Source organism: Lichenostomus cassidix, chromosome 1, assembly GCF_008360975.1.
Source record: "Lichenostomus cassidix isolate B80296 chromosome 1, HeHo_3.0, whole genome shotgun sequence".
NCBI classification, from domain to species: Eukaryota; Metazoa; Chordata; class Aves; order Passeriformes; family Meliphagidae; genus Lichenostomus; species Lichenostomus cassidix.
In genome coordinates this window covers 73459987-73595426 of record NC_139479.1, presented here as the reverse complement: position 1 = coordinate 73595426, position 135440 = coordinate 73459987, and the positions used below count along the sequence as shown (strand labels likewise).

The window sequence follows — 135440 nt, the reverse complement described above, 5'->3', positions numbered from 1 at the left end:
TGAGTCTCAGTAATAATCACAATCCAAAATCCACAGACAGATCACTTTGTGGAATGCTCATCTGGCCACTTGTGGATCAGCAAACCAAAGAGCAGAAAGCCCATTTCTGAGGTGCTTTATTTTAGGTCCTGCTTCTGGCCCCATCCTTTCTTCTCTTCCCTTCCTGATGGGCCACTTTGGCCCTTTTCCCTGTTTGTGAGGTTCTAGGCTAGAATTCTGTCCTGTCAGGCATCAATGGTCTATAGCTGGTGAGGAGGAAAGGGATTGATGGAAATGGAAATTTGAACGAGTGAGTTGTGGACTTGCTCTACCGGTTGCTGTTTGGCTGCCTTTTCTCTTTACAGCTCCCCTGCTCTCCCCCACACTCTCTTACTTCTCTTTCCTAATTTCAAGCCCCATGACAGCTCTGGTCTCCAGCATGTTCCTGTCAGAGTTCCTTCTGCCAAAGCCTGGCTCACCACTTGGTCATGAATGTCTTTCCCTGCCCTGAGTTTCTCCACCTTTGCTCACCCACATTTAGCCCCAAGGCTTTCTCCCACCCACTGGAGTTTCTTACACCCTCACAGCTATTCTTTGTGCCAAGGTGATAAAGGTTGTGATCTTGTCTCCACTCAGCCCACTCTTTCAAGGCCACATTGTACCTACAGTTCTGCATGACAGCTAACCTTAGACTAATTTCTAAACCTCAGGCTGGTTACACTGGTGTCCCTGGGATTATTTCCAACTGAACCAAATCAATTGGGAAGTCCCATACCAAAAACTTCCTCCAATTCCAGCTTGATGAGTGGTCACAGTTAAAGCACAAGGATTCCTAAATTTTATTTTTTTTTATCTGCAGGAGTAGGAGGATGTTGGTGCATTTTCTTCCTGACTTTTTGCAGTAAAGCTACAGAGCCTTCATTCTGAATTTCTGAGGTGGATTACTCCTACTTAAGTATACAGTATTACATTTGTCCATCTTAAATTGCATTCAATTTTTCTGTTTATCCAATGTCTTAGCTTCATATAAAACTTTTCAACATTTCACAACAAAATAATATGGGAGAATAGAAGGGAGAAGTATGTTTTAATAATGAGAAACATTATTTTGTTATGACAAATTACAGGTGATATCAATATTTAATAAAATAATACTTCATTCTAAAGTGTTCTTATTAAAATGGTGATTTTCTGCAAAACATTGCAGAAAGACTGTGTTTAAAGTCGTCACTTCAGGGTTATTTTCAAAATTATGGCAATGCAATATTTTTGTGGCATTAGCAACAGCTGATGTTGTTAAAGCAACAGAAGTGATGTGGTGACTTTGTGGAACTGAGTGACATTACGGGGACAGTTTGGGAACAGTTCCTTTGTTTATGAGCTTGGCTTTGAAGAAGAAAGAGAGATGAAGCTTTAAAAATCTAAAGCTTCTCTGTGTATAAAATGCCAAATATCCTAACTTCCTTCTGACCAAATTTACAGCTGAAAGAAGATAAATATTTCAACAACACTTCCTCAGGTCCATTTACTTTAATATTCCCTAGGAAAATAAGATTTATACCCACACAGTAAGCTTGTGCAAAGGGACAAACACCACATATTAGTAAATCTGATATATCTGAAGGGTTTCCCAGTAGTTGGAAAACAGAAGTAATTTCTAGGCAGAATAATATTTTTTTCTTTCCTGGTATGAAGTCATCAATCAGAAAACTTTATCTTCTGTTTTTTAATTAGTCCCCTTGGATAAATGCCAATAAACCCATTTATTCAGTAAAATGATGCTCAGACAAAAAAATGTCCCTTTCTAGAACATCCTTTCTTATATTCTTTGTTAGAAGAAAGAAAAGGAAAAGAAAAGATTTGTACAATTTCCAACTGTGGTATTGAAATTTTTATAGGGAATCAGCACATGCCACTGAGAAACTTTTCAGTCAATGTGAAGACTGGTGTCAGATCACCAAAAAAAAAAAAGAGAGAGAGAGAAAAAAGAGAAAAAAGTCAAACTCCACAGTTCCAGCTACCATTAATGTCAAACAGAAAATGTGCAAATGAAACAGAAACAAAGAAAGTAGTCAAAGTCCTTGGAATGAGTCACAGAAAGGCTAAATCTTTTGTACTGAGCTGTTCCTAGTGGTCAAGCAGAAATCCAAACACCTTGTTAGAACAAATCCAGTGGAAGATTGTTCCAAGGAAAGAGAGAGCATGTCTGGAAACACCAAGTCAAGAGTTGTGTACAAAGGCTTGAAGGGGAGATACAGGCAGCAAAAGGACATGGCACAGTGGGGAGAAGTAGCAACAGCAGAAATACAAGTTAGACATTTATGAACAAAATTTTTACAGAAAGGTTGGTCAAACATGGAGACAGGCTGCTCAGAGGGACTGTGGAGACTCCATTCTCAGGAGTCATTAAAAGTTGCTGGCTGTAGTTCTGAGCAACCTGATCTAACACTGAGGTGGAATGTCCAAGCTCTGAGTGGAGGGTGGCACAGAAACTTGCAATGGCCTTGAGCTTCTTGCAAGTTAAAGGCTATTCTGAAAATATTTTTCAGTGGAGGACTGTTTCCTTCCTGTCACTGGCTCTGCAACATGAAACAGTATTGTTCCTGGACTGGACAACCTAGAGAGAGATAGAAACAGTTGTTTTGGGGCCAAGTAGTTCCTACATAGTGAGCCTAAAGAGAAAAAGGTAGCAGAACTGACATGAGACTATGAGGCCATTCTTAAAAGTACATTCCATAGGTTGAATTTTCTGATTTTCACAAAGTCTTTGCAGCCAATGTGGCAGCAATCAGTCACAAAGATGAGGGACGCAACAAGTTTACTGGGACAGAAGGAACAGGTTGCTGAGCAGGAGGTTTATGCTTAGCATGTGATACAGCAGTGTGAGCTGGAAGATGATGTGGAGGGTGCAGTTTAAGGTGCTGATCACACACAAAATTTAACAGCCAACACCACACCCACAGAAATTGAGCTGCCCATCCCAAAGGGGAACTGGCATTCTTCACCAAGGATTATTCATATCTGGAAAATAAATAGTATTAGAAGGATGAGACCACATACTAAAATGCTTGCTCCTTATAATGTCCTGCTGCCCCACAGCCCCTTTGCTCTGTCTGCTCCTTTCTGGACCAGTTACCACATTTCTCCCAAATCTCTTTCCCTAGAAGAATCCCCATTTTGCAAGATCCATGTGTAGTTGCCTGGACTTCTACTGTCTATAGGCACACAATTCTCTATAGACAGGAAAGAGAGATATTTTCATTTCTAAAAGAAATTTAAGAAAATGCATGGAGTCAAAGGAATGGGGAGAGCTTCTATAGCAAAATTCCAGCAGAGAAAAGGAGATGTGTGACAGATGCAGTGCTGAGGTGGTTATCATTGCTGGAGGGAGCGACATTTGTAGCAGAATAAATGCAAACTGTTGCAAAGGAATCATAGAATCATTTAGGTTGGAAAAGACCTTTCAAGACTGGGGAGTCCATCTGTAAACCTAACACTTCCAAGTCCACTGCTAAACTATAAAGCCTGAGGGGTTGCTGTTTCCTGGTGTTTATTTTGGAAAAAAACATCATCATGGCAGGATTTGCAAGGAGATAAGGAGCATCTTCCAGCATACAATATAATTTATACCATACAGAGATAAGAGAGAAAACACTGGGGTGTGGACTGGTCACTTGGTTTCACAAGCTAGTTTTTGTGTGGTGCATGCTGACTCCATCTCACGATACCCACCCACCACCTGGGGTGTTCCTCTTCCTGAGGCACTCAGACCTCGACTGTTTCTTAGCACAGACAATTTGGGCAATCCTTTGCACTTTTCAGAGACTCACAGGTCTACAGCTGAAAAGGGAAAATTACAGGCATCTCCTCGGAAGCACATTTGGCACCACCCACAGCAGCTCTTGTGCAGGTGCTGGACTTTCAAATGCCACTCAGAACTGACTGAAACCCTAACTTTTTCAAGATTAAACACAGCTGTTTCCTGCATCCAGGAATTTGACTGCATTTTGTTACCTTTATCTCCTAGGTAACACATACACCCTACCCTCTGAAATCTCCCATGTAGCTATTTCTAGACCTTAATCAAGCTATGTTGTCATGACATGTTCTCTCAGATAAATTAAATTTATTTATTATTTAAATATCTGATTGTACAGCAGGGTTTTTTTCAGCCTGGAGTGGCCCTTGATACCTGCATCCTTGGGCTGTGCCAGCACAATGCTTTACTCAGCCATATTTCATATTCTCAAAAGCTTGGTCAATCTGAGACCACTTTGGCAGGAGGTAGGGAAACTTTTCTGCAGCCCTGCGAGATGCATTCAGATGTGTGCAGGTGAAGACAAAAAGCTCTGCCTTGCCTGCATTCAGCTGTAGATCTGCCTGAGCTCTCCTTAGGGACAGGTTTGCTGTCCCAGCAGTGAAGAGATGCTCTGACCTGCTGCCACCTCTCCCTGCCAAGGCAGTCAGTGAGGGCTCCTCCTCAACCAGACCCCACCACAGACACCAGCCTTGGATGGACGCTCAGGGAAGAGAAGAATGAAGCCAAGCTCCCACCCAGAACCCCTAGGACAGGTTTATCCCCCCAGAGCTGATCCTCACGCAACTGGGCAAATCCCAGGGCTGTCACAGACTGTTGGAGGGAGGACAGGGTGGGATGAGAGCCCGACCACGCTCAGCAGTGAGTTATTATCACATGCTGCAGTGAGCATGTGGTGGCTTTTTCCCTGCCTACTCCTTGCAGGCCGACAACCTCGTTCTGTTAATTTCAGTGGGAAATGTGATGAGTAGGTGAATAAGTCCTCTGAATTGGTAATTGAGGCAGAAAAGATTAATTTATGTATATTGGATAATTGGTGACGCATTTCTTAATTTGATTTCTTTTGGATTATTTCCTATATACCCACACATACGCAAAATAAAGGACAAAAAGTTTTATGGATGCTGTATTTTGTATATATTAGGAGCATGGTACGTAAGGGGTTGGTGGGTTGGGGTTTTTTTGCCAAATACATAAGAACTGCTAAAACTTACCAAATATATTCTCTTTGGACTGAAATTTCTTGTATAGCCCTGGGAAAAATTTTGCACAGGCACTAACAGTGCTGGATGCCCCCAGACCACCCCAGTAAATCTTGACATCAGCCTTTATTTACAGAGAAAACCACATCTCAGTGATCCTTCTCCCTCAGTCTTTGCATCCTGTATTTTGTTTCTGGAAATGAACTACCTGGTATTTTGTTGACAAATCTGCCTGTCCATTTTCAATCCTCTTAGTGATGTCAAACTTGGGTGCTGATGTACAGGAAGCCACTAAAGGGGAATGCCTGAGAACTGATTTGAGACATTCTTTCTGCTGCTGACATCAATAGGCTCAGCTCGTGCAAACCTGTTTGTCCCTGAAGATCCTCATCATCTATTAAACAGCCTCTTATCTCTCAGGGCTGCAGACGTTGATAGTAGTTGCACTGGAGGTCACATTTCAATAAGGAACAAGCCAAAAATGAAGTTAAATTTAAAAACTTCAGAGCCATTTGGTTTTAGTTCTCACAAACATCTTTTTAGAATTCCTTCAGTACTTGTTTAAAACAAGTTCCTACCTTTGTCCAGTGCCTATTATTTCTCTTCCTCCTCTACTTTAAAAAAAATCTGTATATTGGGCAAAAATTCTCCAGGTAGCCATTGTACCCAAAGTGTGGGAAATCCAAACAACACACTTCAGTATTACTCCCCATCTCACTACACTGGTTTAAAAAATAATTTAAAAGTTCATTTTGAACTCCAGGCTGAATATGACAAAGGAGCAGAGGTAAGTCCAGATAAAATATCTCCAATAAAAATGCAGGATTAATAAGCTCAGTGTGGAATTTACATTACAGAAAAACAAAGACACTGTCAGAAAAGTAGCTTGATGGGAAGATATTGGTTCATTTGAAAAAAACAGTCTCAAAGCTCCCTGTTTTTATCTGTTTACTTTCTGGTATTCATTTTTAGCCATCAAATAAAACTTAGCTCTAAACAATGCCATTGTGCCACATAAACTGTATCTGTCACAGTACTGCACCTGCTCACTCCTCTCAGACACTCATCCCAGGACAGTTCTGCAGCCCAGGCCCTTGACAAGAAATATTCCATCAGGACAATGTGCTGTGCAACTAACCTGAGCAGCTCCGTCCCAGTTTTATGATTTCCTTTTCCTTGGATACGCCACGAATTTTATGAAAATCTCACCACAGAAGCTCACCATTATTTTTGGGGGAATGATTACAGACTAAAATCCATTTATCTCAGTATCATACAATCAGTTTGAATAACCAGAATAGTCACTTCTTAACAATGGAACTTCCTTCTTTCTTTCTTTTTTTCATTCTCAAAGAGACACTTTTTTTTCCCTTAGGAGACCTTAAGTCAGTGCCGATGATGTATTCTTGGTCACTTGATGGGGAAAGTGCTTAAATTTCCTTAGGAGTTACTAGTGTTTGCTAATTTGGTCTCTTCCTGAGAGTATCACTGAATTCTCCAGCTGTCCTGGCTCTGCACCCTTTTCTTCTTCTCCAGCTCCAGTTATGGAAGCACAGCAATAGTGGGGAGGCTGTGAAGAGATGGAAAATCCCCTGCCACAGGACTTGGAATGCTTGTGCCATGCTGGACAAGGATAATTAAGGAAAACAACAACCTCCTTCCCTCCTGTCATGAATGAGTGTTGTAAGATAGCCTAAAGAATCACCACCAAAAACAAGTTTAGTATTAAAGCGACAGCATGACAAAGTTCATTGGCAAGGTTCACTCTGCTGCTTACTGGATGGTTAAAGCACACTGAGGGAAAAGAGAACACCAGCACTTGGGACAAATGTTCAACTGCATTATCCATGGCCTGAGGGGCAGCTCTTATTCTGTGGTCCATGGGGTTGATCCCCACCAGACCCTACATTCTCCCAAAACTCCTCTGGGTTAAATGCACACACAGATGTTCACATTCCTGTTCAGGTCTCCATCAGCTGAAGAAGCAGTAGAGACACTGCGGAGTCTTCCAAGCTTCCCTTGGTGCAGGCAATGGTGAGGATGCCATTGTGCTTGGCAGGAGAAGGACCATGGCCCTGACACCACCTGTGCCATGCAGAAGGTTCTGCTGACCCCAAGGGATGCTGGCAGATAAAGTCTGGAGGTTGCTCCCTCCCTTTGACAGTGTCAGAGCAGGTTCAGGAGAAGCTTTTCAAAGTCTGCTCCACTTGCACTGTTTTTGTTTTTCCCCTAACCTCTGACTGAACTCTTGGATAAAAAGCTGTGAGCTGAAGCTGACAGAGCTTGATTTCTTTCCCAAAAGACTTTTGTTCTACAGGAAATAACTCTTTTCTACAAAAAGAATAAACATATTAACTACTCAGACTTAACAATGCTCATATATCAAAAGGGAGACTGTGAAGAGGCCACCAGGGACTTATTTTCTGAATGGAGTTGCTCATCCTGAAGAAAAGCTGGCATCTTTTAATAGACTGAATTTTCTTTTCTGGCAAACAGTCCAGCTAAACTGACAGGCTTCTGAGTGCAGCCTCCTAAATAAACAGGCCTGACTCCTTTTTGCAGAAACATTGCAATTATTATAAACACTGCACATGGAAAAACAATCTGAAGGAAGGGAAGCTGGCAGGCTCCAGAAAGAACGAGGAGCCAGCACGTGCCCTTTGATTCACAGGAAGGGCTCTTTTGTGATAAAAATTAACTAGGACAAGTGTTTGTGTTCACTCCTGCCTCTGAAAGAACTGCTTCCCAGAAATATTTTCTTATCAAGATGATCTAGAACAAAAAAATTTAGATTATGTACATCTTTTATATGAGGACAATTATAAATAAGTTCTTAGAAAAGTATGTGATAATGCTTATTTGACTTGACAGAAATGCTTTTTCTTCAGTGTGAGACAGTTCAGAGGCTGGTGATAACCCTTAGCTTGTCCTTTAGAAGTAAGAGCTTTCCTGCAAACCATTCTGGATTAGCCCACCCTTTTTCTTCCATATTTCAGAGCCAAAAGATCTCTCTGTCTCCAACCTGTAAGAGCAACAGTGCTAGCTAATTCTTTTAGCTGTAGTCTGCTCTGAGTGGTTTAGAAAGCCATTAGTGCACCAGGGAGCAGACCATGCACCAGTGCTCCAAGAGGTATCTGCAAGGAGACCTCCACACATCTAAAAGCAACTGAACCCTTGCCCATGCTGTGCAGGTCTTGAAAAGCAGCACCCACACAATTGCACAGAAACAGAGATTTTTTTTTTAATGTTTTCATTAGATTGGTCCATTTTTGTCTCCTGCCCTTAGCTGTGAGATTTTTTTGTGTACTAAAACCAATATGAAATAATAGTAACACTTATGTTTTCTTTCCTTTCTGTATTTTGTGCAATTCCTTAAGCTTTGGGGCAATTGGAAGAGGACAGCCACAGTCCAGTATGATGCTGAACCTCTCCTCCTCCCCCAGATGCTCAGAGCTGGCACAGATTGAGCCCTGGGATCCCAGGGTTAAGGACCCTCATACTCCTGAGAGGTCTGTGCTGCCACCACCCACCATCTGAGTTTCACCTCCTGAATTCTCAGGTCCTCTCCAGAAATCCTGAAGCATATTCCCCAAGGCGGGATCACCAAGCAAATCTCAGTTCTGCAAATGCCTAAAGCACTAAAGTGTTGTTCTTGTTCAGCATATCCAAACCCAGGCATGGTAAAATTAGTAATTCATCTCTTCACCTTTGTATATTCAATTTCCCCAAGTTTTCTGCCATGTTTTAACCTTTCTAATTTCTATTTTGATGCAATAGTGTAAAAAGATGCATACCAGAAGTGGAGTGACTGATCAATGGTCTGTCTTCACAGTATTTTTCTGAAATTCTCTTGGGTGGAGCAGTTTGCTGTTCTCAGAAACAACCTGAAATCCTTCAACTAAAGGAATTTTGTGTTAGTGGCATGTGTATAAAATAATAGTGATGTTTATATCTCAAGTCAGTTGAGTATCTGAATCAATAGAAAAGCACACTGATCCCAGAGAGCCAAGAAGAGAGGTGACATGCTATCCATTCTGTAGCTGTCATCATTCTTGGCCTTCAGCCATGTCCCTAGAATTCACTTACTGACTCCACCTCTATAATACAGCTCCAGATCTATTGCTTTTGTGCTGTTCTTTAATCATTACAGCTGGCCTTGCCTGTTGGTTTTGCTCATCTGCCTTGAAGGGATGCTGGGCGAAGCTGCTCCAATGGAAAACCCAAAGCAAGGCTGTATTGTTTCTTCTTGAAAAAGGGGAGGACGCAGTGGAGCCAGGCAAGCAGCCTCTGTCCACCCAGAATTCTCTGCCTGATGCCTAGTTTCCCTATTTCCTTGTCTCTCTACTTGTGAAGTATCACAGTTAACTCCTTTCAGCTGTTTTTTAGCAGAAAATCATTATCATAATGATTGTCATTGAAAATCAGTGTCACAGAAGAGTGTGTGTACCTGCTTCACCAGTCCAGTCCTCCTGCTGCCCTCCCTCCCTTGAACTCTCTCTAACTGAATGTTGAACCTCAGACCATTCCCAAAGTTTTGGATAAAAAATGACCTTGACATATTTTGCAGACACAGCCACCTCACCTTTGTTTTGGTGAGATGACAAAACCCCCATTAGGGTACTGGACCCTGGGTTTCTGAGGGGTTTTTATGTTTGATATTTCTGTTTGGTGGGATCTCATCCTTAGAGGAAGGATTATATACAAAAAAGGAGGGCAGATAGGATGCAAGACGGAAAAATCTGAGGTGAGACCCTGAGCAAAAGTCAAAGAGAAATGAAGACCAGAGAATTTGATAACATAAACAGGAAAATTTTCTATTTATGTTCAAAACCTAGGAATAGGTTGTGCCCTCCTATCTATAAAGATATGCAAGAACATGAACTTTCCTTTATAAAACCAAAGGAATAGTCTGTCTAGACAGAAATTCTGTGAAATTGGCCCTTCACAGGTCCTTTTCAGAAAAGTGTAGACATGCCCCACTAGGATCAGGCTTTCCCCTGCTGTAACTTCAGAGCATTAGGATGTAATTTGTCCCTAAAGGCTACAGCCCTCTCCACCTTTACTCCCTTAGCATGGCTGTCCTGGCCATCCCATGTTCCACCTTTGCACTCAAACCTGCAATTCTTCCCTTGATAGGAAAAGGAACTCCCTATATCCTATGACTGTTTGAAAGTTGCCTGCACTTCAGAAAATTGTTTGACGCACAAACACTTCTATGACAGAGAAGAAAACATTTGGAAATCTTTTTTTGCATAGGCCTAGCACTGAGCAATAATAGTAAGTAAGATGATGAGCTCATTTCGCATAACCCTTAGAATAGTTATAAGAAGTAGGTAATGGTTTTCTCCAGTACATTAAACAGGTGACTAAAAGATTGGCAATCCATTAACAGAATAACACACAATAGCTTTCCGTGGAAGAACATTTAATTTTTATCTTTCCTAGTTTGCAAAGCAAAACTTTATAAAATGCTTTTCAAACTTTAATTCTCTCTTTTAAGTTCTCATTTCTGTAATCTCTACAGTGAGATAAATATTGGTCTGAAAAGAAGTATTTGAGTAGCTAAATTGACAGAGGAGGAAAATTAAAAATTTGCTTCTTCCTTTAACTCTTATACACTCTGTGATGGGGCTATCCATCACAAGTGAGCTATCTCAGGATTGATCACAAGCCTAGCACAATGTAATTACTGAACCAAAAGCATTGTATTATATAGCATGAAATGAAATAGCAACTTTGCCTTCCACATTATGAACCTGTTGACTAATGATGGAGTGCTGCAATTAGAAAATATGGAAGTAACAAGACAAGGTATTTCACAGTCTGCTAATGTATAGAATAAAACTACTGATAGAGTGAAGCAGGGAAATTAAAAACAATAAAACTGGAACAGAAAATAACAATGGCATTCTTAATAACCTGTAACAGGAAAGGATGGAAGTGTCCTCTAAAGCAGGTTAAGTTTAAAAGGATTATGCACAGTGTCTGAAAAGGGCTTCTTCTGGTCTTGTGTGAGTGGATCTACTTTCTTTCCAGTATGTTTTGTGATGGCTGAGAACTGTTGCATTCATTGGCATCATAAGCATCAAGAGATTTTACTTTAAGTTACTTGAGAGGAAAAACCAATGAGTTGTGGGCGAGAGCTCCCATTTCCCAGAGCTCCCTCCCCAACTCCCATTTGATGCTGCCTGAGGGGCAAAAGGCTGATCGCTGCGTCACTGCTAGATCACTTGGGGATGAGTGGCATGCCTAGTGCTTTGAAAAAATCATGGTTTTAGTACAAATTATCCAGAAAAAAACAAAAAAGGAATTTGTCCCAATTTGTCCCAAGTCCATACTAGAGGTATTCTTCCCTGTCTCCTCCTATTCGCTTGGAGCACACATCTTCAAATAAGCTGATTATCTGGAAACAAAAAAGGTGGGAATTTATTATAAAATGAAGCCTGGATTAAAATATTTTCATAGTCCTAATACCAACTACAAACATTCTGAGTCCCTGATGCAAAACAAACCCATTAACCTACAGAAGAATCCAACCCATTTATATTTCACCTTAAAGTTAGCTGCAAACTTCAACAGTGCCTGAGTGATGCAGGTATTCAGACTTACAATCATATACAGAAAAGAAAATTAAAATAAGCAAAAAGAAACCAGAAAATGGAAAAAAGGAAAAAACAAAGGAAAAAGAGAAATGCAAGAAAATAGAAAAAAGGGAAAAAAGAAAATAGAAAAAAGGGAAAAAAGAAAATAGAAAAAAGGGAAAAAGAAAAGAATAAAAAAGAAAAAAAAAGGAAAGAAAAAGGAAAAAGAAAAAAAGAAAAAAGAAAAATAGGACAGAGAAAAAAGAAAAAAGGAAAAAAGGAAAAGGAGAAAAGGAGAAAAGAAAAAAAAGGGGAAAAAGAAAAAAGAAGAAAGAGAAAAAAAAAGAAAAAAGAGAAAAGAAGGTGACTACCATTGCATGTGGTGATATTTTCTGACATGATCTGGCTTAAATTCACTAAGTAATTTCAGGAACAACAGAGAAAAATTAGTCTTTCCTCCTCCCTCTTCTCCCACCTCTAACATCTGTCAAGGCTCTTGACTGACACAGAGTAGGATTTTTGAGGGTATTTCTGTGCCTGTAAAATATCAGCCCAAGGTCTGACTCCATCTCCTTGGAGCAATCCGTGCCTTTCTGCAGGAAGCTTCAGGGCGTGAATGAGCCAAGGGGATGCTCATCACTGATGCTCTTTTGTGGCTCCTGGATGAACAGTTCTGTGAAAAGGTGAAGAAATATTAACTACCAGCTTCTGTTCCCCCGTGCAAGTTAGATTTTAGAAACTCTTCCTCTTCGGGCTGATAACTGCCAGGCTGGTAAAGACATCTTTAGGTGATGAAAATACAAATGTTTATGAAATCCTAACCATCTCTTGTTTGTCTTAATGAATTAATATTTTATACCTTGTGTACAGATTGCTTGCAGCATCTCTTTATGCACAACGAAAGTTGCTCAAAATGTCCTAGAAATGACACAAGACCACTTACTCAAGGAAATGAAGTTGTCTTTGAATCCTACTGTGCTTTGTCAGCTGTGTCCCATTGGGAGTGTGGCTGCTGTTCATGCTGGGCTGTTTTTGGGGATTTTTAACCTAACCCCATGATCCATGTTGGCAGAACACTGTTAAGCCTTAGCCAGCCTGTCTCCAAACTGCATTGTGAAAACACTTGGGTACATGCTGCGTCTCTTCATTAGTGTCTTAGCCAGGCTCAAATTGGTGGGACCATCATTGATGACAGACAGTGAGAAACTCTCTGAAGCAGCCTTCTGGCTCTAAAATCGCAGGCTAGAAACCCCCTCATGGAGTAGAGGACACAACAGCATGTGTAAAGGTGCCAGCACGTGTTCCTGCTGCAGAACAAGAAAGCAAATGGCACACATACATTCCATGAGCTGCTGCCTTTGGCAGAGTCTCTGAAGCTGCCTGCCAGACCTCAGGCTGCACTTTGCCAACCCTCAGGTGCACTTTGCACCTTCCCCATTCATAAGTTCCCATCAGGGTCACAGAGCCATGAGCTCTGACATCAGTGCATCTGACAAAACCTCAATAAAACATTTAAAATGAAAAACTGGGGATATTTCCAGTACTCTGTTTTCTTTATCACAAGTTTCACCTGCCCTCTCTCTTACTAAGTGTTTGATCTTCACCCCTCTCTTTTTTTTTTTTTCTCCAAATACTTGCCTCTTCCTCCATATGTGTGTGGTTTCCCCCTTGCCTTAAACCTCTTCTCAGTCTGGAAATGTCACTCAGTACTTAAAATCACACACCCTTCCTTCAATCAGGCTCCAAACCTCTCCCTCTCTAGCAGAGAACTGAGTTCATCTGTATGTCCTAACTTGGGTGACATTTACAGGATCGAAATCTTGCCCTTAAGCTTTACTATCAGGATCCCAGGTTGGTAAATCAAGCAATTAAAGTTTAAGAGATTGCAGATTAGTATTTAAATATATGACATTTAAATTCAAATTACCACAAAATGACTGCATTTTCATTATGAAAAAGCAAGCTATAAAACCGATGTATTAAACTCAGTAATTTTCTCTAAAGTTTATGTTGAAACCATATTTTCAATGAATTATCACGATACTTAATTTCATCATTCAGTATTTTCCAAGATGTTTTCTATAACCAAAAGATGCTTCATTTCTCTAGAAGGCTGAATAGTTGTTAGAAAAAAGTAATTGCCTACATACAGCTCTATTAATATTTGGAGAAGTGTTCAAATTTCTGAAACAATTGAGAATTCAGAAATGGTTCATATTTATCTACTTATTTTTCCCTAAAACCTTTAATGCTCTTGGGGTACAATTCTGAAGATGCTCAGTGAAAAATACAAATCATTATCCCAATGGATAAAAGTAATAAAACATGAAGAGGTGCTGGTATCAAGCAGCAGTTCAACTACCACATCTGCTCCTTCCTGGCCAGACACCTCTTCCAGATAACATTTCTCCCTGTTCTGGCTTGGTCCTTCTGGTCACTGCCTCTTGCAGAGCTGCCTGTATTGCCCCCTCTTCCTACTCTGACCCTGTTTGACAGTCAGAATAGTTATCTAGAAGGTGGGTCACCTCAGGATACAGCAATCATAAAATCCATGCTATCCTACTATCTCACTCAATGCTCTGTGCATTAGACAATCCCTAAATTCTGCCTCCTTCATGTCTTAAAATGAAGAAAAAAAAAGTATTTCCTCCAAATCACAGAAAGTTATTTTTAATATCAATTTGCTTGGTACATATTGGGGAGCTGAGGTGATGTCTTGGTAGCAGGAGAGGCTACAGGGGTGGTTTCTGAGAGGAGCTGCCAGAAGCTGCTTCCATGTCTGACAGAGACAATCCCTGGTGGCTCCAGGATGGAACTGCCTCTGGCCAAGGCCAAGTCCATCAGTGACATGGTAGTGACACTGGGATAATGTATTTAGCAAGGGAAAATGCACAAGAGCAACTGCAGCCAGAGAGAGGAATGACAACATCCAAGCAAAATAGCCCCAGACCCCAAGAGTCAGTGCAGAAGGAGGGCAGGAGATGCTCCAGGTTCTGGGGCTGAGGTTCCCCTGCACGCCATGGAGGAGTCCATGTCAGAGAAGGTGGAAACATCTGAAGGAGTTTGTGACCCCAGAGGAAGCCTGCACTGGAGTAGCTCCTGGCAGGACCTGGGGCCCAGTGAAGAGAGGAGCTCACACTGGAGCAGGTTTGCTGGCAGGCGACCCATGCTGGAGCAGCCTGTTCCTGAAGGACTGCACCCTGTGGAAAGGAGCCACACTGCAGCACTTAATGAAGAATTGCTGCCTGGGGGAAGGACTACTGTTAGAAAAATTCATGGAGAACTCTCTCCTGGGGGAAGGATCCCACACTGGAGCAGGGGGTGTGAGGAGTCCTCCACTTGAGGAAGGAGCAGCAGAGACATTGTGTGATGACCTGATTGCAGCCCCAATTCCCCACCCCCCTGCACCACTTGCAGGAAGGAGGTAGAGAAAATCAGGAGTGAAGTTAAAACTGGGAAGGGAATGCAGCAGCAAAGGTGGTTAAAGATTTGCTTTTATTTCTTGTTACTCTATTTGTAATTGATTGGCAATAAACTAATTTGCCCAAGCCGAGTCAGATTTGCCTATGATAATAATTCCTGTGTGATCTTTCCCTGGTCTTACTTCCGCCCATGAGCTTTTTGTAATATTTTCTCTCCTCTGTCCAGCTGAGGAGTGACAGAACCACTCTGATGGGTACTTGGCATTTAGCCAAGATCAACCCACCACATTCAGGAAGAAAAACTCAAGAGAAACTTTCCACAGGGCATTTCTATCTATGGTTGGTGTTGCTTTCTTTTTTCCCTTCTCAAATAAGTCCCAGTCGATTTAAGTCCAACTCTGAGGTGCCTCATGTCTCTGACTGACCACACAGGGAATACAGACATCAGCAACTTTGGGGTGCTGCAGTGTTCAGTATCCAGGTTTCTCTGCAGACATAGCATTATTTCTCTGTGAAGAAAGTCTCAAGAGCCATTCTGGAGTGTAGTAGTCAAATTTATTTCCACTGTAGAAGCACAATTGTTTCAGTAATAAAAAAATAACATTTTCTTTGCAGAATAAAAGTAAACCTGTAGTGGTATAAATATATTTACTTGCACAAGAATTCACCTAAGTCACTCAACATACATTTAGACTTAGTATTCTCAAAGTCCTAAATTTCCAATGGAGTTAACAAAAGACAGTTACTTGCAGAAAGATGAGAAAGGTGAAGTCTGGCTCAGTTGGGATTAAACATATATAAAATAATAGAAAGCTTCCTTCCTTGGCTGTTTTTTTTTTTTTTTTGTTGTATGAATACATTGCTTATGAAATATACTAAGAGCATTCAGCACTGACCACTTCTGTTTGTCTAACTAAAATATATTACATGGAGAGCCACAGAAGCCTCTTCTGGATGCCTTGCAGACCTGACCTGGGTGCTGGCCAGGCAGAATCAGCAATGAGCATAGAAGTGTTTAAGCTCAGTGCTCCTTAGAATGTGGTCAGCCTCCAAAACTCCATTCCTGAGACTCCCATCAGCAGCTACTGCCTTTCAAGAACAAACAAGGTGTAGCAATTTCCTTCAGAAGGTCATCACAGACTCATAAGACAGCATGCCTAACCAGTCAGAAAATCCCTGTACTCTACTCCATACAGCATTATTACTGACCTCGTGAAACCAACAGTCCAGCTTATAGTAAGTATGGTTGATGTGTAACTTCACCTAATATGAATACTTCATGCAAAAAAACCCCAAATAAACAAACCTATTTTCTGCACTCCCATTCAGTTCAAGCCATGGAACAACAGTAAACACAACTGCAACAAATTCAACTTGCACTTTAACTTCTAGATAACTCTTCAACTCTTTCCCAATTGTGGGGATGGGAAAAAATAAAAGGAAGGAAAGAAAATTTAATGAATCAATCTCATGACTCTGTATTCCTGCGTTCTGCCTAAATCATACTTCTGTACCATATAGGCTACTGTCAGCACCATGCCCTCACAACATATGCTGATTTATTCTGACCCTTCCTTACTGTTATGTTAGTACAGGGACAAAACATACAAGGTTCAGCCTTGATTCTTCTCAAGACATCTACGAGAGGAGGACACTGAACTAATACAGCACAATACTGAAGACAAGGGAACATAACACTTAAGTTGTGATACACTGAAAAGCAACTTCACACATAAGCTCATTTATGTAGGCACACTGACATATTGAGCACCATTTTTTTTAACATCAACATTCAACTCTGAACAGAAGAATGTTAAGCCTCTAGGACAGTTTCAGCATTAGGAAAAGAACTACTTCTAATTTAGAAACATCAAAACACTAACGTTGACACCTTAGTGGAGATGATCACTGCAAGTGACCCTCTCTCTGAATTCGAAGGCGTTCCTTCTCCACTTGCAAGCGTTCCTTCTCAATCTGCAACTTCTCTGACTCAAACTTAAGGAACTGCAACCTCTCTTTCTCTAACTGCAAACGTTCCTTTTCAAGTTTTAACTTTTCAGTTTCTAGATCCAGAGGCTGCACGATGGGTTTTTCCGTTTGGGTGAGGTCATTTTCCAGGGCAGGTTTTTCAGAATGCAGAGTCTCTAGCCTGAGTTTCTCCCACTCAATCTGAAGTCGCTCCTTCTCAATCTGAAGCCTCTCGCGCTCCAAGTCAACGTGCCGCAAGCGCTCCTTCTCAATCTGCAGGCGCTCCTTCTCCACTTGCAGCCTCTCGGCTTCGATGTCCAGTCGCTGTTTCTCCAGCTCCACCTTTTGCTTCTCCAGATTTATAAGCAAGTGAGAATCTTCATAGGCTAGCCTAGCTTGAGCAGAGCTTAGATTTCCAAACTCTTCAATGTGGGGGAAGTCTGGTAAGTCATTTTCCTTTTTTGAATCTGGCAGAACTGATGACAAGATTTCTTCTTCTTCCTCAATAGGAAACTGAAGAGAGGAATGCGACAGACAAGAATTACATTCCAGTCTTTATGCCAGAATAAATTTGTTACATACAACTTGATTGAAAAGAAAATACTGAGTTTTTTCACCTTTAAAGCTACTCAGAAGTGTTTAATTTGTATGTTGTGAAATAACCACGCTAGGTCAGAAGGTTTTTCTATCATTACACAGGAATAGAAATAGGCTGTATCTGCAATTAGTATCTGGTAATGAAAAATGGGAAATAGGCTTGTCAGTGGACATGCAATTACATACAGAAAATACAGCAGAGTTGTTATTACAGATCATTCAGAACAACTGAGAGAAAACTGGATCTAGAAGACCATATGTTGTTCTTACCTTTCATAGAGCTGAGTGACATTTATGTAAGCCACTAGGCATTTGTTGTGACTAATTATTTATCAGAGCAGATGGATCCATAGGCTATGTGTTATGTAATCTAACCTAACCTTCACTAACTTGAGGATTCCATTTCTAAAAGACATTAAACACTGACATTTTTCACATGCTCCTAACCCTTCCAACTCTTACTAAGTGGGTCAATAAACAGGACTTGTTTAACCACTTTGTATTATCATCTGCATCACAAATGGCTTTACAGCAAACATGATGAGGTGGTTAGGACCACTGCTCTCAGCAGACTGTAACATTTCGTGCAGAATCATAGCCCTTATGTGCTACAAATTCACAGTACACAAGAGATAAATTGTCTCCCAATACATACACTGCAAGAGAAAGGCAAACTGAGGAAGGTTAAGTGTTAGCGAAAAATCTTAGGACTAGAGATGCCACTGCCAGTCCTCTAGCATTAGAGAACACACAGTGTTCTTCAGCCCAGTCTCACAGCAGCTCTCACTACCATTTAACAGCTTATGCTGATTTTTCACCGCACTTTTATCAACAGAATTAAGACAGGAGTTGCTTCCCCACTCCTCCCACTCAAAAAAAAACCAAAAAAACCCCAAAAATCCCCAAAGCAATAAAAAACTCTAAGCAAAATTGTTTGAAACTTTTTGAAATAAGAACTATGTATTTAAAGAGAAACAGCAAAACTATCCCAACATCTGACTGCACTCCAGATGGTTGCCTATCCCAGGGCAGTTGCAGTACTACTTGGAGTAACAACCTGTCTACAGAATCCAGTACCACTTGTCAAATTCACACTAAAATTCTGACAGAAAGGAATGGCTGACTGACTAATTCAAGTAATGTTTTCATCTCTTGTAGGTTCATTTTAAGGAATGCAAACAGTATCGTATTTCTTTCTGTATTCTATTTCTTTCTGTACCTGCAGGTAACATGTACTTTGATTTTTTAAAGAAGAGCATTTCTCTGTTCATCCATCCAGGTAGCCTGAATACTAAAATAATCAGTTTCCTTCAACAGCGTATTTTCATTGCATTGACTCAACTAGTTCTTATCTGTAGCACACAAAAATGGAAAATACATGTGCAAAGACATATTCAAAGTTTAGGGATGTCGAATCAATAATCAGCATCCAAGACCTTACACACAATTACAAGCTGCTAGATTTGAACACCGTCTCTCTGAAATATAGTTGCTTCTACAGTTTAATTCACACTTTCAGAAAGAAACAGAAACACAGTAAAAAGCCTTATGCTGAAATGAAACCATATTGCACATAGCTCATGTATTCCAATCACTCACTTCGAAATTCTGCGGATCCTCCTCTTCCTCTTCTACTTTGATTTCTGTTAAAGATCCACCAGCTTCTCTGAAGTCAGTGATATTTTGCCATTCAAAACTAGATTCAATTGCAAATCCCATTTTGTCATCCATGTCTTCATTGAGAGAGTCATCTAAATTGGATGAAGGAAGGTGAAACCCAGCACCTACTACTTTGATGTTTGCATTCAGACGTTTTCTCTTCATGAGTGCTCTCCAGTCAAGGTATCGCCTTTTCACTTCTGTCCCTGTTCTTTGCTCTCCTTCACCTACAGCATTGACACACTCTGCTATTTCCTCCCAAGCTTTCCGTTTCATCTCATTAATTGTTGTATTAAGTTGCTTTGAAAAGAGTACTTCTCTCCTTTTTCTGATTTCCTTAAGGAGAGTTTGAGTTTCCTGAACACTAAAATTGCTTTTTCTTTTTCGTTTTAACTGTTTCATTTTTTCCAGGCTTAACCTAATAATTTCACCACAGTAGCCTACAGAGATGATCTGACACTAATCAGCTACTAATATAAATGAATTTAAAAGCAAATGAAAGCTGAGCACAGTTCTCGTGAAGTAAATTTTCTCTTCACTTTGTAGTATTTTTCTATTTGTCAGGCTTCCTAAGAGAAAAAGAGCAAACAAGATAAATCTCCGAGGTATACACTATATATTTTCATTTAACAACTTGACTCCTAAGTCATCATTTAAGGAATGTGTATTTTGAACTAATTGTTTATGTGATAAAATAAAACAATTTTGTTAAATTTTGACCATGAAGTAGTCATAGATACCTTCTCTAATCTCCCATGAATTACAAAACCATTAATATATCCATGTCACGAACTGTTAAGGTTGATTTGGTATTTCCATTACAAAAATACAGCTATTTTCCTTCAACTCATAAAGAGTTTTGACAATTGGGATTTGCTTAAGACTGAAAATTGACACACACATTTCAGTTTGAATGCCAAATTACTTCCAAAAGAAGCTGAAATTGCTATATCATTACTTCAAGTGTTACATGAACACTTCAAAAACATGAAATGTTTAGGGGACTGAAATTTCTGAGACAAATTTTAAATGAGACACCAATTCCATTAAAATAAAAGTAAATTAATATGAGAAGTTCACATTTTAGAGGCTCTTCTGGCTTATATTAATCACAAATAAAAGAACTGGAGCAATCCTGTTGAATATCGTAAAATAACTACTAGTTCAAACAAATGTAATTGATTAGAGACATTTTAAGAGGAAATAGATTTACATCACTATATGCCCTACATGGTAAAACCCCCCCTGTGTCCCTCTGACACTGCTAAGCATCCCATGTCAGATACAACGGCAGCTTTAAAATTCATCCAGTCCTCTAACCTCAGCGCCAGCTGGTCCTGTGCCTGATGCTGAAGAAAACATAAAGCCCCATAACACACCTGACAGACTGTGCACAACTCTATAGAAGTAAAGGGTGAGTGGGAGATCCAGGGAACTATTAATGAATACCATTACTGCATTAATAACATAGACCATATAACAAAAAAACCCAAAACAACCCACTAAAACCTGGAAGTGAAGACTAAGAATCAAAAATGGCACTTGGTCACAGGCTGCTTGGCAACAGTTTCAATTAGGATTATTTTCAACTTTCTTTTGTACCATGTTACCTACCACTGTATGCAGGTTTAAAAGGCTTTAAGTCAAGGAGGCCAGGGATTCACTACACACTACATGCAGTTTCAAGCTGCTGTTTGCTCACTATTCATGCAGTAGAGACATTTGTCCACCTGAAGGCAAATGGCTTCCAGATTATATATTCAATTGCTACTAACTAATGGACTTAATTCATAAGTAACTCCCTCCCAGCTATACAGGATTCTTCAATTACTACATATTTTTCTACTGTTGTTCTCCCTAAACTCGGTTAAAGCATACACCACCACATTATACTACATCTCCCCACTAGGGGAATAATGTACATAGTAGTTTAGACATTGTTCTTCATCTCCTATGCATTATTGACTGTAACAAGTGGCTCACTTGCAGTTTTCCAAGTCAAGCAGCATTCTTTCATACCCAACAGGCAAGCATACTGCCATCAAGTACTTTTTTAAAACACTGCATTTAAAAACTGCTTTACTACTTTTCCTCATTAAAATACTACTGCCACTGTGAAGCCACTTACTTCCAATGATTATTAGGCAGCAAATATGCAAAACCAAGTCCCAAAAACAAATCAACTGCATAAAGCACAAGCCTGTTATCAGCACACATCAATCTACAGTGCTCCCATGTAGCTACCCAACACTTTGGACTCCTCAGACTCAAGTAGGAAGCTGCATGCCACTGTTTAGGATGTGTGAAACTTTCTGCCCTTCTGAAAATGAAATTCCAACTGGTTTTGAGAAAAGGAAATTATTTAAAAATTAATATAACCTACTGCTTTAATGCAGACCCTTCACATGACTCATAGTGAAAAAAAAAAGCTGTAGCGTAGAAAGTCAAATTTATACCAGAAGACAAACTGAATCTGCCAGAATTAGACCGAATTTTTCTGAGACCTTTTATCTGATCTTTAAGCATACTCTTTATCAGACTTCTGCTGAAAGACAACCATTTTTATGTCACAGTATATAGTGGCTAAGTCCTTTACTTATCCCCTGCTAGGTGAACAAGGACAGGTCATTCCCACCAACAAGGAACCACAGGATTTTAGAGATTCATATGGCATCTCTCGTTACACTCACTCTTCCTAAATTTCTCAGTGCTAGCACAGCAGGAAAATGTGGGCACAAACACAGAAAACAAAAAATCAATTGGGTTTCCAAATCAAATTTTCATCAGCTTCCAAATACAGTTCTACATCAACATGGAAAACACTGACAGGTAAGCTTTCTCCTCAGCTCCAGAGAAGGCTATGCATTAAAACATGCAAATGCCATGTCACCCTGTGGGCCAGCCCACTGCTCCTTGCACCAGGGCTCTGCATCACCTGAATGATCTCCCCAGCCACACTTTGTGACGTGTCTAATTTCAGTCTTGGATTTTATGCAATAAGCCAAGGGCATAACCTTTAAGAACTACAATACTAACTTGGAAACTACTGGCATCCAATTCCATTATTAGGTAAAGTTTTCTTTTAGACTTTTTTAAACTTTTGCTAGAACACATCTGACACAAATCCCTGAATCTCCCAATGAAACATCAGTAAAACCTATACATTTTAAAACTCACAACTACTAACTTCCAATTGGTAAGGACATCTTGCCTCTTCTAATTCTTTCCTTTTAGAAAGCACATTGCCCTGTTACAGACAATTCCTGTCTAATTAATAAATAAGGGGTCAGTAAATTGTCTTAACAGTATATTTACTCCCAGAGATAGCTCTGTGTACCTTTGTGATATATTAACTAAAAAACCTTATTATCTAACAAAACCTGAGATTTGGGATATTCGGGTTTTTGCCATTGCTAGATCATCTCCAGGATATTACTCTTTAATGAAGAACTTTTACATCCTCAAAGTACGTAAGAGTTTTTAAATAAGCTAGGATTTGTACACATTCTAGATAGCTACAGGGAAAAAAAAACCTAATATCCCAAAAATCAGCAGCTGGGATAGCATTAATGCTCATTCTAATAGCTTGGACAATGCTGTGTTTTGGATTAGTGTGACAATAATGTTGGTAATGCACCAATGTGTTGGATGTGACTAAACAGTGCTTATTTTAAGCCAAGGACTTTTCAGTTTCCCATGCTCTGCCAGTGAGGAAATGGACAAGAAGCTGGAGCAAACTGCAATGCAAAATGTGCAATTTTACAGTTTGGATAGAAATGTGAAGTGCTGGCTAAAAAAAAAAAAACCAAAAACCAACTCTGATGACATCATAAAGACTTTAAGGGTCTTCCAGAAGAGACAGCAACATGGAGCTATGACTCCGGACCTCTCAGGCCAAAAGCAACCTGTGATCAAGCAGGTTCTCATTGCTGCACCAAAGAAGCACAAGCTGTTAGGGTTGGAAAGAAACAAGAACTGTAAAACTGAGCTGGAAACTCCACAAACAGACAGAATATATACACATGGAATATCTCCAGCATAGTTAAAGACAGAAGCATCCTCATTCTGCCTCTATCTTTTCTCTTTTCTGTCTCTTTTGTTCACACCTTAATGTCTGACCACGTGTTGGACAAACAAAAAAAAATTAAACAAACAAAAGAAAAAAAAAACCAAAACCAAAAAACCAAAACCAAAACAAACAAAAATCCACCAAACCAAGGAAGCAAACAAAAAGATCCATGTATTCACCAAGACTGAAGGACTGTTGCTAGCATCACACTTGATTAATTCTTTATAAAAATCATGACTTTTTAAAAACCGGTTTTTTTAAAAAAAACTTTGAGGACTTATGCTTGAATAAAAAAAGCATTCAAGTTACAAGGATCTGCTATCTCTTAAGTTTTTTTAAACAAAATGAGTTTAAGTACCTTCTGCCTAAGGCTTTCTAAAAAACTTTCTGTGTGATTCCCAACAGATGGCTACTCTGGGCTTGGAGCAACTTACACTTTTGTACAAAGGTTTTAGTATAGGAGGATCTGGACGCTGCACAACACATCACCCAACCCAGCCCTGCAAGAAGCCCGCGGTTTGCACAAACGAAAAAGCAAGCTCAGAAGGGAACCAACAAAACCTAACAACCTAACGAAGCAAGGAGGAAGCACAGGAGATGGGAAGCAGCTGGGGACCAGGCTATGGAAGGCACAGACAGGTCAGGCCGAAGCTGCCCTTCCCCTGAAGCAGGCAGGGCCGCGCAGGGAGCAGAGCAGCCGGTCCCGCGGGAGCGCTCCGGCGGGATGCCGGCGGGCACAGCCCGGCTCCGGGGCCAGCTCGGTCCCACGGCAGCGCTGCAGGGCAAGCCAGGCGCTAACAAAGGGAGGCGGGGGCACGCTCGGCTGCCCCGACCGGCACAGCCCCCGAGCCCTGGAGAGCACACGGGCCCGTGGGCCTTGCCGCAAGCCACGGCCTCTCCGGCCGGCGAGACTCTGCGACTCTCCCGGCAGAAGGAGGAAGAGGAACGGGACCTCCCCTCCGGGAGAAAGGACGGCGGGCAATCGCCTCATCACCCCCAGGGGCCGAGGGCGGCGGAGCCCCGCCGCTGTACCCCCGCGAGGGCCCGGGGGCTGCCCGCACGGCGCGGGAGGAGCGGCCGCCCCATGCCCGGCCCGCTCCGCTGCCCGCCCCGCCCGGTCCCCGGGGGCCGCGCGCGGCACTCACCTGCGCCCGGCGCTCCCCTCCGGGCCGCCGGTCCTTTAACGTCCGCCGCCCTCCCATTGGGCGAACCGCCTGCCCGTCACTCTTCCCCGCACGCCTATTGGTGGTCCGTGTCCGCCGCCGCTCCCGCCCCGCCCCTGCCGCGCCAGGCGGGCGGAATCCCCCGCGCTCCTCCGCCGGCGGGGCCGCGCCGCGCGCAGCTGCCGGGCAGCCATTGGCCGCGGCCGCCGCTTGTCTTGCCCAGGCCTGGCGCTGATTGGCTGCGGGCGGTGGCGGCCCGCCCCCCAGTGAGGGTCTGGCGGTTCGGCGCTGCCGCTCCGCCCGAGGGCGCGGCGCAGGGAGGGGCCGGGCGGCTCCGGGCGGCTCCGGGCGGTGGCCTGTAAGAGGAGCAGTAGTACCGTCAGCCCGAGCCTGCGGGATAACCGTGCTGGAGCAGCCGGGATCGGTGTGGCCGGCAGGTTTATGATGCTGCTACCCAGAGCGAGCGCGCGGCAACCGGCCGTTCCTCCTGAACGGCGCGGTTTGTGATTAAAATGGAGAAATGACGTTTATCGGATGCTGTAATTAAAGAAAGCATTTCTTGGGTGGTGTTGCATGTCCGAGCCACCACGCCACTGATGTGGCTGACTGCAGACACAAAACGCTTTTGCGGACTCCTCGTTCCCTCCGCCTCGCCAGATGTGTTTGGTCCTTGGTCCGTGTTCCCTCCCGTTGCCTTGACCAGCTAACCCTACTTTTCCGGGGTTTGGTGCCTCTGTTCTACCTAACGTGATGGGTGCATGTGCCACTTCGCATATTCGTTAACTATTACTTGCTCAGCTCTCTCATGCCAAATTCTGGCGTGTAATGAGCATCTGAACATTTTCGCTGGACAGGTAGTTATTTAATTAATCAAGTTTTAATTGATCATAACTGTAATGAAATTATAAATCTCCCTAAAACGGTGTTGTCCAGTTTCACCCAACTATTAATTTATCAGCTTGCTTACAGGGAGTGATAGTTTTGCTGCCATACTTGCCCACTGTGTACTGAAAATCATGTTAAAAAGGAAAATGGTAAGGAGTAGGGTAGCAAGACCATGCCACATTGCTGGCACATATACTACAGGGATATTTCCTACTAGAGACCCAAGCCTGAACTTGGCTTCCCTTTACATCATTACCAGTATTTTAACAGTGCTCAGAAATAAGATTCAAGTGCATCCAAAAGGTCTTGCAAGCTAGTTCAAACTACATTCAGGCGCAAGTAGGTAGACAAATGAGAGAAAGTGGAAGTTATTAACAGTCTCAACCTCTGTCAGTCTGCAGAAATAATTAGTTCTAATTATATCTTATTGAATATCCTTCTTTTATTGTGAAGGACAAACCCACTAAATATGATTAGTATCCATTGGAATAATTTTAACTAGGAAGCTTATGATTTCCTGGAGTAGCCATGCACATAAACCTAGATAGCTGTCCTTCCTCCCAAAATTGTTTCTCCACTTTTATGGAGGCTGTTGATCACTGGTGAAAAATCCTGGTGTGTACCAGCTTCCTCCAACAAAAATCCTTAGGCCTCCTTCATTTATGTGAACTGTCTTGAATTTACGTGTAATATATGTGCACTTTCATCATTAAATCCAGATTTTTTCTTCCTTGCTTTTGATGACAGTAAGAAAATCTCTACCATATGGTCTACTTCAGATGCAAACTGTTCACGGTGAATTCCCTGGGATCTGTAGAACATACATAGAGTTTCCTTCTGATTGTGTACAGGGTTGCACGACTGAGCTCTCAGATTTGGTCTGTGAATCCCTTCACTGTTCAGTATAAGCTTTTAATATTGTGAATGCTGTTGGAATGCTTTGCACGTGTCTCCAAAAGGCTTTTGTTAGCCGAAAGGCTTTTGGGGCAAAGGCCCTGGAGTGTTGGAAGGTTAAGTTGTATTGCTGTATCTTTAATTTATCTATAGAGGAGTCTCAGGGTTACAGAATTTTAAGTTTTGGAAGAATACAAGACAACACTGGGCTCCGTCACTTTGTATTGATGCCATTTCTGCACGCCTTGGCATGCAGATTTTAGACTAAGTAGCTTTTATCTCTTTTTATTTACTGCTACATCTACTGGTATGGAAAGTCCATTTCAGTAAAAATAAATACCCAGTCATTTGCAATACTTAAACTGTCAAGAAAACTTGTATATCAATCTGATCTAACTAAAAAAAAAAACAATTTAAATTTACCAACAGTAAATTTAAGAACTTTTCAGCAGACAATTAAAATGAGCATGGGAACAGTAACTCAGTATGTAATGGATATAAAAATACAAGGTCCAAGGATATTTATAAAACCCCGTCACTGCAGTTTTCATCCGTTCTTGATTGCATTCTAACTGCATTGCTGGTTAGAGCGTTCAAAATGCTCTCCAACTGAAAAAACCCCAAAAAAAACCAAACCAAAAAGAGATTACCTGCATTAGAAACACTGTTGATTCTCTGTAGTTTGAAACTCACTGATAAAGAAGAGAGACCTGAGAAGGATTCAGTTGCTCAGTGCTTTATTTCACAAAAGAATGAACATCTCGGCAAACGTGTAGTATCGTACTTTCCACATATCAGCAGAGCCCACGCAGCAGCAAAATGTTACTGTTCTCTATGCTTTACTGGGTGTTAGAAGGAAAAAAGTAAATTGAGCATGATGTTAAACTATAAATATTGTCAAATACTTCCCTGTTTTCAGTCTGTTTTAATTAAAATAGATCTTATGCTGCCTCCTGTTGGTCACCTACAAACAGAAACAGCTAAAATCAATGTTCACATTAGGAACTGCAGTCAGCACATTCTATAGCCTATACCTTACCTACTACCCAATACTAACCAGAGGAGGTAAACACTTTTCTTCACAGAGTAATACTCTAAATAAATCTGACCCATAAAATCTACTCCATTTTGTGAACATAATGAATTTTTAACAGAAGTAAATTGACTTACTACAAATGTATTTAGAATATAGAAAACAAATTAATTAGTCCTTAAATAATAGTAATAATAATCAGGTCTGTGCAAATATAATCAATATAAACACCTGAATAATTGATATTATAACAACTAAACCAGTATGATAACATTACCAAAGTGCCATAATGTTTTGATAGCATTCTTTAAAAATTAAGATTATCCAATATAATCATCAGTGGATATTAAAATCCCACATACAATATATATTATCTTGTGTATATTATACTGGTCATGCTTATAATGTGTTCTGTGACATAAAATAGAATACTATTAGAAATGTTTTGGTTACATCATATAAGTGCAAATAGTAGATTATAATTTTACATGCATTTTATATGTTTTAAACATCACTCTATTTCAGTGAAAACATAGGTAATCATTAATCTAGTTACCAACTATTTTTAGAGGAAGGTACTTTTTCAGAAAGCTTTGATTCAAAGAGCTTTGAAAAGTCAGAAAATATATAAAAAAACTCACTTTGCATTAATTTTGTGACCTTTTTTTTTAATTGCATAACTGCTGTGCAGACTGAAAAATCTGTTTGAACCAGAGCTACAACAGTTACTCATGGAAGTAATTCACATTCTTCTGTGTAGTTGACTTCACTGAGATTTCTTACATCTTTAGCAATTAATCACGGGATTTGGAACATAGGTCCTTAATTCTACCTGAAAGCCTTGTTTTTAACCATGACTTTCTAACATTTCTGCTTCTTCTGCATTCAATTCTGCTGCCAGATTTAACAGTTTGTATGTGGAAATGTGGCAAATGACCCTTTTTCCTTCTGTGAGAGTTGTAGTACAGGCTCACCTGCCTAACTGAAGAAAATCAGTACCATTTCACAGTAACATTTCTGTAAGCAATGCTAGAAAGTAACTGATATTACTATATTACTTCCTGATCACTGAGTAAGACAGCTCAACTCCCTGTGAAATCCATGAATGATTTGTCAGACTGGGAACTGACATTAGTTCCTGCACAAGTGCAGTGCAGAATATTAAAGCAGCATGTCTATTTTCACAATTCAGCTTCAGTCAGTTTTCACTATCCATACTGAGGAATTTCTCACGTATGTCATTGCTCTGTCTGATGTCAGATGCCAGAGTCTTATACATATAGGAAGGAGCTGGGTGGAAGACTGCCAAAAAAAATCTGCTGCAGGGAAAAACTTAGGGGAAAGAGCATAACCTGAATGACTCATTTGCTTGCTGTTTATGTGATCCAGCAATTTTGTCATGACAGTGGCAATTAAAAAACCCTTGCAATTCTCTAGTCTCTTCCAATTTGCATAGCTATTTATACCCATGTACTATGGGCATAATATGTTACTTTTCTCAATGCACAAATTGCATACTCTTATTACTCAGGTATAAAAACAACACAGATACACAAGCAAAGGTGAATTGGGCCTTGTATTCCAATGGTGTGACAAGTTGCAATAATTAATGGTTAATGAAGTCTCTATGCTACCCTGAGTAGCTTCATTAAAACTAAAACTACTGTTTTCCTATGTGTCTGGTTTTTTCCTATTGTTTCAGCAAGCAGGATTAGTATTCTTCCTCTCTCTACTCAATACATTTGCTTTGCACAAACAAAAAGTAGTTGTGTCCCAATATAAAAATACCTGCATTTCTTGTAAGGTGATCATAAAGGTTACCTAGCTATGTGCAGTTAAAATATGATTTGGAGACTTACTATGAAAAAGAAAGAAAATAAATGTGGAAGTTGCCTGAAATACTGTAACAAGCTACTTCTACAGAACTGACACACACATTAATATACAGAAATTATGGAGTGGAAGGGTTCTGCTCTATTAACATGTTCTCCAAATGTGCATAATTTTAATTTACATACTTATGAAAATTGCTATGATGTTACCTAAATTTATAAAGGTATCTGATAACAAATTACAGAGTCAATCACAGAATCAGAACTTTCCATTGTTTACTGTTTAAAACAGAAGCATGTTCTAGGCAATATTAAGCTTTAAGCATTAATATTGAGCTTGAGTTTTGCAAAAAGTACATGCAGTAGTGATGTGATAATGAACTTACCACAGTTGTCTCAAGACCTATGAAAAATGTCTCTGATGCCTCACTAAACTTTATTGATATTTTAAACTGCTTGAAAAGACATGCTTAGATGTTTAGAACCATTATCCTGTCTGGCAGAAGACAACCTTACTGTTTTCACAATACTTATATGGACATAAGGGCTCTCAGTGTCTTACTTGGATACTTGGTAAGAAAGGAAATTCTCAGGCTGTGGAAGATTACAAATTAATTTATGAAACCTAGTTAATTTCAGCATCCTCCTTTCAAAAAGAGGACCAACTTTGTAAGCATGAGATCAAATTTACTTCACAACGTATGGCTAGACTAATATTAGCACTACAAGTCCATTACAATTTTAACATTATAATAGCTGACTACTTAAAGTTTATCAAGCAATATATTGTGTAGTGTTTATTGTGTAATATTTTAACATTTAAAATTACCCTGAAGTTCAAGATAAAGTGTTTTAATTAATTTAACCACAAGAGATGATTTCTCACCTCAGAAATACTATTTGACTTTTAATAAGGGGGTGTAATTTTGTAACTTTGTATCTGATGTATGACAAGATACAAACTTTTCCCATAGTTAACCGAAGCAACAACTACAATTTGTTTTACAGCTTGCTGCTATAAGCAGCCTAGTGACTGCTTAGTGGGTAGCACTGGAGACTTCAGAGATGGAAGACTTCTGTTAGTAAACATCCTGAAGTGTTTTTTTCTTTAGTTAACAACATGACTGAAGCAAAGATATCACATGAATCATCCATCCTGTAGAAATCTTACCTACCCTGCAGTATGTTATTGAAGTTTACCGTGCCACAGTTAATGGGGTGGAAACACAAAACAGAGCTACTACTAAGGCACAAGGATGGAGAAAAACTGGTAAAACTGAAGAGCTGAAGTAAGACGACAGGAATTATCAGTCTCTTCAAGTTAGATACCTGGTTTTAATGCTGTGAAGGTCACTTTGGCTCTTGTCCTTGCTAAGGTCATTCTGATAAGATAAAGCTGACAATGAATTCCTCTTACAGGTTTATGAACATAGAAAATCTAAGTAACACTAATGAAAATTTCTTTTAAACTTCAGTTACATAGGGAAAACAGTATCACAGTCAGTTTTCTCATTTAGCAATTTGTCTACTGGGACAACTGTGAATAATTACAGAAATAATGGCACATATTACACAACGAATTCCTCATGAATATTCTTTTTCAAAAAGTAGTATAATTTTGAAAATTATTCTGATAATTACAGAGAAGAGTTGTATATAAAATTAAGTAATACTGTCTGTATAATGACTAGCATGAATGACATTTTAATGGACTCTTCCAAAAGCAATCCTACAGCATATAATTTAAACTGAAAATTTCAACAAACAAGTATGTATTTCTCCATCTGTAAACTAATACTTAAAAACTGTTCTAAAACTTGTGCATTTAAATAGACTCTTTTGACTCAGGAGTTTCAAAATTCTCCAGAGCAAATTGTCAGTACAGGTGACCAGGGGTCCCTGTATTTATTAAACTGAATGACCTGACAATAAAACTCAGTTAAGGCTCTTGGCATTGGTGAAACTTCTTCCCACTCAGACCTACTACTGTGGTAGACTTGAACTTCATCTGTGATTTCTTCTGGAGCATAATCACCTCCTAGTATATAAATTTTGTCTTCTGTCCCAACTGCCCCTGCATTAAAGCCAGCGCATTCAAAAGATCCTTCCCCTTTCCAAACACAGGTTTCTGGGCAAAAACTGTAGACCTTGTAGGTGGAGAGATCACATATGTACAATGTACAGTTCACTGGAACAGCTTTGATTAGAGTTGCATGGAAAAACTGCCCAAATTCTGCCACAAGCTCAGACCACTGATCAGTCATAGCATTATACTTAAAGAAACAGTCAAGAGATGGATTAAAGGCATCAGTAATCTCTACTTCTGAGCCAAGGACATAAATTATATTCTGGCATGCACTTGCTTCTGGATAGTAGATACCTCTTGGTAATTGGCTTACAGATTTCCAGTCTTTGGAAAGAGGATTATAGGATTCTACATCCAGAAGACTCCGAGTTTCTTGAGCTCCTCTGGTCTTTCCACCTATTACAAAGAGCTGATTTAAGGTTACAACAGATGTGTGCATCGTCCTTGGTTTTTTCATAGCTGACACTATGGAGAATTCATTGCTGACTGGACAGTAGCACCAGGTTTGGTCAGTGGCATCATGAAATGGTTCAGCAATGTGAAGCCTGACAGTCCTATAACAATTCCCCTTGCATCCTCCAGTTAGAAATATTTTTTCTCCATAGCTAGATAAACTTGACCCTGGCAGATCAATCATGTGCGTATGTGGTAGTTCTTTCCATTTATCTGTTTTGATGTTGTAGCAGAAAGTATGTCTCTTTTCTCCATCTTCATCAGTTTTATGAACAAATATATATTTTTCTGTTGTTGAAGGACGTGCATCTGGAAACAGTCCACTAAAGTTCTGCACACTTTTAACTGCATCATTGATTATTACTAAGCAATTAGCACTCTTAAGTAAGTGCTCTTCAGAACTCAGGAAGTCCTGCAAAGTCTTTTCAGATAACTGGTGTAATCTCACTTTTTTAATCAAATTAGGCAGGTATTTCTGTCGTGTTTCTAAGTTATGTTTGGTCCATTGGAGGACAGCTTTCAACACTGATTCTTCCTCGGGGACATTTAGTTCATCAGCCTCAAGACATTTTTGTAATATCTCAAAATTCATCTCCAAAAAATCACTTGATCTGAGTAGCAATGAGAAGTGGTGTTGTACAAAATCTAGTGCATGATCAAACAAGCGGACGGACCCATAACTTTCTGATAGAGAAAGCAGCTGTAAGCAATTCACAAGATCAATACTTTTTATTAGGAAGTCACTGCAAGCTTTGGAAAGGAGTGAAACTTGAAGAAATGACGACAACTGGAAGAGCATTTCCACATTATCATTGGTTATCTCTGTTTTTCCTGTGTAAGCATAATCAAGAAAAGCTTTCACAGCCTTGGGTGATAGGTTACTAATAGTAACATTGCCATCATCTCGTTCTTTCATATTAACTTCAAACATGGCTCTGTGAATAGAATACAGAAGATAATACACACAAATTAAATATTTAGCAAACAGAAGAAAACACTGATGTGGAAGGAAACAATCTGGGGCATATAATAATGTGGGCTGGTCTAAAACAGGTCTAAAATATGGAAGTTCTTATATGAACAATGAATTTACTTGATATGTTTGAAGAAAAAAATGAGTGGCGATTAGAACATATTCAAAGTGATGGCTCAACAAAATGATAGCAGCACCTGTGTTTTGTATGGATTTTCACAAATAGCCATGAAGTCTGCAGCTCTCAATGTGAGACAAAATGTGAAACTGCTCAGGACAGCATCAGTTTCAACAGCTTAGGAAAGAAAGGACGATTTAAAAAAATACATAGTAAAAAAACCCCATGAGTTTGGTCATGAACTGTGCATGAATACATAAAATTAAGTGAAAAAAATCCTTCCAAATTGCAGGCTGAGCAAATGGCCAGATGGATGATGGGTGTAGTCCTCAGAGATAAAAGTAGGTGAGGGTTGAATAGGGAGGAAAAACACAAGGAAACTTAATTCTTGCTTTAGAGGTGACAGAGAGATGTATGAGTACAGGCCAGTTTCAGAGAAAAAAAATGAGGTTTTGACATATGATTGCAGGACACAATGAAACTGTGCAGAAAGTAGATTATGACTGAATACAAAGATGATGGTTGAAATTGTGGAATGGACTATTATACAGTAGATTTGTGGAAATTTTATTATCTGCTTTACTCTAAATATGTAACAACACTTAACTATTTCACACAATCTAACATGGCAAGATAAAATAATTAAAGCTTTTCAAGCAGGTAGGTGCTGGCAACAGAACAGTGCTGCAATATCCCTTGCCCTACCCTCTCAGAGCCTAAGCACCAGGCTGGGATAGCAGTGGCTTCTGAATATGACTAAAGACAATAGTGGAGGAAGAGTCAGATAAATCATCAAATGTAAAATAGAGAACCTGAGTTATTCATGTATCATAGTTAAATCACATTAAAAAAAAGTGTTATATCGTAGTTCAGTTATACAATTGGTATCTCTGTTGTATGGGATTTTTTAAATCCCGTCCTTTTCTGAAGCCAAAGAGGAAAAAACATCAGTGTGTATAGCACATACACTTTGGGACGTGAACATGTAGTAAAGCAGGAACTTGCCTGACTTTCTGAACAAGAGCATAAAATTACAGTAAGACACCTGTGTCCCAGAGACCTCTTTGAATACTAAATGATGACCCTTATAATCCTTTCCTCATTAACCCAAGAGCTATGAAATCTCTAATTAGGGAGAAAATAGTGAACAATACCAGTAGGAGAACAATGTAGGCAAAGGCTTTGACTCTTGAATCCCAACAAGTAAGGATTAAAACGTTGCTGAATCTTGGGTTTACACAATGAAACCAAAACTAAGAGAAGTCCAAAGGCCAAAGAAGACAAAAGGTGTTCCACTTTAAAATGTATCTAGTAGACTTAGGTCCTTGAAGGTAAAAAATGGGCCTTACATTCCAGGACAACTTATGAATCCGATGGCTGCTATTATAAACTACATCAACTCTTAGAAGCAGGGAGTGATCTTTCCTGGCAGATTTGAATCTGAAGAGTCTGTAGGTAGTGAAAAGAACATTTGTGTTTCCATGGGCTAAACTTCAGTTATAAAAATTACCACTGGAAGCTATTTCATCCTAGTATTTCGTTCTGGCAGATCATCTCAGTGCTGTCAAGCAGTTAAAAGACAAATGAAAGTAGTTCTGTGTGTCAGAGAGAAAAACAAATCTGCTGCTACAGTGGAGAAAGTGCGCATTTCATCTGCATTTCTTCTTTTTTTCAGTAATTCTTAGAATACATCTAGCTATCTTCTGTCATGTATGGCAGACTCACTCAGACCATGGGATGTTCCACAACATTCGAAAATAACACTCCCCTATGTATAGGCAAACTAATTGAGGCCATTAACTCATTCCCAGGAGTCCATTTTTTCATTATTAGAGACTCAGATTTTAGCAAACTGTATTCAGAAACATGTTCAGTGTGGAACTGTAAGTCTGAATCTTTCTAATAAAAAGGTTAGCAAGGTTTCTTTATGGATTCCTGTAGTGAATCCTGGCTCTCCCTTTAAGAATACTTTAATCACCAGAAGGAGGATCCATTTCATGCTGAAGGGCTGAAATCTGTAGTTTAGGAAAAGTATGTATATCTGTTTAAATACCTCTGAAGACAATCTCCACTATACTGACCACTTGTCTTACACAAACAAAATCCAGCTCCGTTCTAAAGCCATGTACAATGTATCAGTACAAGTTGTGTTTCTAATCAATCTGTTATGTTTCACAATATAAATGTGTCAAAGTACATAGCCTGTCATATAAAAAACAACATATCCTTGAAGACCTTCAAATACTGATATGGTGACTCTTAAATATACATAACTTGTGTCCATTTTATCTAACAGCAGAACCACACACGACTTGAAACTTGTATTTCAGAGTTCAGACTGCTGTTGGAATCTGATTCATAGATTCCTCACAAGCTTTTGGAAATGTAAACAGCTGTATCTGGCATACCCTTAAAACGATGTTTGAATGCTTTACTCAGAACTCTGCAGATATATGTAAGTTGTGATAATTTTAGTTTATTTTTCAGATTCTGTTTCTTCCCTCCCTCCCAGAGAATTTAAAATCTATTTCCTGCAAGCTCATGCCAAAATTAGGTTTACCTGAAAAAATCACTGCATGCTGCCAGTACACAACGATGACAGGGAATTACTTCATCTTTCACAAGTATTTTAAAATCAAAAAATATATTTTGTTCTCTGAATTTTTGTAGTACTTTTAGAATTTGTTGTCCATGACCTTCAGCCACTAAGGAATTGATTTTATTTTCAGGAACAGAAATTCCATTGCAAATAGGTCTGCTAATGTAATCCCGTTGATTGGCCATGTTTTCTTCAATCTTTCCTGAAATGGAAAAATAAGTAATTGATTCTACTGTCTTATTACAATTAAAAAAAAAAAAAAAACAAAGCAAATAAAATCAATACATCATAAAACAAAGAATTTTTCAGCATTGAATTTAGTTTGTAAATCCTATGCACAGTTAGAAATTTTTATTATAAGTGCCTTTTACACTGAATTTGATAATACTACTACTTTGTAAAATATATGCATATGGCATGCTTTGAAAAGTAAAGTATCTGCTATGTATTAGAGAACAATTCTACAGATAATACCCACCAGTAGGAACTTTTTCAGTGTAGTCCACAGGAAGCACATCAAAGAGTGTGTTTAACTGTCATTTAAGAGAAAGACTAGTCCTAGGCTTACCCTCAAAAAACCCCAAATTCTTACAATTTTATGTAAAATTAAGATGGAAAAAGTAAACTTTGTTACATATTTTACATTCCAAAAGGCTCATCACTCTACAGCTTGTAGTGGAAGGGAGACACAGGCTACTAGACTGCTTCCTAAGTGGATTCCCATGAGGCACTCTGGACTGCAATAATGGAATACAAACAACACTAACAGCCTGGCTGAATCACAGGATTGCTGGGGCTTACCAAATGCAGTCATTTAGAGACAGTTTGGTGACAGTGTGACTTCGAGTGTTTAGTCAATTGAAACTGATTTTGTCATGTACCTCTAGTCTTGTTAGGAAGCTTTATGTTTGCCCACTCTGCGTTTCATTTACAGTGGCGTAAATTAACTGGCTTTAGAACACATTTAAATTTAAGACCATCTCCCGTTGAGCAGCTAGGTTTTTTTTTCTGGTGAAAATCCCTACACCGAAGTGCATTTTTGTCTATGGAAAATTTGCTTTAACTGTTTTTTACAATGAAAGTATTTTACTCCACTCTGTTAACATAAAGAAACTTTAAACATGGTTATATTTTATTTACACCTATTTAAAGAGCTATTTATATACTGCAGATGCATAAGCTGCCCTTACTGCAAATCTGAGTCACGATTGCCTATTTTAAAGCCTAAAGATACATTCCAAATTTTTTTTTATTCCAGGATTTTGCTTCCACAATTCCAATTAAAACCAGCAACAGATAATGGCCCACCAGAACTGAGAGGGGACAAAAAATTCCAAACAAAACCCAGAAACAAGAAAATACTGGTTCTGGTTTTTAATTTTGTGAAAAGGCTCATCTGATAACATGATACATTCAGAGCAAACTAAACCACAAGGCAGTCTTCTTCATGTGAGGTGCTTTCACAGTAGACTGATCTATCCTTTATCTATTCAGGTAGCTCCAACCACAAATAGACCTCCATGTGTCCTGGAATAGAAGAGATCCAGTGATCTTGCTGCCAGCACTGGCACCCTTGCAGCAGGCATCTTCTCCTTCCCATGGCCAGACAATCTCAACGTATTCACTCTTTCCATTCTAAGCCTGAGGAACTAGGAAAATACAGAAGAACAAGACCACCATTTATTCTGATAATGAATGGCCTCATAAACCCCAACTTCTATAAATCATAAAACCTTTTTGTATGTCAGAATTCTCTAGAATGCCCTTTTCTTATGCGTTTAAAAGACTGCTCCTCAAAAGACTGAATCTTCAAAAGCAGAGTTGCTTCAATAAACATTAGTTTCCCATATTTGAATGAAACTTTACAAAAAAAAAGGAAGTGAATTTCAAAGTTTATCTGGCACCATATAAAATAACACTTCTAAAAGAAACATAAACCTTTTCGCAAAATTCTGGAACTGACAATAGATACTAGACATCTTTCTCCTCTTACATGTAATTTCTATAGCAAGCTCCAAACTACAACTTGCTTTCTATAGGTAAAATTACCAATTTCAGTAACACTTGTATTTTTATACTGAACATGGAAACATCTGCTGTAATCAAGTCCAGCACTGCTATTTTAGGCAAGATAATCACTAATCACATTATAGTTTAGGCAATATAATCACATTCATACAAGCAACTGATGTTTCAGAAAGTTTTCTTTTACCACACTATTACCACAAAAACTCTATTCCAGTATATTGGTATTTTCACTGTAAACCACTTAATTACACAGTTTATTAATGCTTACATCTATTTGTTCTTCCGTTACAATTGTTGAATGACTTAATTTTCCTTTGTATATTTATTCACTCTTACAATTATCAACAGTGCTGATATCCTCTCTCAGCTTACATTAGAGTGAATAGTTGTCAAACTTTCCAAGGTCCATTTATAAGACTGAATTTCTGTTTTTCCTTATTATTTCTTGCGGTTTTCTCTTTCCTTCAGTTTGATCCTAAGTTTCTTTCACTGATAGAAGATTTGTTTTACAACATTATGGTTCAGATCTCATCACTATCTCACTAGTCCAATTTGCAAGTTATCTAGTGCATCCTAATCCTAATCTCTAATAGCAGTATCTCATCATTTTCTTAAAAGCAAAATTCAGCAGTGTATCTTTAACGTTTCTGTCCACAATTAAGGAATGTAGTAATGAATACTGTGTAATGGCTTAGCCTAATTCACCCTCTTCTCCATTAAAAAAATACATGCTAAAAAAATTCAATTTCCAGCTCTCTTGTAGCCAATTCCTGATTTATTTATTAATTTTAGTATTAATGTACCACTTTACTGAATCTGTTGATGATTTTAGAGCCCTACAAACTTAACAATCTTAACAATTCAGCTAAAACTTGGTTTGCTAAACAAGGCTGAACTAGCATTTATAATTATTTCATGCATTCTTCCAGAAAGCCATATGAATTAATCAATAGAGTTTTTAATAAATATTTGATCAACTCTGACAAAAGGGTAAGAAACGCAGGGGGTGCAGACATATGTTGAGGAGGTCTGCAACTCAGGAATGCTGGGAAACACCCCTCCTTTTATTTGCTCCATCAACTCCCAAAGGAATCCAATTACAAAGTCTGTCTTTATGTGGATTACCAAGAACCAAGCTCCAGTAAATGGTTCATTAGAGTTGGGATCCCTTACTTTTGCTTTTTAAGACACGTCTGTATGCTGTTCGGCAACGAGCCTTGCAGCATTGCCTGGAACGTGACACAAGTACTGCTGTACATGATCCAATCTCTCACCACTTGACAAAACCTCCCTGCTTGTGTACTGGACCTTTACAATCTTGCACTGGCAAATGCCCCATTAGCTATTAGCCTGCTTTTCTTAAAACAAACAAACAAACAAAAAAACCCCAACAAACCAACAACTGGTTGACAAAGACAACTGAAAACAATTCCAAAACTAAACTCCCCTAAAGTTAAAAGTTAAACATTTGCCCTGGGTTATTTTTCTTGTGTGCCACCTCAAACAAGAGGCCAGTTGGCTGCTACAGTGAAAATTGATACAAACTTCACAGTTATTAAGGTCAACTCCACATAATACATGTGTGTGGCACATATACGTACCCGTCAAAACTATCTGTACAGATCTCCAGTTGAGGGGACAAGCATTCTGCATGTCTGACAGTGAAGTGGCAAGCAATGGCCAATCTATGTATGGCCACAGAGCAGCCAGCAGTTGAACAGAAGGCTGCCAGATAGTAAGCTAATTTTGGTCATTACGGTGGATGAAATAAGGGACCACCTGGAAGCTCTGAGGGTAAGAGCATTCTTATGGTCTGTCAGAAAATCCAGTAATAAGGGCCCAGACCCTTATTAAAGACCCCTCTGTCATAGAATCATAGAGTGGTTTGGGTTGGAAGGGCCATTAGGGATCACCTAGTTACAACCCTTTGCCAGTTTCAACACTGTCCTTTTCCCAAGACAGTGAAGGACAGAGCACTCTAGAACATAATGAGCTCATTGGCCCAAATGCCAGGTAACCACACTGAACTCTGATAAGGCCATAGTCAAAATATGAGATACACACACATTCCTCTTAGTATTTAGTCTACTGGTAAAAAGCTAAAAGAAAGTGTTTAACTGACCTTAATCCCATTCTAACAGCTGCCAAAACCACTCTGAATTTCTAGTGGAGTTGTTTTATGTCACCAATGCTAATGCTCCCTTTCCAAAGACATACAGAGGATGCAACATATTTCTGATTGTCTTTTAGATAGCACCATCAACAATCCTTCATAAGCGTTCTTATAATTCTGTACCTAGAACGTATTGAAAGATGTAATTTATTTTCTTATACTTTTCCTTAGGAAAGTCCAAATGACCTTTAGACTATCAATTAATTAACCCGTATATATGCTGAATCCTAGATATTATACTGAGACTGCAAACACGGCTTACTGTTAAACTCACAAAGGAGACCAAAAACATCCAGGACAGGCAGTTTCAGAACATACAGCCATACACTAAAATCAGAACCACTGCAATACACCTCCTATAAATGGTTTTCACATCCATTCCACCAGATTTGAAGGAGCAAAGCAAACAGAACTGTGAAGTGACTGAAGTGACCTTTGAGCAGAGATGAACTTTTGTTCATGCAGAGTCTGTTGTAGTTCCACCAAAGCACTGATCAGAACATACTCATAAAATGTACCTATATTAATAAACACTTTTGCTGAAAAGATTTTGCTGAACCAACAGTCCAAATATCCTCAGCTGCTACAACCGATAAATAAAATGGTTACAGGAGTTGAAATGTGTTAATGAAGTTGAGAACAGTGGAAGATGTGCAATTCTTTCTTAGTGAATAACCAAGGAAAAGATATCAAACTAGGGAGAGCATATGTAATAAAAATGAAGCATGAACACCCAGAAGAGGGTTCAGAAAGACACTGGCAAAGACATCAAACTGTTTGATCACTCTATAACAGTAAGATAAAAATATACATACAAATATGTGTGACTTTGAAATAGCCGAGGGAATGTTGTTTTGTGAAAGTATTGAGCATACTAAGTATCACACATAGCTCAGTTCATACTTTGTCAGAGAAATCCTGTTAGGGCTGTGCCTGCCTGACAATAAACAGGACTAAACCCTTCGAAGGGGACTGAAGCTTGAGACTGTTCCCAGCACCAGGGTGTGGCCATTCAGAAATTACAAATAAGGTGTGTGCAGACGTCCTCTCCTCTTCCAACACAGCTGACAAAACCAATCTAAACCCGTATTTGGCACTTTCTTATTTACAAACAATCGTAAAACTATCTACCAGCTTTTATCTGACAGCACAATACTGCTGTGCTACAGCACTCACCAATTAAAAAATTAAATCTTAGTACCTCTGAGCAGGTATCTTATGAGAAAAAAATTGTTAGTCAATGGAACATTACATTTACTGCGTGGCCTTCTCCCAGCTTGGACAGCATGTCTTACTAAGGAACAGGATTTTAAAAAAGGGAAATCTAAGAGCTGGTATTTTACAGCATACTTTATGTACCTAGGACGAAAGAATTAAGCACAGATGAAGAATTGTACAGATTGTACAAAGATGAAGAAATTGTACAGATTTCTCTAGAGAAGTTTCAGTTAGTTTTTTAATACAAAATTTAAGTGTACATCAGTGTATGTTTTGAAAAGGCCAAGATCAGCATTCTAAGATCTATTATTAAAAGTATTATACTATTGAGTCTACTATATGCCCATCAAGATTATTTGCTATTTTCATTCCTTATCCATTCAAAAGGAGATAAATTAATGACTTGTTAATAAGTTTTAAAGATGCTACTCTGCACTACACATCTAATGCGACATTCACTAAGATGAGTATGAGTGGAACAGACAACTGTAGGATTTGGTGACACATCTAATTGCTGACTAAAAAGACAAGAGTGGTTTAAAATGTAATTAAACTATAAATACTGAGTAAAAGCTCTGTATTTTTATATTCCATAAATGTGACTGTGACTGGCTGCCTAAGAATGAAAACACTAAGAGAATTCCAAGTTCCTGTCTGGAAATTTCAATGCAACTGAGTCTCATGAGTTTTTCATAAATAACTGAACTTCAAAGAAAAATAATATTCTGCCAATCATTTTAAGACAAGCAAAAAATGGACAGGCCATTTTGAGACATTTAATCCACAAACATGACATTTATCAATAATAAATGTTGAGAGAGTATTCTCAGATTGAAAGGTGTCACAGGGACTTTAAAGCTTTTTGTTCTTTAGAAGTGATAAAAAAATAAAACAACATGGAAAAAAACCCAGCATGGTACCAGCAGGAAGGAAGGAAATTGCAGTAATTCCTGGAAGCATTTCAAAAGTGGAAGATTCCCACTCTGCAAGCAGTGATCATTAAATGCACGTTCCCTGACAAACAGATTAAGTCATTAACATAAAGCAGTTATCACTTAAAAGAAGTAAAACTGACTGAATTTTATTCTGAAATTAAATTTATTGAATTCATCAAGTTCCTTTGCAAATTATTTTCTTAGTCAAAAAAGATCAAGAAGTGTAATTCTATTTTTCAGGAAAAAATGCAATTAAAATGACATACTGTACTTCTAATTCTGGCAATAATAATAACTGCAAATTCTGTAAAAGAAAATCACAGCTTTTAATGGCTTCTGAAGTCTGTCACTTCTGCATGTGATTAAAATATGTATTTTTCAAAACATGCATGCAATATTGATCATACTTAGAGAATAATTTAGCATAGCTTATTATCTATGGCATGTTTTACTTAAAATAAAGATGTGGGTTTATACCGAATACATCCATAATTATATTACATATTATAAAATGCATCTTGAGCTTCAGTTTGCATTTACATATGAAGTCTATTTTTTTTTTAAATCATTAAATCCACTAGTGAGAGAAAATGGTACACGTTTAAATCTCTCTACATAGAATGCATGGACAAGCCAAACCTGTTAATCAAACCTGACGGGGTTTTTTTGAAACTAGGTAAGACCCACAACCCATTACTATTATGATACAACTATTTAGTTATATACTGCCACAATTTCCTCTCCAAAGTGTGCAGAATACAAAGTTTGAAATGTAAGCCTCAGCTACAGTTTGATCTTGGCGAAGAGCATTTTCCTGGGTATTTTTCTTGACTGTTAAATCCTCCTCTGATGACAGTAAATTTTGTCTATACGTTTGGGTAATACATAAATTATGCCATTCCTTACCTCATTAAATCACAAAAGAAAATAGAAATAATATTTTGAAATAAGTCAAATAGCCTACTGATTCCTTGACGAAACAATTTTTATCCAAATGTTACTTCTGTGTTTAAAGTACTCTAAAAAGACCAATGTATCCTCAGTTATAACTGAGAGTTATTTTAGATAGAAAGACCTTCTGGCCTGTGTAGAAACAGCAGTTTTCCACATTAACAGAGAGCTGGGAATGCTTAACAACAAATAAGGAGGATTGTTAAGAAATACCTGCAATAATACAATTTTCAGTATTTTTGCATCACCTGTACATGGTCGATACAGAATGGATGAAGCGTAAGTATTTCTAAAGGCAAGCAACAGAAAACATTGTAAATTTTCCAGTATGTCCTCATTTTTTGGCCATGGCCCAACTCCAGAACCAAAGGGCAAACAAATTTACTATCTTTTAGGGATTTACAGATGGCCTGTAATTGAGAGCACATGGGAATCCAGTTCTGACAACCACTAGAATTCTTAACAGAACAATGAGCACGGGATACAAGAGGCTTTTGTTCGGACACATCCTCAGGAGCCAGAGCCCAGCTAGTGATGCAGCGCCTCGCATCTGCTCTGCGGACAATCGGCTGCTCTTTTCTAGTCACTAAACGGCACTCAGAGCCCATCCCGCTGCGACAGCTCTGCCCGGGCCGGGACTGCTCTCCAGCAGGATGGATGCACTGACGGCAACACCTCGGCAGGATGTGCTGATGGCAGAGACGGGCCGCGCATCACCTGCCCTCAACGGGTCGCGCTGCCACTATGAACCACCTCCACCCCCGAGGGCATACCCGCCTCCCTGTGTCGCACACGGCCGGAGGAGGCAGAATTGAGAAGGCAGCGACATTCCCCGTGCCACGCCGGGGTTATCGGCCCCGCCAGCCCTTCGGCCCCGCCAGCCCCTCCGCCCCATCCCGGCTGCCGCCATCGCCCCGCCCCGCCCGCGGGAGGACAGCGGCCTCAGCGCCCCTACTGCGCATGCTCAGCCCGCCCGCGCCTGCGCCCCGCGCGGCTCCGTTCATTCTAAGGGAGAGCTAATTCTGACAGTACGGCGGGATGGGGCTAAAGGATCCCCTCCGCTCGCAGCGCGACCCGGCCGCGCCATGCCGCGGTCTCCGCCACTGCCGCCCCTCCGCAGGAGGCGCAGCGCCAGTCCCCCGTGAGCGCTCCCTCCGAGCAGCGCGCACCCACCTGCAGCCAACACCCGCAGCTCACCGACCGGTCTGGCCCACCCTCCGCAGCAGCAGCGCCAGCAGATTGGCTCCTTCCGGCGTCATTCTGCTGCTCCTCGCGCTGGGAAGGGTCCGGCGGGCCGTCACTCCAGGCGAGAGCCCGCCCATCTCGGGAGCGGGTTCCTCTCTGACGACACCCCAGTGCAGCTCCGCTGCAGGCACCGCCCGGCCCCTGATAGGTCGGTACCTGGCGCATTCCGCTGTCATTCACAGGGCGTTCTGACATCTGATTGGGCAGTGCTCTCGGGGCGGGGCTCTCGGTGCGTCCCGCACGCTGATAGGCTGCCGGCGGGCGGCGGGGGCGGGTGATGGCGGCGCGGGGCGGGCCGTGGGCGGGCGCGGGCAGCGCGGCAGTGGCGGCATTGCGGGCCGCGGCCATGGGCAGTGTGCGCTGGGCCTTCCCCTGCGGCGCCTGGCGACCCCGCCGCCGCGAGTGGCTGCTGGCCGCGCAGCTGGTGCAGCCCGAGGAGAAGGACCGCATCGGCCAGTTTGTCTTTGCCCGCGATGCCAAAGCCGCCTTGGTACATGGGGAGCGGGGACGCGGTTGTCTCGCTGCAGAGTCAGCATTGCCCAGAGTCCTGGTTTTTCCTAGGAAAGCGTGCCCTGCAAGGGCATTTCAGGGATGGAAAGCTGAAGTATAAGGCTTGGTGCATAAAAATATGAAGCTGTGCGTCACTGAGGAGCAAAGAGGGATGTTTGTAGCCTGCTCTCAGTAGTTACTCTTAAAGACTTCACAGGTATCGCAGTCGTGATGCCAAATCAGCAGACAAACCAGCGTGCCCTGGGAGACTGTACACCAGACATCAGTGCAATGTGTAGGAAAATAAAGCTGTTCTACATGATTCAGATTTTAAATCTCGAATAATAATACCTGCTGTAAGGAGTTACTCATCATTTTTTGCTGAGTATTTAATTTGGCACCTAAGTAGCGGAGTGGGTGCACTGAAAGGAAGGCTGTTGAGACAATTTTACTGTTTAGGGTGGTGTAAAAGGTATTTATTTGTGCCATAAAGTACTATAAATAAGTAACATAGAAAAAGGAACTATTGTGATTTGTCTAGACTGGGGCTGGTTTTGGTCATGTGTTGACTATGCTAATAGTAATAAATGTACTTCACACTTATGTCTGGCGAACTCTTGCTTTAACTTGACAGCCTTTTATAAAAGGGACAAATTTAAATTATTGGGCTAAAATACACGACTTGATATCAACAGTAATAAAAGCACATTTTTTAGGCAGATGGTTTTCTAGATCCACGTAGCACAATAGTTGTGTATAAATCACTTCCCCTTTATTTCATAGGCTGGTCGCCTGCTGATGCGGAAATTAATTGCAGAAGAGCTGTGCATACCTTGGAATGAAGTACACTTGCAAAGGACATCAAAAGGAAAACCTTTCCTGGCCAATAACTTACTCGGTATCAATTCAAATTACAACTTCAATATATCTCATCAAGGAGATTATGCAGTCCTTGCAGCTGAGCCTGAGCTTCAAGTTGGCATTGATATTATGAAGACCAGTTTACCAGGTAATGTATTATGGTGACCAAAGCAGATTCTGCAGTGTTTGAGAACTGAATATTTTCACATTTCCTAGAGAACCAATCTGTGTCCTAGAAATTCAGTGTAACTAGAAGAGAGTCTGTGAACATATTGTGGTTTTGGGGTTTCTGACTGTTAAATGCACTCCTCACTATAAAATTATCAATTAGGATTGTAGCAAACTGTATTTTTAAATACAGTTTTGTGGAGATCATTTTGTTTGCAAGTGCTCATTGGTGTATGACTGGATTAAAGGAGAAACATACTGTGATTTATGATTCACTGGAATTCTAGTTTTTTAAAGTCTTCCTCAAATATTTAACCAGATATGACAGTAGTAGTTGTGTTCTTAGAGAATGTTTCTTTGCAGTTTTTGAGTTGCCTAGCCTTTTGTGCTGTGAAATACACTGTGTTGTAAGGTAGAGATTCAGATAAACCCTGACCAAATTCAGTCTGGTCACTTTACACCATGTTAATGACAGCTGCAAGTGTAAATTTTAGGATTGTCATGTTCAGCTAGGATGCACAGAAACTTTGCTGCAATCTGACGTTCTTTCCTGTGGCTCCCATCTGCTGTAGACCCTCACTCTGAGGATGGTGGTCAGCATGTGAGGCCACAGGGTAGCCTTTGGAAAGTGAAACAGCAAATAAATAATATTAAGGATAGAACTTTAGTTCGTATTACAGGGAGTATAATTTAAAGTTGGCCATTGTTTCACCTAAAATTTTTCTGAGGAAGATTTTAGTCTTAGTAGAATCACTTGAAACTTTCTTTTATTGCTTGGCTATGAATAGGTAACACTGACTTTCCCAGTATTATTTTCTCTGATAGTTCCACTGAGTGGTGCTCTTGTCCTGCAGTTGCTAAGTACATTATATTTCTGAAGGTGAATCCACTATAAATCTCTTTGCCTAGAACAGCTACAAGGACAAAGAGTTCCCTTATGAACAAAGTACATTTCAGTAGGTTTGTTTGTTTTTTCATCAAACGCTTGTTCAAATACAAAGTACTTCATCTTGTGATGTTATCCAACAGCATCTTGATTGAGGTCTCCAGTATCGTAGCTCTTACATTCCTTTATTGTTCAACCAGCGAGCGTGCGAAATCTGCAGTGCAGATATGCAAGAGTATGATGCAGCTGAAAGTTTTGAGAAATCTGCTGTTTGTGTGCTAGTATGTAGCAAGGAGTCCTGGTGCACATAAACGTGTTACTTTTTAATCAGTGCTATGTATTTTTGTTTTACTTATTGCTTGTAAGAAGCTGCCTCTTTCCATATTACTTGTGCTTCATTATCAAAATCTGAGAAATTAAAGTACTACAAGTCATAGTCTTTTTCAAAGGCAGGCCATACTAGAACCTGTTCTTACCACTGCAAAAAGCAACAGTTCTACAAAAGTTCCACAGGTATGCAACAGTTCATCATGGTTTTTCCTCTATTCAGACATTGAAGTAAGTACTGTAGTGATGGTAGCAAAGGAAAATAGCCTCTTTAGGTATTGTATGTTGCTGCCTTTTTGTTATCTGGCAGGTTATTGTAGATTTAAATCAGTCTTTCAATTTAATTGTTTTTGAGGAATTACTGAGATCATTGAACGTTTTCTTCTCTTTAGATCAGTTTAAGATGAGCTCTTGAGTCATTTGTAAAAATGCACACTGTCCTGTAAATTTGTTAGTAGAAGTCTCTGTGGACATTATTTGGCCAGAGAGGTAATGCATATGAAATTATTTTAAGCCTTTCACAAAAGAAATTAGAAGGATTCTCACAATACTATTAACTCCTGTGAAAAAAACTGAACTTGTGTTTGATTTTTAACTTATGGACAAGAAATTTTGCAACAAGTGTCAGCTTAGTTTAAGTGGTGTGTGGGATGTTGATTTACCAGTCACTTAAACCCTGTAAAGTAGAACATTTTCAGAGACTGAGGAAATAATTATAGCTTAATAAAGATTGCCTTGTGCATTTGAAAAAAATTTAGATCTTAGGCTCGAGAGCTTTCCTGCTGTGCAAGTGAATTTCTTTTCACTAATGTAATTTCTTAGCTTAGATGGATTTGCAAAGGTAAATAAATTAACACTTCATTCCATATATATGAAAATCAGCCTGCAATCTTTCTTACCTATCACATTATATTTACTTTGATCTGGGCATCTTCAATCTCAGTTTTATTTCAGAATTAAATATTTGGCATGCAGTAAAATCAGCTTTTCTCATTAATATGTTGGTTTCATGCTAGGCTTGCTTGTTGAAAGACACAAAAGAGTAAATTTTCTGCATGTGAATCTTACAGAAAAATTAATTTGGTCTAAAAATACTCCATTAAATGATTTTTTAAGGAAGTAGGCTATTATGTGCAAACACCTAATTATTTGAAACGGGTTTTCTCTGAGGCAAAGAAATACAAAGAGAACTTGACCAATTTTTCTCTTTTTATTCTCATTAATGCATTATTGTGGTGAGGTAATGCAAGAGATGATAGAGATATTCAAATCAGAGCTAGGTCACACATAAATCAGAGTGTGTAAGCCCCAAAAGAAGCTAAATAGCATATGTCAGTCTAGCTAGTGGAGGTCTCTATCTCTCCCTCTCCAGACAGTTTTAAACTTTGTGCTGTTTGTTTTGGTGTATTCATAAGCCTAATTGAGTTAGACCCTACCTACATCATAGTTAAGGTATTTGGCATATCTTTTAGTTAGCAGCCATGCTCAGTTTTTTGCACTTGCAGTCCTTTTTCTTAATTGCTGCTTTTCAGCTTTTCAGAAAGAATTTGCTAACCTAGAAAGAAATTCCAAAGCAGGTTGTTCTTTGGAGTACTATTGTCCTTAAGGTGACTTAACTTTACCTTAAACAAAGTTTTAACTGTTTTGTTTTTTGTTTTTATTGTTGTGTTTCAGTAAATCTCATAGCAGCAATCAGCATCTAATCTTTTACTGCTAGAAATAATCACCAAATTGTTAGCTAATGTTACAGCTTTAGATGTGTAGATGCACTGTTTGGAATGAAGAAATTAACAAAGAGTTTGTTTAAATGTTACTTCTAACAGATCAAAGAAGTCATCATTTATCAATATGTATGTAAGCACATCATTTTTAGATGTGAAGGAGTGTTAAAACAGCTAATATCCTTGTTGAGCTAAAGAACCACAGTGATTCTATGCACTACAGTGAGTAAATAGGGAGGCATTTCTTTGTTCTTGTTCTGTTTGCAACTGGAAAGAAACAGCCATCTTAAATGTACTCTTAAAGAATACATATTTTATAACAGTTTCATTGTTCTGCTTTATTCACATTTCTAAGACAGATTTAACCTGGAATTACACAGTTCTGTAAATGATGAAGCACCAATGCTTGATAAACAGTGAAAGAGAAACTGATATTGTGATTAAATCTCTTCTTTAAGGGAAAATTCACTTATTTTCCAAAGAAATACTTTTAATCCTTTAGGAATATTTCTTTATTAGAAAAATGTAAAACCATTTGGATTAAAATAGAAACGTAGCAAAAATGTAGAACTGTAAAATTAAGCTGTGGAGAGTAGAGATGTTTAAAATGAGGGGTAAACTAGCAATAAGAAACAGAAAAATCTTAAACTAGGAGCTTTTAGTAAAAATAAGATGTGGAACAAAGTAACTATAAGAATGCTTGTCAGATTGTTTTGATGTTGTGGGTGTTTTTTTCCATTCTGTTCACTGAATTTGCAATAATCACAATTTATTACTTAATTGGTGTTTTGGGAAATTAAGTTGTACATTAACAATGAGCAACTAAATAGAACTGACTTTTTTCTAACAGAACTAAAGGTGCTTCTCAGTCTGCACTAATGACAGTTAGTTTTGGCTTTCCAAATTAAGAAAGTGTAGCAGAACAATGTGATCCAACGACTGAGGTTAAGTAATTACTATGTAGGTGATTAAAATTGCCTTTTGAGGAGTTTCTTGCTAACATTGCGCATTTCCATTAGCTTCAGCTCTACAGACACCTGTAGTTGTTGCAAAGGCTGGAAAATAGAAGCTGACTTTATCTGGTGTTGTCAAAAGCTTATTTGGATATTGACTGTGCAGCTATTACAGTTTGGAGCTCTTACGGGTTTCAAAGTTGTGAGACAATCTTTTCGAGACAGACTTGCAGATTTTTTTAGACTTGACTTATGAAAATGTAGAAACTTAAATATTTCACAACTCTTCTCAGTAAATGTAAAAAGAAAAAAAGCAGCCTTAGCTGCATTTCCCTGATGTATTTCCTTTCTAAGAGAAATTCAGATTTTCAACAAGGGAAATATTTTTATATTTCCTCAATAAAGATGGCAGGTTGCTATTGTTATGTTAGGTTTTCAGGAAAGTTTAGGATCAGGAGACATTTGCTACATCCATAGGTAGCTGTTTTCTTGCCATTTATTGGATTGGTGCTGGGAATTCTAAGCGTTCATGGCTGTTATGTACTGTGTTGCATTTTGATGGAAAATCCAATTTTGTAGTGCATTAAAAAAATTATTACTTGCCATGTATAGTTTTCCTGTTTGTTCATCAGACCTGTTGGGTTCTGTATTAAACGTGTATATCTTCCTTTTTTCTTTCCTAGTAAAAACCAATTTAATAAAAGCAAAGCAAACACTTGGAGATGGTATCTACAAGAGTAGATACAGCTGATACAGGTGAATAAACCATTGAACTTCATCAGTTTTTCATCTGTGTGCTCCTGCTTTTTCATCTGCTTTTGCCGTATTGCAGTACATTTATCTTCCCCTTGCATCTTTCCTTGTGTAGCTTTTTGGCTGAATTAAAGACAGCTCCTGCAGTGGCAGAAGTTGATTTGTGTTGTTAGGGGGAAGGATATGGGGGGACAACATGCCAATGAGTAGCTGACTGCTGTGTCTTCTCTGTGGGAAGACCAAACAAAGCAAGACATGCTGGATTTTAGCTGTCAAGTGGGACAAACAGCCTTTCAGCTGCTGGCAAGCCAAACAAATGGCTTTATAAGGTTTTGGCTTTTTGGACTTTTGTTCATTTATTTTTAAAGGATGTCCTTATGTAGGAGAGATTGGTTCGCAAATTTAAAACACTAATACTACTTCTGTCATTATGTTGGGTTTTTTGGACTTCATTATGAATGGGGGAAAGAGGTAATGATGGTGTACAGATAGAGGTGGAAAAGTTTGAGTGTGAAAATAAGAAACATTTTTACTCCATTCAGCTGTGCAATTCACATTCTGCGACAGGCTTCTGGGCAGTGTCCTCTTCTTCCATTACAAAGGAACTCTGTTATTGGATTCGTTACTGCAGTAGGATGTCATGAGGTTGAAGGATGTAGCCCCAGAGTGTGCATCTCAATATTGAGAACCATTTCCACGCCAAATTTAGAGGAGAGATCTCTCATCCGACTTTTTCAGTGAAACCAGCTCAGTTTGAATCAGCTTATGCTTTCTAAGGTTGCAGAGCTTCCCAGGAAAAAAACTGCAGGGGTAAAAATTGCATTAATCAGATCAAGGAAGTGATACAAAATGGGAATCATATGGTGAAATTAATGTAGAAAATGAAGATGACTTAGATACTGAGAATTGGCTTCCCCTCTTTTATTCAGCATAGCCTTTTATATACCAAGCACCAACTGGATTGCAATGCATCCCCAGGTTCTGCAGTGGGACTGGCTTCTTAAAGATGGGCCTACTTTCCCTATAATTACACTGTCACCAAATACCTAACTTTTCCTGCTTGATAAACTTTGAAAGGAAAATCTGATATTGTGATTAAATCTCCTCTTTTTCCTTGTCCGTTTTCTTGGAATACTAAGTGTGGGGTTTTGCTTGTTTGTTTTCTTGGACTAGTAAATGGTACTAACGTATAGGTTTTCTTTAAAATGTTAATTTTAGAGCAAAGGATTAATTACCAAATATTTCAGTCAACATAATCTCTCTGAATGTGTAGAAAGACCTTCTTGTATATTACATCATAAAATGCAGTAAAACATTTTAGAGATCTGGTGGCTTGGTACCCTGTGTAGGGTAAGGGCGCTGATAGTCAGGCACATATCTTATATGTGGGAGGTATTGCACTGGTAACCTCTTAAGGTTTTTGTTGTCTTTCAAAGAGAAGCAGATCTAGCTCCGTTGAAACACATCATGTACCTAAATGTCTATGGCTATTAAAGATCTCTCAGCATTTGGACTTTTTTTTACTTCCTTTTACATCTATAGTTGTGTCCTCACGATTTGCTTTATAAAAGAATATATTTTTATGTTCAGTTAGATTTTGGGGTTTGTGTTTATTTTTAGTGGGATGCAGCATAAACTCATAAGTGTTGAAAGAGAGTTCCTGCTGTTCTGGCAATGGAATGATTGCTTTAACTGTTTGATATATGTTCTGTAATGAAAAACTGATTAAAATTCCTTTTTTGGTGGGGTAATTTATGTTTTTGCTGAACTGTTATGGCTACCTAGAGCTCTTCTAGCTGTGGCCATACAACCTCTTGGAAAGAGCTTAAGCAAGTAAAAGATGTAATAGTTGACAAGCACAAGTTAAGAAAGGTTTCTTAATTTATTACTGCTCACTTTCTTTTTTGCTGTCAGTGTTTAGTTATAAGTACATTTTGTTCAAAGAATTAAAGGTTCCTGAGTCATCTTTGTGATTAAGATGCTGTGTTTTTTCAATGCTTTTATTTTCTCCACTCAGAAGCAAGCGAAAACCATGAGCTAGCACCTGGGTGTGTTTGACTCCAAATTCTTCAATAGCAAGTATATATTCCAGCTGAATATTTGGCATAGAAAGTACATGTAAAAATATCCTGGAGTCTGAACAAAATTTGAGAGGCATTTTTTAAAATTTTCAGAACAAATGACTTAAATTGATCAGATATGAGGTATCCAGTTGACAGCTTGTGACTTTCCTTCAAGTTTTTTTGAACCAAGCCATAGCTGTGTCAAAACTGCTGTTTTTCCAGTCAAGTTTTAGAGGTAGAGCTATATAAGCCATTTTGATTCTTTACTTTCTTTTGTTTTACATTTACTGTCAGAGCAACTTGTTTAAATGTTCGTCGCTGCTGTTAGACCCAACCACACTAATGCAATTGAAACCTTAGCAGTTTCTCTAATATTGTAAAGACATAATGATGCTAACTGCAGGGAAAATATCAAACATGATCAAATTATTTCAGTCTCGTTATGACTTTTCCATTTTTACAATCTGGAAAATGTTGAGTAATTCATAGGAGGCAATGTCAAATTTTAAGGCATTTTAAAGTTAGTGCTGCGTCTCTGATGTGTGCTAAGATAAAACACATCAGTAGTAACGTGATGAGAATGGATGTTTAACATACAAATAATTGAGAATTGCTGGATACTGACAGGAAGCATAGAGGTCAGAGAATGTAAATCCAATTTCCAATTCACACTAAAGCTGTGTGAGCTAGTAGATTGAAAAACCATGCATTGTTAATGTTCTATCTGGCTCTTGTAAGTTAGTCATTTATCTCACTAATTATTTGCCTTGTGTTGTTTTAAACATCAGTACAAGGGTTAGCTGGTATTAATAAACAATTAGGGCTCGGGCAACTGTTGCAGAAGAAATGTTTTCTCTGTGTCAATTTACTTTGGTTTCCTTTAGAGACAGTAAAATGTGATCAAATCTGGCTTGTGCCCTACACCAAAAGGATTGTCAGCCCAAGAGTCCAGGACTTGAAACATTCATCCAATACAGTTGGTTAGTTTATAAGCTTTATAGCTATCTGGTGTTTCACATTATTAGGCAGATTGATCTGTTTATGCTTCAGTTGTTAATTTTGCTGTGTACAAAGTGTCACACTGCCACTTTACCTGTCTTCCATCTGAAAATAAACTGATGGTATTGATTAGGTATTAGTTCTTGATCAGTGACCTGGTTCTTTTATGCAGTTCGAGATGCAAGGAGGCTGTTCACATTCTGGGGTTTGTTTTGTATTTTTGTTTTAACTGTTTGTTTGGGTTTGGTTTTGTCTGTTGTGTTTTTTCAGGAGATTAGTTGATCAATGAGCTGGCAGTAGCAGCTTTATAAGCTAGTTAGTTTGTATCTGACCAAAACAATTTGAAGACTGTAAACTAGTAAAACCTGAAGATGGTCAGTCATCTACTCTTCTCACTTATTTTTGAGGAGGTATGTGATGGTTTTAATAATTTTGGGTACAAGTTTATACCCTGGCTGTGTTAAGTGTACATTATTAAAAAAGCTGACTTATAATTAACCTGATGTTTGTCAACATGTAAACAAATTGTATGAAGATTTCTGTACTGCTATGGATAGTATTCTTCTCTATTAATAGTATAATAATTTACATGCATCTTAATTCTGATTGCCTTTTGTCTTCCTACAAATGCATCTTGTTTGGATTCTTTAGCAGGTAGAAAAATGGGGGAAAATTATCCTGTATTTATGTACTATTTCTAAAGTGCATTTGCAAACAGGGCTAGAGATGTAGTCTGTTTTCTTATTCTTCACTCCTGCCTCTTTTTAAAATCAGTCTTTTATATCTGTTCTGAGGGGTTTCTGTTTTATGGGGAAGATACAAAGCAGATTTTTTGCCTAGTCTTTGGAAAGATTTAATAAAAAACCCAGTTGTCGTTGCAGTGGAAAAATGACACTATGTATTAATGTAAATAGCTCATGCAAAAAATCCAAAATGCACACACATATGCACAAATATGAGCACGCACGCTTGCCTCTATATAGCGTGTTTACTTTCCAGGCTTAATATTGGGCTCTTGTTTCCAGTATCACTTACTATTTCCTCTCCTCACTCTTCCTGAAATTTCCAGGGTACCGTGTGCTTTTAATTTAATGAAGAAACTTAACTTTGGGTTTAGATTGTATTTTAAATTAATAGAAGGGAATTTTTGAAACATTACTCTGTTTATATTATTAAGAATCAAATGTGCTTAGAAGTTTATTAATGGGGAATGTATTTTAAAAACAGAGAGGGTGATATAATTAGTGCTCAGCATTAAAAGAGTTGGTTTGTTATTTTGAAGAGTTCTATTTCTTGGCAGAGGCAAGTGAGAAGTACTTACTTAAGAAGTAAGTTCAATTCTGAAACAAGTTGACAAGTGGGACCTACTTTAGAATGCAAATTTAAAACCAAATAATTAATTGCTACATGGTGCATGTTCCTGTTCTTTCAAAGAAGGTTTTGCATAAATTGTGGCAAGTACATTTGAGGCTTTTTTTTTTCCCTAATCACACTAAAAGCAGAAAGTGTAGCATTTAAACAGAAACTTTCTGCTGCTTCTAGGTGTGGCCCCTTCCTATCTCCTATGTCATGAGAGACATGGGAAAATTGAAGGGGGTTTAGTGAAGGGCCACCAAGGTGATTAGAGGGTTGGGGAGCTGACCTGTAGAAATGCTGATGGTGGTGGGTTTGTTGAACCTGAGGAGGGAAATGTAATCCCAGACAAGCTGAAATGTAGCTGCAGAGAGGATGTACATAGTTGTCTCCATGAGCATGCCCAGGAACAGGGCAAAAGGCAGCAGGCTCAGGTTGCGTCAGGGGGAGTTCTGTCTCTGTAGAACCAGTCTTCACCATGAGAACAGTAGAACACTGGACTAGGTTCCCCTGAGAAAAGGGGAAACACTCTGCTTGACAGGGCCCTGGGTAACCCAGCATAAGGCTCTGTTTTTCAACAGAAGGTTGGACCAGGTGGTCTCCAAAGCTGCTTTTCAACCTACATTTTCCCCATGGTTCGTTCTGTGAATCTTTCTCTCATAACTGAAGCAAATATAGGGAAATGGACTAGGCAGGCTGTGGTACAGCAAGTAATGTGTGCAGAATAGTCATCCTAAGTCCTCTGATCCATTCCTCAAAGTGAAGCAACTCACTGCATTGAGGAAGCAGGGAATGAGTGCACTTAAGGACAAAGTGGTGCCTGAGCTTTTCAGAGGAGGAATGTGACAGACAGCTGGCGTGGACGGGAAAGTTTAGTGTGAATTTGAACATAAATGTTGAGAAGCATAGCTGATCAGTTAAAGAAATGTAGGACAAAAAATGGGGCGAACAGTGGGGGAAGAAGCAGTAGCATATGGGTTTGATATGCACTTGGTGTACTAAATAGTTTGAGTGTATTCACCACATGTGATATAGTTTGGATGGCAGGACTGGCAGTGCAGGAGCCTTTATATGCTTCCACGTGGTGAAGGTAGTGTAGTGTGAGTAGTTTTGGGGTGTTTTCTCTGGTAATGTGAATAGTCCTGGGTTATTGAAAGGAGGAAAACTCTCTACACCAGGAGATTCTGGAATGTTTTGTAGTTTGAGTCACAAGAACATGCTGGAGCCTCACTGCTGTTGTCTTAAATATTCAAGAAAAGAAGAGAAAGTGGGAGGGGGAAGTGGATTGTTTGGAGCAGGTATTAATATAGTTATTTAATTGTAAAATGGGCTATATAAACAAAGAGGTGAAAGAAAATACCTTTCTCCAAGTTCAGCAATTGTTTTGGTTTTTTTTCACTGTTTCAGGCAAGTTGGATTGTGTAAGTAGATGGATATGGCATTTGCCTTGAAAATTCATCAAAACATACTTAACATTGTGGTTGCTTTTTTCTATTACTGTTTTTTTCTCTAGAGGTAAGTTAGTCCTTTCCTTTGTTCTGGATTATCCCATTAGCTTACTACTGCAACTGTCAACAAAATTTGTGTCTTAAGGTGTTCGCTTCAAAAATACAGTTGAGGGCATCTCTGAAATGTCATGGCCATTTCTTGTGGGATGTGTATGTCAGATAACACTTTACAGTATGCTTTGGAAATAGTGAGAAAACCTGAATGTGTCCATTTGTGTAACGTTAGTTTGTTCAGATCGATTATTACTACTGCTGCCAATACCGGTTTTTATTTAGTGCTTAGATATCTGTAGAAGACAACCCCTTTATGAGTAGGTTTAATGCCTTTCACCCTGGTTTAAGATGGAGAACATTAGTGTAGAGAAGGAAATTTCTTTGCCCACAGTCAACTCAAAGAATTACTGGCACAGCTACAGTTAGAATCTGCATGTTTTGTTAAGCAATTACTTAGTGATGGGTTCTTCAGAGTAATGTGGTATTGGGAGGGGGAGAATGTTTTGGAATAAATATGACAAATACTTTATTTTTAACAGGAACATTGAGTAACCTATCAAAGAAATTGTCACAATATGTGGAGTTGTCTCTGTGCAGATTTTTATTGCTAAAGAAAATGGGTTGTTTTCTGCCATTGTCTCATTAGCCACCTGTAGGCACAATTGGACTTGTGCACAACTGGATGCTTGCATGGGATGCTGATTAATATAGGCTATGAGTAGCCAAGAATATAATGAGGTCCATAGCTTTCAGTGTATAATAGAAATGCTATTGATCAATATAACCACACACTCTGTATTGTCTTATACATGGTAAATTTAGACTATTGGGGAAAAGTGGTGTAGCCCCTGAAGAGCTGCTGCACAGCCACACAGCTGGGCTTATTTTTAGAGGAAGCTTAAATTTAATTTAGGGATTTGAAAGTTTGGTAGTTTGAGGCTGTGTTTTTGGTTTTGTTTTTTTTTTTTTTTTCCCCTTGGTATATTTCTTACTGTTATTATGGCTACCTCTCTACCCCCATTTTTCTTCCAGAGAAAATCGAATCCAAACAGCTTAATACGTGTGTGATAAATTTGGAAGACTGTGCTACTACTACAAGTGCTTAAAAAAGTGTTTCTTTTGTATCCCAGCATCCAAGGAGGCAGAATAGCTTGATAAATTTTGACAGACAGCATGCTTTTTACTTGATGTTACTAGATCAAGCTGTCAGATGCTAGAGACTGTATTTGCTACTTTTGTAGTTGAATATAATTTTTTATGTATATATATAAAATCAGCATTGGTTAAATACTTTGCATTTTGGAGAATGCTGGAAATACTGCATCCTGGACAATCATCAGCTCACTGCTTTGTGGCTGTATAAATTCAAATTGTGGAGCAGAGTTAGTTCATAATTTTTTTTTTTCTATGAGTTTTTTCTAGAACAATAACGTGAGGTAATTCATTTGCTTATTATCACTACTCTTGTTAAAATTTCTATAAATATCTCTGTCTGATTTATAGGTAGTAGCTCAATTCCAAGTTTCTTTCACATAATGAAGCGACAGTTTACTGAAACGGAGTGGGATGTAATCAAGTCTGTGAGTAATGAATGGATGCAGCTGGATATGTTTTATCGGCACTGGGTAATACTTCTTTTTCTATTTAAAGTCTGAAAATGTGAACTTTTTTTTATAGGATTTATTGTTTTCAGTGTAGTAAAAATGTAATCTTTTATAGTTGCATGGAATCATAGAATGGTTTAGGTTGGAAAAGACATCTGAGATCATCAAACCTACCTCTAAACTATGTCCCTAAGCACTACCTTTGCCCATATTTTAAAGAATTTCAGGATTGGTGGCTCAACCACTTCCCTGGGCAGCTTGTTCCAGTGCTTGAAAAGCCATTTGATGACACAGTTTTTCCCATTATCCAGTCTAAACTCCCCTGGTGCTACCTGATACTATTTCACATGAAGAAATTCTTGGACTTTTTATTTCAGTGATTATTTTTTATTTGAGTAACTTTGAAAACCACGGTACAGCTGACGTTTCCAGATTTATTAGTAGTTTTAAAAATATAGCCAGAACAAGGTAAATGGTTCATATCTCTGTGTGCCACTGAGTAATTTCAATTCCATGTTTATTTTAGTGCAGCAAGATAGGCTGTATATAAACAATGCTGATACTTTATTCTCATGATAATTGCATCAGTCTACCCTCATATTTACAATAGTGTAAGTCTTAAATTTATTTTGTCTACAGTGTGTACTCAGAGGTAATGTTTATAGAACAGTTTGAAAACGGCCAGTATGAATAAAATACGTTTATTGTGTGTTTTAGGCCTTAAAGGAAAGCTTCTTAAAAGCTATTGGAGTTGGAATTGGCTTTAACTTGCAAAGAATTGAATTTAACGTGTCTCCGTTGCAACTGGAAATAGGGAAGGTGTATAAAGAGACAAAAATGCTTCTGGATGGAGAAAAAGAAGAGGAGTGGACATTTGAGGTAAAGAATGTGTTTTCTCTAGTGATAAACAGTCTGCTTATGGTTGCATTGCATATTTGATTTCTTGGTTTAAATTTCAACTTCACACCTTTATTCTGCATAACCTCATTGAGCATATATTAAGCAAAACTTAGGTTATAAATCTGCAGCATTTTAAAGTATTTTTGATAATTGCAAGAACACCCCATAGACACATTCTTTATAATGTCTTTTTATTTTTCCTGTTCTTGGTATATATTTGCTGCAGTCTGTGAAGGTCATCCTAAGGTGTGCAGGAAGTTCACAGAAATATATTCAGACCTGATTTCTTGAACAGTGTGTAAGATTTTAAAGTTCTTCATCCATTGGTCTAGAACAGGACCTAGTGATTAACCAACCCCATTAGTGTTTGTTAGATGTTTGAAATGGATGAAGTGTCTTCAGCTCCTTTGGTACTTCTTGTCCACACAAGAAATGTATGTTTTTGTGAGTTTGAAGGGGCTGCTGTATGTGGGAATGGACAGAAGAAAAAATTTGCTTTTGCTTAACAGAAGATTAGTTTGGCCTCAATAGTCTGTGTGAGTCTTAGGGTTTGAGCTTTTGTTTTGCTTCTTCAAAGTTAGTGGGCTTTATCAATAAAATACCTATCCTTTCAGATTTGGTAAGAAATTATCAGTATCATCTTGTGTAGATTAAAGGATATGTAGGGGAAGAACTGATAGGGACATGGTTTACTGGTGGTCCTGGCAGTGCTGGGTTAACCGTTGGACTTGCTAGTTTTAAAGGTGTTTTCCAGCCTGAGTGATTCTGATTCACAATGGTCTCAAATTATTTTATTACCTAAAAAAACAAGCTTTAAAAACAAATTAAATCACAATCCCCTTTCTCTACACCCCAGAGACGTATTTGTTCAACCACTTTAAAGAAAGCAAAAAATAGAACAAACTGTCAAGTGCTCTTTTCAGTGAGATTATTCCATTTCAAATAGATATTTGCATTTTTAAAACACCTGTATTGTTGGAGACAGCTGATCCAATAGTGCTGTCTAAATGACAAATTTCTATTGTATGCCTGTTTTCTTTAGTATACGAAATACATGTACCCTGTGCTTGTATGAAGGAATGAATGTTCCAGTCATGTTTAACTTCAGAGTACAAGTTTATATCTTCACAGTTCATTCCTTGCAGCTTTCCTATCCACTTTTGGTTTTGTGTTATTTTACAAGTCTATGCATACTAAATCAGCCCTCTTACTCAATTCCTATATGGTATGGCAATATCAGTACGTCATGAAATTCACTAGTTGGAATTACACTGGCAAAAGAAGTTACTGGGAAAGCCTATCATGCATTTTGTCTCAGAATGCTTTCTGTATTGCTGCAGTATACCATGGCCAAGGGAACATCTACCTCTCTTGATTGAATTCTGGAGCTCCCTGATTTTGGTCTTTGACATGCCTGTGGTTGATTGACAGAAATAGCCTGAAGATGGTGAGGTAGATAACTCCCTATAATACTTAAAATGCTTTCTAAATGTTTGAATTTCCACTAGTAATTACTGCTAGAAGGTTCATGCAGGTTTTTTCTGAGGAATGTCTTCACTTCCATGCTTGCCCTCCTGCTTCCCAAGAGTGCAGCATTATAATGAGGCAGATTCTAGTATTTCAAAGAAAGGACTTCATGCCAAGTTTCCTTTAAATACAAGCTCAATTGGGATATAATTTCATTTAAATATCAAGTCATTAAAATGAAATAAATAAGATGTTTTTCAGTTACCGATCTCTGGAGAGCCTAAAATTAAGCATCACTTTACTTTTTTGTCTCTTCCCAAGTTTCTTTTAATTTTGCTTCCATTTTCTTACTTTAAAAAAGTCCTTTTTTGTCTCATCAGATTTTTGAAATAACTTTTTTGTTAAAAATACTTATTCTGAGACGTCTGAGTCACCTGAGAATAGATATTAAGGCACCTGTAAGACTACATATTACTGATAGTGTTTTCCTTAGCTTCCCTGCTGTGCTAAGTTTGCTTGAGAGAGCTTTTTCTATCAAATTAAAAGATACAATGACCTGACCTTGCTTTTACTTTTTAGAACTGCCTATATCTTAGTGAAAGGAAATGATCAGAGAGAGCAAGACTCTTTAAAATTCAATTATCACATATTTTTGATTGTCTCATTGCAGTTGTAAAGAGAACCTAATTTACTAAAAATGGAAGTGAGAAATAAAGGGGATTTTATCCATTTAAATTACACAAAATATTCTGAAATCTCCTTCAGAAAGTACCATGTAGTACAAAAAAGACAACTTTAAATTCATAAAGACCAGGAAAAGATCCACCACCTTATACTTGTCATGGCTAAAAGGTCAAGAGGAATACTAATGAATCGGAACAAATCAAAGCTGATGCTATTCAGACACCCTGTAACTGTTCACAGTCAGAGCAAAGCCAATTCAAATTGGAGACAGAATTTTCTATGGACAGTGCAAAATAGTTTCTGTTACTTCATGGTAAATACCAAATTAACTACTTTGCTCAGTAGTTGACTGTTTGTGGTCCTTTTACTAAGGGTTTAGTTTTGCTTGAAGTACCTTTGCCCTTCTTCACTCCCCATATTTTTTAGTTTGAATGGAAGGCAGTTGTTCAGAAACAGCCTCTTCTTGTTTGATCTTGATGGAAGGATTTAGCTTTAGGGTCTTCTTTTCGTATAGTACTCTAGAGATTGCTAAGCAGATTCCCTTCAGCTGTTTTGGAAGGAGTTGGAGGAAAAAAGCTTCATTTAAAAACGTCAATTGAATTTTAAGATATGTCTGCTGTCTGTGTTAAATATACTTTATTCATATAGACAGTGCATACCTTCCTCATTTTAAAAAGACGACTTTGTTTAGTAATAACTAAAAGCTAGCCCAGTGAAAAGTGATAACAGTATTTTGTCAGGGTGTTGATTTAGGATGGAATTATTATGATGATGATGATTATTATGGGTAATTCTATATGCTCCATTTACTTCCTTTGAAGAAAATAAACTTGGACAATTGTCCTAGTTTCATCTCTGGTACAGTTAATTTTCTTTTTAGTAGCTGGCATAGTGCTGTGTTTTGAATTTAGGATGAGACTACCATTGATAACAGACTGAAAGAAAGTCAAGGACTCCAGTTTCTCATAGTGCCCTGCCAGTGAGGGTGCTGTGTGGTATGAGCTGCCTACTGTGTTAAACTATGACAAGAATGAAGTATTAGTTAATTTTAGTAAAAATGAAAGAAGTTGATTGAAAACAGTTAAGACAAGTTCTGTGATTTAAAGAGATAAAGTTTAGATTTTTAGCAGATCTTATATGTGGAAAAATATATTGGCACTGGAACATATCTTGGGACCAGGAGTAGGCTGCCCAGAGGACTTGTGGATGTCCCGTCCATGGAAGTGTGTAAGGCCAGACTGGATGGGTTCTAGTCTTGTGGGAGATATCCCTGTCCAGTGCAGAGGAGTTGGAAGTAGATGATCTTTGAGGTCCCTTCCAATGCAAGCCATTTTGTGAGATTGAGAAAAAAAAAATTCTTAGTTACTGATTTGCAAAATGTTAAATGTATTCGTGACCCTTTTCTTATTGGTCCCAGTTGTGTACAGTTGATCAGGAAGAATAACTGGATAGCACTTACTGAAATCAACATTAAAGAAGAAAAATACAGAGACATGAAACATTTCTGTTTTGGTACCTACCTCTGTTTTGGACACAGCTATTGTATAAGGGAAGCGCATGATTTTTCCTAAACCTTGCTCTGGGATTAAGAATCACCTGGCAGAGCAGCTGTTGGGCAAGTAATTCTTTAAATTCTTTCACAACAAATACCTGCTTGGCTTGTTTATATGCAAATAGATCACTTCCAGAACATAAACTTCAAAGAGATGTTACCTGGGTCAATTTGAAACATTTATTAATTGCTAGTGTGCAGCTGTAGTTGGCACCTTTCACTCTCAACTGGAGAAGTTAATCCTGTTGCATTGTCAGGAATAAATAAGAATATAAACTTTTATTTCTAAGACTAGCTAATCCAACTGTATTCACTCATCAATCAATTCTGCTGGCTGGGAGCATACAGTTTCCTCATAAGCTGTCTGTTGTTGAGTGAATTCGTAATGATTTGAGTTGCAGACACATCATTCTGCCGAGTCTTTGAAATGAGATCATTGTAAGTCTGTGTGTGCTCTAGTAACACTTCTGTTCTCTGCAGGCAAAACCAAATTTTGGTCTGTTATATGTTTTCTGGAGAGGAATCTTAACAAAAAAAGCTCTCTACCTTGAAGGAATTCTATATGATTGTTCTCTTTTTGTTTAATCATCTATTTCCATTTAAGATACTAACTTTGTAGGCTGGTATCTCCAGGGAATCAAGCTGATCTGCTGTTTTTTATAGTTTCAGTATGTTTCATTAATTCCATGGCTTAAGGTTTTTGCTGGCTACTAGTAAGGGCCAGGAAGGATGTTCCTTTCTGTATTTCATTTGGATTTACATTGCTCTGAAACAGAAAAGATAGAGGAAGGTCATAGTTTGTTATGTTTTATTGTAAGATGCTGAAAACTCTTTTGTGACCACAGAGGATACATGAAATAAATGAAATGGAAACCTATTTCATTCACTGTTCATTGGGCAGGGTCTCTGCAGGGAAAGTCTATCTAAACAGTCACTGCCTGTTAAATGCAGCTTTGGACTGAAAAAAACATTATTTTGCTAACAAAATGTAAAATACCATCTATAATATGATTTTAGTTGCACAGACAAGGAGTAGTATAAATTGACTTCAAAAAAAAAGAAAATTCTGTGCTTAAAGCTGTTTGCAGGTGTAAGCCACTGAGAACAGGTAAGCCACTGCTGAATGTGCTGTACTGTGCCCTCTGTTCTGATCTGTCTTTGACCTCTTGGACATGCGAAGAAAAAAAAAAAGAAAGAAGGGGGGAAATGAAGTGATTAAAAACTGGATATAATAATTTTTACATCTAGACAAATAGAAAACACTGCCACCCTAGAACTATAAAAACGGTTTAGCAACACCTGATCAAGCATCTAATTTTCACAGTCTTTCTTATTTTTGAGGAAGTTACAGAAATGTGCACACTGAGTACAAATGGTTACCTCTGAGGTAGCATTCTTTATGCTTAACTTACTTTCAGTTTGTACCCTAGTAAAGGAGTGGAAAACCCAGTAAAATACTTCATAGTAAGTACATTTAGAGTTCTTGCAGTCATGGAAAGCACTGCTTATGCTGTAGATTTCTTAGTGTTTCTTATATTTTAATAAATAATATAATGTTTTAAATATTATCTAGTAAATATTTTAAATATTTTTATTATGCTGATAAATTTCTAGATGGAATTGAAAATACTCATTTTCTTACTAGCACTTTGCAGAAAGGTATGACAACATGAGCTTGATGTAGTTTGTTTTAAGTAGGTGAGGGTTATAAAGTCCACTTGTAAAGCTGTCAAATGGGCAGTTTTGGTGCTGAAGGGATCAAAGTAAAAGCACAGTTCTATTTCCTTACCAGCACCTGTCTGCCAAGGCACCCACATTTGCCAGAAAAGTCCCCCAACTTCACAGGTGTACTGGTGTGACACAAGACTGGAGCAGCTGCTGCCTTGGCTGAGTTGGGTTCAGTAGATTTGAGCTGAGCAGCTTCACACCTTTATTTAATTTTTTTTTTTTTAATATGCAGGGATGTTTGGGAATTGCAGAAATGGTATCCTGGCAACTGAAGTCTTTGAAAATACTGTGTAGTAGATAAACTGTCAAGAAACCTAATGCAGACTGACACCATTGTTCTGAAAGACATTTCACTTAGATGAAAAGGGGAAAAAAACAGGACAACCAACAACCTGTCGGGAAATAGAAGGACATTATGGTGTTTCCTTCATATGATAATTAGTTGGAATGCAGTTGGAGTATTTCCCAAGGAAGCCTAAATTGGAGATTCAGTCTTACCTCCCAGTGACTACCTGATTTTCAGATTAGCGGTAATACCTAAACTGATCACTTTTCTAGGTAGAACTCTTGTCATTTGTTTCTGTTTTAGAAAGTCCATGCAGGAATTACTTGAAAACACGTGAATAAAGAAGCAAGGGAAATTTGATATCCTTCCTTTGTGTATATATGTATTTTTTTAAAAGCTAGTGATATTACAGCTTGACTGTAGAATAAGCAGTATTCAGAAACAGTATATAAAAGTCTTTGGGGTTCTTTTTTCTGAAATTGTTTAGGATGAATTCTTAGCCTTTCTAGAAGAAAACACTTTCAAACAAATCTATTCAATAGGTAAAAACTTTACTAAATATATAATTATACATCTTAAAATGTTGATTTGTGTTTACACATAGCAGTGCTCAGGCTGTGTCAGAAATTTAAAGCTGTGCTCTTACATGATGTCTGGAGCCAATGAGAAGAGTCGTTGGTTTAAGTTCACACTGACATTGTTGTTTTTCAGAATACCTTCCAGAAGTTCACAGTTCTTCTCATTGGAAAGGGATAGCTGAGATGGATTATATGGTTTGGGACTTAGAAGGGACTGGTCAAGTAATGCTCAGGTCACAAACTTGAGTATAAATATCTACAAATGGATAAGGTGATTTGGACTGGTGAAACCAGTCTTCACCCTGGAGGGGTGCATAAAAACAGCATTTTAATGTGTCTGCATCGTTGAGCTCTTCAACAAAAGTGCTAAAACGTACTACTGCTTTTTGAATGTCATTATTTTAAAGTATTTTAAATTATCTTCTGCTGTTGTTCTGAACCATATTCTAAACATTTATATAGTCTTTGCTGGAAACAGAGTAAAGAAAATGCATTTACACTGCTATTTTTCATCTTTACTAGGAAACTCGCTTGGATGACCATCATCATGTTGCAGTGGCGCTTGGGAAGCAGGAGGGACTTGTACAGAAGGATTCAGATGTAAGAAATTATGAAATAGTTTCATGTCTTGCTGATCACTTGAATGTAAACTTATGCTGTAGCTAAAAGCATGTTATCTCAGATACAGGGCCGAGGAGAAGGCTTGTCTTACGCCCAGTGTTAACCAGAACCAAGCATTATTACTGAACTGTTTCCTCTAGTTCTGTTGTGCCTATTTCAGCAAAGGTCTGGGAAGGAGAAATAGTTTCAGAGGACAGCAACAGATGATGTCAAGTCTGTAATGCATGTATCACAGTGTTCAGTGTGTTCATTCAAGAGATAATTAAGTGATTTTTGTCACAGCCTGCTAGTACTCACGTGGGAAAGATGGTGTTCACAGAGGGAGATAGAAACAGTGAACCAATCTGGACTGCTAAACTTGTATGACACCTCACCAAGTTGATTTTAATGGGGGACTGTCAGTGCATGTATCCCAAAGCAGATCCATCACTCAAACACTATTATGACAAGATAACCCTTGAGACAAGCAACAACAACCAACAGATGGGAAGAACAGCAGTGTTAGTCTTCATTCCATGTGGTGTCTCTATTGAGAGAAATAGCAAAGCTACTTAAAAGCTTTTCAGGATTTTCTGTGTAATTTAAAAAAGACCTCAGTTGTGAAAATAGCAATAGAAGTCAAATTTAAGGGAGAGGCAGACTGGCAAGTTATAGCCAAAACAGCCAGACAGTCAGCAAAGGAGAGCGTGACAAATTGCCAGATTTTTCTCTGGTGTTCTAGTTGCTCACAAGAAAATGGAAAGTTGTTTTCTGTTTTTTAGATACAAAGATTCTACCAGGAATTGGGAAAAAAAGTAGTATAGGAATGGATAAAATCATGAAAGTGGTAATGCACAGTATCTATCATGGTAGCAAAGTCTATGTTCATGGATAATAAAGAGAGGCAGACCTTTTAACTAGTATTGGTTAGATTGAAAAAAAGAGGTAGAAACTGCCTTGAGGATTTACTGTGATAAATCAGTGGACAAATATTTTTTAATAAATTACATGTATTCTTTTTCACAGGACATACTTAAGTTCCCAGTGGGGTTGCATGTTACCCTACTCTTCTAACAACAATACTGATAACTGTAAGTCTGAGGTGAAAAGAAGGTGGCAATTATTTTGAAAGACAATTACCTAAGTATTCTAAAGAAATTCAGCACTTTTAAGTATTGACCTTCACCATCATGGTCACATACCTTAAACTTATCATAGAAAGAACAGTCATGATATCACAGGTTATGATGAAAAGTCTTTGAATCAAGAGGAGTCTCAAAGGCTTACTTGTCCACTGACTAAATTTGTGATGACTTAAATTTCATTATCTCAATTTACTGAAGAAAGGTCATTTTAAGCAGGACAAGCGAGCATGCTGGGACTCCCCAGTAAGGAAATTAGGTGAAAATTTATGTACTATTGCATTGTGCCTTTTTAGGCCTCCTCCTAACAGGAATGTGGAGGAAATGAAAGTTGCCTTCTCTCGTTGTAAAAGAACCATAAAAAGGATTCTGTTTATTGCTAGATGTGTTGAAAGAAAAAGTTGTTCATTTTAGCTTAACGTGTGTGTAAATTCTACCCAGTTCTTTCAGGATGTCAGTGTTTGTGTTTGTTCCCTCTCTGTAACCACAGGAGTAATTCATTATGGCCTGCTTGCAGAACATCTGCTTTCAGCTTTCTTCACAAAATGGTAACATGTACCTACAATTCCCAGGAAAGACCAATTGTTATGACAGTGCACTGTAATTAAAAATCCCTAGTGTCAAGAGCCGTAACAAAATGCTAGTGACTGCTGCATGCTTGAAGAAACAGAACATTTCTCTGTGTTCCTAACCTAGGTCTAGACATTTATCCGAGGCAAGTCTCAATAAAAGATGGCTGAGTTTAAAATTCTTTATAAGTCCAGTGTGGGATATGAAGTATTTTCTGTCTATCGCCTCTGAATTTCACAAGAGTTGTGATAAATTCAGTCAGGACACACTTCTTCAGACAAGCACGTGCTGAGGTTCAGACTACATCTGTTAACAACTTCTTAACTCAGAGGCTTAGTTTATATTTGATATGCATCTGTGATGTCACTTGCATGGCTCTTGGCACCATTCCTGGAGCTTTACCTCATCTTCAAAATGTCAGATGAACAGGAATGTCTCGACACCATGTCACTTGTGTAAGGACATAAAGTGACAGGCAGCTCAGTCACTTTTGCTTTCAGTCTGTGTTGACAACTGAGAGTTTTTCTGTGTTGTTACAAGCACAAACCGTTTTGTTGTCACTGCATTTATTCCTAACAGTAGCTTAATGCTCCAGTACTGAGATGGAGGATAGATATTTTTGCATTTTGCCTAATTACTGGTCTACCTTCATTGAGGTGACAGGAAGGAATAACAAAATCCTCAACATTGACCTTGGATTGAGTCACCTCCAGCACTTGGGTGTGAGCAAGGAAGGGTCTACAAGGTACAATTATAAGCAAATTCCCCAAACTTTCTGCAGGAACTCAGGATGCTGGTGTGCCTTTGAAGTGCCTGTACACCATTGCACTCCATGTGGGGAGTCAATTTGATGAATCAGAGATCTGTGTGCAGCTGCAGGGCTCCAAGAGCACAAGATGCTGGAGTTCAGGATCCCAAGGGCAGCGAGGAAGGCTCACAACCCTGAACATGAGGAGAGCAGACTTTGTCCTCCTCAAAGAACTAAGAGGGGTCCTGTGGGATAAGGCCTCAGAGGAAGGCTGAGCCCAAGAAAGCTTCTTAACATTCAAGGATCACCTCCTCCATTCTCAAGAGAGTTCCATCTCACTGCATATGAAGTCAGGCAAAAGACTAGAAGGTCTGCATGGATGGACAGGGAGCTCCTAGCCAAACTTGGACGTGAAAAGGGAAGCGTACAGAGGGTGGGAGCAAGAATGAGGAATACAGAAATACTGTCTGAGCATCCAGGGACGAAGTTAGAACAGCTAAAGCCCAAATAGAATTTAATCTGACCAGGGATGTCCAACACAATAAGAAGCATTTCTATAAGTGCAAAGAAGCCAAAGGGGGAAGGCTTTTGCTCAGCAAGACAAAAGTTGAAAAGGGCTGAGGTACTGAATGCCACCTTTGTGTCAGTCTTTATTAGCAAGACTGGCTGTCAGGAATCCCAGATTGCAGTGATGAAGGAGAAAGGAGCAAGGAAGATGCACCCTTGGAGGAAGAGGATTAGGTCAGGGAATGCTTAAGCAAACTGGATGTGTGTAAATCCATGAGCATTTATGGGATGCAGCTGGCATTGCAATGCCCCTCTCAATAATCTTTGGTTGATCATGGGGACTGGGAGGAGTGTCCAAAGACTGGAAGAAAACAAATGCCACCTTATCTTCAAGAAAGAGGACCCAAGGGAATTAAAGGCCTGACAGCTTCACCTTGATCTCTGGAAAGGTTGCAGAACAGCTAATTCTGAAAGCTATTTCCAGGCAGAGCAAGGACAAAGGAATCATCAGAACTAGTCAGCATAGCTTCACCAAGAGAAAACCGTGCTCAACTAATTTGGTAAACTTCTGCAATGAAATGCCTAGCCTGGTAGATGAGGTTAGAGCATTGGGTAATTGTCTACCTGTATTTCAGTGCTTTCTATCTCTGGTACTGTCTCTCATAAGATCCCCCTGGAAACAACGTTGATGTATGTACTGGATAAGCAGACAGGGAGGTGGATAGAAAATGTCTGAACAGCCAAGCTGGGGGTGGTGATAGTGGCACAAAGTCTGGCTGGAGATCAGTTACCAATGATGTGCCCCAGAAGTCAATACTGGGTCCTGTCCTGTGTAACATCCTCATTAATGAGCTGGATGATGGGGCAGTGCCCTCAGCAGGTTTGCTGGTGACACCAAGCTGGGAGGAGCAGCCAATACACCAGAGTGTTGTGCTGGCATTCAGAGAGACCTTGACTCACCAAAAATGAGTCGGTCTGTGTGATGTACTGAGTAACATCACTGCAGAGGAGCACTACTGAAATTTATGAAATACTAAACATTAAGAATATGTCGCTCGAGAAAATGCCCATTTAGAAGAATCAGCTATGTTCATGTTTGATTCATACAACCTGTACTATGTGCCCTGCTGTCTGGAAACAATTATATTTGGAGATGGTATACAGCAGGCTGCACAGTAGTATGCTCAAAAACAACCCACCCAAACCTTTTTTTTTCTTTGAAATGTGATTTTTTTCTTGGAGTGATGAAACTAACATGGAGACCATGACATTCTCATCTCTAATATCACAGTCTGCACTAATGTGGATTTAACACAGGGAATTGTGGGTTGATTGTGACCACTTTAGTTTTTAAATAGCATTAGAGTTTGAGAGAAGCATGCAAAACCTCAGTGACTACTGGTATTAAAAAGAGTATGAATAGGCACACCTCTAGTGGAATAAAACCTCACACAATTGTCTCAAATAATCATATCTGCTGGACAATGAAGTAGAGTTTGTTCGATAGTGGTCTTCTTTTTTACTGGACTTGAACACTCAGTCTGTCATAATTGCAACATTCTATAGTCCTAGTTCCAGCAGCTTTGTGAACTGTGTTTCAAAGGAAAACTCAGTTTTTCTGTGTGGTCTGTTGCATGCTTCTAATAGTTACTGCATAGCCTCAATTAGGGGCAGTGACATTAGTCCCAAATGTAGAATATTGTCTTTCTTCTTCAGTAAGCAATGTGTAGTTTAAACAGCACAGAGAATTTTACAGGGAGAAAATTGTTATTTATTTATTCATGTTATGCTAATATGTGTTTTCTTTAGGTACATTCCATGGAGCCTAACCAACCACAATTTACATTATTGACTTTTGAAGATTTGGTTGCATCTGGTATTCCAGTCACGCCTGAGGATTCTTCATATTGGGACAATTTTTGTTCAAAGCAGGAGAGTCCAGTGAAACAGAGTTCACATTCAAGATGAGACTGTGTATAAGGAAAACTGTCAAAGTTCTTGTGCTGTTACTCTATTTAATTTGAAGTATGGGAATAAGTGCATGTATGTAAATGAAATGTATCTTTCCTTATTTAAGCTGGCAGCCTGGTTTTCATGATGCTTCATCACAATTGTAAGGAAAATGGGTTTCCTGACTGAAGTAATTCTGAATGAAAAGCCTAAGTTAACCATGTGCATTTTTTGCATCTTCTTGCCTGTGGTCCTCAAACGTCAGTAATTATCCATACGAGGAACAGAAAGCAGTTGTACAGTACTGTTGTTTATTAGTCAACAAGTGTTTAGTATATAAAAATGTGTACAATTGGTACAAATTCTTATGCTGTTACTATGTGGTGCAGGTGTTTCTTTAACACTTGGTGTTTGTCAGCTGAAAAGCTCTGAGTCTTAGTAGTCTTGGAGCTACATCTGTGCAAAACTAGTTTGAGACAGGGAATTAACATGCAAATATTTCATAGTTTTTTCACTTCTAATCTTTGTGAATTAAAGCTTCCTGTGTGTAATTTAGTATTTGTTTTTTAAAAATTCTTTTTTGTATTTTTTCCATCAGCAATAGATACAAGCCAAGCAGCAGTTCAATTTTCCTAGGCTTGCATTTGCATGTGTACTGTACTAGACATTAAGTCAAGGGGGGAAACCCAAATGAAAGAAGAAAGCTATATATTTTTTTCCAAATGGTCTCATCTGATGACAGAATATTTTATTGTTTTAATAGCAAATGAAAATTTCTGGAGATGGGTAGCTCTTGAGTGCACATCTAGAATATTTTGTCTTCTTTTTCAAAACAAATTCTGTTTTGTGCCATTACCTCTCACTCGTCTTTCTAGGAGTCATAGATACAATGTGGTCCATCTAAATTTAGGAAAACATACTGAACAGAATGATTTTTCACAAAAAGAATTAATTTCTCTCCTACAGTTAACGATAGATCTTCACTGAATTTGGGGTTGTGTATGCACCCTGTATTCTGGTGTACACCATGTAAAGGAGAACCTACTTGTAGTGAAACTATTGAACCCACGCCTTATTGCAAAGATGAAGAAAAGTTTGAGAGAGAGGATTAGTTGTACAGTTATTGTACAAGTTTTTTGAAGTTATGCTGTAGATAATTCTGAATTCAGATATGCTCTCAAACTCTCCTACTTCCAGCGCTGATTAATATTTTTGTTTTCATTTCAATGACTCTCTCATTTCAATGACTTTGTTTTCATTTCAATGACTTTGGTTGTTTACTTTTTTTTCCCCTTCAAAACTACAAATTAGTGAAGCAATGACTTCCCTCCAAACTCCACAGGGGCTAGATTGGATGTTCAGTAACTTCAAATCAGAAGTTAAAAAAAATACAGAATATTTTGTATACAAATTCTGAATCATGTATTCCAGATTGTTTTTATTTTATAAAAATGAAATTCAACTGCAATAACTATTTTGCAATTCACAGAAGTTCAGTACAGGCCAGTCACAGGAACAATCAATTGCAGCTTTGCCAGACAGTTTGAAGTTGCCAGCTTTGCTAGGACAGTAAATCAAACTGCAAACACAGGGTGAGCTGAATATAGAAATTTCAGATCCAGATTTCTGGGGATAAGATAATTAATTTTGTATTAGAGATGTGTTATTTTTGCATGGAAGCAGTGTCTCAAACCACAAATTTTCTTTCATTGGAAAGAGTTCTAAAAGTACTAATGAAATTATTTATAATATTGTGCTTGCTTATAAGTAGAGGATAAGCCAATTATGTTGAATTAGAAAATTGTGCTTGGTTTTCTTGCTAGGAATATGATAGTTTTCAAGACTATATCTAATTAGAAAGACCTAAAAGAATTAGTTTTGGTTAGTTTTCCATGAAATAAAATCATAGTTTAGAGTGGTTCATGCAAAATTGTCTAGAAGACTGCAGTTTGTCATGTGATTTTTTTCCACGTCTTTTAATTTACACCGAACTGTTTGAAAAATAAGATTATGTCCTTTTAAATCTTAATAGCAATAAGTTAGATGGTGGTAATGCCTTGTGAAGAGCCACTTGAGTCAGGTTTTTTCATGTCAGTGCAAATGGACGGAATTGTTACACTTGTTTTTACCTCAGTGGGAAAGAGCAGCTGGATGGTTATAGACTTTTCAGCTAAAAGCATGCTGCTAAAAGGCCAGCAGGATGTTCTGACTCCTTTTGAATGTCAATGATCCTTCTTAAAGTCAGAAGAAAGCTTTTCTGGGCATCTGTGGTGGGGAGGCACATATTGAAATAAGTGTTGCTAGGGTGTAAAAATAAATAAATGTTATCTCACAGTTTTTAGATATTTGTTTGTTTTACCATCCCACTTTTCTCTAATATAAAGATAATTGAGCCCTTTATCCATACATGACCATAAAACTGACTGACTTGCATTTCCTCAGAATGCAGTCCTGGTGGCCATAGAGTTCCTCTGCTGTTTTTCAGAAATACTGGTCCAGCACAACTCCAGCTTCTCTCACTAGTTCAAGTCATCATCCTGGTCCAGTGCAGGTGACTTTCCCATCATTGTTGTCAGCACTGTCTGTCCCAGTTAGATGTAGAAGTCTTGGGGACTTTAGTTTCCATCTCCAGAGTTCCATTCCTTCATCTGTTTTGTTTTCTAGATCCTGTCCTTGACATGACCCTACCACATACCTGAGAGGGTAAGAAGCTGCAAAAACACAAGCTCTGCTCCACATGAGCCTTTCCCAGCAGTGGCTGTGTCTGGGTAGACTTTTTCCCAATGGAACAGGATTGGCCAGCCCCCCTGTTTCTCAGATTCTCAGATTCAGATCTTAGATAGATCAGATCTCTTGTCCTAGGTGGCATACCAACACAGGATTTCTGAGAAGTACTTAATAACAGTCTCTGACCCAAAAATAACTTTTAAAAGTTTTAGTCTTCAGTAAAAGGACTGTCAAAATTAAACAGATGTGTATTAATTTGGACTTGTTCAAAACTTTCTATCTTGCACCAAAAATGCTGAAATGGATTAGGAACTTCAGGAGGTAACACTGTGTTCAAGACAATTTGCAGTTGTATGAGAAGAGACTAGTGTCATTTGATATGGAAATCTGTAACTTCGAAAAGTGAATTGTGCATTCATTCAGCCTTTTACAAAGTCTGTAAACTTACACAAAATGTATATTGTTACTATCTTATGGGATTGAGTCCACTGATACTAATCAAATGTGCTCAGACAAGAAATCAGGGATGTAGCAATAGAAGTAGTGTATTTATGGCTGTTGTATGTATGCTCTTGGAAACATCCAGGCAATGGCTCAACTTTAAACATCCACCTTTACCCAAGGCACTGCAATAAAGCAATGATCTGCAAAGAGGATGGGAAGGAAGGTTATACAAGTCAGTATAGACTACCCTTTGTTGGAGCTTTGCAAGATTTAGTGCTACATTCTACAAAGAAGATAAGTGGTTCTTGGGCAGAATTGATAACAGCCATGTCTAAAACTGCAGTTGAGATGGTCAGCCTTAACTGCTGCCTAATTCTGCATATGTCTGAACTTCCTAATATGTGCTTCATTATCCTTCAGAATACAGATAGTTTTGACTACTTCACTCTTTGTAGAAGACATAAGCATGAAAATAAGTTCTGAATTTTTAAGAGAGACATATGGAAAGTGTTTTATTTTTTAACATATTACAAAAAGTTGCTTTTTGTAATACGTTATTTTCTTGTGCTGTACGTGCAGATTTTTATGGCCAGACACTATTTATGAATCCAGTTTCTTCCAAGATTGGATATAATTTCTTTACTGAAATAAAAAGTGAATTATTTTGTGTTTCTGTTGTCTACTTGTGGTTATTTTATCTTGCTATTACTTAGATCCAGACATAGGTGAGATTACTGAAATACTTGTCTAGCACTCCTTTGCAATTTTGGAAACAATTTATGGGACTATCAAACTGCACACTCCTAATGACATCCCTTGGATGAATCATGAAACAAAGGTCTGGTCCAGCTCCCCACTACTTAGTTTCTTCCCTTATTTTAATTTTATAACATGCATCCCAGTTTCTGACAAATGTGACATAATGTTGGTGTATTCTGTGCTGACATGTCTCATCATTTGGCCCCCAAAAGTGGGATAGTGTGAAATTTAATGCTCTTAGGAAGATGCACATTTTCAAGTACAAGACTACAGTGCTGCCCAGTGTTGCTTACACATGTAAGGAAATTCCTGAAGATTTGTTTTTTAATTAGGACACAGAACACAAAGGTTCTTTAGGTTGTAGTAGGAAGTTCTTCACATGAAAAAAGCACTTTCACAAGACTTCTCTTTAAAAGGGATTTGGATTTAAAAGTGATGTAAACAGTAAGAAAACAGGTATTTCAGTTGAAATGCACTTTTGTTCTCCAGTATCTACAGTACTTAAAAGGTTTGCCAGGCTCCTAATCAGATATGTCCTAGGGCTTTAGTGTTGCCTGTTGACACCTGGAGCAGGTTTGGTGTACAAACACCAAAGCTCCCAGCATAACCAAGGTGCAATGCCAGGCTTATAGGCAATGCCAGAACTCAGAAGGACTTACAGAGTTTTGGTAAATGGCAGTGCTTTACTTACGAATGGCAAAGCTCTGAAGGGATTGTGTGAGAGTTTTCTTCAGGTTCATTCTTTTAAGGTTTATAACTCTTACTTTGGATTTGGTAATTACTTCATAAACTTACTTAGACATTTAAGCCTAGTCAGATATTCCACAAGAGCAATGAGATTGTCATTGTAAACTTGTGGTTTTTTGTTAGAACACGTGAATAAGCCAGTGCATCATTTCCATCCTGTTTCTGTCTGTGTTGGTGTGCCTTGTGCTGGGCCCTTGGTACCACAGGACCTCTAACACTTCCATCTGAGGTACTTCTTTGCTCCAACAACTTTCAGTAGGGCTAGATCCCAGAATGCTGACAATTCCTGCTGGCAGGTTGTCCTTGAGCTGAGAAGAAAATGCTTTGGTGCCATTACCAAACTCTAGTAAATTAATGGAAAAGATGAGTAAAGAAATTTCTTGGTAAGACTTTCATGCTGTGCTGAAAATAATGAGAAATAAATGTAAAAGAAAATATGTACTAATGCTAGCTTTTAACTCACAGAAGTTGTTAGTTTTGCTTTGTTCTAAGATCTCAAAGCAGCTATTAAAATTACTTGGAGTTTGCATTTAAAGCAGCACACAGCCAAAAATCTGAAAATACTGCCTTGAAAATATTTTTTTTTAAATGAATATCCTATTTTTTCTCAGCTTCAGCAGCGAAGTTTTCAGTAATTTATCACAGCTGCCATCAGGTGAGTGGATTCTCAGTTCTTGTATCTGTTGATTGTGCAGTGTGCTCCTCATCCTAATTGAGAGCTTTTGTCAAAGGCACAGTGAACTGCTTATTCAATGAGGTCACTGATCTCTTTGTAAGAGAAATGGAATTTTTCTGCAGTTATTAAGTTCAAACACTGTTTACTGAATAGAATAATATTCTCAGCAAGCAGTGTTTACTACCTGCATAAAAGCATTTTTTTAATCTTGTGACAGTTACGTGTTCTACAATTAATTGGCTGCCTGTACAACATTAGGAAAATGTATTAGATTAATTTTGTATAGTAAAACTGTGTGTGGGTAGAGGCTGTACTTCAGTTTTGTACTTCCACATACCACAATTACAATTCTCATGTGAATGAAAACAGCATATTACAAAGAGACTGATCCTTCTGATGTCATTGTTTCTGCCTAATTGCTTGTAAGGATCTTCAGATTATTTGCTTTGTTAATTTAGAATGTATTCCCTAGCGTGCAGTAGGATATTTATTTGCATTTCAACTGGAGCAGTCGGGCAACTCCTGCTTGCAGAAATCATTGTTACCTCTTGGTCACCTTTTGGGATAAAACCAGAAAATAGCAAATTGTTCATTGCAGTGGAAGCACATTGGTTTCAGTTGGACTGGGTAAAGTCAGATGTGCTCGCCGTAGGGCTAGGTAGCCCTGGTTGTGTAAATGCCTTTAAGAAATTAGAAAATAAATTTATTCTCTGAGGTGAGTCTTCAGTTAAAAGAAGGAAGAAAGTAATGTCAGATGAAAGCAATAATTTCTCCTAAAGGATTGGTGAGAGAGTGAAGATGCCTTGAATGTGCTAGGAATTCTAAAACACATCTGATTTACTTATAGTAGTCAATTTGGGTACTTCAGAAGTCGTTTTAGAGAATTATTATGGTTTTACTTTTGTTGTGGTTTTTTTTGGAGTGACAGCAGTTTGCAACATTGATTGAATTGAGTTGTTGAGTTTGTATAAGCAGGCTTTTAAAAGGCAAATGAAAATTCAGTTGCATTAAAATTGAAATGTGTTGATGCAAATATCTGCCTGCTACATTACTACGGATATGTAACACACACACATATACATATACTTAAATTAAAAAACTGTGAAAATGAGTGAGTATAGGTAAATATCTACTTTCTTTTCTTTGTCTTTTAATGATTGATACTTTGTATGAGGGAAGTCAACAGAAACTGAAGAAACAAGACTACATTGAATTGATTTTGCTTTAGCCCATTGGTCTTAAGAGCTTTCTAGTTCAACATTCAGTGGGAAAATCCATGGTGTCTTCAGAGTATATGCTTGCAATATGTTTGAAGAGACCAGATGTTTTGGAAAACAAATGCTTCTGAGAAAGAGAAGCTCCTGTCACGGTGGGTTGGCAGGTGGAAAAACACCTTTTAATTAAAAAGGCTGGTGGGCACATCACGGTTAAATAACTGCAGTGTCCTGCTTTGAAGAGGTAGTTTCATGGTGTTGGTGTAAGGCAGAGTATCAGAAATGCTGCCTACACCTTCTGCATGCAGTACAGCTCCTGTAGGACTTGAACAGACCTAGTCTTGGTGTCTGTAAAATAACATTATTGGTAAAAGAATAATCAAGAGAATAAGTGTTAATGGAAGTCTGAATCTCAACTCTTGTGAATTCTTCCGTCCTGACCTTCTGAGAATGGTCAGTTATTATCTTTTATGCATGATGATTCCATAGCTGTAAGGTTTCTACCATAGGACACGGTGTCAAATGTTTGTCCATTGCAGCACTCAGGGCTTCCCTACTGGGCTTCAGGAGGGTCTCTGAGAACTCACATAAATTGCAGAAATTTGGTAAGAAAAGTGAATCAGGCCAAGCACTGCAAACCAGTCTAGCACCTGAGCTAAAATCAAACAACTCTTTGGAAGAAGAAGCTTTAATTCTTAAGATAAGTGCAAGGGCAGCTAAAACCAGATTCTTTAGTGTGCTATTTGTGGTGAAAACTATTGTTCTAGGATTTATAGTATCTAAGGTATGAACTCCAGTTTGTCTGTTTTTCAGTTATGTAAATCAAAACATGTACTTTCAATCAAAAATAATACAGGACAATGGCACATTGGGGAGGTAAGAATTAAGGAGTCTTCCTGTTCTGGCGTAAAATATTTTTCTCTGTTCCTCTAGTTTCCAAAGTGTGACATTTCTGTATCTCTAACATACATTTTCTTGTCATTATAATGTATGGCTTTTTGTTTATGTTATAGGTCTAAAATGGCTTTTCTTCCAGTTTAACTATGGAAGGGTATTATGTTTTAACTGGATGTCTGCTAATATAAAAGTGTCATTTACAATTAGTGTTTCCCTGCTGGCATTATTTCTGTGCAACCATAGCAAATCACTTCTTGATGCCTCTGTTTCCTCTCTGTCTGCTTATCATTAGCTCAAACTGCAAGCCCCTTTTGAGAAACTGTCTCCCAGTAAAATGGAGGCTTGGTCCCAGCTGGAGCCTCTTTGCATTACTCTTACCTAAGTACTGCAGGAATAATTGAATCCCACCAAAGGCAAACCTAATAATCCAACAGCAGCTCCTTCGAGCTCAGATGATGTTGTTATGCATGGGGATCATCCTGAGTTGTTGTGCTGCTACAAGAATGACTTGGATGTTTGTCTGCTAATAACCTAAAGAGATGAGCGGAGACCTTGGGTGGCTCCTGTGAGTGAAGAAATCTCTGCCACCATGGCACATTGCATTTCTCTTTCTGAACCAGAGGTGGGTTTCAGATGAAATTTCCAGCTGGTTTCATGCCTGTCTGCTCCTTCATTTGAATTAGAAAGTCTGTAATGGAATTACAGGATATCTGTGCCAGTAATGTTTATACAGCAGGCAGTATGCCAAAGGCTTGACAATATCATAACTTAATTAAATGTGAGTGTATGTATGAATGAAAAGATAATTCAGTTGTGCTTAGGGTATATGGCCCCTGCTTGTCAGGCTTTCCTGCTTAACCTACAACTTCTTGGACAGGATGTTTTTATCTTCTGCAGGCCAAGGTCTCTTGTGATTCTGATTACATCCCAAGCCAGTTCACACACACACTGTAGTCACAGCACACTTCCAGCACTCTCCTCATCCTGTCACATTCTTTCACCCCTTTCAGTTTAACGTTCCTCTGTGGGGGACTGAGTCTGAGTCCCTCTTGCTGTGGGGATTGTCCTTCCTTTGTCTGCAAAGGCACTCTGAGCAATTTTGTACAAGTTTTTTTGTACAAGTGTAATTGAATGCCTGCAGTGTGAGCCTGGGTATTTTCCCTCCCACTTTTATAATTTCCCTTTTTACTTTCTCAGTTCTCTTTTTTCTCCTGATATGTTTTCATCTTCTTCAATCTAAAGCCTCTTCTATTTTTTCTGATAAAACAAATCCACATTTTACTTCCCAGGTTGCTCCCTCTTCCTATTCTCTTCTTCACTGCCCAAAGATCTCAGTGCTGTGTGCTGGCTACAGAGGGGAATGGCAGTTACCACTACAGCAGTCAGACTAGGGGTAGGTTGGTTTAATAAACATCTCTATTTTATCTTTCTGGGGCAGGACCTGAATTTACGATGAGGCAAGGAAAGTGTATGGTTTTGTGCCACGTGGGTCTCACTGGCATTGTTTTCTTCTTTACATGGGACCTGCACCAAGTTATCAATGCATTTGCTTCCTCACTTATAAAATGGGCTGATACATTTCTGTTATCCAGTGGTTTGATTTGTTTAATGCCTCAAAGCCCTTGGATTCAAGCTTTTAAAGAGATGAAAATGTACTGAAAAGTTGTTATTCCAGTTGGATCTATGGGCTTTGGAAAGACATCAATGGATTTTGGAGGCTTTAGTAGCATAGCATTCAAGCAGAAATCAGCATAATCCGCTGTGAAGGTTCCTGAGTGCATACACACATACTCACTAGCAGCAGAATAGACTTCAGCCATATACTATGGATTAAGGTGGCAGCCTACTTCTTTCTTTACCTTTAGCAGTGCAGATAGAGCCAAAAAGCCAACTACAGCCACTGTGAGCCCTCTGGGATGCACTGAAGCTCTGCTGCTGCTTTGGACCTTCCAGGCTGCTCCAGTCTGGCATCAACTCAATTAAAACAAAAATGTTCAAATTATCAGTTTGATAGAAATGGTAAAATCCCACCCAACACAGTTAAGCCTCCTCACTGAGATGGTTGAAACTAGCCAAAAGGCAGCAAAAAGCAGATGACCCCACCAAAAGGCTTCAGAAAACAAGTACTCAAACAGTGTGGCATGTCAAAAAAGAGCATTGGTCTCCAGATTGTGTGAATAGTCTGAGTGCAGCTGGAGCTTTTGATGAGATCATTTGCATAAAGTGCATATAAAGTTTCATTTTTAGTCTTAAGGTATTTAGAAGTTTATAAGGATAAAATTAGTTCTCAGAGGTATCAAAATGTAGTAGAGTGCTGCAGGCCACATTGCTAAGCTGTAGGAATTGGATAAATGTTCGTTTAATGTGACAAGTGAATAATTTTATGTTGGCTTAATGCTTTCAAAAGCTTGTTTTATATTTTAATTGCTTATCAGTGATTTATGTTACACACCACAGGAAAAGAAACAGTGACTAACTTAATTATGCATAAAAAGTAAAATGCTTATGGTTTTCTTTTTGCTGCGGTACATAATAAGTTTTCTATTTTTTCCCCATGAGAGAAATATAAATATTTCAGTGTATTTGAATATATTATCCAATAAATATAAACTGAGCCTTTGCTTCTCTTCAATCTTTATCCAACAGAATTATGAGGCCCACATCACTCATTGTGTCATCTGTGATAGAGAATTGTGTATCTGGACATTTACCTTCTGGCTGCTGACTTGCATTAGACAATGAATAAAGCTGTAATCAAAGCAGCATTTAAACTTGATGTATAACCAGTTTGCTGCTTCTCTTCCACTGGATGTGTAAGATCAGCATAGAAGTCACAAGAAATGAAGAAGAATGTCACTGAGGGAATAGCATGAAGCAGTCTAGAAATAAAATGCTTTTGAGGATTTAAAGTACCAACCATTTGATAGGTTTTAAACATCTTGGAGCAGCTTCAAAAAGATCTCAGGAGCAGCCATGTCCAAAAGCTGGATGTATGGGCCTGTGAAGGGAATCTACAGCCCAGAAGTGTTTAAACAGCATTCTCAATGGAAGAGATTTTGGGCCCGGGTGGCCATAAACTGTGAAAGAAGAAGCAGTATCTTCTCTTTCCTGGAGGATGGACAACAGGGCAATGTATGAGCTGGAATTCCATCATTGAAGGTGACAAAGCCCAAGAGGCAGAGACCCCAGACCTTTAATGCCCACAACCATTTGAGAAATAAGAGCAGTAGAGGCAAGACAGAACGTCTCATGCCCCACTGGGCACCCACTTAATCTCATAAATGTTATAGTCCAGGGGATGATGAGTTTGGAGTTCTGTAATATGTTAATTTAGTATTAAGTAAATTTTTTTAGTTATTAATGCTATGTCTGACTAGGGAAGGAAGATGTAATAAGCTCTGCCTTACTGAACTCTGGTAAGAGCTGGGCAGTGTGTTATGCACAGACCATGCCATGCAGTGGTAGCTTGTGAGAAACAGATTCTTTGCAAGGTACAGCCTTGTACAGCAGTGGAGGCAAAATTAAATTTTGCCACAAAGAGGATGAAAACAAAATTTGAGAAGGCACTGGCTCTGCTATAAAAATATATCACTGCCATGCAGAGAAGGTGATATGAAAGGAATATGGTTACCCTGTGCTTCCCTCCCTTTATTCTGCTATATGTCCAATGTAAAGACATTCCTCTATTCAGACCTTGTCCCTCTGTGTCAGGGATGGGACATGGCCAACCCTGGGGGAGGACTGAGCTGGATATGCAGCAGGGTGGCCCAGCTGTCACTGGGACTGGGGAGGGCATTAGATGGAGTCACACAAATGGTGGCTCCCCCTGCCTCTGTTAGCAATGAGAGCTCAATCACCTACCTGTGCCTGAAGGCAGCTGGGATTTGTGTGATTGCTGAGCAGTGCTACAGCCAGGAAAATGTAGTGTGCACAGGAGAACAAAGGCTCGTGTTGGCTATACATGTAGGACCATTTCTGCAAGTGCCTTACCTGCTGCACATTTACAGGCTCAGCATCCAGGTCAGCCTATGGTTAGCCCTACCTGGATGCAGCAAAGGAGACAATTAGAGCCAGCAGAGCAATGGGAAACAAGAGTGTTTGCAATTGGTGCCTACAGGTAATTGTGCTGTAGGCACTGACTGACAGACGGGCCAAGAGAGAGTCAGATCCACGTGTGTGAGCTGCAGTGCCACATGGGAGAAAATCAGACTTTCTCCTCTTTGATTCCAGGAGCAGGAAATCTCCAAAAAGAATCAGAAAACAGAGTTCACTCATCAGCTTCTTTCTTTACCCTCTCTGTGACTTGTCACAGCAGCTGCAAAAAGAGGAAACAACTGTACTTAGGCTTCTGCTCTAGTTTTTGATTTGGACTCACAGGTTTATTCTCTCCCTCACGTCAGATATAATCATAAAAATGTAGAAAAGTTTGAATAGTACTTGAGAATGCTTTCTGAAGAAAAGCCTTTCCCAGTTTCTCTTCTCTATTCCATATACTAGGCTTCTGATTACTTTTTAATTTATTTTTTATCCATGACTTTTGGTTATAAAAATTGTGTCCTTTTAGTTTGAACAGGCTCATTCTCTTCTCTAACTTTCCTTACTTCAATATCACATATTTTATTCTTGAATATGAAACAACTTACAGCCTAAGATAAAGGAATAAGAAGAACTGTTCATGTAAATCAGCCTTGGCTGAACGGCCTTTAAAATGGTCCTAAATGCCAATATAAATTTCCCCTTAAATTAGTTCTATAATGTAGGTATTATTAAAATTCTTGCAGGAGAACACATTTGTGATGCTATTGTCAGACAGCTTGTGGATTTTGATGGATGTAAATTAGGACCATTTTACCCTGGGTCAGCAAAGGCAGGTACATGGGCAGACCTCTCTGCCCCTAAGGTCTGTCAGGCTCAGAGGCTCCCACTGGGAACACTGGGCTGGGATTTCCAAAAGATCTGGAGCTATGCTGAGGAAGAGCAGGACCTGCATGCACTCACTGTTGGGACCTCTGGATGGGTCTTTTGTGAGCTGTATTTAACATTTTGTTTCAAACTTTTTTTCAAGTAAAATTGTTTCAAAATCCTCCAGCCTGTTTCCACCAGGTTATAGTTTGGCCCAATATTCTTGAAATAATGATCCCATTCAAAATCCACATGCTGCCCGATGTTTTCAAGGCTGGCCTTGATTTGAGTGTAGAAATACAGGGTGTCTAATGCAAATCTAATGATGCATAGAAAGTAACTATTTAAGCTAAGTGGAGCATAGCATTTACAACTAGAAGCCATTTAAGTATTCTCAGAATTGCTACTATTTAAGCCGTGTTTATAACGTTTGTCTAAATGCAAATGAGAACTTTGCTGTTCATATCTATGTTTGTCATTTTGTTTCGCTTAGTTTGTTACGAAAAGAGCTTTGATAAACTTTCTAAAATAAAATTTCAATCAGTGCAAGAAAGAGATGTGGAGGATTTTTAAATTAAAACTCTGAGTTTAAAAAACCTGCTGAAGTTTTCAGTAAATGTTTGATGTATTAGGTGTTTAGAACAGGCCCTGTACTTTGGTACATTGCAAAATAATAAATAAAGCTAAATCGATAGATATTCATTCAGTTTGCCTCTCTTTGCTGTATGAGAAAGTCCTCCATCATATTCATGACTCGTATGCTGATGCAACTTTCCCCTTTTCACTGCTGCAATTCATCAAGCAAAAGGTTGTACTTGTCGTAATGCTAAAGAACAAAAATGCAAGGAGATGCTACCTTTAAGAGGTACTACTTGACAGCACAAGATGAAGTCAAACACAAAGCATGTGTTGTGTAGGTGTCCTCTAGAGAAGTCTGTGGAATTTTGAGGACTCAGCTTTGAGCTGGCTCTGTTCCCTTCACTGACCTGCCCACCATGGCTCCAGTGCTGGTACCCAGGGGGGAGGTTGAGTGGCAGAGGACAGGGCATGTGGAGTCTCACAACCTCTAGCTGCTTCTTCATCCATCTTGTGCAGGCTTCCATATGACAAAAAGGCCATTTTTAAAGCCCAGCATTTTTTTCAGCACAAAGGAATGGTGAGATATCCCTGCCTCTTACCTCACCCCTTACATCTTTTCATGTTGCAGAAGGAGTACTGGTGGAGACCAGGGTCCATGTTGAAGGCACACAGTTAATGGTGGGCTGGTTTGGTGTCCTGCTTTCCATGTGGATGACAGAAACAGCACCTGAATTCCAGAGTGGGGGATGCTCCTTACTGGGAGGAGAGTCCATGTACCTGCTCAGCCCAGGAGTGGGTGGTGACTGCCATGCCCTCAGCCTGCTCTGCACCTTGTAAGTAAAAAACCAGCTACAGCTAAAGCTAAGGGATTAAGCCCATGCTTTACCTTTTACAAGGAACTTTTCTGGCAGCGGATTTGGCATTTCTTCGTGCTTGGGCACAAACCCCAGAGAGGAGGAAAGTTTTAACCATGTCTTTGAAATGTAGTGACATGCCTGTACATTCAGCAGTGCTGAGCACATGGGTGCCTTTGGGTACAGGTGCATATCATTAAATGGAGTCTACTGGTGCCCAACACTGGAGGATTGGGCTTTAAATGCTATAATTTGTAGTGTCCCACATGAGTAGAGTGGCTGTAATTTGCTGCCTGCTTTCCTCATAGATGCAGTGAAAGAAGGTGAATTATTTGGCCAGATTTATGAGTGTTTGGGTCTGAATGACTTCTTTCATACAACTTGATTAGTTTTCCAAAGAGACGCTCCAAATTATATTTCCTCACGGGTCAAGCAATTTGTGGCAGTTTCTTCTGAGTCTTTCCCATTCCCCACCTACCACTCCCCACCCCAAAATCACACACTGTCCCTTGGCACTCAGTTGTTGATCAGACTCAGAACAGCAGGTTCTCTGCTGTTCATTCAGCTCAGTTTCCAACCACATTAACATGCAATCTGGTTTTTGGGCAAAGGCTCTTCTCATTTCTTGGAGGCTCTTAGCTGCTTTTTGCTTTTACTCTGAGTGAAAGGTGAATGCTGATGCTCTTGGCTTTAGGAGTCTTCATCCACCCTCCTGGTTAAAAATTTTAATAGTGACTTACCCGCACAGGGTTGTGCCTTCTCTTCTGAGAAATTAGCAATTAAGAGCTTGCACAACATGTGAAAAAGCCTTAATATCGGCAACAAATTGGGAAAACAGTAATTCCAAAATTAATTCTAAATGAAAGTATTTAGGTGACTTGCAGTACATTCAAATCTATCATGTCATATTATATGTGATCAAAATCCCCCCTAAGAAACAGAGCCACTGATGTAAGGTTACTGTATCATCATTGTTATTTTAAGAAGCAATATTGTGCTTTGTGCTTTGCGCAGTGCTGCACTGGTGACAGCTCTGAGAATTACTTCAAGAATGCAATTTCATTTGTGTCAATGACAATTGCTTTGGAGAGTGGGTACTGACTTCAGTGAGAATGGCAACTTATATCCAGCCTAACAGGGAGCCAGCACTGGTGCTGGTATAGGGAGCAGATTTTTGTTTTAGGGAGAAGTCTACCCCAGTGCAGATACCTTGCAGGAGGCAGGAATGGTGTCTGCAGCTAAGGAGTCTGCAGCTGAGGAGTCTTCCTCAGAAAATGTACAATATTTTTTTCTTTATTTCTGTAACCTAAGAGTATTTCAGAAGCCTATCTAAAAATGGCAGGAAAGCAGAACAGCAACTTGACTCGTCTCAGACTAGCACTCTCCAGGAGTAGAAGAAAAATAGGAGACTAATAACTAACTTTTCCTGGAAAACCGCTTGTCCAAATGGCTAAAGCTGTTGTAAGTCACTATTAAACCCAATGACCAAGTGTTGCTGAAGAAATAGCATTTCCTAAAAATCTTACTTAGCTGTTTTCCATTCATTTTTAAGCAATCGTCTGTAATTACTTCAATTTTCAAGATGCAATGTACAGAGAGAGCTCTAAAATTCACCACTTTTCACTGTTCAAACCTCATATAGCTAAATCTGTTGGAATAAAAACCACCTGAGAATGTACAAAGTAGATAAGGGGTGATTTTTTTTCTTTCTGGTAAAAGTGGAGGAACTTTTTAGTAAACCACTTCAATTCATCATTTTAAGGTGAAATTGCAGAGGTTAATATGTGCTGTTAAGATAGAGCTTATGAAAAAGTTTTTTCTTGAGTTATTTGGAAGCTATTAGCTACAACCTGAACCATCAAAAATGTAACAGTTACTATTTGCAGTATGAATTTTCCATTTCTTGAACATTATTGACAACTTCTAACAAGTGCTAAAAAATGAAAAATAAAATTTGAGAGTGTCAGCAGTAGAAGCCAAAAAGAAGGATGAAGACAGTCCAGAGATTTACATGTTTCTCAGAAATAATTGCTCTCCTCTTTAAAGAGCAAGCAAAGGTCACTTCAAAAAGTATGAGATATTGCAATAAGAGAATTTAAAAAAAAATCAGGTGTGAAATCTTTTGAAAAATAGTATAAGATGGAAACCAACTGAATTTGCTGAGTTATAAACAACTTCTCCAACTGGCTGTATGACAAATGAATGGCTGTGCCACTTGAATCAGCTCAGAAATTCTGCAGCTTTTCATGACAGATCTGAAAAAGGGCAGACTGCTAGTTATCTCTGTAGCATTTCAAATTTGTAGAAAATAAATGAAATTACCTATCCAAAATAAATGCCCAGTATGAAAAAGTTGTGCACTCGGATGTGAATTTTCCCATCTGGAGAAGAATGACTGTCAGCAGTGAGCTGATGCCTAAGGGACAAGCCAGAGGGTACAGCCTGGCTGGTGCTCTGGGTTCAGGGGCCATTGGAAACTGAACAAGTGACCCAAGGGCAGCATCCAGGTTACAAAGGTTTTGCAGCCTTTCATGGAAAAGGCCGCTTGTACTAATTAATATAAATGTTAAAATATCTGCCATAAACATATAGAAGAAAACCACCTCTCTGCAGTAACACTTATGATCCAAGTGTTGATCCAAACACAGAAAGTGGAGAAGGGCAAAGGGATGGTAATGATGATTTTTTTCTAATTCTTTCATCAATTGCTGATAAGAACATCAGCACAGCAGATGCAAGGTCTCACTATGAAGTTACCAAGGGGAAAAACAAGGAAAGATGAATGCTTTCTGTTGATGTCTCTACACCCAGGGCTCCTGCTCCACAGCACTGACCAGCTCATCCCTTGGCTGCTGAGGAGCCCCAGTCACTGCCTGGGAAAAGCACTGCAGAAGTGAAATAAGCAGAAGAGTTTGAATAAGTTGTGAATCACTGGGTGGAAAAGGGGGGTAGAAGCTTGGATTTTCCCTATGGATCTGCCTACTTAAGCAGGATAGTGTTGCAGCCACTGACATGCTTCTCTTTGCTTAAATGAGTACCACAAGCAGATTATTTTGGTGGCAGCACTATGCTTAGAGACACAGACAATAAATTGCTTTTCACTTCATTAAGCTCCCTTTCACTTTTGCTGTCAATTAAACCTGAGCCAAATCTCACTTTACCTCTTCCCCTCTCCAGAGCACCCCAGTGCAGTTACAGAGAGGTGAGAATGGGGAGAGGGTTTCTGTGTGACATTCACTGTCTTTAACAGTGTCTTATCTCTCCTTTTCTTTTTTTTTGACTTCTCCTTTGCCAGCATCATTCTCCTAACAGTATTTGATTCCAAGTAGCACCATGACACAGAACAAGATAATATTTGGTATTGAGAACAAAAATTATGTTTGTCTGAGGGAAACAGTGAGATATAATTTTAATTTGCTGTAAGGTAATCACCTATAGGATGATATAATAGTTCAATATTCTTTCTTTCAGAGTTAGAAAAAAATACTCCACTGCTCTCCCCCCAGCCACCGTGCAGATGGTTATCAGGTTGATCAGGCAGGATTTCACCTTCATAAATCCATGCTATATGTGCATACACAACCAGAGGGAACTCAGTCACCTCCTCCAGCTTCTAATAAAAATGTTAAGCAGATAAGTGCCAGTGGAGACCCCTGTGTGGTGCTTCCTTTGAACCATTCTGTACTGCTCTCCTCTTGAAAAATCTGGTCAGTTTATTACCAAAGGCAATCAAGCTGGACAGGCAGAGTTTATCCTCAGTAAATCTGTACCAACTGTTCCCAGCCAGCTGCTTCTTGTCCTCAGAAATGCTCTAGAAGAGGCCTCACTTGGGGAGGAAGTGAGGCTGAGTGATCTACAGTTCCCCACATTGTCCTTTTCACCTCTTTTCCCCACATGCTACTGAAAAGTGTTGCCCTTTATCAAATACATTGTGGCTAAAACACTCAGGCAGAGGTTGTTTTCTGGCACTGGTGCCATTAGGAAATAATCTAAACCTTGTTTTTCTCCTAAAACACTGAGGAAATAATTGAATACTTATAAGAGTAAATAGCCTAGATGGCATGACCTCTGCGTGTTATTGTGGATATTTTGTGAATTACCTTTAAATCAACTGTCTATAAATTCCCTTATGAGTCCTTCTCACAACTAATATTTCCAAGGAAATCCATTTGGTTTAAAGTAGGAATCAAACCTTCCAGGAACTATATACAAGCAAACAATTCCTTCTAGCAAAAGTTTGCAGATAGAAGTTTTAAAAGCAGTTGCAGGCGTGGGGACTACGCATGGAGTTTTTCCTTTTTGGAATGTCTAGTTTGTACTAAGGTCCCACTAGTGAGTCACCCAGCTGTGTTGTCAACCTTCCCCCCATGTATCCTTTGTGAAAGGCAATATTTGTCTGATTGAGTCCTGAGAAGGTCTGTGTCTGCAGAATTGGCTTTTCAGTCCCCTTTGTTGGATGTTATATGTTGTGTCATCACCATATCCTTAATTAATATTTTTGAAGATTACAATCTGAACAAATAGTGACTTTATGCATTAAAGATTTTTAAATCTATTGTTTTATTCTAACTTCCATTTACTCTCAAGGCTGCTGTGAACATTAATTAAACAGTATCTGAAATGTCACCACAAAATATAATTACAGAAATAGCTGATTTTCATGCAAAATTAGCAGAAGGGATAAAACTCTGAATTTTAAGAAATCCACTTTAGCAAATCTAATTTAAATATTTCAAAATTTACTTTATGAAATCATAATGAGCTGTTAATGTTCTGTGCATGTCTCAACATTTTCCTTAACTCTTCCACAATGCTTAGTTTTCAGCATTCAGAACAGAAGAAGTTGGGCAGATTTTAGTGTGGATTTTCAAGAAAGACAGGAAATAGATCTTTCTGAGCCTTGAAAACAGTCGTCACTTCCCTGTTGGCACAGGTTCTCTCCATGTACAGAGTTGTAAATGCCTTTGACACAAACACAGACATTTGCAGTCTGCAACATTTGCTCAGAGAATTAGAGCAGAAGCAGCTGTTCAAACTCTGGACATGAAATTTTTTGAGTCAACTGGGCAGTGACTGAGAATCATGCTTTATAAAGTGATCTGACCCTGTGACTAGAACACGCAATGTTTGAATGGAGGGAGAATAAAAAATATAATTGCAACTGAGTGGAACTCTTCAAAGATGCATTCAAAGATGCTGGGTCAGAGAAAGATTTTCTAACTTACAGTTCCATCTGGGGTATAGTGATGCAAAGTGTTTATGCCAGTCCCAGGAGCAAACTGTCTCCAGCACCTGGTACAGGTTTGATGGTGGTGTTTCAGTTCAAGAACCTCATGCAAAGCATTTTAGTTTTGTCTCACAAAGGAAGAATGATCATCCAGTCCCTTTTCCTACCAACATTTTTCTCTGAAACTCAAATTTTTCTTTTGTACTGGGGTGGAGGCCATTACTGTCTGCAGTAGGTGTTAAAAAAAAAAAATCATGTTTGGTCTGAAATGTCATCTTCATTCCAGTGTAGAAGAGGTGCTCACCCTCAGGTCTGTCTCCAGTGCCACAGCCCAAAAGGGACCCTGTAAGGCAGCACTGCAGAAATGTTTCAGTTTCTGATTTCCATAACATCAGAATTCAATTGCCAGTCATGAGGTGATTATAGGAATTCTTCTTCCATCTCTCTTCCAATTCCCCTTCTATTTGGGCTCAGCAGGCAGCCAAGAAATGCAGCACACCTTCTTTCTCTGCCCTTAGCAACCTGATGCCATTCTTACATGAAGAGGGGACAGATGAGAAAGAAAATCCCAGTCCCAAGTGCTCTTTCCCCCCTTATGAACACAGACAGCTTTTAAAGCTCTGTATGTGCCTTTCCTAATGCAAATGCATTCACAGGTCCTTTTAAGTGTAATAGATTAAAAATTAAAAAAGAAGTTTGGAATGGAACTGCCAACCTGAATTTTCTTTTGTCAGTGTGTTACATAGCAGCCTGGATGACAGGTTTCTTTTCAAACCATGTTTTAGTTGAAGCTTTGTTTTTCAATTCCTCATACAAAGCATACAGGTTTGATTTCTTTGTAATTTTTCTTCTTGCTTATCAGTTTCTGTAGCAGTGTATTATCACACCCGTTCTTGGAAGGAACACTGCAGCATAGAGTGTTTGTCTGCATTAGGTTATCAGAAATGTAGTTCAGTAAGAGCTTAAAAAAATAAAAAGAATAAATTACAAGTCTCTTGAGATACAACAACTTAATTCACTTCAGCACTTCGGTTTTATATAAGGAAGGCAGGAGAATAAATTAAAACTACACAGATTGTCCTACTCTTCTTAATTCTTGAATTCAAGTGCTTTATCCTCCTGAGATAGTTCCTTCAACCCATCTTTTTTTGTGCATAGCGTATGTAAGTATTTATATATAGCCTGCCTCTTCACCTACATATAGCAGCTCCTGTTTTGAAAATTTCAGGTGATAGGAGACTTTTTAAAAGCCTGACATAAAAGTGGTGCAGTGCAGGGGAATGGTAGACAGCAAGCAAAAGCAGCAGTATAATAATATTGACAGTCAAAGCCTGTAGCACATAACCTTTGGGCAGGCAGCTTGGCATGCACAGCCAGTCTGGCATCAGCATGGCCCCGAGGGAGGCCTCGGTCTCTTTGACCTTGAGAGTCTTTGAATAAGCAGGAAATGGGATAATACTGAGGTAATACCTTCCCTCCTGAGGGATGTGCCATTTATTAGCAGCCTTTACACGTTGTTATTTTGTTTATCATGGAAAATAGCCTCAGCAAGAGCAGGTTGCTTCAGCTCCCTGAACACAATTATGTGTTAAGGGACTGTGGGAATGGTGAGTTAGGAGAAGTGGACCACAGAAATAAAGGAGAGTGTTGCATTAAAGGCACAGCTGACACAAAAGCTGAGCAGAGCTCCTGCAGACATCCACAGCAAGGAGTGAGGGTCCTGACACACCCCAGGCACAAGTGTTCTGGTGTCCTGCCAGGCAGGTCAGCATCTCTGGGCAGGTCACTCCACTCTGCCCCAAGGCCAGAGACTCACAAGGGTTTTCTGGTTAAAAATTCCTGTTGGAAAGTGCTGCCTCAATGAGACTGAAATGTGTAGTCGATTTTGGACATAATTTAGCTCTGAAACAAACTTGGCTTTTCCTTTGAAAAAAAAAACTGATGGTTTTGAAAGTGGCAAATAAAAAATTTCATCAGTGATTCTTTGCTTTACTGCTTTTGTTGTCTCAGGGTTATATATTTTGTTTAATCAAACATGAAACACAATCAGTGATCATTTAAAAATAATATTTAACCGTAATTTTCAAAAATTTGTCCTTAATTTTAAGGAGAAATGGTTGTAATCATCTAGAGCCCAATTCCAGCATGATATTATTCATATTTTCTTCTGTACATTTCAGCTTTAACTCCAGTGGTTGGAATAGGAATCCTTAGTACAACACAGTTACACATCTGTACAGTCAGTGCTGAATTCTCTGGGAAGCAGTGCCTGGATGTGCAGAAGTATATTTTTCATTGAAAAATGAAAAATGGGAGCAATGCATGACCATTCTACTCAGCTAATACACATTTCACTCTTAGAATATTAACTAAAAATTCATCAGAACACTAAGAACTCCAGAGAAACACATATGAAAATTAAAGGACCAGCATCTGTAATACAGTAAATAGACATAAGGTGGGCAGGTGCTCTAAAACTACAACAGTCCAGTCACCCAATAAATTTATGCAGAAATGAAAGTTTTGATAATACAGTGTAACTAACTAGGTTATACCACCATTAAGGGACGTTCTGAGTACATTGGAACAGTAATTTACCAGAAAGAAGAAAGCAATCTGTTTTCCTTACAGGAAAAAAATTGAGTATGACAACACCAGTAAGACAGATTTAGAAAGGACTTTTTCAAAGGAGTTAGACAGATAGCCATCCATTTTCCAATTAAAATCTAATTGAGTGTCTGGTTTTCTCCAGTTTGCATCAAAATCCCAGAAAAAAATATACTTGTTTTCATCATATAACCATACATTTGAGTAAAATAATTTGTTTGGCTATAGCATATTTCCCCAAAAGACATCAATATTTTCACCTGAAAGTAATACAAATCTTCAGCTGAGGACACCAAACGATGGAAAAGCAATCACCTTCTCAGGTGCCTTTTTAATCACCATTGTTGTTCATATCTCATCTTTTCACGGTATGTATGATTTCATTACTGCTTACATCAGGCTTCACCATTCCTCTTCATGTTTTCTCCTCCAGACATTTGATACCTACTTTGAGATTATGGATTAAAAACTTTCAATATTGATGGGCATTTTTCTGATCCTGATGAGCATCTAACAGGCATGCTTATACACCACAAACAGTTTAGGTGACCTTGTTGTTCATCATATTCTTTCAGTCAAATGTAGTTATTTTTACTGTTTTCAAATTTCATTGTGCTGCTCTCTTGGAAAAGCAAGGTACATTCTTTTTGGCCTAGCAGTTCAAGGTGGTTTTTAACTTTTATATAAAGACATGGTTTTTGACATAGATGTTTATTATTCATTTTTACAGAAGTTCTGAAATCACACTACTCAGAACTATTATGTCTGGGGCAATAGTTATTTCCCAACACTGATCCAAAAAAATTTGTAACTGGTGTTTACATTAGAGTTACTCTCTTATTATAGGTGTGTAAAACTAGTAATAACAGAAAAGAAGACTAGGCTGGTTTATAATTTTTAAAAAAAGAGGTCTATTAAACTGTTCTATCCAAGACTTCCCAAATATGGATTAAACACATTCACAAAGTGTCAGTAGACATTTACACCAGCTCCAGTTCAGAAGAGTGCCACAAAACATCTAACCTTAGTAACAATAAGTTCTGAAAATGCTAAAAAATATGATCTCCTGATGTTGAATTTTGTCTTTCAACAGCTGGATTTCAATGCTTGTTTCTGGTTTGTCAAAACTGGTCAAAATTGCCATTCCTCTGAGGAGCAAACTCCCACACACGAACAGCCTTGGGCGTCATTTGGGTGCCAAGCAACCTTTGGACAGTATGATATGGGTATGTTTTAAATTGACAGGTCCCCAAAACAACAAGCTTAAATTGCAACAGGAGAGGTGCTGGATTGAAAAGGATTTCATGTGCAGTCAACAGATAAAAAAGCTGGGAAACAAGCTACTAGCCATATTGTCACAGGTGCACAATAATGCAATATTGATTTTAAACTTGAGCAGTTTTGGCATATAGAACAGTCATGAGGAAAATGTGTGTCTGCCTATTAGACCTAATTCAGATAAAAATGGATTCGATGCAAATCTTTGCATCAAACTGATAAACAGTTTTGAAAGGCAAATATGCTACTGGCAGCACATGGAGTAATTCTCATTTTTCAGTTCTAGAACAGAAAACGCAGGAACAATAGAAATACTAATTTCTGAATGGTTTATGTACTTGAAATCAGCAATTCTCTGCAGACTTCAAAATTGTTTGGACCATCTGCTTGTCAGAGAGCAGCAGCAGTGGGCTGCTTCATGGAAGAAGGCGATTTGGGAGCCAAGGGTGACAGCTATGGTAGCACGGCTGTCCCTGCACCACCAAGGTGCAGTGCTCCATGACACTCAGACAGCAAGGGCAGAGCAGGTGCTGTGCCCATAACCACAGCCCAGTGAGTGCCAGATAGGCCTGCAGTGGCACAGCAGGACCATGGCCAAGCCATGGTCATTAACACAGGTTTTCAGTGGAGAAGTGAGACCCCAAAGTCTCACAGCTCCTGGGCTGCATGTCTGAGCCGAGGTTACCCAACCACACTGCATCAGGGCAGGCTTGGAACATAGGCAGCCAAATCCATGGCAGAGGGGAAGGACTTACAGAGCCTCTCAGAGCAGTTTGAGCCCTGACACTGCTCACCTTTGGGTAACACAGTTGAAGACCTCGACTAACAGCACTCACAAACTTTCAGAGACCTGGAAATTTTCAAAGATCCTTGCCAGCCTGTGGTCACTGCACTATCAAGCAAATACAATGAGTCAAATTATTTTCTGACACCCTGCTGTTGGTAGGTTTTGAACATCAGAATAGTCTACTGGAGCAAATCATCCTCCAGCAGATACAATAGAAGTGGAGAACATTTGGATAGCCAGTCCATCTAGGCTTCAGTGAAGAAATAACAATAATAAACAAGTTACAATGTGCTATTTAGCAAATCTAAAACTATCTCAGCTGTGCAGAATCCACAGACCTGATTTTTCTCACTCGTGTTTCGGAGAAACAAAACTAGAATTTTGTGGGGGAAAAAAAAGTGCTGCAGAGCTGTTTATTCAAAACAAGCAGTTTTGCCAATACCCAACAAATGGCTGCAAAAAAATAAGAAAGTCAACAACATCTTAGGGCACTCTGTACTTGCATTCACATTAACCTTCTGCACCTTGATTAGCCACTGCCTTTTTACTCATAAATCATCAACACAGTGAACAGATGCCTTTTTCTGCCAGCATGGTCTACTTTCAACTCTGACAGGAGAAGGATGGTTGAATACTGCAGAAAACAAGTTCTGTTCTAACAAATAAAATGACTGTCAATAACTTGCTGCTTGTGGTGAGTGCAAACATTTAAATACCATTACACAGTGTGAGTTGCATCTGGTTTTCTTTGGTGTGAGGCAAGCTTAAGTGTTAGACTTTTAGGAATGTATGTCAAAAATAAACCGTTTGTATTAACTAGCTGGCTCAGCCTGGTTGCACATGCTCATATATTTCTCCAGTCTGCTTCAGATCTCAGCTTCAGAACTCTGTTCATCTCATGTTATTTGTCAGAGAGCTGATTGCTGTGTGATTATGTTTCATTCTGTTTAACACATGAAAATATTTCTGTCTAAACAGTTGCTGGTGTTAAGCATATGTGTGCATCACAGGGATGCAACTCCTTAACTACTAAGGAAGTTCCAGGCTATCATTTGTCTGCCATTTGCAGTCTTTGAAATAATCCCTGTGGTGTCAGAGACTGAGCACAGATAGTCTGGAGTCAGTTTGGTGAGAAATATGATCCTCATCAGAACAAGAGAAAGATTCAGCAGTGCTGCAATCTAGAATAAAGACACTTCAGTAGGACCAGCTGAACACGTTACAGACTGGCCAATTTGCAATCAACTTAGAACAGGTCTTCACAGGGGGGCACTGTGTCTTGCAGAAATAAATAAAAAGCTGTGAGTAAAGAAGTCAGAAACAGACTACTCTTAGGAGGGGTGGCATTCCTCAGCACAACTAAGCACACAGGGAGCAGCTGATGGATTTGACAAGAGGAATGTGTTTGTTGAATGGCCAGGCTCCCTAGAAAATAGATTTTTGCAATTCCTTGTCTGTAACTGTTCATTCTTGCAAAACTTCTGAAGTAGCCACAACAATGGGCAATTCTGCCTCCATCATTACCTGTGTGACCATCACTCATGGGTTACTAACATCCCTTCTGCCTTGGATGGATCCCAATGGGATCAGGACCTAATTGTATGTCCACCCCCAAAGACCACATGCTGGCAAACACTTCTACTTTAAAAAGTTCCAAACTTCTGAAGCCAGAACATTTTTTGAAGTTAATACACCTGAACTGACTTTGGGGATTTTCTAGTTTGGAGAACAGGAGGCTGAGGGGCAACCTCACCTCTCTCCACAGCTTCCTGAGGATGTGTAGCAGAGGGAGGTGCTGAGCTGTTATCCTTGTTATCCAGTGACAGGATGTGTGGGAAGGCTTCAGCTTTGCAGCAAGGGAGGTTCAGACTGGACATCAGGAAATATTTCTTTACCAAGATGATTGTCAAACACTGCAACAGGCTTCCTGGAAAGGTGTTCAATGCCCCAAGCCTGTCAGTGTTTAAGAGACATTTGGACAATGCCCTTAATGCAGTTGGACTGGAATTCTTCTGGCAATGGCAACATAATTTTAGGGGCAACTCAGTAACCAGGACAAGTTTGCACAGATGTATTGTGTAGTGCATGAACAATAAGCTCACTGCTGCATAGTAGTGATGGATCTAGAATTTTCTCATGTGGCCACTGATTAAATGCATTTAAAATATTTTTTAGTAATGTGATATGTTCTGGACGGGAAAGGCTGACAGGGAATTCATATTTTAGAAATTAAATTAGATCATTTTGTCTCTATAATTCAATAATTTTATATAGTTTATAAATAATAATCTGATCAAAAGGTACAACATTCACTATTAAAACTGTTCACTGTATACCAGTCTGAATTTGATTTGCTTCAAATTCAAGCCATTTTACATTGTTATGCTCTTAACTGCCAGATTAGAGTCCACTCATGTATTTGTGTACTGTACTTGAAAAGCAGCTAGAGAACCAATTTGAAGATCAAAGAGGATTAGACAGATACAGCTGCTTAATTCAACCATTTGAATGTGTGTATCATTAAAATATATTGCTTTGGTCTAGACACTGAAGTTTTAATCACCGTTGATTTTCAGCCCTCAGAATTAAATTTGATCAGGATTTTCCATAATAGGAAAGGATTTCTTATTTAGAATAAACTCAAGATCAGAAGTGCTATGACTATATTTTGCAAGAAGCACCAATGTGTTTCCTTGCAGAGAATGAAAACCCCTCTAGGCTGTAAGAACTTTCCTTACATAGAAAAGATAGTTGCTTACAAATAATGCTGCAGGGGAGCCTGTGAAGGCTTGTAGCACCAAGAGGTAATCCTTATATTAAAAAATCACTTCTCACTCCTGCAGAACCTTAATAGCAGCATGTCACATAGCACTGTCAGAGCTCATGACTGGGACTGTTATTTTTTTTACTCCAATGAGCATGCCAGTGAGGTAATGCATGCCCACAAAAATCAAATGATGGGGGAAAAAATCCAGCACGTTCAAATCAGTCTCTGGGTAGTTTCAGACGTTCAGTCAGGTAATTGAATGAATTGTTATTTGTGCCTTATTCCCTCCTTTTGAGTGTATTAAATTGCCCTGTCTTTTACTGCATGGGAATAAATAGTTCCCTAATTTCTGGTGACCATGACAAGGATAGCTGACACCATCAGAGAAAACATGAAAGGTCTCTGACTCAGTCTGCTCCAAGCCAGATGGTGAGAGACTGAAGTACAAACACACACACAGTCTCTTGGCAGTGATGGGCAAAGGGAACCCCATGGCACTTGCACCCACCTGACTGCAGTTACAGATCAAGCCAAAGGCACATGGGATAATCATGTTCCCAGGTCTGTTCATAGAAGAGTCTTAAAAACAACAAATACTGGAAGATTAATGAAAAACATAAGGAACTACAGCCCTGAATTCCTTTTGTTGGAAGTCTGAATGTTAAATCCCCAGTTTCAACATGCAGTTATATCAAAGCAGTAATCAAAGCCAGATTCACCAATAGCAAATAGCTCAGCACAGAGTGCTGGGTTGCAAACACGGCCTCCTGAGGGAAATTTGGATAATGTCTGCTCTGATCTGCTGGCACAACTTGAGAGGCTGTTCTGACCTGCCAGAATCAGCTGCAATGAATAGGTCTGTCCAACACTGCCATGGAGTGATCACCATCTTGTGCTTACACATTCCCTTTGGCTTCCCCTGGGAGCAGCGTGGTGCAGACTATCCTGCCAACTGCACAGTGACAGATGTACAGCTTAAAACCTTGTTGAAGAGGCTTGCAGGCCCCTGCAAGGCTGAGGAGGGCTGACTTGAGAAGATACAACCATGCTGTCCAGATTTGCTGCCATTTGGATTTGTAATTCAATGTTTCATATTTCCTAGGAGCTTCTAATTTGGGAGACACATAATAATATGGGACTCTTCTCTGCAGAGGCTAAATATAATGAGATTTAATGGTATCTTAAGGAAATCTTCTTCCTCCATGTATTGAACAATGTAAGCATTTTGATCATGACTAAGAGAAATTTGAGAATAAGTTCCTACAGATCCTAATTTCAAAAGCAATCATTGCACTACCTCCAGCTCTGAATTGCATTTTTCTCTGCATCAGGACATATGTGTGTGTCAGAAAATGAGACTGCTCTGCTCTTCTATCTTCTGGTAATATCATTTGACAGATATGGACTCCAAGGACTTCTGCATGGCTCTGCGGACTTTTGACCACCCCACATGACGAACAAGGCAGGGGATTTGGTAACAACGGGCATGGAAAAGACTGATATATTGTCAACAACTTTTTTGCCTCAGTTTTCACTGACAATTGCTCTTCCCATATCTCTTGAGTCCCTGAACCTCTAAAAAGAAAAGAAGTATTCAACTGAAATGTAGGCCAAGCAATAGACAAGCCTTCTTGATGAGGATAATGCCTTCAGTGGATCAGAGATGATTAAAGTTGGAAAGCAGAAAAATATAAAATTAAAATTATTTTAGTAGCAACTTCAGCAACTTCCTATGAAAATTTTTTCTCCAGGCATCTGAACAGCAACAGGTATTCCCAGAAACACCTTGCTCCGCAGAATGCATAAGTCATAAAAACACAATGAGAAGGAAAGAAATCAAGTAACACAAGAGAAGAAGGGAGCAGGCAAAAGGCAAACCTCAAAATTTTCAACTTCCTCCAACTTCCTCTCCTCCAACCCCCAACCTCAGGGAACAAAAAAGCCCTCAGTGCAAAAGAAGCCCAGGTGAGTCTTAGGGAGTTGAAGGGCTATATGGCAAACCTTCTAGGAAAAGCACTGTTGCAGGTTTCAAGAGGAGGCACTTCCTTTTTCCAGGCATCAAGAACAGAAGTTAAAGCTTTTTGTAAATGACAAATTCATCATTTGTCTCTTCAGTTTTCAAATGTGGGCAGAGTTTTCATTTTCATCTTCCTCATGAGTAATACTCAAAGCTACCGGAAGGAGGAGGAGAAGGGGGAAAGCTAGCTAACACAAATAAAGGTTTTAAAACTTAGATCATCATGATGTCCCTTTGTTCCTGGAAAGTCCAGGCAAAAGCAAGAGGAGTCTTCTAGCAATATCATCTGTCTATAACTGCACAGGTACAAAGATGCAACACAGCAGAATGGGCAAGCAGAGCAGAGAGGGCATAGGGAGAGCCTTCCCTGCCTCATGGATCCTGGTTGCACCCCAGGTTTGGTGCTATCTGTAGCCTTGCTGAGCAGGTATTCTGTCTCCTCTTTCAGATAATTGATAGAGATGTGTTATTCCTCTTGTTCTTGGCCTCCACAAGACGTACAGCCCATTAAACACTGCTCTCCAGCTATCAAAACCATCTGCCTGTCCACCTGCCAGACCATCATGTCCTCACATGCATCCAAAGATATTGAGGGAGGCACTGCTCGCTTTTCATCCAGAAACCCAGTCATTTCATTAGAGAAAGCCACCAGGTCAGGTGTGTTCCATCTCTCCATACTTATCCTATATCCTCAAACAGGGTCTTGAGGTTTCAAAAGCCCTGTCAACAAAACAGTCCCTATGGACAATGCCAGCTATGGAAGTGGCTGTGGATCTGCAGGATCTGTCACCTTCTCCTCAAGCCCTTTCCTCTGGCAGGACCAAGGAGAGACCACCTGGGACCCCATGGTCTTGACTATTTTCCCCAGAACCATGTGGTCACTCCAAGCACACTCCAGCCCTTCCTGGCCAAATTATTGGTACCCATTTGGAGGAGCACTGGGAGTTATAGTCCAAGGGCTGCATGAAGCTCAGCAGACCTTCTCTTGGCCTTCTCAGACCTTCTCTTAGCTGAGCCCTTTCCCCACTTCTGGCTGGGATCATTGTGACCTCTTTCCCACAACAAAAATTACTGTAAAAAAATCCATCGGTGTAATGACACTTCTCCCCTAGGACTCATATCTAGTCTGTACCATTATTCGTGAGAACCTGACAGTTCTCCAAAGATGCTAAAAGTATCCATTTTTGTTGGTTTTGTTTGGGGGTTTCTGGGAGTATTTTTTTCTACTATTTTTTTTTCTGTAGCATGATTTTTCATTGCCTGAGTTACTGTTTTTTCAGATAAAATAACAAGTCCACATGATCCAGATGGCTGATCATGTGGCACATTTTTCCAGCTTGTAGCAGTATTTCACAGCTACCATGCATCCAGTACATGCAGTGAATAAATAGAAATAAAGAAACCTGAAAAAATGTAGAAGACCCTATCTTCTCTGAATCATTCAGCACAGAGATAAAACATCTAAATTCAACAAAAATAATCACAACAAATAATTCCTACAGCTCTGCAAGGGAGAGCTCTGCATCATTTGCTCTGCTCTCTGATCTAACTCATGGGTTGGTCTGTTAGTCTGTCGTCTAGAGTGAGTTGTGCTGCCTTGTCCCAATGTCTCCAGGAATTTGCCACAGTACGACTTCAGTCAGATTATTAAGAGAAGATCTTCTTTTATCCCTAAGAAAATATCTTCTGTTGTTCACCAGCTGCAAAATCTTCCTCATTAAGTTATGTCAACAACAGAAGAAGATTATTTCTTACCTGCATAAGAAACACACCCTGGTGCCCTGGTTATTCTTTTTAACTTGTGAATGGAAGGAACTTTTTTATCTTAAATTACATTAATACTGAAAGTTGCTTAGGTTTTCTTTTGGGAAAGCCACCCCTAAGGGATGGAGACCATACACCAGCTGTTTGTTCACTTCTCAAGTCAGTTGAGAAATACTCAGAGCCTTCTGTAGGGCAAAATTATCAGCTGATGATCTGGTTTGTTCAGACTGAGACTAGTGTCAGTCAGGGAAAATGGGCTCTTCTTCCTTTGTCTGGACATGTGGGGGCAGTTTTGTTTCTGGAAAGACTTGTGTCAGTTTTAAGAGTTAACATCTCTCAGTTATGCTCAGGCTCCTCCTGAGACAGTGCAGGACTGTGGACCTACCAGGACAGAGCAATCTTAAACAATTGCTGCTCTTACTCCTCTTCTTAAAACTGAATAGCCCCAGAAGCATCAATTAATCTTTGAATTTGTGTGAATATTCCTGAATGTAGAGCAGATGCCCCTATACTGGATGGGAAAAATAAATGTAGTCTCCAAATCTCTTTTCAGATCTGACTCTTTTTAACTTACTGCCCATTTCTGCCTTCCTAAGAGCTAATGATCTCAAGACAGCACAAGGCTATACGAGCTTTAGTATGTAATTTGTAAATAATTTCAATGGTCATTAAGTACGCCAAACAAAAAGTGAATATTTAAATGGAAGTCTTTCAGGTAGGTCTGAGCTTGACTGAGAAGTGCAAACTCTTACCTATCCAGCTGAACATGTTTGTCAGCAAGGAAAGATAGCAGCTGGGAAATATTCCTTAGACAGGATCCTCATTTTAAAATTCCAAAGAAGAGCCAAAAAGGTGGAGATCTTTTTTGGTTGTTTTTTGCCTACATTCAATTTGTTTATTTAAGAGGAAAGGGAATCTCAAGGAAAAAAGGAGCTACCTTGGCACCCATTCTACAGGGACAAGGTCTTGTTTCAGGATTTCACTCTAGTTTTAAACCATTTATAATATTATTCTGTTAATTATTCCACTGGAAATATTACAGGTTGAAATCAAAAACTGACTGGGATTACTCCTGATTTGCAGCTGAAGATGTCAGAGCAACCTCAAATGATAAAAAGCATAATTTGTCATTCTTTACCTTTTATGCTTCAGACAGAGTATTTTTGACAGAATATATTTTCAGTACAGTCTACAATGTTTCAATACATTTTCTAGTACAGTCTATATTTTCAAAGTTCAGTGACACGTTGACATTAACAGAAAGTTTTAATCAAATTTTCAATGCCAGAATCACTGTGGGACTAATTAATTAATATTTTAAAAGCAATTTGCAGAAGAAAAATGCAAAGGGAAAATGTACGTTCTTATTTTTGATGCAAATTACATTTCCATAGTGCAGATTTTTAATTTAACTTGATGCCAAAAAGGTCCCAATACAGGACTCAGTTTAGTCATGCTTTTGCATTCAAACTGTTCAATAGAATACTGGCACACAGCTGAATACCGTCCTGAGTTAGGACTCTCCTAGAAAAAGAGAATGGCATGCATAAATTCTCCTCCTGGACCAGTAAAACCAACAGTAACAGAACAAGAGATGCTGGATTTTCATTATGAAACATTCATAAACCCATTGCCTTGTCCCTTAGTACCCTGATACTGATTGCAGAATGGAACTGAGTGCCTCTGCCTTCAGACTTAAAGTTTTCTGCATGAAATAAACTAACTTTGATGAAATACAAAGAGGTAGTCAGGAAAAAAATACCTGGAAGGAACCACAGTTCCATGTTTGCCTTGGCTAGCTTGTTTGGGTGGATGAAAATTTCCTGTCAAAGCCCTGATGATGGCAGTGAGGGACCAGGCTGCAGTAGTGGAGGGCAAACAGCCCTGAAACTGAGGGTTAACTGAACAGAAATGTTTATGCTTTCTGTTGAAAGCTTTTTTCCTAAATATCTGTTCTTCGCCTTAGGTGTCTTCTTCACCAGATCTGTGAGAGCAGAGGACCAGCATCTACACCATACCTACTGGGGGATCACAGTAATGGACAGGAGGAAGCAAAAGTGCCTGAGATGAAGAGAAGGGCACTGGATCCATCCCAGAGGGGTTAGAACTGGAGGAGCAGCACTGGTACTGAGTGGCTTCAGAAACCTTTGAAGGAAGAGATTGGTGTTTCCATTTTAACTTGACATGTGACAGGAGCTCTTGAGTCTAGTGAATGAAGCACAACAAACTGGTGACTGGAAATTAAAATGATATAAATTCAGGTTATAAATTAAGTTATGTTTTCCAGAGGGAGGGTAGCCCTCAGCCAGGCAGCTCCCTAGTACAGCTGGTGCAGTCTCTATCACCAGCACCATGGTCTGTTAGGAAGCTGTGAAGCAAATTCAGAGCAGGTCTCTCTTCTGCAGGGTGTCACACTAAAGAATCTGTCCTTTTATTAGCTAGAACATCCATTTTTGTTTTGAAACATTTTGATAAGAGATTATTAGTAATGCCTCCTTCAGATCTTCTCTTTGCAATTTTCTTCTGTTGCCAATCACAAAAGTCTGAGGAGTCACCTGGACAATAAACTCTGTGGCAGAGGTTTCTGAATATCCCTCAGAGGTTTCTAAATCTTTGTCCATATACATATCACTACTTTTTTTTTTTTTTTAAATAACTGTCCCAAATCCTTAGTCACCTTTGAATTTCTCAGCATTTATTTTTAAGTGCCATGCAGTTCAAAAGTGTTTGGTACTAAGAACCAATTCTTCTGCCACTATCACTATCTGGTAAAAACCGAACTCCTAGAGGAACTTCCAGTTTACTTTTTGGCTTTCTTTTCCTTCTCTTTAATCACTGCCCTAAAAGAACTCTTCCAGAAAATACGTTACTGCAGTAATAAGGGAAGTGAAACACTGCTGCAATTTAATAGTGGCCAATAAGGAATGAGCTGTTTCAATGTGTTGTTAACACACTAGTATTGTTCTAAACTTTTAGGAAAATCAATCTATCTTCAATTATGCATAGCAAATCATGTAAGCCTGCAGGACTAGACTAAATGACTTGCCTATCAATGATCCCCAAAGGCATCCGTATCCTTGCCATCAGTCTCTGATGCGGTACATTAAGAACTGAATTCCTTCCCCCCTTTGGCCCACCATTAGGTTTTCTTTCAGGCTGGTAATCTCCCTGAAATAGAAAATGTGAAGTATAGAAAGAGAGGGAGAAAGAAAAACTAGTTCCTTTATAACACAGTAAGTAAGCATGACTCTAACATCAGGACCTCATGAATTGCAGTGCATTGAAACAACCACTAAAAACTGAGTTTGTCAGAAGACACTGCATAAAATTAATAAAGAAGAGATTCAAGAGTTTGGGCAGATATCCTTTTAAGAAGGTGTCTGAGGAACTGAGTTTGAGATTTGTGGCTGCATTTTGCTGTTATAAAATTTTTGTCAAAGCCTGATACCTAGTGCTCCTGAATTTTTTGACCAGCAAAGCTAAATTTAAGCACTAAATCTTTCATTCTGCTTGTTGGAACAACAGTTGCATCTTCTGTACAGTTTATGATGCCAGAACTGGAGCCTTTTTCAGACTGCACATGCTGAACCTCACCATGGCCTGTTCACATTTTGCAATTCTGCAATGCAGAGGATGGGATACAACCCAGAAGAAATTGCCCTGCTACCCAGATTGACATGGGCTAAATTCCTTTGTAAAAGGAGTTACCTGTAGTTCTGTAAAAACCCCAGAGTTCCAATGAAAAACATGATTATGACAAAGCTTTCCCTACTTCAGGTCTTCAGGAGATTTTTTGCATTCTTGAATGGTGCATGCAGAAGAATTAGAAGGGAAAAATTCATAATAAATAACATTGAGCTTGTCAGACTAAAACTAAAAGATGTAATATAAAATAAGTCTGTGTGTTATTTGTCAGTTCTGCTGTGATTCTCTAAGCTGTGGCTAAAATGGCTGACTTGGATGTTGTCTTGTAGGTTTTGAAAGCCAGAGGAGAGGCTTGACTCTTGACTTGAAGAAAAATATTTTGCATGGGAGGAAAAACACAGTGTTAGTTTTGATCTAAGCACAGCAGAAACATCTACCCTTACTTCTGAGAAAGCTTAGATTTACCTGTGGACTTTACATTGTGAGAAAAATAAGAACAAGCAGAATATATATTCAGGTACTTGCTGGCCAAGGGGAAAAGCTTATTCTTTTCTGAGATGTCTTCATCTCACTTTCTGACTGCTCTTGTAGGATCAGACTGCAATGGTCTTCCAGTAACATTTACAAGGTTGCCAAGGACAAACATTCCTCAAGTTTTGATAAAATAAGAGAAGCTTGGATGAAACTATCTGACCCATAACAGACATCACTGACCTTTCTCTGAGTCACATTGTGCATCTTCAGGTCTGCATAAGGAGACTGCAAGAAGGATACACACACCTAAAAATATGAAACAATTACTTATTGGGTAACACAAAGATAGCTGGGGTTCAAGGACACTGGTGACACTCACCTCTCCATGAGGCTACCCAGAGCCTTTCCTGGTAGGTCAGGAGGGAAAGGTTTGGCCTCTGCACCTCCTGGGTTCAGTCCTCAATGGCGCTGCATTCCATTAGCAGAGTTTTTCCCACTGTAGCTTCTTAAGACACCATACAATGGTGGTAGGTACATCGAATGAAGCTTCCAGAAATTAATCTCAAAGTAAAAAATAGATTCCTCTTGCAGGAAGTGTTGCAGTTGAGAGGCAGAACTCCTCATCACAAGTCATGGATGGCAAAAACTTCCATGGCTTTTCTGGAGAGACTGAAGAAGTTTACAGAAGGGAAATACACCAGGAGCTGCTAATTTCATAGACATATCTCCCATCTCAAGAGGTCCCTGAAGGGCAGATAATAACGGCTGGGAGAATGGGAGAAAAATGCCATATATATATTTTCATGATCCCATACAGTGCTCCAAGCTTTTTGACTGCTACTGGAAAAGAGATCTTTTGACCCATTGTAGACATTCTTAGGCAAGGTAAGCATAAACAGGCATACCTGATGAATGGTGAAAAGTATACTTATATATGCTTTTCTTCCCCATGAACTTTTTAACAATGGTGTAATAAATTAGACTGAAAAGGAAACATTTATACAACATTTATAGAATAGATGGTGTAGACCATCAGGATATTTAAGTTTTTGATCTCTGTGCCTATTGTCAAGACTTGCAATGGCTTGCTCTACACCTTCTTATGCCAGGCCATCACTGCAGTCTCCATATGTGCTGTTATTAAACTCAGCTTCTTGTTTAATTGTGGATAAAGATGATGCCCAATCTGATTCAGTTCAAACAGCACAGATAAAAGTTGTGAAGAGTCTCAGATCTGGGTCTGTCATTCATAAGCATCTCTCATGTGGTTTTTTTCTGCCTGGACCCCCTGCAACCTTCTGAGACACACGGAAGTAGCATGCTGCTGCTTGGCTCTGCCACTCTGACTCCTAAAATCTAATCTTGACAGGGGGAGAAAAGGAAAACTAAAAATAAAACCAAAATATCCCAGTCACCATTACCGAAATAAACTGAATCCAAAGAAGAAGATATGACAGAATACAATGCATACAGACTTGCTAGCAGAGCTCGTGTCTAAAAAAAGGTAGGGGCTAAAAGTTAACACAAACCATTAAGACAGCAATTCTGAAACAGGTGCCTCTGCTGTGTATGCAGCATGTGATGTAGAGGTATATAAAAATCCTCTGAACTGTCCTCAGATGTCTATCAAAAAATAATCTTCATATGTTGAAAAAGGAATTGCTTAAAAATAGATTTAATTAAAGAAAATAATAAAATATTTGGAGATTTATTTAATGAGACATTTTCTGAAGTACAGCACAAAACAAAGATTATATAATGGGTGTCAAGACATTAAATTATACTCAAATTCTTCTCACGCTTCTGAGTCATTTAGCCTGCTGTCCTTTTGAGCTGTCACTTGAACAAAAGCAGCTGAAATGAACTAATTTGATGGCTTATCTCATTTGTCTTTCTTTGGGAAGCATTCCTTTTCTCCACAAGTCTCTAACAGCAGGCTAAAAGGAGAGACAAATATAAGTGAAAATGCCAGTAAGAAAGGCAGTTAGGTTTTTCATTAGCTGAAAATTTGAGATATCTATTCCAGGCACAGTTGCTGTGTATACCACATATCTCTGATATTCAGCTCAGAATTTAAAGAAAAGTCATGGAAATCCTCTCTCTTGTTGGAGAGTCATTGAGAATCCAACAACACAACCACAACACAACGAGAACACAGCACAACTGCAACATTGTGAAAGAATACTCAAATTGACTTGGCTATCAGAAGCCATACAGCTGCCTTAGCATGGCTCCTCCCTGAAGGACACGGACAAATTGCAGAGAAAGTTGTTCCATCTTAGGGTGCCTGTAACATGTCTTAAAGAGAGATCTCTTTGAAGGCACAGGGAGGATACCAGGCTCACCCACCCCTGTGTGCCTGTCTGAACAGAGGAGTGCCCTTTAACCCACCTGCCAGGGTATCTTTTTCTTACATTCTTAGAGAATCCATGCTTGTATCTCATTTTTCAAACATTTATTTGCTATCCTTCTCTTAGCAGTCACCTGGATTAAGACAGACACTTAAAGGGAATTTAGTAAGGTTTGCTTCATTACCCAGGCTGGGTGCACTCATGCTTCCAGCATTCTGAAAAGGTTTAAGATATTGAGGCATGTATGAAAACTGCATGAAGCCCTGAACTTCAATGGGATTTTTCAGAGGGGATGTCAATGTGTCAAACTCTCTAACAGACAAGTGGACCTGGAGCTCAACAGAATAGATTTAGTTTGGAATGAAACTGAAAACAGGCTTATGTGTGGGAAAATATCCAGCAGCTGGACTAAGGTGCTCTGAAATGTAGTATGCCCTAAACCAATCAAAATGAGATTAGTGGAGATTTCTGTGAGTTTACAAACTCACAGAAATATATAGAGGATTATTTGACACCATTATCATCCACAGAAAGAGATAGGGAAAACTAAGTAACAATATTCTCAAGCACTGTTGCCATCACTCAGTGTTTTAACACCAAACAAGAAATTTAAAGCTTTAGCTTTGGTAGTCATGCTGTTCTGTAGCACCTCCACTGCTTTATCTCTCCCTCTTTTTCTTTTTGGAATTTATGAATATTTCATGTTTTCCATATGGCTGGGGAGAAAAATCATTGGATTGTAATTCTCAAAGACTTAAAAACCACAAGGCAAATAGATCTTAAAATACATTTTTTTATTAAACTCTTCAATTTAAATAGAAGCTGGTTGATTTCTTTGAGCCAGGATCATGATTTTTGAATACTTACAATACTTTTTTTTTATGGATCTGACCTTTTTTTTACAATTCTGACAGAAACTATAGAATGCTGGAATGCAGCAGAAATTTACTGAACCACTCAAGTTTATTCACCCACAAGCAATTAAAACTTCTTAACAAACAAAAAGGAAAATTAGTCAAAGCAGAGAACAAGCAAAGAACCAGTATGAACACAGAGGGATTAATATACGTGTTAATATTAGGGATTCTCCTATTTTATTTTTATGAAAAGCAATGCAAAAGCATGGATTAATAACAACTACTTGAATAACAATAAGCAGAAAAATTATATAAGAGTTAGGAGAGACACCTGATACAAAGGAACTTAACAGACAGCCAAGGTAGTAAAAAATAAATTTAAAGAAAGTTAACCTGATGAAACACTAGGTAATTTAAAAAGGAAAACAATCTTTTAGGGTGGGAATAATCTTGCCTAATTTGAACCATTTGAAATGTTAACTTTCAACTTTAAGCATCTCATTTCATTGTAATTGTCTAATTTCTTGTGTAGTCAGTGGAAAGAAATATGTTACAGCCAAATGTAATTCATTTCACCTATCTTGGACAATGCTTTAGGGCAAGCTACTTGGAGAAGATACAGTCTCTCTTTTCACTTTAAGGGAATTTGGAACCACTGCCTTATACTGAACACATTAGACAATAAAGATAGTTGAGACGAATTTCATTCTCACATGGGGGGAAATTGTAAGGAAAAGAAAAAACCAATACATATTAAGAATGATGAAAAGAAGAAAAACAAGTCAAAGATATAAAATTACATAAAATAGCTTTTTTACAGTTTTTAATTGGTATTTGAAGACCTTTAGCCTGTGTTTTAATACCTTAGTAATGCAGACAAGCTTGTCCTCTAAAGAATTTCTAAAATGTCTGCTTTTTTCTCATGCATGTGGGGAATCTAGGCGTTTTTAGGAGAACTAATTCATTAAAATTTGGAAGCCAAAGTCAGGTGTTTATGTTTGAAGAATGAATTCAATTGCACAGTTTTGAAACAAATTTTGATAGAATAATATTACAAAAGACACAGGGATGAATAAACAAATGCAATACATTTTTTTCAAAGTTAAGTTCTGTCAAGAAATTGTTAATTATCTTAAAAATATCAAGTATTTTTAAAATTAAATATTTTAGGCATTTTACATTAAGAATATCATGGTGAGACTAAAGAGCAAGAGAGCTAATTGTAATGTGGGTAATGTTTTAGTATAACTGCTTTAAGGTAGGTAGGCAGCTGCTCAAAGACAAAATGAAAATAGTGTTCTCCAGAGGGTAAGTCACCAGGGAAATGTAAGAGTGAGGATGCTCAAAAATTTCTTGTAAGCTTGATTTACTAGTATTTTCATTAATAATCTTAGCTCTAAAACAAGTATGTGATGATAGATCTCTGTGCTATCATAACTTTGCCAGCAGACAGGCAGGTCAGGAAGAACAGCAAGGTGTTGGGTATTGCAGGGATGGAAATTAAATTTAATGGTGTATAAAATGAAAGACCATGTGTTTAAGGACTCATAAGAAGACTTTCTGTAGTAATAAGGAATTCATCAGCTGAAGCTGAACGAGGCAGAGAAATGGTGTTATGTTATACAGGTATCTTCTGAGATACCACAGGGAAGTGGGCATGAAAAAGGAAAAGTGTTTGTAGGATGTGTTGGGAGAGGTATTTCCAGCAGAGGCTACTAGTCTGTTTTAGCTGCATGGCAGACTGAAGTTCAATGCAGGTAAAAAAAATATTAGTGGCTTTTGTGAGAAGTATTAATGCTTTTTGTGGCTTTTGTGGGACTTCCTCTGTTCTGCAAACCCCTGTGTTCACCCCTGTGTGCATCCCTTGGCAGTGCCAGAGGAAGGTGTGGCATATGCTGAGGGATAAACTCATTTATGAACAGATATTTAAACCAAAGCACAGAATTACAGTGGGAGGGAGTAAGCCAAAACCCAACCCTTGATAAACTCCAAAATACACTGAGCAGGAGTGCATTTAGGCTCAAAATAATAGAAGTAAAAAACTTCCTTGTCATCATTACGTGCAATTAGTGTGACTTTCAAAAGGAGGCATCTAAGTAGTTTCAAGATAGTGGTCAATTGTAGTCTGGAAGAAATGATACAGTGATGATTCAATTCAAGCAGAGGACTGGACTCACTGATTCAAGAACTTCCTTCCAGTTGTCTGTCTCAAACACATACATTACTGACAGAAAACAGTGCAGAACAACCAATTTGGGAGCAAAAGGCTCTGTTCTAGAACATTTTATTATAAAGTTTTAAAAGATTCTACAAGGAAAAGAAGACTGTCTTTATTTCCATTTGTGGAGAAATAAAATGAGGCATATGAAGATAAAATGTCCTTCCTTAGTCACCCACTGGGTTTATAGAAGACAGAATAAGATTCTTTAATCCCTGTATAGCTTCCTACTTCTGGAAAAGATTGTGAAAAGAGGTAGGGTTTTTTTCTGTTAAAAGTAGCTATTTGTAAGCAACAAGCTTATAACTAGAAACAAATACATACCATGCCAATTTTCCTTTTGGAGATGGTTATAAAAGAGTAGGGCTGTTTCCCTGGAAATTGTGCATTTTTGCATTTGGGTATGCCTCCAGGTGTGAAACAGAATGTTGTTTGGAGAGCAATAAATTAAAAGAGCTCTATTTACCTCAATTTACATGGGAAAGTGTAGACTTTACATGGGAAAGTGTAGAAAAAGCAGCTTGGGGTTATGTTTAATGTGGTCCTGCCCATGCACAAGCCAAAGAACTTGGCGTCTTGCTCCCAGCTGACTCAGGTCTGGTACCTGGGATGTCTGCCCTGGAGACAGGATGGATGAGGTTATGTGTAAACACAGCATACTTTATGTGTAAAACCATCCCAGACCATGATGGCACTTATTTGGTCAACCTGATTTTGACTTGTTTTTCAGGATGAATTTGGATTATTCCAACAATCTGTTCTAATTTTTCAAAAGTTTGCTTTAGCATGCTAGACTGACAGTGAAGAAAGGAAACACAGTCACAAGATGAACAGAAGTTATTTACTCTGAATTTGTTGTGTAGATGTGCTGTCCATTCAGATTAGCTGGATTGTAATTGTCTCTAATTCCATTTCATCTTTGTTTTCAAAATTGTGTTCATTCCAATAGACTATTTCTTAATTTTCAGTGACAGACATATAAAAGTATTTCTGTTTACCCAAACAAATGGAACTTTGTTATAAATTACTTTATTACATTTTTAGTAAGAAGATGCCAGAAGATTATTCAGTAGAGTATGTGTGTATTAGATACTGCTCATTGGTTCTCACACTCGATAGGTTTACAGATTTAGAAAATAATGCATTTTACTGAATATAAACAAAATGTTTACAAATATAACAAAACACTAATCTACAGCCTGAATTGTTTAAATTATCTTTACAGCTCTGAGACAAGAAATATAAAGTATGTTATTGACACAGGAAGGTTGGATTAGATCATAATTAGATCAAAATCCTGTATTTTTAACATTAATCTTTGTCTTTTTATTATTAATTCTTTGATATGAATAAACCAAGCAAACTATTAATAAAGTAATTTCAATAATCTTGTTGATTTATCCTTCAACAGTCTTATGTGGACAATTGCTGGATTTTCAGTTACATTGTTATCCATTTGTTTGGGTTTAACCCGTTATCAGTCTCTGAGGAATGTCATATACCTTGCAAGAGAATAAAGAAAAAGCTATCAAAAATAATATTTAACATTAATGGAGGACATCAAATATCCCAGAATTCTTTAGTCGCCTGATTGCTAACCCTAACATCCATCAGTAGTAAATTTCCAGAATCAAGTGAATGTAGCCTTGGAAAAACTAGTAAAGGAGTAAATCCATTTCTCTGTCCTATCTGCAGGAGGAAAGAACTGTTCTGGTTGCAAGCCTTGCCTGGCATGAGGGATGGAAATTAAGAATGTAGAAGTCTGGATAGGTCACAGCTTTCCAGATATTAATTGAGCCCTATGGATAGAAAGAAATTCTTTTGCATTTGACTGTCTTCTACAACGGGGTATGATTCTCTGTTTCTGGAAACACGGTGCTAGGATGAGCACACTGCTTATGTCTGAGCAGTCTCATGCTATGGGAAGCTAGAGGACTAAGGATGTTGGATGGTTTTTGAGGCAAGAAGGAATTGGTAACAGCATTCACATGGCACTCCATGCCATGGCACTCACAACAGGAATTTATTCATCCTGGGTTAGGGTTATGGAAGGTCCAGGCAAGCAGCAGACTGTGGGACTTGACCCACAGAGAGGAAACGGCCTGAGTAACTCTTTCTCTTCCAATGTTACATGACCTTTTCCAATCCCCGTATTCCTCTGGCTTCAGAGCACACAGGAGTTGTGTCAGGCAGTTATCATCAAGAAATTTCTTCTAGGGAGTTTCTACATTGCCTATCCCATCCCTGATTGACTGGAAAGAAAAGAACTGAGGGTGTTGTAAAAGACCATGGAATATCAGTTTAAAAGAACAATTCCATCCCTGCAAAGCTGAATAATGTCTTTAATCCACACTCCCCATGAACTCAAATGTATTGCACTTTTGTGGCATACTATCCAGATTTTGCATCCAGTTTTTTGCTTGTTTTCTTTTAATATTAGCTTAAATGTTTGATTGCATCTAAATTGTATCATATCTATTATTAATACACAGCAAAAAGTCAGTAATTTTGTTTTCAAAATTTGATCAGCAATAGAAAATTGCATAAGGGATAATTTGTGGTAGAAATTTTCAGCCAAGATTAAAATGCATTTGAAGGCAGAATAGAGACACACAATCCATTATGTTCTTAAGGAATACACAGATATCTTGAATTTTTATATGCAGATGCTGTCACAACTTTGAGCCCTTCTTATAAATATACAATGATAATTGTGACTGTGAACATCTTGCATTTAACTTATATTCCCAAATCAAAATCTCAGCACTCAGGAAAACTGTTCTGAATTTAACTCTATCTAAAAAACTTCAGATCAGTGAACAAATAAATGGAGCTTCTGTTAAGAATCCATATTTTTGCCAAAGGATTTTTTTTTGAGAGTAGATTTTTATGTGTTTTTACCAGGTACCTTCAAGCAGAGAATAAGCCTTCTTATTTCTTTGACAGTAAAAATTTGTAGCTTTTCACTTGGCATCACAGACCCACCAAAACTCACAAATAATCTTTATGGAGCTATTTATTCTTCATTGCTGTGCTTTGTAGTGATTTTGACTCCATCCCATAGTCAGTTCCTGCACAGTAATGTTCCTGTATGTGTCAGGGCATAGGAAGACCCTAATACCAAGGGGGGGTCCCAAAAAATGAACATCATAGTTTATATTTCTAGCTAGATTACTGTTTCATATTTACATAAACAGCTATAAGGGCAAACCTACCCAAACCCAGCAAGGGAGAGATTAGAATATTTTCATTCCTAAGTGCTCTATTTAGTCATAAATGCGTTGGGAAGGTTATGACTGTCATATTGGATATCTGTGTCTGTCATATTTTGGTTAGATTGTTTGAAATCCAGAATTACAGCTGAATACTCTCCTCTGTGTGTTTGAGACAACTCTTGGGCTCCTTCTACATGAGGATAAAGGGTGTTTTAAGCTCCTTAGTTGCCTGTATGACCCTGGGCTTTGTCAAGCTGTTTCAGAAAAGACAACTCTTCTGTAAGCAGAAAAAAACTTTTTTCCCCACCAGTCTGGTGTTCACTGATGACAACAAAGCCCTCTCTGTGCAGCAGTAGGATAACAGGGAAGGGCCTGTTTGTCATCCTCATCTCCATCCCCCTGGCAGTGAGGACTCATCAGCCACCAAGATGTGTCTCTGCCCTCAGTTCTTCAAGAAGGTTGTGTTGAAGCCTGGCCAGCAGCTCTGGCTGCCCTGGGAACCAGGGTGTCTCTGCATCTGCTGCTGTGCAAAGTAATTCCCATATCATCATGGGCTTGTACAGCTTTGTGGTGCTCCTTCTCTGCTGAAAAAAAACCAAAGAAAAGTGGCTCATATCTCTATAAAACTGGCATAATAAGCAAACTAGTCAACTTCCAGAGATCTTGTGTGATTAAACATCTCTTTACTAATAAATATTCCAGTAAAAGTAACTTTATAGCACAGTAACAGCAGGAAATGAAGATATCTGAAAAAAGCATTGGTACCAAGTGCAGTTTGCTGCAGAAGATGAAATGAGCAGTATGGTTTCTACCAGAAATCATTTCCAGAGGACTGTGCACAGCACTGATACCCAGGCAGGGAATGAGAAGCAAAACCACCCTTGGTATAGATTAACCAGCTCAGGGAAGTGTGACACTGAATAAAGGTGGCATCTCCATATCAGGGATTCAGGCATATGAAGTGAGACATTCAGGTTTTTCATTTTGGTAATAGAAATGGTCAATGTAAGTTAACATCTCTGACACATTTTAGAAAAGCCAAGGAAAGAGGTAAAAACCCTTCTCTCTGGAGTGGTTGTGGCTGTTCTGAGGACAGAAATCACCACACAGCATCTCTGGGCAGAGGCTGGGGCAAAATGCTGAGAGGGCTCCAGGACAAGAGTGTGACACAAACACCAGAAAAAAGGGGGCAAGAGTGTGTAAGGTCAGGTCAGGCATGTTCTGCCAGAGCCAGTGCTGGAATATTGTGTTTGTAGCTTATAAAAGTCTCTATACTCTCTTGCTATTCAGCATACAAAACAAAGTAAAAAAGAGCAGGAAGGGCCATCTATTGATTTTCCTGTCTCTGAAAATTGCCTCTGGTAGAGCAATTCTAGGGCTTTGCCTAGATATCTGAAGACAATCTGGCTGAAATTAAGGGTTGAAATAGTTTTCAGCAATAAGGTAAATAGAAAGTATAAATACAAGATCTCATTTGTGTGCACAAAGAGGAATGTTACATATTTTACACACTAGAACCTGTATTTTTTAAGACTTACTTTAAAAAATATTTTAAATGTCTTATTCTTTTTTTCAAGTAGGTTATATGTCATTCATGTATCACCTAAACTTAATTGATGGGAAAATGTAAAGTTTTCATAAAAACAATGGGAAGGTTTTAATGAGGAAACAAAATTTCTTTTGTATTTATCTGATTTGAACTTAAACTTGTTATACTTTGATTCATATAATAATACATATTTTATAATTTGTTCCACTTTAACATAAAACTGAAAGTGCCAGGGATGTCTGGGTTTTTTAAATTTTTTGGAGACCATCCTGCAGTTAATCCAGAATTATAAAAAAAACAAAAGTAAGACCTCTAGTTTAGGAAGCCCCAAAACTTCAGATTGCTCAAATCTGGATACCAACATTAGTTCTACTTTTGCTATTCCTGTGCTGATAGCTGTTGTTGGAGCAGGAGCCTTGTTGAGATATGTCTTTGGTTTGAGCCAATACAAATGTCCTAATGTATTTAAATCTTCTTCTTCTTCCTAGAATGGGCATGATAGGAGATGCAGAGTGCTACTCAAAGAATAAAAACAAAGTTCTGTTTTTCAAGACTTTACCATCCAAGACAAGGGACAGATGGAAAGAGGCAGATGGAAACTAAAAAGAATCAGTGGCACAACATCAGTCAACATGAGTGTCATTAAGATCATTGCTGCAGCAGTTTTACCATTATAAGTTTGTTCCTGGCATTAGGGCAAGAAATGTTTTAAGAAGGGAGCTGGAAAAGGATAATGAGGCATTTTTATTGGTGTTTACAAAAATGTCCTCTAGAGTGTGAAGATGAAGATGCTCATTTGCTCTAAATTAGAAGTTAGGGATTTCACTTTATATTTTCATATTTTAAATTCCTGACCAAGATTCCAATTACTTTCCATTGCCAGTGTTCTGTTACCCAAAATTATACAAACTCAAAGTAAATGCCTTTTCCTCTGTATCACAACTGTGTATATCTAGAAGCCTGAAGGTGGAGCCTTTCAAAGCTTTGCATACTTTCGTGATATTCTGTGGTGTGTGAGCTCCAAAATAATTTGGTGTGACAGCTGCCAGCCTGGGAACCAGGGACAAAGCTGCATCTCTAATAAAGGGTGTGACTGAATTCACTATAAAAGCATCCTTGAGGGAGTTGAAAACTAAAAAACCCAATGCAACAGAAGAGGAAAACAGAAACAGTCAAAACCAGAGAAGGTGAGAAAGAAGGGTTGACGTGGCAAAGCCTTCACTGGAATAAGGGATTGCTCCTATCCTTGCCCACTTCCTTTTCCAGAGTAGCTGTGGCTAGCACAGGTCTTTCCCATGAGAATTCTTTTTGTGTTTTATAAATAAAGATAAAGTTTGGATGTTATTAAAAACAGTGTCCCAAGATCTGGACGGTGCAGGCCTGGCCAATCAGGCCTAGGGGGAGGTTTCTGACTAACCAATCTGGGTGACCTTTGAAAACTCTATATATATGGTGAAATCAAAACAATAAAGGTCTTTCCTTCTTGCCACTGAGAACTGAGTTCTTTACTCTGCTAGCTGCTCAACAGCAACAAGTAGCTTGTGGGGAGACTCAGAAGTCTCCCCTCCAGTGAGCCTTCTGTGTGTCAGATTAGATTATTCCCCCACTCAGCAACCTCAGCTAGGCAGTTGCAGTCACCCACCACCTGTAAATAAAGCCTTTTTGCATTCTTGCTAGTAAAGGCTCCATGCTAGAGGGGAGCAGAGGAAGTGAGCAGTAGAGAACTACTTGAGCTGTCTCACTGGAGACAGTGGCCTGTGTGCACAGGGCATGGGAAAGCAGGACTCTTCTGTTAACTTGCTGGACTTAGAAAAGCTGAAAGAGGTGGGGAAAGCAATGCAGAAACACCCTCACCTCCAGCACTCAAGGATCCCACTCCCAAAGCCACAGAGTTGCCATCTGCACTCTCCACATGCAGCTTTCCAACCTCTGCTGCTTCCTCCCCACATCCATGGTAGGCTTAACTCTGTGTACAAAGTGTACTTCTATTTCTGGTCCATCTTCCAAATATCCTCATTAGAGGGATGAGAATCATCTCATTCCAACTTGCTCTTTACAAATTTGAATCACTACTTTAGCTGGATTTTATTCATACTGAAATCAAATTTATATTTTTTAAAAGGGAAAAATGCATCAGTTCTAGCCACCTACTGAGCTACCATATTTTATGACTGGAGGATTCATCAAGCACCTGGTGATTTTTCAGAAAGGGAATGAAACCTACGTGTGTTTGCACCAATTTTGAGGGAAAAAATCCTAACCCTGAAGATCTGAAAATCTGAGTCCCAAGAAACAAAAAAAGTGTTAAAACATGAAGGAGTTTTAAAGATCCATGTTTTTTTAAGATTCTGGTTTTAGATTAATAAATAAACTTTTGAGACAAATCCCAAACACTTCTCCTCACTCTAAAGGCAAGAAATACTAACCTGTTTCACCTCCTTTGTAAATTCACACCTTCTTTTGTTTGTGTTGTTAATGTTACTACTTAACTGTATCAGTATGAACTTCCAGGAAGCAGGTGTACACATACTTCACTTGGCAAGAAGAAAGAACCTGAATAAAACCCATCTTGCTTTACCTCATTCCTTCAGGTTTACAGCCAGGATATTATGCATCTTAATGGTCTCCAAGCTGTAGTGAAATTCAGAGCTAAAACCCACCAGTTACACCCAGAGAGACTTTTGGCAGGTGCTGTGTCCCATTAAGCAGGATGCTTTAGCAGAGCTTCTCTTCACACCTGAAAGCTGTCCAAGCCTCCATGCTTCAGCCCCTCATGTTTCTGGAGCTGTCAGTCACTGCAGGAAACAGGCTCAACAGGGAGCTACACGTGGCACATTACGTGGATAAAGCCACCTGATATTTTGCCTCGGTCCCGCAAACCATTTTCACGTGATTTGCAGAGTCTGTTTTCTTTTTGTGTTTCGTGATGAATGGCAGCAGCAATTGTAATCTGTGATCCCTTAAGGATGACAGAAATGTCTCAGTCCCACATCTTTCCAGCACAGGGGCTTTTAATCTGAATTTATGTTCACTGCCTGTTACAGACAGGGGTTTTTTAAATGCATGTAAAGATACTTTATGAGTAATATTAGAAAGGATCTTGTTACTTCATTTTTGCATTAGTGTTTCCCACCAGTTATGCATTAGATAAGCTCCACCATATTACTTGCTAACTAATCAGTAAATTAATGCCCATCCAGTAGTGGCTAGGGTTTATCCATCATCTTTTCCTCCGATTTATGGTTTTGAACATTGGAAAGGAGTAGTTTGATTTTGGAGCCTTTCCATAAAGGCGTTCCAAATATTTTACATATTAGGATAGGTAATTCTTGAGAAAGAGGGAGTCACTCCATTTTTAAATTACTTCAAGTAATTAAAGTCCATTGGACAATCCACTGCACTTCTAGGTAGTGGCTCCAGTCATTAGCAATCCTCTCTGTTAAAGATGTATATCTCATCTCTACTCTAAATACATTTGCTACAGCTCCTAGTTATTTAATTTCACTATGTTTATATGGGCAAGACTAGAACCCTCACAACCCTTTGCCCCTCTTGCCCACTAAGGTATTCTGAGATCGGGCTTAGTCACTGTTTCTTTTCCCTGCTTGATAACCAAGGTTCTTCATTTGCATTCTAATGCAGCTCAATGTCAAAAAGTCAGGCAGCAGAAAGGGCTCCAAGCTGCAGGGAGTTCTTTTCCCCTCAGGCCAAGGAATAGAACACATCCATCGAATGTTGCCTGATGGCTGTGCAGGTCCATTCATTTCACAGGGAAAATCATTACTGCAGTGCTGCCCTCAGTTCTGAAGAGGATGGGGTGGATCACAAAGTAATAAACACTTGGGATTCCAAAGGTACAGCAGTGCTATTAATTTTTCACGTATTATAACAGCAAATTATAAGAAGGGTAAGACATTATTTTATTGTGGTATAGTAGTACCAGTATGAAGGAAAAAACTAGCTGACAGTGGTATTAATTTTTCCTTTTCCCTCATGTGCAAAGGAATAAGAAAAAACAGCACCTTAAAACTGAAGTCATCACATTCAACCTTGAAATTAGCAGTAATTTTCTAGCAATAAATTTCCAATCATAGAGATTACATAGAGAAGAGAGCCATTTTCCATTGCATTGGAGTCTTTAAAATGTGATTAGATGTCATGAAAAGAGCCCAGAATTCTTCAATTTGGCTTCTGGAAAAAATACATACACAGATTACATATAGAGGAAACAAGATAAAGTATTTAGAACAACAACTTCTGGTCTTAGAATTAAGAAGTACAAATGAATCATTCCATTGCATTTACAATTTTTTAAGGAGAAGGCAGGAGCATGGCACGGGGTGTGCTACTGTAAGCAACCTCCAAGAGCAGTTTGGAATAAGAAGTGTTTGGACCTATTAAGATATCTTTAATTTATTCTTAATTCAGATTTCCGTGCTGTTGGAAATACCTGTACAAAAAAAAAATTGTTTTGACTTTAGTGGTTGTGATACCATAATAGACTGGACTACTAAAAGAGAAATACTGCAATTATTATTTTTAATTTGTTTTCCTTATTACAACTTCAGATAATATACTTAAATTCCTTTAATTTCTTGGTTACAAATTCATACACTTTATAATGTTACATTTTACATTATGAAATAATTGCTGGTTTAGGAAAATTACTGTCTTCTTGACTCCTGTTTTTTACCTGGTGTTACTGGTACTTATTTTTAATTTTTAAAGTTTTTTGTTTCTGGATTGTTTTCTTTTTCTCAATTGCATCTTATGACAGGCACACAGTAAGAGTAGGCTATGAAAATTTCTGTGGCAGATCTAGTAGTTTTTCTTTCAAATAAATTATATCTAGAATGAACAGTGTAGTAGTGCAGTCCTCTGTATCCAGAATTGATCTATGAAAGTGGTGCAGTCAAATATTAATTGCTATTTATGAAGAAAACAGAACTGTTGCCCTGTTTCATGAGTCTAATTCCAGAGCCTAATTAGTAGCTGGTTTGTTTTCCCAAGTGCTGCTGAAGTGCATTTTCTCTTTTACAGATCCATTTCCCTCCTCAACTGATGTCAGAGTCATGGAAGTCTCCAGTCTTTCTTGCTTCTCAGTAACTCCTAAATAGCAATGTTCTTTGTAAGAAAAAACAATTTTGTGTCTCAGTTCCCTAAATTTCATGTAAAGCTGTCTGAAAGCTTTTAAATTTCTTTGTTTTTCCCCTCTTTGCTCAAAAGTGTACTGTGGTAATAGGCTATACTTGTTCAACAAGTAAAGTTTCATGCCACTCAAAGGTTCTTTTGCGTCTCGAAAACCAGACATCCAGTCTTTGGCAGAAGCATCTGTCTGCAAAGTAAAGCATTTACAGCAAGCCCTCAATTTTCAAAATACCATGCAGCCTTTCAGCTATGTCATATCCATTAAAATCAATTCCTGAACCACAAAACATGCTTTTATTGTCAGGAAACCTATCTCATTGAGTTATTATTCTGGATATACCAACCTGCTACTCTAATGCTGCTATTTGATGTATCAAAATCACCTGTAAATGATAATGTACTCCCTGAATATGTTATTTTCCTGTCTCCTTTCTGTCAACACAAAACGTTTCTGACTTAGTTTCATCTGTGCCTGCTGCTAACATTTTATGTTATTATATTTATTATGCATTATAAATAAATTAAATATATATGGTGGTAAAAATCGCACACACACACTCAGATATAAGTATGTAAAAATGTCACTTGACTTAAAAACCAAAAGGCTACCTTTCCTTTCCTGTGACTTCTTAAGGCCTCTCCTCTCCTCTCCTCTCCTCTCCTCTCCTCTCCTCTCCTCTCCTCTCCTCTCGCCCAAAGCCTGAACCTATGACAGCATTGAAAATGAAAATGCTGAAAGGAATAAATTTGCTTATTGTGTTTTGCCAGGCATAGGCTCAAAGCAAAATGAATGTACACTCCTGAAAGAACAATCACTAAAATCAACAGCAAGAAAATGACTGACTTTGGTGAGCCCTCAGTAATGCCCTTTATGTTTAAGGATCTGTTATAAAAACAAGATTTCCGCAAATGCATACAAATAAGGTACTTGCATTGTATTGACTTAAAGCTGTCTCTGAAATATTTCCTTTTGAATCTCATTCCTGATTATAATTACACTATACTTTCATGCTGCATTTATTTCTGGTATAGCAGCATTGCCATGACAACCCCAAATTATATCAATATATAGGCGTGTTTGAGCTAATTCTTCATTAACAAATAAAAAAGAGAAAAAATGAATCAAGAACAGGGCAAGAGAGGACTGTCTGGGTCATGCATACCAACAGGGTGTTTGCACAAACCTCAGAGGATTTTTCCCCAAAGTTCTAATAAAGGAGAATTTTTTTTTTTCAAATTCAGCCTTTCTTGTTTGATTTAGCTATAGTCCTGGAAGGAAGCTTGGCTGATGTCAGCTGTATTACAGCAGGTCTGGATTTCACTCATGGGGAGCATAACTTTTCCTTTACACTGAGCAATCAAATTTGCTCAGTTTGTCTCTCACAGCCAGATTTGACCAAATGCCCTTGCTGCAGTGCCCTTGGTCAGGAGGAGGTACAGAAAGAAAAGGTCTGCACTCAGCATTTATGGCTGGGCAGAGATCCAGGGGCTGTCACAAGGAGATGAGAAGAAGTCCCCTTTCACCATTTTGTTCTCCCCACCACCACCAGGGAGCTGCTTCTGTCCCCAGACATGTCCACAATTCTCTGGAAGTGAAATACTGTCACCATGCAATTCCTTTCAGGACCAGCAGTGAGAAGGGCTTTTGTGTAAAACTGGATGAAGCAGTAGTATAAATCTTGGTCTGGATTTCTGGGGGTCTTGTAGCAGTATTGCAGACCTTTCTGAATCTTCACAGAATAGAGGAAAAAACAGAGATTTCATTATTATTATTAATAGTGTTAATAAATAACAGTTATTAGTAATAATAATGATGCCGTCAAAATATAAAGGTTGCTTTTACTGCTCTGTTAAAATTAAAACAATGACCTTTCCTTCAGTCTGATTTTATAAAAGCCAGCTTTATTTGACTCAATAAAGTGACTAAACAGCAAGCAGGGGATGGTAACGGTACACTAAAGTGGGAGGAAAAATCAAATGTCAGATAAGAACTGCATGAACAAAAGAATGTAAGACCATCTTTTAAGTCATGGAAAGAGTCAAAATAAGGTTGCCAAGGAAACCTTAACTTCTCTTTTCCTATGTTGTTTTTTTTTTTTTTTTTTTAATTATGAACTTAGCCTCCTCATTGTGCCAAAATCAATGGGAATTTTGAGTCCTATCAATTAGTCTGTGGGTTTTGTCTTTTTCCTTTGTCTCTGTTCATTTGTCATATGATATAATAGAATGTGAGCATACTTTCTGAACATCATTTATGCCATGTAGAGGGAAAATGATAAAGTTAAAGTAAAAAGACCTCTCAACAATCATTTAAGGAAAGAGAAGCTTATAAAAAAATGGAAGCACAGCAGCCTTTCTGTATGCCTTTGAATAACATCCTTGGCAAGATAAACCCATATTGATTAGACTGATTCTAGATAGCTGGCTTTTCAACACCATCTGCATGCTGTGGCAGTCTATGGTTCTAATTATTTGAGATTGTTATTCAGGCTGATAAATTGTATGAAGGATTTTGTTTTCCATCAAGTCATTCTTCGTTCAGCACTGATAGCATCATAATTAAGTAGCAGTCACTGGCTCTGAATGTGGATAATTCATATGAATTATTTCTAATAAACAAAACACATAGAATGTATTAAAAACCATCCTTAAAACAGAATCTCTTGCTCTGTGTGCTGCATCCACTCCCTCTGACACACCCTAATCAGACAAAAAGCAGAGAAGGTATTTGCATGTTTCAGCTTTCCTGTTCTGTGAGCTTTGTCAGGCAGTGTTAAACATATTAAGCTAAGATGCCTGCTTTCTCTTAACAAAGAAATTAAATGCTCTAGGAACACATGGACAGAAGATAACCAGGACAGAGGGAAACACAGATGTGTCGGGGTCATAAACTAGCAGTACTTATTAAGTAATCAGTTTATCATGAACTGCATCATACACTGAAAATCAGCATTCACTTTGTGATGAAGTATTTACTGCTCAAGGGATTAGGATTATTCAATGCCAGATACACAGATGACTATTAGCTCCATTCAGGCTCCAAGGGCACAACACAGTAATTAACTGGAAGTCCAGAACTGTCCTGTTGCCATCTGCCAATCACAAAAGTTGCACGTGTGGGGAGTTTAAAAGTATAAAATAAGTTTCTACATGCATTGTGTCACAATAATTTCTCTCATCTTTCAAGGATCACCATGAGATGGTGTAAAAGGGTCTATAGGATCTATGAACTCTAGAATTGGATGGTAACATTTTTCTGCAAGGGGGCTGTTTATACAAAATTACACTTTCAAAACAATATGTGTGAGATTGTCTCTTATGAACTTTATAGAAATAGTGGATTTACTGAATTTTTCAATCTTGAATACTTCCTGGCTTCAAAATCTATTACTCACTAAGAAAAAGATAATACCTCTGTGAAGAATGTATAGTGTAGGCTCCTATATCCTTTTAGTCCAAGTAAATGTAATGCTTCTAAATTTTACTCTGGTTATAAGTATTTGACTCAGTAGCACACACACACATAGGCTGTTTCTGTCCTTGATTCAATCTAAAAGGCAGTTCGGGGCAGGGAGTTGTATCCATATTTGTCATATGTACATTTATTCAGTTAATTCCATTAGAGAAAATGTTGTCTGTATTTAGCCCTCTATTTTAATTTGATCAAACTGAATAATACTGGATATTATGTGGCTATATGGGTTCATACTATAAGGCTATTAAATATAATGTATTAGATTACTAAACAACTGCAGCAAACTGATTTGAAGTTTACCATTGTACATTGTGTACTATTTTTTTCTACATTGTATTAAATGAGAGCAGCTCCTTTCTTTACGTAAGTGTGAATCTCATGTTTCTCCTATTTTTAGACCTGATGTTTATGTTCTCCCCTCCCTCGTTAAAAAAATAGGAAGGAAGGAAGGAAGGAAGGAAGGAAGGAAGGAAGGAAGGAAGGAAGGAAGGAAGGAAGGAAGGAAGGAAGGAAGGAAGGAAGGAAGGAAGGAAGGAAAAGAAAGCAAGAAAGCAAGAAAAAGAAAGCAAGAAAGCAAGAAAGCAAGAGAGTTTAATTTCTTTCTTATTTGTATCTTTTCCTCCACGCAGATAGTTTGGGACTTTAAACCACAGACTGTGTCATCAACTAACCTTCATCTCATTAAGCAGGTTCTCAAAGGATTGCTTTGTTCTGAGAAACACATTCCATTTTCCACCTTCATTAGCAAACTGCTAAATATTTTATTTTGTCACAAGACTAGAATGTATAAACAGATGCATCTTCCTTTCTTCCTGTCTCTTCAAAACATGTTCTGATAATCCTCAAGGAAAAGATGGGTTTCATCAATTTATTACTGACAGTTGGCAGAGATTTAAGATAATAAGAAAAAGAGAAAACAAATTATTTTAAAGCTAGAGCTTGTATGTGTATAAATATTGTGTCTAGGGGGGAAACAAAGCAAACCACAGTGACAGTAGCAGTGTCAGAGGTCTGCAAGTGTTTCTCTGAATCATCATGCAGAAGGTTCCTCTTCTTCCAGTGGGCTATTCAACACACTACCTTGCACCGTGCTGCCTTTCCCTGCAGCATGTTACATCTCCTGACAAGTTTCAGTACTGCAGGTTTCAGAAGTTTTGCCAGACTTATTTTACATGTGAAATGAGATAATGAATTAAAAGCCCAGTCATTTTCCATTTTAAGTTAAGGGAAGAATTTCCATTTATTTAAATGGAATATAGATCAGGCTTTATTTTTTAAACTAAAAGAGTTTCCCCCTCATTGAAAGACAAAATTACCATATCTTGTGTGATTAATGCCAAAGTCTGTGTCTGCTGGAAGGGATTCAATGTCTGACAAAGCATAGTGTTTGATTGAAGGGTAGCTCTTCACTGGTGGGTCTGGGTCAGTGATCTGTTCCACTTCCCAATTTATAGGCAGAGCCCACTATCAACTCCTGGTCAGGTGGTACTGGGAAAAGGGCAGCACATAAAGGATGCAATTTTAAACAAAGAATTTTTGGGTATAATACAATAATAAGAAAAATGTCTTGTTTACATTGTGCAAAAGCCCTCCAAATTTTGTGGCCTGAGAGACAGCTAAAAGGATCTGGAAAATAAAGACAGTGATAATGCCTTTTACGTACTTTTTTTATACCCTAAGCTTCTCATAGCCATATGTCCTTCAGATGCACATCACTCACATGGCATGTCCACCTGCAAACTGCCCTGCTCTTGCAATTACTGCCCACCACCCTCCACAGGTGACATTCCTGACGCTTAGAACTGTCAGAAACAAGGCTTGATCCTTATCTGTCTCTTCATGCTTAACAAGAAGGTTTCTTAAGCCTCTCCTGGACATCTGATAACCAGAGGTGGTTTCTACCCTCGCAACCCAAGCAGCCTGTGTGTCTGTGAGCAGCCTGCCCTGACAAAGGGTGCTGGACATTGTTACTCCATAGGGGGGCTGGAAGGCATCACTATGGGTCCTGAGCACAAACACAGTTAACCACAGAAGATGAGGAGAATGAGCTGTGTGAAGTAAATGTTTCCATTTATTCCTTTATTAAGCAAGCTCTTGGGAAATTCTTTTTGATTGCTTGAGGCTGCCACTTGATTCAAGAAAGCCCACTGAGCCTTTTATTGTCAGGTTCATTTTAAAAAGCATTCTGCTTCAACAGTACTCCAAATGCTTTATTATCCATTTTTATTAAGCATTACAATGAGAAGGTAAAGCTGATTATGCCTCTCCCATGCTCTGCAGCCTGGCTTGGCCTTGTGCATTTTAATGGGCTCATTGTGGCAGCGTCCCGCAGTGGCTGCAGCTCTGCCAGCGAGGGGAGCAGAGGTCTGTGACTTTTCCTTCCATCTGCAGATTGATCTGCCTTGCTACCGAAAGCTGGAGCGATGATTGCAATAATGAGCAGACGTCACTCAGAAGATGGATATCTAAGTACAAGCGAGGTTTAGTAAGTCTCAGATTGCCATCCTAACAGCAGGGGATTCAAAACATTTCTGCCTGAGAACTAAAAAACCAGTAGGGAAGACTCCCCACTGATGGTCATAGCACCTGCAACCCTAGGGATAAAACATGCTTTTCCTGCAAGGACAACCTGCCCCATAGCCACATCATGTGTCCCCTTATGTGTCCCCTTATTCTATCAGTTGCAAAGCAATGAAAGCAAAAAAAAAAACAAAAAAAAAACCAAACCCTTCAGTGAATGTATTTAATATTTGGAATAGCTTTCTGAAGGATCAATTTTGACAAGTTTTACCTTCAAATCCTGTATCTTTTTTACTCCCCATTGATGATCTGCAAATCTTCAAACCAAGAGATTTGGGGAGTTCCTAGCTGCAGCCCAGGGGTATTCAGTGGGGACCTGACCTTCTCAGGCTGCAGGGAAAGGGATCTCAGGTCTTTCTGCAAAGACCTTATGCGTGTGTCTGCACTACAGCCTGTAATGCAGCACAGAGGAGGGGAGATGTGGGAAAATTTGTGCACAGGAAAATACCTTCTGAGAGTGCAGAAAGAATGCACATGAGTATGACACAGGCTGTACTGATTGCCGTGCTAGCAGTGTGTCAAACTTTCTCCCTCTTTTTTTTTTTTTTAAGAAATAAAAATGCTGCTTTCATGACTACAAGATTGTGTTTGCTCAAAGCAATCACAAGAGGGTTTTCTTTTGCTTCTGCATTTTCTGCAGCTGCTAATGCAGTTCCTTTTTCTCAGGTAAACTCTCACATATGCTTTGTAATGTTAGAAAAATATTTTACAAAAGCTTTTTATTCAGAATCGACTGAATGAGGTAATATCTTGCCACCATGTTGCTCATTGTTCTTCGGTGCATTGTGACTGGATCAAATTTCTGTAGTAAATAATAGTCTCAGTTTAACATATGTAGGTTTCATTTGCATGTATTGTCTGAAAAGTTGCCTCTCAGAAGACTTAAAGGCAAACCTCTTTTGGAAGGCTGAGGTAGACACACAGCTTTCAGACCAGACCTTTTTTCCATCAGTATCTTACTAGTTCATAGATATGGCATGCCTGATAGGCCTTCATGTTAAACTTGTGCCTTTGTATCCATCAGAGTCTATTTTCTTCCCTTCTGTCCTTTGCCTTAGCTCATACCACTCGTTTTCTCTGCTGAGTGATGTCAGTGTTTCAGTGCTGTACACTCAGATGAGTATTTATCATCTCCAATTTGGTATGCCCTCTGTCCATACAAAATGACTGCTCCCATTTGACCATGACATCTCATTTAATTTTGTATATTCAATTTATCACATGCCATATGCTTTTAATCACATTTTGTGCTCCAGTCTAATACATTCTGAGGTTTTTGTGTGCTCTTCAAAAACTAGTTTTGAATATATTTTGTTTGAAAAGATTGTATATATACAATGTCTTTCATGTAGTACTTTCATATTTCTTCAGAAAATTCAACATAAAGCAATGCTTTTTAAAAGTCAGGCTCTTAAGTTCCGTTCAGCTGTGTCCCTCCCAGACCAATCTCAGTGCAGATGCCTATTGAAATTGAATATGCAATATGAGCTAAAAGGCTAAACAAATGTCTCATATTATAACATCAGATATTTTTGCATTGTGAATTAGTAAGGAACAGAGTAGGAGAGTAGGATCCAGTGTGTCTGACTGTGTTGGGGGAATAACACCACTGGGAAAATAATGAGACCCGATAAGCAGTAGCAGGGGTATAGTTTCTGCTCCTGTTGGTTTCTGTCCACACCACTGAGGTCCATGTCTTCTCACCTGTGAGCAGTACAGGAAAGAAAAAACAAAGTTTTCTGGTCCAATCTGTAGTTTGCTGGCAGCACTTTAACACAAAAGCTAAGCTATTCTTACTGCTTCCTCTGCAATGAGGGTTGGGGTTCAACTTTGATTAATCCAGAGTAATTTTGGTCTTTCCTATCACAGAGAACCATAATAGAGTTGCAGTTGCTGAGACACCTGGAGCCATCATCTGAAGTCATTCAGCTCTCCCTCTGCTGCACCACAGACCCCTAAGAGGCCTGTCCTTGCTACCAGAGGAGGCATGCTTTGGAAAGCACTCAGTGTGGGCAGCTTACACTGTTATTCAGGTAAGTCTAGCACTGCAAAGCTCCGAATAGGTTCAACTTGCTGATGTATACTAAAGTGCTTTTCCCAGAAACTTTGGACATCTGTTATTCTTGGTAGAAGGACCTAGGTTAGGGGATACGTGCTGAACAGAATTCATTTTTTTCCAAAGTTAAGTTTATAGGGAAAAAATGTTGTACTAAAGATAAATTTCCACAGTATTTTCAGGCAAAAAAGCTGGAACAAAAATTGTCTTGAATTATGGTGAAATTTCACCTGAGACACAGTGGAGAAGTAGAACTGAAAAGAAGAATAATTATTCTGAACAACAGGAAAATATGATCTATGAAAGCATGGAATAATCTGTCAGGAAAACATTAGCCTTGGTACCTCCATTATGGAAATCAGATTTGACAAATAATCATTAGAACAATACTGTGTAGATCAATCCTTCTCTGCCCTTGCGGGATGGGGTAAACCTCATACCATGGGTACTGCTAGGGCTCTATAAGACAGTTCTGTTTTCAATTCTCTTTTATTGCCTTTCTGAGTTTGTAACTTAACATGAGGGACATGGGGACAGATGAATACTGTTGATGTTTGGTGTTTATTTCAACCTCTTAGATTTTGTGAACACTTTACATTAAGGCAGGAAACAGTAATATTATTTTATGTTGACATGGTGCGTTCTAAACTGAAGCACGTTGCAATCTCTGAATAATCATGCACCAAAATTCCATCTCACTGAGATGCAGCAGCCTCGAGCACTGGTGAGGGAAGCCACATACAAAACTTCCACTCTAATATTCTGCACAGCAGTAGGAAAGTTGCTGCAGCCTGTGACAAAAGGACAGTTCAAAGCTGTTGTCGCAGTCTTGTGGCCAGCTGCCATCCCCTTAAAATCTAAAAGGACACTTATGTATGAATTGTCCTCAGTCCTCAAGACACACCCATTACTGTGGTACATGCTGATCCATTTCTCTGTTCTGTAACTCAGTTCTCTACTTTGTCAGCTCATATTCAATTTGGTCAGGGTTGTTGGTTTTTTTAACTTGTTATTGAAAGACCAGTAGAGTCAATATATGATAACAAGAACCTTGCAGGAAGCTCATCTCTTTCCTGTACAATATTAGTGTTAAAGGGGTAGAGAAGTATCTGGATGAAAAATGGCCTTTCCCACAGAGCTTAAAAATAATTATGATAAACACAGTATAGGTATTGGATTGTGTAAATACTTGTTTACAGAGAAACATTTAGTTGGGGTAGGATTTCAATGAAAGGACCTCATCAGGACCTTACCCAGCTGTGGACTAGGGTGGGTAGTGGTGGGGGAGGAAAGGAGGAGTCTGAAACGCCAAAGGAAACTCGAGGGACTTTCTGTATGGCCAAGATCGGGTAGGATAGATACCCCCTCTAGTGGATTTAGCATTTTACTATAGGAGAGAAGAGATCTGTGTTCTAAAGGCACGGCGCAGGGACAAGAGGAATGCTTCATGCATTACAGAGGGAAAAAAGCATCTGTGAGAGAAAGAAGCAGTTCTTGGACATACCTGAGTAAAGCAGAAAGGGAAAAAAAACTGTGAATTAATTGAAAAATAAATCTCCAAGCCTACAAACAATGTCTCTTCTGTAACACAGCTATTATTCTGAAATGTTTGGCAGCACATGGATGAAATAATTGGGAAACAACTGGAAAATACTTGTTCTGTTGCAAGGTTAGACAGACTGCCAGAAGCCCTGAATGTCACTTCTTTGTTGTGCTGTTGAAGGAGCTCTTAGCAAGTCACCTTTCCAGCAGTTTCCCCTCCTCTCTTGCTGAAAGGATAACTAGCCCAGTCCTGCCTCTGTAGAAGTCCCTTATTAGCCAGGTTCTCTCTGGGTAATCTCACAATCAAAGGAAGGGCTGGGGGATAGGAATCATCCTGAATCTACTTCCTCTCATGTGTTTGCTGAGGTGCTGGAGGTTATAGGAACATTGTCACATAGGAGCAGAGGCTAAGCTGGGCACTGGACAGGTCAGTCTGTGGAGACCTAGCAGTCATAAACCTTTCCTTCGAGCTGTTCCAAAATGCATCATTCAGCAGTTAAGGACAAAATTCCTCAGTCTTGTACTCATCCCCAGGTACTTGCCTTATCCTCTGACTTCATCCTTGTCAGTCTCCATTAGTCTCCTCTCTCTGTCTCTGGAGTCTCTTTGAGTCTCCAAAGGATCTCATCTTTCCTTCCCCAGTTATTTCTGGCTTTCAGTCCCATCATTCTAATTATCACAGATCTGCTGTCTGACCAGTTCCTCCTTACAGCAGCACAGTTTTGGGAAGCCTTTATCCATCCACCTTTAATATCCTCTTGTCAGCTCTTAAGTTTCTAAACTGAAATCCAAACAATCCAAACAATCCAAGAGACAAACTGATAAACAAAAAGTTATCACTTTGTCTCTCATTGCTCTTATATCCCATTTCTCTAATTGGGCAATCTCTATTTCAGTCTCCCCAACACCACAAAACCAGAACCTGTTTTCTTACCTTACACCACTTCTCCTATACATATTACCTATATCTATAGGATATCTATACCTATATTTCTATGGGTTATATAGATATAACCTATAAGCCCTCTGCTGCATATAACCCCATTTTTTTAAAACTTCTGAAGAGTTTAGATACCAGCTCTAGGTATCATCAGCTGAGTAGATGCACATTGCAGGCTTTGAAAACTGCAGAATATGGCCAAATGTGAGTTGATACCAGCAGCACAAAGTGAAGCACTGAGCTGAACAAGGCACACCTATGTCAAAGCATAAAGCTGGGAGACAATTTCAAAGTCAAGCTCACCTGTGTTGTTTTAGCAGAGGCTGGCACCATATTACCCCCCCCCCCAATTTAATTCTAAAAAAACCCTTATTTCTTGTGATTTCAGGTAAATGTCAATGCCGGGCAGAAGTTCCCTTCAAAATTTCAGTTCCAGTAGCTGAAGGGTTGCAAAATTCAATGCACTATAAAATATAGCAAGGAAATTATGTGAAGAGTTGCAAGCCTTGAAGTAGTATCCCTGAAGAGGATCTGCTATTTCAGGCTGCTTAATGTCATAGGACAGAAAAATATGAACATCTCTCCTGATATTTGTAAGTTTATACACTAAGTCATGCAATACCACAGAAAGCATCATGCAAGTCACTTCTACTCCAACCAGTCTGGCAAATCTGTTTAGTGTGCTTTTTCCTAAAATCTGGGCTGTGAGACTGTCAGGCTATGTGCTAATTGACAGAACTCTGGCTTTTGCTATGTTTAAAAAAAAAAAAAAAGGTAGAATATGTTTGATGATAAACAGACCTTTGTAGTACATGAGGAAGGCTGATGCCTTTTCACAATATAAAACATATTTAATGATCTGCTGGTTTACTGATAATGCATGTTGGCAAATACATTTTGTTTTGCGCTGTGTTTTTCTGATATTTTTGCTGTATTTAACCTGTTACATATACACATTACTTGAAAACATTAAATGAAATTTCAAGTTAAATGTAATTTTGATTGATCCCAGATAATCAATCATTTCTAGACTGGTAAGTTTTACTTAGGAATAGGTTTATCACTCTAAGGCAGATGGAAAAGTTGAGGAGAAAGAGGTAAAGAGTGAGTTTGAAAACTGAACTGGTTTAAAGGTCAGCATTCCCCATCCTTCCTATGCTCAGGCAGGAAACAGGGCAAGGGATCAGCATATTGCCAATGGATGCAGCTAGAGAGGGCAGTGGTGGAGCTCTTTTGGCACCAAACATCTTTTCAAAGTTCTGTTCTCAGCAACATTGGCTCATTAAGAGCCCCATCTTCTGGCTCCAGATCAGTGATTTTTCCTGATCTCACTCCTCTGCTTCCCCTGTCACATGTGAATTTGCCCGTTCCCAGCAGCTACACTAATCAAAGACCATTTTCCTTGGGTATTAAACCAAAACTCGCATTCTATGATTTAATGGCTGTTACTTTTGAAAACTGTATATCAGATCTTTCAGCCCATCTGTTAACCTTCCAAACTATGAGCTAAATTAAAGCCTTTCTTTGGCTTTGATGGACTCCACAACAATCATCCACTGTGAAGGCTGAACACTGTTGGTCCCTGAGTTCTGTGTCTCCCTGTGCAGAGGATGGAAAGGATTGGGATCTCAAGACTGGTGCTCTCAGGAGCTGCAAGAAGGAAGGGTCTGTCAGGTATTGGTCAGAAATGCCATGGGCAGCAGATCTGCAGTTATTATCTTAATGACAGCCTCTGTTATCCAATTATCCTTCAGCTCAAAGGGGAATTAGTTCCTCAAATTTTTAAGGTTTCTCCCACAGGCAGAACAAAACATGAATTATATCTGTCTGGACTCCCACACAATGAGCCACATTGCTCCAGACTCATGACAAAATATCATTAAGCTTCCAATTAGACAAAAATATTTTTATGTGGTTATTCTGGTCCTTCTTAGACAATCCTGCCAGAAGCCACTGGCTAACTCCACAATAACCATGAGTCCCAAAGAGCAAATCCAAGACAGACATCCCTCATGAGAACATTCCCTCACAGTGAGGTTCTAGCAAGACTGAAGCTCTGGTCAGCTGCTGTTCCCAGCCTGGCTTGGCTCACAGGCCCAGGCACAGGGTTCTCTCAGCACTCCTCTCCTCACTGCTTCAATGAGTGCCCTGCTAACCTGGGTCATCCTTCGGCCTCTTTGTCAACCTCATGCTTAATGAGGTCCATAAGGCAGCTCTGAGTGAATCCAGCTCTTTCTAACTCTTTTCCATATGGGTTCTGTGTTGCCTTTTCACACCAGCCTGAAGATATTTCAAATAGTATTCTGTATCCCCTACGGCACTTCAGAAAAGTGAATGCTATGTAATGGGGAGGAGAGTGAGAAAAGGGAGATATGTGGGTTTTGTTAATGGAATTAACCTTCTGCAGGACTAGAGCAAGCAGGTTTTGAGCAAAAGAAAAGAAAATATCCCTAGATCTCACCTCACACCAAATCTTGCTTTTCTAAAACTGAGTTTTCTCTCTCCCGAGAGATGCTTTTCCCATACTAGATACTCAGTCATGCTTTTGCTTGACATGCATTGCTAGCAATGGCTTCCAAAAACACTTTCTGAGGCTTCAGAATAAACTCTTTTCAGGGCTGTAGCAGAGTGGTTACTTAATAGATTCCCTTTGGATACTCAAGCGAGCAGGCATCTGCTGCATGCTAAAAGTAGAGTGAGTACACATGCTGGGCATGAACAGAGAAGGACAAGCCCCAGGGAAGACACTCAAAGAGAAACCTGTCACACTCATGGGTATGGTTGTCACAGTGTCTTACCATCTTCAGGTGGAAGATATTTCCTCCCCAGGCAATGAAAGGCCCAGAAACAGAGATGGTCATACTGCTGATGCTCTGCGATGTAAGCTATAGATATACCATTTACAGTTTTTAAGTCAAATGGATCTGCAGTGGCAAGTAAAAAGGCTGGCAGACTAAGTCTGTAAACATCTTGTCTAATAATTCACAGCAGAAACTTTGCTCTCCAGAGGTACAGCCATGGCCCCATTTAGGCATCTTGCCTTGTGCAACACATTGAAAGAATATTTTTCTTTCTGGAAATTTTTCTTATAAGAAACTCAAAGGAAATTCAGTGAAAACAACCGAACAGGAATGTCAGCCTATCATTACTCTGTATATTGAAACAACAGTTTATCAGTGTATGCTTTTTACATTTTTGAAAAAAGAGTTCAGATAATACCAATTTTTTTCCCATCACATAAGTTCTTTTAATAATAAGTAACATTTTAGTAAGGAACTTAGACAAAACTCTTTCCTGTCAAAAATCTACCTTTGTCTAAATCAGCAGCTGAAACATCATGATAATAAAGTAATTTCTACAGCCTCATGTGGTGTTGCATCTCCCACCACCACACCTCACACTTCCCCCCTCCCAACCACACTATGTTCTCAGGAATGCTTGTTAGCATCAGAATTCATTAATTAATGGAACCTGGGCCATTACCTCCCTTTGAGTTTATTGGAAACACTGCTCCCAGAATTTCTGCTGTCTAATGAGCTTGTTCTCTAACAAGTAGCCTTGAGACTTTATTTCTCTGTCTGAACAGATTGAGTGAGATAATAATTTTGCTATTGAACTTCTTGTGGAAAATCCCAGTAATTACTGCCCCAGATCATGGCCATGATGGAAATTTACTAATGACTAAAGCCCAGCATCTTGAGACCCTACAAGCACTGATGCTAAGTGAGGCCCTTTGAGCTTTCCTGGACCACTGTGGGCATCATACTCTGAGTGGACCCCTCCCAGAGCTCACCAAATCTCCAGTTTGCCATATGCAGAGGACTGCTGCTGAAAGCTGATGATGAAGTCTGAGCCAAAATCCCCAGTCCCTGAGGATCAACTCTGTCTATCAAGAAGACGCAAAGACTTCCAACATGAGAATTTCACTGAACTCAAGGGGAATTTTTCATAGGTACATGTACATTTGCACATATTTCTTTATGTTTGTCTGCGTGCACATTAAGAATGTTGCATTCTTAGACTCATAATTAAATTTATAATTAAATATTAATAACTGAGTTAAACTTGTGGTTGTTAGATTTGTAGTTAAATTATTATAGAAAATTCTATTGAATCATTTTGCAAGTGTTAGATTAGTCAATGGATTAAATGCTGATGTTATGGTACTAATTGGATATTGTTATTATTTACCCTTGCTAAATCCTTTAGATCTAAACCACTGATTCAGTCTGAGACCAAGTAAGGCAAGGTGGTCTCTTCTAAGCCTTGTGACTCAATGGGAGGGCCTCCCTTATTCTCTTCCTTCTTTACCCTTTTTGTGCCTGGTCTCCACGTAAACTAATGTAGTTTTCCTTTAATCTGATTTTTCTTTGTGTGTTTTATCTCCATAGTAAGCAACAGAGTGAAACTTGCCATTGAAGTTTTGAAAATTTATATTAAACCTGCTTTTGCTGATGCCTCACCATCGATTTTTTTAAGTGACCTAAACCACTCAGTCCCAACATCTTGCACCCAGACTATGTATCCCCAAGGCTAAAGGAGAACCCCGCAAAGGCTTGGGGGCACAGACATGAATAAATGTACACAGGGGTTCACATACAGCTCATCCTGGCTGGTCAGTAAGCATTGCCCTGTTGGAAGCCATCCCTGACTTGTAAAGCCTTCTTTCCATGAGAAAAACCCAAAGTCTTCCCTTAGATGTCAGTCTTATTTTCATAATACATTCTTGAATTGGGATAATCAACCCCCAAAGGAGTTCTTCAGGCAACAAATTTTCCTCAAAGATGTTTTGAGAAAGAGGGGAGCATGTGCTTGTCTTCTCCTTTTTCCTAAACATGGCACACAGTCACCTCTGGGTGACACCCCAGCTCTT

General features: G+C 38.9%; 3 protein-coding genes across 7 annotated transcripts; 1 reads left to right on the top strand and 2 right to left on the bottom strand.

The window, feature by feature from the left end:
- Positions 1–15534: 15534 nt before the first annotated feature.
- On the bottom strand, positions 15535–24563 carry MSANTD4 (Myb/SANT DNA binding domain containing 4 with coiled-coils). Of its 2 annotated transcripts, XM_085064088.1 has the most exons (3): positions 24440–24563; positions 19166–19794; positions 15535–17482 (listed from the first exon to the last, which is right to left on the bottom strand). In XM_085064088.1, exons 2-3 carry the CDS (start codon positions 19625–19627, stop codon positions 16907–16909), a joined length of 1038 nt encoding a protein of 345 aa, XP_084920214.1. In that variant the 5' UTR covers positions 19628–19794; positions 24440–24563; the 3' UTR covers positions 15535–16906. The 2 variants fall into 2 exon arrangements, with proteins under 2 accessions (XP_084920214.1, XP_084920219.1); XM_085064093.1 differs by lacking the exon at positions 24440–24563 and having other exon boundaries at positions 19166–24022.
- A 2393-nt stretch (positions 24564–26956) lies between these two features.
- Positions 26957–44005, bottom strand: KBTBD3 (kelch repeat and BTB domain containing 3). 3 transcript variants are annotated; one of them, XM_085064048.1, is made up of 3 exons: positions 43809–44005; positions 35292–35532; positions 26957–32575 (listed from the first exon to the last, which is right to left on the bottom strand). In XM_085064048.1, exons 2-3 carry the CDS (start codon positions 35513–35515, stop codon positions 30955–30957), a joined length of 1845 nt encoding a protein of 614 aa, XP_084920174.1. In that variant the 5' UTR covers positions 35516–35532; positions 43809–44005; the 3' UTR covers positions 26957–30954. The 3 variants fall into 3 exon arrangements, with proteins under 3 accessions (XP_084920174.1, XP_084920164.1, XP_084920182.1); XM_085064038.1 differs by lacking the exon at positions 43809–44005 and adding an exon at positions 36847–36964; XM_085064056.1 differs by lacking the exon at positions 43809–44005 and adding an exon at positions 35809–36834.
- Positions 44006–44008: 3 nt separating this feature from the next.
- Positions 44009–74111, top strand: AASDHPPT (aminoadipate-semialdehyde dehydrogenase-phosphopantetheinyl transferase). Of its 2 annotated transcripts, none has more exons than XM_085064079.1 (6): positions 44009–44028; positions 45153–45378; positions 57459–57580; positions 58277–58438; positions 65277–65354; positions 70131–74111. In XM_085064079.1, the coding sequence occupies exons 2-6, from the start codon at positions 45168–45170 to the stop codon at positions 70287–70289; spliced, it is 732 nt and encodes a 243-aa protein (XP_084920205.1). In that variant the 5' UTR covers positions 44009–44028; positions 45153–45167; the 3' UTR covers positions 70290–74111. The 2 variants fall into 2 exon arrangements, with proteins under 2 accessions (XP_084920205.1, XP_084920196.1); XM_085064070.1 differs by lacking the exon at positions 44009–44028 and adding an exon at positions 44167–44370.
- The last annotated feature ends 61329 nt before the right edge of the window (positions 74112–135440 follow it).

What these genes read in the sequence shown, in the direction of transcription:
- MSANTD4 (XM_085064088.1), bottom strand. Translation starts at nt 19,627, where the DNA reads ATGAAACAGTTAAAACGAAAAAGAAAAAGCAATTTTAGTGTTCAGGAA. An exon ending in AGGATCCGCAGAATTTCGAA is followed by an intron (nt 17,483 to 19,165) that starts GTGAGTGATTGG and finishes TCCTCTCTTCAG; the next exon opens with TTTCCTATTGAGGAAGAAGA.
- KBTBD3 (XM_085064038.1), bottom strand. Translation starts at nt 36,964, where the DNA reads ATGGAAAGAGTGAATACGTTGAGATTGTCTGGCCATGGGAAGGAGAAG. An exon ending in CTATTCCAGGACACATGGAG is followed by an intron (nt 35,533 to 36,846) that starts GTCTATTTGTGG and finishes TTTCCATTTCAG; the next exon opens with GAAAGATTGAAGAAAACATG. An exon ending in GCATGCAGTGATTTTTTCAG is followed by an intron (nt 32,576 to 35,291) that starts GTAAACCTAATT and finishes TTCTATTCACAG; the next exon opens with AGCCATGTTTGAAGTTAATA.
- AASDHPPT (XM_085064070.1), top strand. Translation starts at nt 44,227, where the DNA reads ATGGGCAGTGTGCGCTGGGCCTTCCCCTGCGGCGCCTGGCGACCCCGC. An exon ending in ATATGTTTTATCGGCACTGG is followed by an intron (nt 57,581 to 58,276) that starts GTAATACTTCTT and finishes TGTGTGTTTTAG; the next exon opens with GCCTTAAAGGAAAGCTTCTT. An exon ending in TTGTACAGAAGGATTCAGAT is followed by an intron (nt 65,355 to 70,130) that starts GTAAGAAATTAT and finishes TGTTTTCTTTAG; the next exon opens with GTACATTCCATGGAGCCTAA.